The sequence below is a fragment of the Triturus cristatus genome, chromosome 3_2, assembly GCF_964204655.1.
Source record: "Triturus cristatus chromosome 3_2, aTriCri1.1, whole genome shotgun sequence".
NCBI lineage: Eukaryota > Metazoa > Chordata > Amphibia > Caudata > Salamandridae > Triturus > Triturus cristatus.
The window spans coordinates 781482491-781626669 of NC_140584.1; the positions used below are offsets into that span (position 1 = coordinate 781482491).

Genomic DNA, 144179 nt, shown 5'->3' on the forward strand with positions numbered 1-144179 from the left:
GCATTAAGGCACTTGACGGCTGCCCTACACTGACAGCACTAATGGATATCTCACCTCCAGGGTGGCAGAGAAGAAGTAATCTCTGAATCAGCCTTTTGTTCAACAGCTAGCGTGGTCTATTCCATCACCTTAGGGATCAGTAGCTTACCAAACTTAAGGTCGGGTTTTAGATATCCCCATGTATACTTTACTGCGAACAGCTGGTTTTATGATGGGGTACCTTTTGCCAATCCTACATACATTTTCCCTACCTCAAGTATATTAGGTTTAATTTTTCGGTCCTGAAGAATTTCCCAGATCGATAGCGACACCTGAGGAAAGAAACCTGTTGACCTACACACACCTTATTTTATGAGCTGGATAGGACCATTACTTTCACATTCAGTCACCCATTGCCTTTTAATCATAACAAGAGAGCCCTCCTATTAAATTTAATTGGGTATCTCTTAGCTATTTTTGAAACCACAGATTCACATCACACTAATCTGCACCTAGAGCAACTCTACCCTACACCTCACATTGACATCTTATGCTCAAAATACCTCCTTGGGGGGCCCGTAGGTCATTGCAGCACCAGCCAAATGTGGAGCTGCCGGATGATGAAGCATGACACCCACACGGGTGAGTGATGCTCTTGCTTTTTAGCAATGAGATCTACTGATCTGTTGCCTCAGTTTACCCGACCTAGATGATCCAGTCCCCTCTACCCCCAGGGAAAGTACACCTTTTGTATTACATAGTATCCTATGGAGCACGAATGTTGGACCTTTAAGTGCTCCTCCTCCCCCTCTATGTTCAGAACTCACCGATGAGCATGGACCTTCGTAGGAACGAATTCCAGTGGCTGTGATTTTGGTTTCACAAGGGCTCACAATGTATATGAAACCAGGAGCCCTTGGAAAAAGGAAGGAAAGAGAAGGTTGAGGTTGGGCCAAATGTGATGGTCCTATCACTAGGCAAAGCACCCTTCGCACATCCTGGGTCCTGCACCGTGTGGTCCTCTTCCCACCTCACAGGGGTAAACATCAATCCTGTAGCAGGTGCACCAGAGCCCCTAGATGTGATGGGCTCACTGTACCCAAGTAAGGGTTGCGTTTGCTGCCCATACAATAAGCGACACCCATTCTAGAGTTAGTAGGTTTTCACTGAGCTATAAAGGGACACTCACACCCCACCTGCTACATTGTCACTCTTAGGCCTACATTGGCACCTGCAGATCTTCACGAGCACCATTTATGATGGCAGAATTTAACAAATCCCAAATTTTGTTGCCAGGGATGTGGAAGGTAAAGATAGTATATTGAGCTGTGAGAGGTTAGAATACACATCATGGGTGAATAAAGCACCTTGTTTATTTTTGTGTCATTCAAGAACAAGGCCCTGAGGGTTCCTTCCTCCCTATCCCTGGTGTCTGAGCCTCCGTCTATACAGAATGGGCGCCATTGGTTGCTCCACATCTATACATCATTTCCTGCAGAAGGGCACGCCCTTAGGAGGGTTGGGGGCTTTACAGATGAAGGCGAGTTTACTGTCACACCTTACATCCCCCCAGAGTCCTGGACCTACAAGAGAAGAAGCAAAAACATTTAGTCTCTGTATGGTTCTCATTACAAACATGGAATGATCAGTTCAGGAATAAATCAGGAGTAACTCGCTCCTACTTCTAGAAACTCTGGCACATAGTGAAAGCAGTCATGCTTTTCATAAAATGGTTATTGAATATGGGTCAAGTTCAACAAATGTCCATGAATATTTTAAATAAAAGGAGAAATATATTTACAAAATGGGTGTGAAGTACTAAACTGCTTTTGTGAAAACAAATGAAAGACCTAAAGGAAAGGGCCTTTGAATGTGGGATGCAAAAACCTACCTTTATAGTTGGAGCTTACACAGTGTTCCAGTCCCCCTGAGCTGAAAGGCTCTTCCGAGTGCCAGCTCTTGAAGTCCATGAGACTTCCATCCGTCCACTGAAAGTGCCTGTGCTGGAAAAAAGAGAGCCATTGCTGTGAAGGTGCAATAACTTCTGGCCTCACGGCTCACCTCATTTGTGAGCTGTATTGAAGATTAACATAATCCAGGATCTTAGCATCTGAACCCTCTGCCCAGGGCCCATTCGACCATCTGCCCCTGAGACCGGTTCGGCTTCTGAAAGGGTGTGTTTGGCTACCGGTATTTACCCCAAGAGTGGAGATCTGAGATATACAACTCAATGGAGCTTTGGGGGTATTGATATGTCAATGCTGGGGACAATATTGGGAAAATCAGCTAAAAATGGCAATCCAAACTTTGAAGTATAGACCTCACACCAGTGCTAGAAATACACAAATTAAAGTGAAGGTACCCTATGCCAGAGTATCTACTTGCTTTATAACAGTTTCTAATTCATTTCAAATTGACACTTTACAATAGAATATAAACCCCCTCACCACTTGCATCCTGTAGGGTCTCAGCTTACACCACTTGCATTGATGGGGTGCAGCCCTCTCTCCTGCCTGTTGTTGTGTCTCAGCTCACCCCACTTGCATTGATTGGGTGCAGTCCCCACTCCCCCACCTCTTCTTGGGTCTCAGCTCACCCCATTTGCATTGATGGCATGCAGTCCACCCTCCCCGCCTCTTGTTGGGCCTCAGCTCACACCACTTGCATTGATGAAAGGCAGCCCTCCCTCCCCCACATCTGATTGGGCCTCAAATCACCCCACCTGCATTGATGGGATTCAGCCTCTCTCCCGCATCGTGTTGGGTCTCAGCTCACCCCACTTCCATAGATGGGGTGCAGTCCCCCCTCCCCTGTATCTTGTTGGGACTCAGCTCATCCCACTTGTACTGACTGGGTGCAGCCCCTGCCTCTTGTTTGGCCTCAGCTCACCCCACTTCCATTGATGGGATGCAGCCTTCCCACCTGTCTCTTGTTGGACCTCAGCTCACCCTACTTGCATTGATGGGGTGCAGCCCCTCGTCCTGCCTCTTGCTGAGCCTCTGATCGCCATACTTGCATTGATGGTGTGCAGCGTCCCCTGTCTCTTGTAGGGCCTCAGCTCACAAATGGGGTGCAGCACCCACCCCTCCCCCCTTGTTGAGGCTCAGCTCACCCAACTTGTACTGACTGGGTGCAGCACCGCCTCTTGTTTGGCCTCAGCTCACCCCACTTCCATTGATGGGGTGCAGCCTCCCCTGCCTCTTGTTGGGCCTCAGCTCACCCTACTTGCATTGATGGGGTGCAGACCCTCATCCTGCCTCTTTCTGAGCCTCTGATTGCCCCACTTGCATTGATGGAGTGCAGCATCCCCTGCCTCTTGTTGGGCCTCAGCTCACCCCATTTAAATTGATGGGGTGCAGCCCCCTCCCCACCTCTTGTTGGGTCTCAGCTCACCCCACTTAAACTGTTGGGGTGCAGCCCTCCTCCCCTGCCTCTTGTTGGGCCTCAGCTCACTCAACTTCCATTGATGGGGTGTAGACTCCCCCCATCTTGTAGGGCATCAGCTCACTCCACTTGCATTGATGGGGTGCAGCTCCCCTCCCCTGCCTCTTGTTGGGCCTCATCTGACAAACTTCAATTGAAAGAGTGCAGACTCCCCTATCTCGTAGGGCATCAGCTCACTCCACCTGCATTGATGGGGTGCAGCCTACCCTACTCCCTCTTGTTGGGCCTCAGCTCACCTCACTTGCATTAATGGGTTGCAGCCCCCTTTGCACTGCCTCTTGTTGGGCCACAGCTCACCCCACTCCCATTGATGGGGTGCAGCCTCCCACCTCTTGTTGGGCCTCAGCTCCTATAATTTGCATTGATGGGGTACAGCCCCCACCCCTTGATTGGCCTCAGCTCACCCCCCTTCCATTGATACAGTGCAGCCTCCTCCCTCCCCTGCCTCTTGTTGGGCCTCAGCTCCCCCACTTGCATTGATGAGGCACAGCCCCCCTCCCTCACCTGTTGTTGGGTTTCAGCTCACCCCACTTGCATTGATGTGGTGCAGCCTCCCCACTCCCCCTCCTCTTGTTGGGACTCAACTCACCACACTTGAATTGATGGGATGCAGTCCCCCGCCTCTTATGGGGCCTCAGCTCCCCCACTTGCATTGATGAGGCACAGCCCCCCTCCCTCACCTGTTGTTGGGTTTCAGCTCACCCCACTTGCATTGATGTGGTGCAGCCTCCCCACTCCCCCTCCTCTTGCTGGGCCTCAACTCACCCCACTTGCACTGATTGGGTGTAGTCTCCCCTTTACCCTCTTATGGGGCATCAGCTCACCCCGCTTGCATTGGTGGGGTGCAGTCCCCTTTCTCCTGCCTCTTTTTGGGACTCTGCTCCCCCATTTGCATTGATGGGGTGCAGACCCCTCCCCCGCCTGTTGTTGGGTGTCAGCTCACCCCAATTGCATTGAAGGGGTGCAGCTCCCCACCTCTTGTTGGGCCTTAACTCACCCCACTTGCATTAATGGGTTGCAGCCCCCTTCTCCGCCTGTTGTTGGGTCTCAACTCATCTCAATTATTTTGAAGGGGTGCAGTCCCTCCTCGCTCACCTCTTGTTGTGCCTCAGCTCATCTAATTTGTACTGACTGGGTGCAGCCGCCGCCTCTTGTTTGGCCTCAGCTCACCCCACTTCCATTGATGGGGTGCAGCCCCACCTCCTCCACCTGTTGTTGGGTCTCAGCTCACCCCAATTGCATTGATGAAGTGAAGTCCCTCCTCCCCCTCCTCTTGTTGGGCCTCAGCTCACCTCATTTGCACTGTCTGGTCGCAGCCCCCGCCTCTTGTTGGGACTCAGCTCACCTTACTTGCACTGACGGGGTACAGCCGCCCTGCCTCTTATGGGTCTTCAGCCCACCGCACTTGCATTGATGGGTGCAGTCCCCCCTCTCCCACCTGTTATTGGGTCTCAGCTTACCACACTTGCACTGATGGGGTGCAGCACCAACCTCTTGTTGGGCCTCAGCTCATCCCACTTGCATTGATGTGTTGCAGTCCTTTCTCCCCCACCTCTTTTTTCGGACTCAGCTCACCTCACTTGCCATGATGGAATGCAGCCTCTCCCTCCCCTGTCTTGTTGGGCCTCAGCTCACCCCACTTCCATTGATGGGGAGCGCCTCCCCCCACTCCTCTTATTGGGACTCAGCTCACCCCACTTCCAATGACGGGGTTCAGGCTGCCGGTACTGTAAAATCATTTGCAAATTTTGGATGAAAAATGTGTGGCAGAGATTTTTGCACACACTTTTTGCAAAAGTCTCAAAGGCGTGGCAGTTGGTCTGCCGAGGGCTTTGTAAAGGCATGAAAATTGGGGCTGCCTGCCAATTTGTAGGGTAGTAAAACAAAACGATATTTGAAGTCTCATTGGCCCTTAAGGCCTCTAGACCTGGGTGCCACTGCATCCGATGCACTACTGATAGCTAGCCCCCCTTAACAGGCTCTAAGCGATCATGCCACAATTGAATTACAAACCTTTTGATTTGGAGGAAGGTGGTAAGTGGTTGAGAACCTTTTCCTTTCCGGATCATGTGTCTTCCCTAAAAACTGCCTCAAACTCCCTAATTCTTGCCCTATTTGCAGCTTCAGCCCCTTGCATCCAGGGAAGATCATGTAATGGCGCATACTACCTTGAAATAGTCCGATGCCCCCACCCAGTAGGCACGAGGAAAACGTGTGTGCCAGTAGACGATGTCCTTTAGGTACTCGTTCTCATCTTTACTGTGTGCAGATGCCAGGTGTGATCCTGGGGCGAGGCCTTGGCAGTACACCTGGAATTCAAAGAGGACAGGGTGAGTGTTGACTGAGCATCGGAGGGTGTGTGAAGGGCACATTCCAGAATGGGAAACCGGGACTCCTGTGTGCTTTATTGTGTAATGTCTCAGGATTCTTGTCCATGAAATCTTCTATCTGGTTTGGTGCTGGGTCTACACTCATGGCTTCATTTCACAAACACAGTGCGCCAAGTAATAGAGGAGCCTGGGTATCTGCACCAGCAGTTGAAGCGCATTAAAAAAAGTATGGGTACTGTGAAGCTGCATGCAATGGGGGCGGGGTCAGTGAGCGTGAGGGCAGGGTCAGTGGTGTGACTAAAAAAAGCAAAATATTGTATAGTTTTTTTTGGTCTTTCACTGTCAGGTAGCTACATATCATATTAGTGCAGCCTCAATGACAATAAATAAAACAAATGTGATGATCAGAGAAAAATGCACTATCCAATGTTATGAAACCTCCATTGGTTAATACACTGCCTTTCTCTCTCTGCGTTGCCTCGTTCCCTCCCTCCCTCTGTGTTGCCTCGTTCCCTCCTTCCCTCTGTGCTGCCTCGTTCTCTCCCTCGCTCTGTGGTGCCTTGATCCCTCCCTCCCTCTGTATTGCCTCGTTCCCTCCCTCCCTCTGTGTTGTCCCGTTCCCGCCCTCTCTCTCCGTTACCTCGTTCCCTTCCTCCCTCTGTGTTGCCTCGTTCCCTCCCTCCATCTGTGTTGCCTTGTTCCCTCCCTCCCTCTGTGTTGTCCTGTTCCCTCCCTCTGTGTTGCCTCGTTCCCTCCCTCCCTCCCTCTGTGTTGTCTCGTTCCCGCCCTCTCTCTCTTTTGAATCGTTCCCTTCCTCACTGTGTTGCCTCGTTCCCACCCTCCACCTGTGTTGTCTTGTTCCCTCCCTCCCTCTGTGTTGTCTCGTTCCCGCCTTCTCTCCCCGTTGCCTCATTCCCTTCCTCCCTCTGTGTTGCCACATTCCCTCCCTCCATCTGTGCTGCTTTGTTCCCTCCCTCCCTCTGTGTTGTCTCGTTCCCGCCCTCTCTCTCCGTTGCCTCGTTCCCTTCCTCCTTCTGTGTTGCCTCGTTCCCTCCCTCCATCTGTGTTGCCTCGTTCCCTCCCTCCATCTGTGTTGCCTTGTTCCCTCCCTCTGTGTTGTCTCGTTCCCGCCCTCTCTCTCTGTTGCCTTGTTCACTTCTTCCCTCTGTGTTGCCTCGGTCACTCCCTCCATCTGTGTTGCCTTGTTCCCTCCCTCCCTCTGTGCTGCCTCGTTCCCTCCCTCTGTATTGCCTTATTCCCTTCCTCAATCTGTGCTGCCTTGTTCCTTCCCTCCCTCTGTGTTACCTCATTCCCTCTCTCCCTCTGTTTGCCTCATTCCCTCCCTTTGTGTTGCCTCATTCCCTTCCTCCCTCTGTGCTGCCTTGTTCCCTCCCTCCCTCTGTGTTACCTCCTTCCCTCATTCCCTCTGTGCTACCTCGTTCCCTCTCTCCCTCTGTGTTGCCTCATTCTCTCCCTCTGTTTTGCCTCCTTTCCTCCCTCCCTCAGTTTAGCCTCGTTCCCTCCCTCCCTCTGTGTTGCCTTGTACCCTATGTGTTGCCTCATTCTCACACTCCTTCTGTGTTGCCTCGTTTCTTTCCTCCCTCTATGTTGCCTCGTTCCCTCCTTCCCTCTGTGTTGCCTCGTTCTCTCCCTCCCTCTGTATTGCCTCGTTCCCTACCTCCATCTGTGTTGCCTTGTTCCCTCCTTCCCTCTGTGTTGCCTTGTTGCCTCCCTCACTCGGTGTTGCCTCCTTCCCACCCTCCCTCTGTGTTGCTTGTTCCCTTCCTCCCTCTGTGTTGCTTTGTTCCCTCTCTCCCTCTGTGTTGCCTAGTTCCCTCACTCACTCTGTATTGCCTCCTTCCCTCCTTGTTGCTCGTTCCCTTCCTCCCTCTGTGTTGCCTCGTTCCCTCTCTCCATCTGTGTTGCCTCATTCCCTCACTCCCTCTGTGTTGTCTCGTTCCCTCCCTCCCTCTGTGTTGTCTTGTTCCCACCTCTCTCTGTGTTGCTTGTTCCCTTCCTCCCTCTGTGTTGCTTTGTTCCCTCTCTCCCTCTGTGTTGCCAAGTTCCCTCACTCACTCTGTATTGCCTCCTTCCCTCCTTGTTGCTCGTTCCCTTCCTCCCTCTGTGGTGCCTTGTTCCCTCTCTCCATCTGTGTTGCCTCATTCCCTCACTCCCTCTGTGTTGTCTTGTTCCCTCCCTCCCTCTGTGTTGTCTTGTTCCCTCCTCTCTCTGTGTTGACTCATTCCCTCCCTCACTCTGTTTTGCCTTGTTCCCTCCATTCCTCCCTCTGTGTTGCCTCATTACTTCCCTCCCTCTGTGTTGCATTGCTCCCTCCCTCCCTCTGTTTTCACTTTTTACTTACCTCCATCCGTGCTGCCTCGTTACCTGCAGACCAGTGGGCATATTTATTAAGGTTTTGTGTCGCCCTTGACCCAGAAATACCTAAGTGAAATTAATCAAACCACAGAAGGCCACTCTGCATGGCCCTGCATGGCTTGATAAATCTGGAGTAATGGAAGGTAGGGCAAATCACTGTGTTGCGTTACTCTGCCCTGAGAAGGAATTCCATGGGTAGTGAGGAGGTGTACCCACGCATCCACCCGTGGATTTTGGCACATTTTCACATTTAGCATTAGTGGTAGACCTGGGAATACGTCAAAATGCTACAGCTCTCCAGGTGAGGCATAACAAGGTGAAATGGAGAAACATCTATTTCTCCTCGTTTTTTCATCTTTCTACATTGGCTGCATTCTGCAGCACAAGTAAAAATAGGAACATGCCTCTCTGGATTGTTTTTGTTCAGGATGGTGTCCCTTCTTGAACAAAAACAATCCTGCTAACAACACAGGCACCCTTGCACAATGACACAAAGGTGACTCCATTGGCGCTAGTGTACCAGAACAAGGAAAGGACAGGAATGTGTGTATAATGCTAAATATGGGGTATTCCTGCCATTTCCTTTCATAGAGCACAGTGCAACATTCTGGCTCCTGCCAGAGTGTGCTTCTCAATCAATCAATCAAGCAAGCTTTTGTAGCATGTACTACTCATCCGGGTCTCAAGGCGCTGAGGGGTGGGTGTGAGCAGCTCTGTTGGGGTCATTCAAAAAGCCAGGTCTTGAGGTACTTCCTGAATTGTTGCAGTGTCTGGCTTCGCCAGAGGTGGAGGGGGAGATTGTTCCGGGTATTTGGCTGTGAGGTAGGAGAAGGACCTTCTACCTGCTCTGGTTCTGTAGAAGCGTGGGACGGTGACTAGGGAGAGGTCGGCTGAGCGGAGGTTGGGAGCATGGAAGGAGAAGCAGTTGTTGAGGTATTAGGGTCTGATGTTGTGGAGGGCCTTGCAGGCATGCGTGAGCAGATTCAAAGTTATTCTTCTTTTCACGGGGAGCCAGTGGAGGTAGCAGAGGTGTTGAGTGATGTGGTTGTGCTTTGGGATATCGGGGATTAGTCTCACTGCGGTTTTCTGGAAAGCCTGCAGTTTGCAGAGGAGTTTTTGTTGATTTGTGCATAGAGGGCTTTGACGTTGTCCAGACTGCTGGTGACAAGTACATGAGTGACCCTTTTTCTGGAGTTGGTAGGGGGATCCACTTGACTGTCTTGCGTAGTATGCGGAGGGTTTTGAAGCATGTGGAGGAGACAACGTTGATCTGGCAATTCATGGTGAGTGATGAAGCTAGTATAATGGCAAGGTTACGTGCATGGTCCGTTGGAGTGGGTGGGTTTCAGTGGGTGGGGGACTATCAGGTGTTGTCTCATTCGGAGGAGGTGGAGCCAAGGATGAGGATTTCTGTTTTCTCCTAGTTGAGTTTCAGGCAGCTATTCCTCATTCAGTACACTTCACGTGGAGAGCTGATGCTGGCTGGCCCCATGGCCCAAATTCCAAATCACAGCAAGCTCCATAGCTCACTGAGGTGACTGCTGCTCCGACTACATGACGTGAAGCTCTGGGCCTGGTCATCCACCTCATGCCCTTAGGTACAGTGTGGACCTTGCTTTGCCTGATGTGAAGATACAGGTCATTTATCGATAAAAATGTCTTCTCCATCGTGGTGCAATGCTCCATTCCCTAAATGAAGCGGAGTTAAATTGATTGGGGCTGGATGAAGATGGTCACACAACACACCTCATAAAAGTAAAAGAAGCCTGTTGTAGTGGTATGGCCTTTCTGGTATGTGAGGTGCAATAAAACACCTTAACCCCTACACCACAGGAAACAACTTCGATGGTGAGGAGGTCATTAGTTTCTTCTTTCTCTAAACAATATCGCGGTTTAAGATTTTGCATTTCAAAAAGGAAAAACTTGTTAAAAGTTTGACATGTGCTGGCATTGTAATTTGTAAACTCTACACTGTATTTGTTAGTTGCCTCTGTAGTGCTCTGGACTTGTTGTAATAGTGTACCTAAAACTGTAATTAAATCAACAAATAAAGTTTTAAAAAATTGACAGGCAGCTGTAATGTTTGACAAAACTGTAGGTCAAACTTTTAACCCACTAGCAGTGGCGTAACAAAACCTCAGGGGACCCCCCAGCAAACTAAGGCAGGGGGCCCCCATTTCTTATTCCCCAACTGCCTTGCTGCTTCTGAGTTTATTTGTTTGCAGCTGGCCAACCCAAGTGGGGCCCCTTTGAGGTGAACTGTGTAGGGCCCCCCACACCACTGGGGCTGCGGAGGCCTCCGTTACGGCCCTGCCCACTTGGACTGATTTACTTTGGCAGAGGCAGGAGTCCTGTCAGGAATAATCTGTCGTGGAGGTCGGTTCGTCCTACAAAGAGTTTGGAGGTTTGAGGGACTAAATTGTGTCAAACTCCGGCCGCTTCCAAAGCATTTTCCCTCCTCCATTGACAGAGTTATCAGCCCAACATGAAACATGGAGTTAGCTCAGTCATAGCTCTACCAGCCATGTTTAGATTTGTCTCACTGATGACGTAACTGTTACACATGTTGGTAGTTGAACTGTTAGGTGTTGTATATGTAACACACTACATGTTGCTACTTGAACGGCTGGGGGTTGATTATTGTCATATGAATTATGTGTGTGCGAACAAGAGAATATCCTGAGGACAGAAATAGAGGGGATTGAACTTTGAATGGCGTTCATGAACTGGGAGCTGTACCTGTTGAGTTTGACCTGAGGAATACGCATCTGGAGCATCTACGCTGTGGGCTCATTCTTGCTGTGGGACCCTTTTCCCCCTTAATACTGGTGACGATGATGGGTAGTCACAGCCCTTAATTTGAACCAAAATCAACTGTAGAGGAACAATTGCCGGAGATAGTCGTTGTAACTTCGGTTTGGTTGCCGGATGAAGTCGAAAAGTCTTTGCGAGCTGTGCTCGCATCCTGGGTAGCATCTATTCTGAACCTCATTTACTGCAGCAGGAACACATTTCTGCATTTTCAAAATGAGCGGCGGCAGCCTGGGCACAAAATTACTTTTGCATCTTCTGGAGGAGTTGCAGGGTGACAGCGGCATGAGTGCATTTCACCGAAAGCTTCTTGGGACCGGTGAGATGTCATCACCCCAAGCATTAACAACATGGTGCCCATTTTGGATTGCTACCAGGGGCTGTATTATGCATTGTGAATAGGGTAAGGTGCACAGGGCGCAAACAATCACTATGTGCCCCATTTATGATGTATGTGCTGTCCCAAGGGCAGCCGCGCACTTGCGCTGACCCCAGGGCAGCGCATTCATGTTAAAACATGGAGCAGCCGCTCCATGGGGGATATGTACAAGGAAGTGGCGGAGCGCTGCGTTAGCCTCCTTGGCTTAACGCTGCACTCTGCCACTTCTGAAACGCAAGGCTGCACCATATTTACAAGAGTGTGGTGCAGCCTTGCATTTGCCCCTGCGATGGCGCTAAGTTTAGCAACTTAGCGTCAACGAATAGTGCAAGGGTGTCTGCGTGCATGGGAGGATTGTTTATGTGTAGGAAGGTGTCCCTTCCTGCACATGAACAATCCTAAAATGCCATTCTGTCACTTTCATGTGTGCTGCTACATGCGGCACAAATGAAAGTGACAAAATGGCTTTTTTTTTAAAGGTTTGTTTACGTACAGGAGGGGACACCTTCTTCTACAGAAACAAGCTATGGCATTTTGCTTTTTCCATGTATGCTGCACAAGGCAGCACACATGGAAAAAGCAAAAACGAGGAGAAATAATGCATTTCTCTTCGTTTCACCAAGTTAAGACCAGGATTTCGCTAGTCTTCATTTTGGCATTGCCTCTTATGTACGACATCCTTGTAAATAGTAGGCAGCGTCAAAATGAATGGGTGTTGCGGTGGCACCCCCACTGCCCACCCCTTTCTTGCTAACCATAACGTGAAAGGGGGCCTTATGTACAAGGCAGCGTTAAGCCACATTAAGTGGCTTAACGCTGCCTTGGACATAAGGCGCAGCCCCTATTGCCACCACAACGTCGGTAAAAGTGACATTGTGGTGGCGATAGAGGCTAGTACATATGCTCCCGTGCATTCACAATGCAGGCGGCAGCCGCCTGCACTTTTATAGGGCAATAGGGATCACTGATACAGTATCGACTCCTAAAACCTCAACCTACAGAAATATGGTGGAAATAATATCATATACAACAATATCGACACCCTATGTTTAAAAATAAATTACACAAACATCGATATAAAAATATCGATGACATAAATTAGCTTACAAAAATATTGATTACATTGAAATAAAATGAAACACACCACAAATATCGATATTAAAAATATCGACTACACAAATATCGATAAAATACATATAAACAATATCGAAAATAACATTTAAACTTAAAAATATATTATTTACAATTATATAGTTAAATTATATGTACCAAATATTTAAAATAAAGTATAACAATATTTTAAAAAAGAATTATTAAAATACAACAATAATAATACAAACACAAATAAATAAATACATTTAAAATAAAACATTAAATAAATATCAAACTGACCAAAAATAAACAAATATTAATATATATCAAACATAAATAATTGAAGTTACATTTATTTAGAAATATATTTAAATAACAACAATGAAAAGAAATACAAACATTTATTAAACATTATGGTGCTGATTCCGATCCTGTAAAACCTGGGTACGAATGGTAGTACGGAGCGAATTCTCGGTCCGACTCGTACCCGGGTAAACCACCTTACAAACCCGCAAGTACGATTCGTACAGAAATAACATTTCCGTACGAGTCGTACAAAACACCGACCGGCTAAAAAATACACACGATTCCGATCCGGGACATCGCGTACGTGACGTCCGGACGGAGTCAGGCAGCGTTCTACGGACCAGCAAGTACGATTCGTGCCTACGTCACTCCGCACGGACCATTTTTTACGGCAGCTAAAAACTCCCGGGAAAGTGAGGACGAAGCGAAGAAGGAGCTGCGGGACGCGACGGACAGCCATGGACCCCATCCTACGTGTCATCCCGGCCCTCCTACCCTACGACCTGGTGCACAGAAACCGACGCAGACGCCGCAGAAGGTCAGCACAACACCCAGGGGCAAAGGGCGGGCGAGGGGCAGGAAACATAACCTCCACCAAATTTTTAAAATACCATATACTGTCCTAACATTACCTCCAGGGTCTGGTCACTTCGGGGGGCGTGTCCACCAATCCCCGCGTACGCGTACCCGTCACCACTCCAATGGTGGTACGCGCCGTACCCACGCCCTCAGAGCATGGGTACGGCCCATACCACCATTGGAGAGGTGATGTAGGGGTACGCGTGGTACGTGCCGTACCCAAGCCCTCAGAGCGCTCTGAGGGCGTGGGTACGGCGCGTACCACCATTAGAGTGGTGAAGTAGGTGTACGCGTGGTACGGGCCGTACCCACGCTCTGAGGGCGTGGGTACGGCGGGTACCCCTACATCACCACTCCAATGGTGGTACGGTCCGTACCCACGCTCTGAGGGCATGGGTACGGCGTGTACCCCTACATCACCACTCCAATGGTGGTACGGGCTGTACCCACACTCTGAGGGCGTGGGTACGGTCCGCATCACCCGTACCTCTAGGGCACCAGTACATTAGTGATACAAGGCGTACACACGCCACGGATGTTGGCTTAGGGCCTGGTGCAGCATATAACCAGTATATTGGGGTGTGTACATGGCCAGGACAGCAGTGTACAGCACCAAGGGTGCGGGTGGGTGGGTGGGTGTCTGCCAAGGAGTCCCAGCAGTGGACATATACATGTGAGGGGTGGGTGCAGAGGACTCCCAGCAGTGGACAGACATATGAGGGGTGGGTGCATATCAATCCCAGCAGTGGACAGAGACATGTGAGGGGTGGGTGCAGAGGACTCCCAGCAGTGGACAGACATATGAGGGGTGGGTGCATATCACTCCCAGCAGTGGACAGAGACATGTGAGGGGTGGGTGTAGAGGACTCCCAGCAGTGAAATGAAATGAAATGAAATTTTGTACTTGTATAGCGCACTGCTGCCCCAGCGACAGGGCGTCCTGGCGCTTGTACTCATACCGCTGTGGAACCCTTCCTGGCTTTCCCTGTGAAAGTCCACTCCTGGGCACCCCCAAGGTGAAGCCAGGCATCCCCAGCGCTGCTGGGGCCGTTGTGGAGATTAAGCAAGCTATTGCCCAGAGTTGCAGAGTGGGACCTATGATTAGAGTAGGCACCGAGGCGAGAATTATCAGGTCCGATGAAATTGAGCCCAAGACCCGCCGAGGCGGGAATTGAACCCTGGTCCCGGGCCAGATCTCTGCATCAGGGTCTGCCGCTCTAACCATTGAGCCACACTTCTCCACCAGTCAGTGGACAGACATATGAGGGGTGGATGCATATCACTCCCAGCAGTAGACAGAGACATGTGAGAGTTGGGTGCAGAGGACTCCCAGCAGTGGACAGAGACATGAGGGGTGGGTGCATATCACTCCCAGCAGTGCCCAGATATATGAGGGGTGGGTGCAGGGGACTCCCAGCAGTGGACAGACATATGAGAGGTGGGTGCAGAGGACTCCCAGCAGTGGACAGACATATGAAGGGTGGGTGCAGGGGGCTCCCAGCAGTGGACAGACATATGAGGGGTGGGTGCAGAGGACTCCCAGCAGTGGACAGACATATGAAGGGTGGGTGCATATCACTACCAGCAGTGGACAGACATATGAGGGGTGGGTGCATATCACTACCAGCAGTGGACAGACATATGAGGGGTGGGTGCAGAGGACTCCCAGCAGTGCCCAGACATATGAGGGGTGGGTGGATATCACTACCAGCAGTGGACAGACATATGAGGGGTGGGTGTATATCACTACCAGCAGTGGACAGAAATATGAGGGGTGGGTGCATATCACTACCAGCAGTGGACAGACATATGAGGGGTAGGTGCAGAGGACTCCCAGCAGTGGACAGACATATGAGGGGTGGGGGCATATCACTCCCAGCAGTGGATAGAGACATGTGAGGGGTGGGTACAGAGGACTCCCAGCGGTGGACAGACATATGAGGGGTGGGTGCATATTACTCCCAGCAGTGGACAGAAATATGTGAGGGGTGGGTGCAGAGGACTCCCAGCAGTGGACGGAGACATGAGGGGTGGGTGCATATCACTCCCAGCAGTGCCCAGATATATGAGGGTGGGTGCAGAGGACTCCCAGCAGTGCACAGACATATGAGGGGTGGGTGGATATCACTCCCAGCAGTGGACAGAGACATGTGAGGGGTGGGTGCAGAGGACTCCCAGCAGTGGACAGAGTCATGGGTGTGTGTAGATCATGATCAGATGAGCACAACTCCATGGGTGTATGTACGCATCCCTAATGTTCAACTATGTTGATAGTTTCATAACAACACATCACTGACAGCAGTGTCCCACTACCATGAGGATGGATGTCCTTCCCCCACTGCATGACACCACACATGTGGGTGTGAGGACAAAAGACACATGCATACCCACCCTTGGCTGATGCAGCACAATACACGCACAGAGATCATGCCACAAGACGGTATACTCATGTCAATGCCCACTACAGTAAGAGAGTCAAAGGGAACACACACTGTCACGCACATCCCAGGACCGATAGGAATGTACAGGTGCCGGGACAGCCACCAAGCTGTTGCCTCTCATGGAAGGAATAGGGTGGACTTTCCACAGATACAATGCCCACAATTGTCAGTCAGGTGCTCAAATACCCTGCAGAACAAGTATCAAATGTGTGCTAGGCTAGGATAACACACATGCATAGTGTGGAAAATGCTGATTGTCGCCATTAAGGCATGACAACATACTCAATACATAAGTACAGTGACTAGCAAGGATGGCACAGAGGATGCAGCCGGAGACATTGCTGAGCAGGCATGGCCATAGTTGAAGGGATCCGTCACCAACAAAGGAAATTTAGACACAGGTCAGCACTACAAAAGTGCTACTCCCTGCAGGGTAGATGTCAGGTGCCACAGAGGAAGGAACAGTCCTTGGGACAATGTCTCCAAACACAAATAGCACACACGACCAAATATACCTTGCAGAGACATTGTGATGGCAGGCAGATACCATGGTCCACCCCATTAGCATCAGACGACAACTTTCTCCTGACACATAACACATTACCACCACCCCAACTCCGGGACCATCAGCACCCACATCAATACCTGAAATGCAAATGTGTTCAAACGGAAAATAAAATGCTTTATTCAGCAATGAAATAAAAAGTAGTTAACGACACTGTTAGAAAGGGTAGATGGACCGGGAGGGTCGGCCGGGGACAGGAGGAGAGGTCTCCGGGGAGAGCCGTCTCCAGCGATCGTACAGACAAGTAACTTCCCCCCCACAGACAGATACCACACACGGATAAGGTTCAGTGTTCTTTATACGCACTTCTTAAGGTACGGTTGAATGGTACACGGAGGTCTGGACTCAGGGGTCCCCTCGATTCAAGTCTCTCAAAGCAGGGTAAGGGGTAGCGGGACAGTCTGTCTACCAGTCAGGTAGTTCGGATGAGATGATGACTAGCTCACAATCCTTGAGCTTGGTGGCTTGGTTGGTACGGGCCGCGGCAGCGCCAGCAGGTCCCGGTTGAGATGGACGGTACACGGTCCGCGGCAGCGCCAGCAGGTCCCGGAAAGATGGTCGATGTACGGTCCGCGGCAGCGCCAGCAGGTCCCGGTGAGGATGGTCGTTACAACGGGCCGCGGCAGCGCCAGCAGGTCCCGACGAGGATGGTCGTTACAACGGGCCGCGGCAGCGCCAGCAGGTCCCGACGAGGATGGAGGTTGCAGAAGGCCGCGGCAGCGCCAGCAGGCAGGACGATGGTTCACAAGAGCGGGCTACGGTAGCGCCAGTAGTCCGTCAAGGCTGAGTTCTCTCGGTGTCTCTCGACTCCAGGATACAACTGCCTTCCTGCTCCGGAGTTGCCCCAGTTATAGGGCAGGCGCCCTTTGATGTCCGGACCCTCGCACTTGGAGGTCGGAGGGCCCGGGATGAAGGTGTCCAGACACCCAGCAGGGGGTGGAGCCAGCACCTGGGGGAGCGGGGGCGATCGGCACCTGGCGGGGGGAAGAGCTCTTGACACTTCGTTCTCCCATTGACCTGCCAAGTGGTCCGCTCACCTCCTGGGTGGAGGGTGGTGCCGGGATGTCGGGGCCGGCCAGGCCCGGGGTTAGGGTCGGGCCGAGGCCACGCGGCCTCGTGGTGCAGGGCCCAAGATGGCGGCTTGAACCGGCCGGGGGAGCCGGTGGGGCTGGGCCCCGTGATGAGTAGAGGTCCGAGGGCAGAAGATCCGTCGGGAGACGGGGTACAGGTGCTTTTCGTGGGTTATGCCTGGTGGGCCGGAGCTCGGGCCCTGTCGTGCGGGGAGGGACCAAGCCCTTCGTGTGGCCGGTCCAACAGACACTATTAACAAAGGCACATGGCCAGTCCAGATATGAAGTCCTTGGGGGGGGACACATGGCCACGCGTCGCCACTACCTTGCCTGCACATTAGAACCCGCAGGTTCCTCGACTGGGGGGGGGGGCATCATGTGGGGAAGGACCAGGCACCGCAGGGACAGGAGGTGGAAGGGTAGGTGTGGTGGGTGCAGGGACGGATGCCTCCACCACAGGGGGTTGGGCAGCGCGAAAGGTGGAGGTCAGCTTGGTGCTGCACACTGCTGCAAAGGTCGTCAAGCGTCTCCCCTTCACCCGAAGACAACACAGCCTCAAAGGAGGGGGGGAGGGTGGAGTGATGGGGTGCAGCGCTACTGGGGGAGGGGGGGACAGGGTGGGGGGCTCAACTCCCCTACACGTGGAGTGCCGTTCGCGTATGCGGGCTGGAGAGACAGAGGGGCTGAGGCCCAGCACAACCAAGTAGGCCTCTTTCTCTGGAGGTGTGGTAGGGGAGCCGAGGGTAGTGCCTTTGGAGGGACTGGTTAGTGCGCCATGCGGCCTTGGACTGTGGCTGCGTGTATGCCTGTGTGCCCCAGACCCAGTGGGTGTGCCCTCATCCCCCTGAGTGTGCATGCCAGGAGGAGTGCGCTTGCCCTTACGTGGTGGTGTGCTGGCTGTGTCTGGAGGGGTGCGTGCTTGTGAATGTCTGTGTGTGCTTGGGACAGGTATGGGAGTGGGAAGTGTGGATGGTGCAGGGGTAGGGGGGATGAAGCGCTGCAGGAGACTCACTGCTGCCGTCAGTGAAGAGTCCATGGACCTCAGCAACATCCGTTGGTCAGACATCGCTGATGACATGCCCTCCATGTACGACACCATCTGCATCATCATTCGGGTCTGGCCATGGAGGACATTCAGCAGCGATGTCTGTCCAACCTGCAACTGTCGCAGAATGTCCACAGACTCTGCAGTGAGGGCAGCAGGGGGGACAGGGGCAGGGGGTGCAGTGCCTGGCACGAAGGAGACACCGTGTTGCCTAGCACAGACAGAAGGGACCGGAGCAACTGGGAGGGCGGTGATGGGAATGGAGGGGGCGGTGACAGATGTAGTGCTGCTGCCAGGTGTTGTAGCAGCCTCCGCCCCCTCAAGGAGTTCAGCATCGGACCCGTCTGCGTCGTAGTCAGTGTAGTCACTAGACAGGTCCTCCGCCTGACTCCCCTCGCCCTCCGTGCCACTTGCTCCCGCAGACTCCGCAGCAGTGGTAGCAGCGGTGCTGGATCGCTCCTCCACTTCCGTGCAGGTGTCTCCCTCAGTGTCCTCCGATGATGCTGTGGGCAAGGTGAAGAGACAGAAATGCAACGCGCACATTGCAGGACCCTCAGGTCCTTGCATGACCCACATCACACTACAGTGTGATGTTGCAGACACCCTCCAAGCAATGTCCATCCACAAATCTCCCGCCTGCTCTCAGGCATACACTAAGCGCACACACAACACCTTTGCATGATGAGTGTGCAACTCCGACTGCCTACACAGCGCTGCCACGCCTTCCAGGCCCTGTCACACCAACCAGGTCATGTCCCTCCTACTCCCCACCGGCTCTGTACCCCAGCAAGGCCATGGGAGTGGGACTCAAGGCTTCTGCATGTAGTATGGTGTCGTCGTCAGGCACATGGCACAGGTATCATCTCTCAGCGTGTCAATCTACAATGTGTCCAGGACCCCCCTCTCCACCATCACATGCGCACACAACCTCATCATCAACTCGTATGCCATTGACAGCCAGGTGCTCCTCACCCTCACCAAGGACGCAGACATTGCCAGTTCCAATATTCAAGATTGCATGAGATCCATTGATGAATGGCAGAACATCAGCCACCTGAGGCAGGACTTGTACAGGACTGAGGTCAACATCTGAGGATTGTCCCCTTACAGCTGGGTCAACTGCTTGTGTCCCAGCCGCAAGAGCCCTGCACAAGCACCCAGTGTCCACACGCACAAGATGGTGTGCATCATGGATTGCTTGCTCACATTTGCCATGTTAATCACCAGCATCTGTGCCTCAGACTGCAACACCCTCTGCATTATGCACATGATCCCCAGATAGATTCACTCCAAGGAAAGATGGACCATCCACCAGGTCCATGACAACATCCGTGTCAAATACTGCCCTGCCCTCTACGGAGCAGGCACATCCAAACTCCCGGGAAACTTGTCCACATCCAGGGTGCATCTGCACACCTCAGCTTCAACATCCGGCGCACCAGCCACATCAACGTCCAGCAGCGATAGCTGCAATGGATCACTGTCTGCTGCAGGATGACCTTCACACTACACACCCACACTCAGGAGGCAGGCCACAACCCCGAACCAAAACCAACCTTGTACCACTGTCATACGAGACCCCGTTGGGCCATCTCCATGCATCCAACCTTGCCCTGGACACCATTCTTCACATCCACCTTACTCCAGCATGCAGGACGTAGTCCTCCCACCTGGCCACACATACCTGGGACTCCCTCCCCGGGAACCTCCACATGAGCCATGACCTCTGCGCCTTAATGATACTCTTCCAAATAGGTCTGTCCGCACACTATTGCAAGCCCCCCCTCAGCAGCTTGAGGACATCACAGGTGAGTATTGTGCTCCATGTCTGAATTATACATTGTGACCCATTTGTGTCCTGTACCAGACTCAGATCCCAGGGTATGGATGGGTGGAGTTAGTTCAACACTCAGACATAGTTTGACATTTACACACACATATGTTGTGGACTAATGCAAAATGACAGCAACATCTCATGAAAAAATAAAGATTTTTATTTACGGTGGGGTACGTGTTTTGGTAGATAAACTAAGGTGCTCTACCTGGTGCATAGAATCCAAAGTTCACAGGGGGAGATGGGATCCTTTGCTTTGGAAGTCATCAGAGTCCAGACCACAGTGTTGGTCATCATTGGTCAGACTGACCAGCAAGTCCATGTGGCAGAGAATGTCATTGGATGAGTTGCTGCTGTTGCACCAGAGGGCCAGGTGCCAGGCAAGGTGACCTGGGAGATGTGGATGGTCCGCTGACTCTCACGGTCTTTTCCGTGGATCACCCACCTTCCTGGGGGGACCCTCAGATGCAGGCCTTGACGATGCTTGTGATGCTCCGTCGGACGAATCCTCCTCCTCCTCCCTCCCTGTGGCTGGTGGTGGTCTTCGCCTGGTGGCACAGGGAGGGTTGCCCATGTTGTCGGCGATCCGACGGAGTGAACGGCTCATGTCCGTTTGCACCGCCAGGAGCTCAGCCAGTCTTGCCTGCATCCATCCTTGGTGTTGTTGTTGACTGGCATGTTGCTTGGCCTGCAGGTTCTTCATCTCGTCGAGGGTCCCCTTCATCTCTGTGAGGCTCGACACTACCTGGCTGATGCCCCTGGTGTCACGCCGGTATGTGTCCAGGATGTGGCGTATGTGTGAAATATCGGTTCCCTCAGCTGGCTGGTCAGGTTCGTGCCTTCGCCTGCCTCCACTCCCACCACCCCTGCCCACACAAGCCTGGCCTGCCATTGTGGGCACATCGGGTCTACGGGACCCCTGAGGGATGGCATTTGCGGGGTTGTCTGCCTCCTCCTGGGTGCCCAGAGAACCTTGTCCCTCCTGGTCAGACTGTCTCTGTTGTTCAGTGCGAGAAGGGCTCCTGGGTGTCTCCTGGGATGTGGCAGGAATGGGGGTGGGGGTTGGCACAGATGTACCTGACGCAGGTGCTGCAGGGGCTTGGGCACCAGAGGGGCCAGGTTGGTCGGGGTCATCCACGGAGTGGTGAGAGTCGTCGCTGCCGGTGGGATCCTCTTCACGCTGAGCCTGGGACTGTGATTGTTCCCCCCCATTGTTGGGGGAGGTCCATGACGTTGCCCTGTGTGTGAGAGAGAGACAATGTTAATGCTGTTTCATGCCACATCCATGTTTCATACATATTCAAGTTGTCACAGTTCCTCCAGGTAGTTGGATGTGCCTAGCATTCCTCTCAATGTACACTTAGGGATGGGTATGTTGCGGGGGACAGATTGATATGTTCTCCTGAGTGTTTGACCAGTAGAATTTTGGCTAGGATGCTTATTTGGCTATGGATTGGTCTTGTTGTGTCACATGTTCATTGTGAGAGTGGGTAAATCCGTTGCCTGCCCCGGGGGTGTGTGCTTGTGTAAGGGGGGTGTGTGACCGGGCCTGCTGTTGGGTGTAGTGTGATTTGTCATTGGGTCTCCCAGGTGATGTGTCTGTCCCCTCATGGTGCATGCTGGCATGACAGTGAGTGTGAGTTCCTGTGCTAGATATCTGAGCTTGTGGAGTTGGTGTTTGAGTGTACAGTGGTCTCAGGAGGGCCTGTGCTGCATACAGCAGGGCCAAGTGTCAGCTACCTTGTCAGTACTTTGCCAGTCCCTGTGCATTGGGCATGGTGCATGGGTATGTACCTAGGCCATATGGGCTGAGGGCATTGGTGTCTGCTTCTGAGTTGCACTATGTGTTGTGTGAGCCCCACCCTCCCAGCATCCCGAACATCCAGTCTTGGGTTTGTGGTTGGTGTGGCCTGGGACATGGCATTGCCTTTATTTGTGAATGGGGCATGGAGACGTTAGTGGCATGAGCGTGGTTTTTGAGTGTGGTTGTGTGCGGTGAGGGCTTGGGGGAAGTTGCGTGCATTTGGTGTATTTGTGGTGTGGATGCCATTCCCCCCATGTTACATGAGTTGTTTGTGTACTCACCAGGCTCTGAGACTCCTTCGACTCCGTGTACTCCCACCGGCGGAAGCATGGCCATCACCTTCTCCTCCCAGGGATGGTAATGTACGGGTCTGCGGGGCAGCCCACCTCCAGTGATGTTACTCTGGGCGTATTCCTCGTTCATTTCCCTCTTGACTGCCCTGCGCAGATCGTACCACCTGGCTTGACATTCATGCTTGGTCCTTCGGATGGGCGCAACAGCATTCACCTTATCGACGATCCTCTGCCACAGGCTAGTTTTTTGGGCTATGCTGGTCTGTCTGACCAATGTTCCAAACAGCTGTGGTTCGACTCTGATGACTTCGTTGACAAGGAGGTCCAGCTCCGCCCTTGTGAACTTTGGATTCTTGTCTGTGGGCATGGTGTGGGGTGTGGGTGTGGATGGTTGTGGGTGTGTGGGTGTGAATGTGACGGTGTGTGTGTGAATGTGAAGAGGGGGTGTTTGTGAAGGAGGTTGTGTGAAGGTGTGTAAGTTAAGGTGTAGTTAAGGTGTAAGTAAGGTGCAGTTGTTTGTCTGTGGGGTCTGTCAGCAGTGGGTCTGTTGCAAAGGCTCATGGGTTGTGTGTGTGGGCCCTTTTTATTGGTCCATTTGTGGGTGTGGCTGTGTTTGAAATTTTGGTGGGTGTGTTATAAGAGGTGGTTGTGATTTAGGGCCTCTGTTTGCCTCTTTGGATGTGCCAGGTCAGTCATTGGGATGTATTTTGTCATGTAGACGTGTTTTGTGGTGTTGTGCGAGTCGAATTGACCCTCTTTGTGCTGTTTTACAGTGTCCTGGTTCTGTACGAGTCTTTTCGCGTAGGTAAGGTCCGTACATACGCGATGCTGGGTGAGGGTGCTGGGGTATGGTGTTGGGGTACGGTGCGTACAGGTACGGGGCTGGGGTACGGGCCTGGGGTGCGGCGCTTGCAGGTGGGGGGCTGGGGTACAGTGTTGGGGTACGGTGCGTAGAGGTGCGGGTCTGGGCTACGGTGTTGGGGTGCGGTGCGTACAGGTACGGGGCTGGGGTACGGGCCTGGGGTGCGGCGCGTACATGTGGGGGGCTGGAGTACAGTGTTGGGGTACGGTGCGTACAGGTACAGGGCTGGGGTATGGTGTTGGGGTACGGTGCGTACAGGTGCGTGGCTGGGGTACGGTGTTGGTGTACGGTGCGTACAGGTATGGGGCTGGGGTACGGGCCTGGGGTGTGTCGCGTACAGGTGGCGGGCTGGGGTACGGTGTTGGGGTACGGTGCGTACAGGTGCAGGGCTGGGGTACGGGCTTGGGGTACAGTGCGTACAGGTACGGGGCTGGAGTACGGGCCTTATGTGCAGTGCATACATGTGGGGGGCTGGAGTAAGGTGTTGGGGTACGGTGCGTACAGGTGCGGGGCTGGGCTACGGTGTTGGGGTACGGTGCGTACAGGTATGGGGCTGGGAGACGGGCCTGGGGTGCGGCACGTATAGGTGCGGGGCTGGGGTACGGTCCTGGGGTACGGTGCATACAGGTACTGGGCTGGGGTATGCGCCTGGGGTGCGGCACTTACAGGTGAGGGGCTGGGGTACAGGCCTGGGGTATGGTGCGTACAGGTGGGGGGCTGGGAGATGGGCCTGGGGTGCGGCGCGTACAGGTGGGGGCTGGGGTACGGTGTTGGGGTACGGTGCATACAGGTGCGGGGCTGGGCTACAGTGTTGGGGTACGGTGCGTACAGGTACGGGGCTGGGAGACGGGCCTGGGGTGCGGCGCGTACCGGTGCGGGGCTGGGGTACGGTGCATACAGGTGCGGGGCTGGGCTACGGTGTTGGGGTACGGTGCGTACAGGTACGGGGCTGGGAGACAGGCCTGGGGTGCGGCGCGTACAGGTGCGGGGCTGGGGTACGGTCCTGGGGTACGGTGCATACAGGTACAGTGCTGGGGTACGCGCCTGGGGTGCGGTGCGTACAGGTGGGGAGCTGGGGTATGGGCCTGGGGTACGGTGCGTACAGGTGCGGGGCTTGGGTACAGGCCTGGGGTACGGTGCGTACAGGTACGGGGCTGGGCTACGGTGTTGGGGTACGGTGCGTACAGGTACGGGGCTGGGGTACGGGCCTGGGGTGCGACGCGTACATGTGGGGGGCTGGAGTACAGTGTTGGGGTACGGTGCGTACAGGTACAGGGCTGGGGTACGGTGTTGGGGTATGGTGCGTACAGGTGCGTGGCTGGGGTACGGTGTTGGTGTACGGTGCGTACAGGTATGGGGCTGGGGTACGGGCCTGGGGTGCCTCAAGTTCAGGTGGGGGTCTGGGGTACGGTGTTGGGGTACGGTGCGTACAGGTGCGGGCTGGGGTACGGGCCTGGGGTACAGTGCGTACAGGTACTGGGCTGGGGTACGGGCCTTATGTGCGGTGCATACATGTGGGGGGCTGGGGTACGGTGTTGGGGTACGGTGTGTACAGGTGCGGGCTGGGCTACGGTGTTGGGGTACGGTGCATACAGGTATGGGGCTGGGAGACAGGCCTGGGGTGCGGCACGTACAGGTGCGGGGCTGTGGTACGGTCCTGGGGTACGGTGCATACAGGTACTGGGCTGGGGTATGCGCCTGGGGTGCGGCGCTTACAGGTGGGGGGCTGGGGTACAGGCCTGGGGTACGGTGCGTACAGGTGGGGGGCTGGGAGATGGGCCTGGGGTGCGGCGCGTACAGGTGGGGGCTGGGGTACGGTGTTGGGGTACGGTGCGTACAGGTGCGGGGCTGGGCTACAGTGTTGGGGTACGGTGCGTACAGGTACGGGGCTGGGAGACGGGCCTGGGGTGCGGCGCGTACCGGTGCGGGGCTGGGGTACGGTGCATACAGGTGCGGGGCTGGGCTACGGTGTTGGGGTACGGTGCGTACAGGTACGGGTCTGGGAGACGGGCCTGGGGTGCGGTGCGTACAGGTGTGGGGCTGGGGTACGGTCCTGGGGTACGGTGCATACAGGTACAGGGCTGGGGTACGCGCCTGGGGTGCGACACGTACAGGTGGGGAGCTGGGGTATGGGCCTGGGGTACGGTGCGTACAGGTGCGGGGCTTGGGTACGGGCCTGGGGTACGGTGCGTACAGGTACGGGGCTGGGGTACGGGCCTGGGGTGCGGCGCGTACAGGTGCGGGGCTGGGGTACGGTCCTGGGGTATGGTGCAGAGGGGGGGTACGGTGCTGACATATGCGGGGGAGGGGAGGCTGTACGACTCGTATCCGGGCACAAGTTTACCCATGTACATGTGTGCTACAGCGTTCGCTCCGTACGGGGCCTTTTACATGCGGTTGTGTATTCGGAAGGGCGGTACAGATCGTACTTGCGCGCTCGGACTTCAGTTTTATGATTTGCACGTAAAAATGTCCGGCTCCCTATCGTACACTTTTACCGACGCTATTCGGACGTAAAATTTTCCGGCTCCCTGTCGTACCCTTTTCCCGACACAATTCGTATGCATTTTTCACGTACGAATCGTACTTCACAGTTTGTACGGTACTTGTACGATTCGTACGTGAAAATATACAGATACGAGTCGTACGCAAATTTATTTTGCCGGATCGGAATCGGCACCTATATATATATTAAACTAATCAAAAGATAACTGCTAAAAAATTCTAAATAGCTATCTCGACCAATATATTTAAACTAAAAGAACACAACCCAATAAAAAATGCTAACTAAATAAATAAACACTATAAAAACAATGAATTAATGAACACCAATTTTACCGTATATCAAACAAGAAGGAAGAGCGATACTTTGCAAGAGAGAGAACACAGAAGGAAGAAGAACTACATAAACAACTATCTCGAAAATCCAACAATACAGGTAAGAACAACACTTTGTAACAAAATATAAATACTTCGCCTTTTTTAATTTAATAACTAAAACCATTACATGTTTTTCTTTAAATATCACCGATTAAACTTCATTAAAAATCCACCAAGAAAATAGAGGACAAAGATTTCCATACCCACAAAATCTAAATCAACATCATTAAAAATATAACAAACTAAGGGGTCTATTACGATGTAGGGTGGATCGCCACCGCCATGCGGGCGGTGGCGATCCGCCCGTCTGCCGGTTTTCCGCCGGTCACATAGGTGAACGGGTGGAAAAGGGGCCTGATATGGTGGCGGTGTCTGCTAGACACCACCATCCATATTAGGAAAGCAGTGGGAAGCAGCCTTTCCGTGCCCAAAGAATAATCATTGACTTTGAGCAGGCAATTATTCAATCCATCTTAAAATTACATATGCTACGTAGGTCAGGGCACTGTGGACAAACAAAATTTCAGATCCCCTGGTGGAACGTCTATGCTAATACTGTAGCTCAAAAAGCCAAAACCAACAACGTGGTGGAAGGATGGCATAATGCCTTCCACGCCACAATAGGAAGGGGACAACCAACACAAACTAATTGAATTAATTAAAAAGGAACAGAGCTACCAAGAACACAGAGTAGAGCAATCTTTAAATAAAATCGGCCCATAACTAAGTAAACAAAATAAAACAATGTCCGAATACCTGCAACATAAGACTAGATAATATCCAAACATCTAAGGTCTGGAATACCTAGACATGATTGCTAAATCAATACTTTAAGCGAAACAAAATACTAAACATCCTAAAAATCTCACAACTATAAAACACAAACAGATTTCTCCTTTTTTCCATTAATAAATATAACTATGTCATAAAATTTACAATAGAGCACAAAATTATATGACATAATATAATTATTAGAAAAAAGAACCAATACAAAAATATTCATTTCTCACCCATAGTAAAAAAAATAAGTTACATTTATGTAGCTGTAGAATATCCTAGAACACGATAAAATCCACAGCAAACAAATTAAATCGAAATTAATGGTTAACAATGCCCCCCAAAAAATGCAAAAATACAGATGTATAAAAAAAGTCCAATGCCACAAACCTCTTACTGACAAAACCCTCAAAAACCCAAAATGTTTTTGAAAAAATGGCTCCAACAAACCGGAAAAAAAAGGAAATGTAAAGTAACTTGTAATCAAACAAAAAAACATTTTCCTTTATTCAAAAAAACATGTCAGCAGCTCCATCTGTTCACCAAAGACAAAACCTGTAATTTAAAAAAAAACGACACCAGCCCACAGCACATATACAAACCCACAAGCATTAATATCAACATTAAATACACAATGATATATTTAATAAACACCTAACACTACATAACATTCTAATTATATCCAACACTACGTCAAACACATAACTAAACTACCAAACAAACTCCTAACTACACCAAAAATTATCAAGTAAAGCCCTAACAAATCTATTTACACTACTACTACCTTACCCCTATCCTAAAACTAACTTAAAAGTATATAAAATGAAACTTACCTGAACGGACGAAACGCAGCCCCCAACCACGAGGTTCGGTCTCCCAAAATGACTTAAAAACTAAACGGATAGAAAGAAAATTGAGGAAAAAGGAAAAAAAATGGGTGTGTAATTAAAATAAAAAAAGACTAACTCCCCATAGACAACAATGGAAAATATTGAGAAAAATGTTAACAATTATATGTATAACTTTATTTATTGCAATGTTTTTTCCCAATCTTTAAAAAATATTTTTAAAAATTATAAAATATATATTAACTGTTATATTATCCAAAAACGCAAAAATATAATATTTAATGTACATTAAAATATATGTGTATGTCATTCACTGTAAACGTACAACAAATATAAAAATGTGATAAAAAATATATGTGTGGTACAAAATATTTCTGTTAAAAATATTGTAAATGTAACATATTAAATATTATTTTATTAAAAATAATATTAAATACACTAAATAATAAAATATAGAAAATATTAACCTTGCCTAATACATATTATACAATTTTCAAAAATCATACAATTTTATAAAATGTATTAGAAAAAAGTAAACAAAAATGCATACAAATGTTTTCTTTTTTGTACCAAAAAATAATAAACAGTACAAATTAAACTGTTTATAATTAAAGAACTACACATATTTTACTTTACTATTACATGACTATGCTACCAAAAAATGGTATATTTTTCTAAACTGTAAAAAATAAATTTATATATATAAATAAATGATTTATTTAACATTTATACAAAAATAGACTTGATAATAAAATATGAATAACATCAGAATTTATGATTTCTGTTTTTAATATCATAATATATTTTATAACAAAAGCTAATGAAAAGAAAGTAATTGTGAATAAAAATATACATGTTTGCATAATATAATGTGGGCAATAAAAACTAACATACATCTATTTCCACGGTGTCAAAAGCAGCGCTGAGATCCAGGCAGTGATCCTCCTGGATCTCAGCGCTGCTTTTGACACCGTGGACCATCAGGTGCTTCTCCAACGGCTGTTGGGGGTGGGGATCACGGGTCTGGCCCTCAAATGGTTCGCTTCCTTCCTGGAAGGTCGCTCATTTGAGGTATGGGAAGGCCAGGAAAAATCATCTTCATCCCCTCTCCAGTGTGGTGTGCCACAGGGCTCTTCATTGAGCCCTACCTTATTTAACGTTTACATGGCCCCCCTGGAGAGTGTGGTACTGCCGCTGGGTATTAAAATCATCAGTTATGCTGATGATACTCAGCTGGTGGTAGGCCTCTCCCAGTCGGCGCACCATCCCGACCGGCTGCACACGTGTCTTGAAAAGATCTACACGTGGATGTGCAGCTCAGCCCTAAAGTTAAATGGCTCCAAGACGGAATTGATGCTGCTGGGGAACTCTTCTCCATCTCTGTCCCTCAGCAGCTGGCCAGACTGTCTGGGACCGGTACCCCCCCCCCAAGCTGGAGATCAAGAGCCTGGGGGTATGGCTGGAGCAGGACCTATCTTTTAAAACCCATGCCAAGAAGACTGCTGGCGTGTGCTTTGGCCTGCTCCGCTCAGCCCAGAAGATTCTGCCTCTGCTCCCAGTGGCCACTCGAAGGCTTCTCATCCAGGGACTTATCATCTCGCGGCTGGATTTCAGCAATGCGCTTTTCCTGGGTGCTCCCGAATCTACCCTGAATAAACTGCAGCAAGTGCAGAACGCGGCTGCTAGGCTTCTGACGGGTTTCCCTAGGCGTCAATCTGCTCGCCCGGCGTTGAGGGCACTGCACTGGCTCCCGGTGAGGGACAGGGTGAAATTCAAGTCACTTTGCATCGCCCACAAAGTTCTGCATGGGGTAGGTCCACCTATTATGGAGGAGATGGTCCAGCCTTACAAGGCCCCTCGTTCTCTCCGCTCTGACCATCAACATCTCCTTCAGGTTGGCAGGGTGAAAAAGGCAAGAACCGGTGGCAGAAGGTTTTCAATAAATGTGGCCTCTTTGTGGAATTCATTGCCCCTACAACTGCGCTCGGAAGCTAGTCTTCTTCGGTTTCGTAAACTTTTAAAAACTTTTCTGTTTCTCGTGTAATCCCTGCATTCTTGTAGTAGTGTTATGTACTGGTAAGCGCTGGGATGCCTATTGGTAACCAGGCGCTATATAAAACTCAGAATAATAATAATAATAATATTTACTTATTCTGTCTCTGCACCGCGTAATAGATATCCCCTTGCAGGGGGATGTCTGGGGGATTCCTGGGACCCCCATCACTCCATGCAGAGAGCTGCTGTCAGGAGGCGCACTGACAGTGCGCCACCTTTTAAGTGCGCACTATCAGTGCGCCTCCTGAGGTCTGCTTTGAGTCTGCGCCCGCATCTGTAATATGGCGCAGGCGCAAAGTCAAATGAATTCCCTCATTTGCATAGGGCACGCCCCTATGCAAATGAGGGAACACCCTCTGAAGGTAGCGCTGGTGCATTAAGTGCACCAGTGCTATTGGTATTATAGAAGGGGGCGCACAAGCGTCTGTGTCCCCTTCTATAATACCAAAGTACCCCAGGGGCACGCAAAGAGGGCACAAACATCCGTTGGGCCCCGGGCACTTATTGTAATATGGCCCCAGGTGTCTAGGAGAAGGAAGTGAGTGGCACGCTTCCAATTTAACCAGCGCACTGATGGTGATGCGCATACCCAAGTGATTACTATATGCTTTTATTTGTGCGTTCACGGTGATGCGTACACCTAAGTAGAAGTGACGGGCATATTAACGGTGATGCGCACACACAGGTGATTATTAATTACTTTTTCTCGGCTCGTGCACGGTGATACACACACCTAAGTAGAAATGAAACATTAAAAGCATATTTTTATTATATTCTAAATTGTTCTTTTACCTAGTAACTTTATATACTATTACAATCCGTGGGAAGTTTTGCTATTATATATAGGGAGATAATGTAGCCTTAAGATTAGAGCGTTGACCTCAAAGCTGGGGAACCGGGCTCGAGTCTCAGCAACGACGCTCAACATCCTGTGATTATGGGCAAATCACTTTACCTCCCCGTGCCTAACAAAGTGTAACGAAACTGGTGCGCATGTAAAGCGCTCTGATACCCGATGTCTCGGGTCTATTTTGAGCTATATAACACTCTAAAAAAAACTAAACAATCAATTAAGCATTATTATGCGGAGCATTGTACCACCCCCTGTGTTTCTGCTAGCAACTGAGGGGCTCGCCATGGATTGGGAAACTTAGGAAGCAGTGTTTTTTGTTATGGAGAAGTTTTGCAAGGTGACCTGAAAGAAGGTTTAGTCCTTGAACTTTAAAGGTAATCCGTGTACTCTACTACTTGTTGTACATCCACTATTGACATCAGATATTCCTGAGAGAAATGGATTAGCTGGTGCACTTGTGGAAGGTGCTCATCATTGTTTCCAAATCTACATGACATGTTTGGTACATCGAATATAAAATCTCACTTTCACTACTTTACACTCCATCCTCCCCTTGTCTTCCTTCTTCCTTTATTTCCCCTTTAAATTGAGAAACACGATTAAGATTCCACACTGCTCCATCGCCTACACCACAGCATTTGTGAACACTTCCATAACTTTCACCGCCTGAAACTGCCTCTACGTCATTATTAACGAATGGCGTAAATCCATTCTCCCAATTTAATTTTCAGACTCTTCCACTTACCTATTCTAAAATGTTGGCATGTGTGCATTTCCATGTGCATAAGGCAAACTTCTGACTGAGCTACTTATTAGGGTGGGAATCCATGAAGGCAGTTACCCTGGCAACATAGAGTCTAGGCATGCACGGAAACATTGCCCCATACCTCAGCATCTCCCCACGCAAACTCAGCAGCGATATATCGATAACAGGAACCATTACTTGGGAACCAGTCAGTCTTGCCTTTCCAGATCAATCCTCCATCGCCGCGCTGATGGCTCTGGTAGGTGGTCTTTCTCAAGGTCCTGGGGGTCACCTCAGAGTTCACTAGGGAGACAAGCAAAGCAAGCAAATTAAAAGCAGATTCTAATTTTATGTACATCTGCAGGGCTTGTATGTGAGCCCTATGCATTTCAATATTTATTTCTGTCCATTGGCCGACATTATTTGTTCTTACGGCCTGAAGATGGTATCCCACGCAGATGATACCCAATTGATCATCACTTTGGTATATAACATGGACATCATGTTGGCTGGCTTAACAGCTTTTTCGAAAAGGTGTCTAAATGGATGACAGCCAGCTGCTCACAGATGAATGATGAAAAAACAGAGTTTCTGATACTAGGGAGCAAACCAATGCTCTAGTATCATATTATGTGGCCATCCACTTTAGGAGAACACCCAGTCCCCAAGTCAGAAGAAAAATGCCTAGTGATGATTATTGATAATCAGTTAGCAATGGACTCCCGAGCAAAAGAAGTGTCTGGGAGCTGTTTTGGTCATCTGAAAGCATTGAGGAAGGTGCTGAAATGGCTTCCAATAGAGGTTTGTAGGACTGTAGTTCAGGGTCTGATTTTGTCGCACCTTGACTACGGCAATTTGCTGTCTTTAGGTAGTCCAAAATCAGTGATTAAAAATTTCAGACCATTCACAACGCTGCTGCTTGGATGCTACTGGGTATCCCAAAAATATGGTCAGCAGATGAAGCCCTTAAAACTCTTCTCTGGCTGCATATAAGTTGCAGGATACAATCTATAGCTCTACGCTTTATTCATCGTGCAAAGTATAATACAGGGCCTCCCGCCCTTCAGCAACTGGCCAGTAGTTTATCAGACCAATAAGAATTTCAGAGCAAACAATTGTGAATTTCTCCTTGTCCCAAGAATCAAGAGAGCCGTGAGCGAAGGCCGGTCTTTAACCTTCCTGGCAACCCAAGCTTTGGAATGCTCTGCCTATCAGTCTCAGAATGGAGGATAAGTCGATGATTTTTAGGAAAAAACTTGAAAGATATCTTTTCCCTTCATTTTAATTCTTCATGCTTTCACTCCAACCCCTTCTGCGAGCATTAGAAGCCTGATTTTTGGGTATCCATGAGCTTTATAAAACTGATAAATAGAGTAGAACATATTATGGTCACAATATATGACTAAAATAAACCAATTCAATGGACTTTGACACATTGATAGTATAATCCGCAAAAATAATTATTATGAATGTGGCTAAGGGAATCAGTGTTTAATAATTTTATTGTCCGGGGGGTTTATCAGTGCTGATTTTTTTTAAAAAAAAAATAGCAAGTTATACTCCTTTAATTTCCATCGTGGTTCTCTATGAATAGTACAAGCAGTACAAAAATACCAAAGGAAGCTTCGTCTACTGTGCTACAGTGCTGTATGTGTATTAAAACACTCCTATGAACTACTAGGTAGAAGAGGATAGTCTTTTTACTATGTATAAACTGATGTTGACTTAGTAAAAAAATTGTCTGGGTCTATATAGCAGATGATAGAGTTTTAATACGCATATTACACTGCGGATATGAGGCAAATAAAAGATTTTTTGTGGGAAATATTTCCAAAGCATCATTGCATTCAGAGCTCCTTTATTGCTGAGCCTTCAGCGCTGAAGGATATTATTCAGGCTTCTGGGAACTCTTGATCAGCCTTCTGAATGCTCTCTACAAGCCTGTTGAGGGCTCCTATCCAGCCTGCAATCTTCTTGAAGGCTCTAGTCTGCCTGTTGTACTGAGGCCTGCTGTTCATTTATTACAGATGGGGTCTCTTGTCTACTCTGCAGTGCTGCGGCTAATATCTTCGCTGCAGTGCCAAGGGCTGTTATCTTCCCTGGGGTTTCGAGGCCTCTTGTCTACCCTTCAGTGCAGAAGACTCCTTTTCATCCTGCAGTACCAAGGGCTCTTGTCTACTCTTCTGTGCCGGGATTCTTGCCAACATTGCAGTGCCGAGGGCTCTTGTCTACCCTGCACCACAGAGGGCTCTTGTCTACCTTGCGGAGCCAAGGGCTCTTGTTCCCATTGAAGCACTGAGGGTTCTTTTTTACCATGCAGCACTGATGAATCTTGTCTACCAGGCAGTACTGTGGGCGATTGTCTACCCTGCACCGGGGAGGGCTCTTGTGTACCCTAGAATGCCGAGGGCTCTTGTATAACCTGCAGCAGAGGGTTCATTTTTACCCTGCAGTGAAGAGGGCTCTTGTCTACCCTCAGTGCCGAGGGCTCTTGTCTACCCTACAGTGCACAGGGCTCTAGTCTACCCGGCAGTGGAGATGGCTCTTGTCTACCTCAGAATGCCAAGGACTCTTGTTTAACCTGCAGCATCAAAGGCTTGTGTCTACCCTGCAGTGTAGAGGGCTCTTGTCTACCCTGCAGTACAAAGGGCTTTTGTCTACACCGAAGTGCCATGGGCTCTTGTCTACCCTGTGGTGCTGAGGCTCTCTTCTACCCTGCAGTGCGGAAGGCTCCTTTTCATCCTGCAGTACCGAGGACTCTTGCCTACCCTCCAGCTCCAAGGATTCTTTTCAACCCTGCAGTGCTGAGGATTCTTATCAACTCTGCAGCACCAAGGATTCTTATATAGCCTGCAATGCTGTGGACTCTTATGTACCCTGCAGCGCCAAGGGCTCTTATCTACCCCACAGCGCTCAAGGCTCTTGTCTTCTCCTGCAGTGCCAAGGGATCTTGTCTGTCCTGTAGTTCCAAGGATTCTGATCTTCTCCAAAACAATGAGGATTTTTATCTACCTTGCAACAACAAGTATTTTTGTCTACCCTGTAACACGGAAGACCCTTGTCTACCTTGCAACACCAAGGACTCTTATCTACCCTGTAACACTGAAGACTCTTGTCTACCCTGTAGTACTGAAGACTCTTGTCTAAACTATAGCGCCGAGGACTCATGTCCACGCTGCATCCTGATGGGTCTTATATACCCTGCAGTGCAGAGGGCTTTTGTCTACAATGTGTAGAGGAGGGGTCTTTTCTATCCTGCAGTTCAGAGGTCTCTTGTCTACCCTGCCATTCCAAAGGCTCTTGTCTACCCTTAAGTACTGAGGGCTCTTGTCTACACTGCAGTGCAGAAGGCTCTTGTCTCCTCTGCAGTGGCAAGGGCTGTTATCTACTCTGGAGTTCCGAGGGCTGTTATCTATCCTGGAGTGGCGAGGGCTCCTATCTGCCCTGCAGTGCTGAGGAATCTTGTCTAGCTTGCAGTGCAGAGGGTTCTTGTTTATGCAGAGGTTCCGAAAACGCTTGTCTATTCTGCAGTGCCAAGTAATCCTTTCTACCCTGCAGTTACAAGTATTCCTTTCTGCTGTGCAGTGCAGACGGCTGTTGTCTACCCTGAAGTGCCATGGGCTCTTGTCTACCCTGCTGTGTTGAGGGCTCCTGCCCACCCTGCAGAGTCAATGGCTTTTTTCTACCCTGCAGTGCAGAAGGCAATTTTCCATCCTGAAGTACCAAGGGCTCTTCTCTATGCTGCAGTGCCGAGGTCTCCTGTCTACCCTGCAGTGCTGAATACTCTTGCCTACCCTGAAATGCTGAGGGCTTTTGTCTACCCTGTAGTGTCAGGGGCTTTTTTTCTACCCTGCAGTGCCAAGGACTCTTGTCTACCCTCCAGTTCCGAGGACTCCTTACTGTCCTGCAGTGCTGAAGGCTCTTGCCTACCGTGCAGATTCATAGGCTCTTGCTTACCCTACAGTGACGAGGGCTCCTGTCTACCCTGCATTGCAGAGTGCGCTTTTCTTCCCTGGAGACCCAAGGGCACTTGTTTAACCTATAATAGCGAGACCTCTTCTCTATCCTGCAGAGCAGACAGCTGTTTCCTATCCTTTGGTGCCGAGAGATCTTACCTACCTTGCAGTTCCGAGAGCTCTTGTCTACACTGCAATAACAAAGCCTCTTTTCTACCTTGCAGTGACAAGGGCTCTTATCTACCCTAGACTGCCAAGGACTCTTATCTACCCTACAGTGCCAAGGACTCTTGTCTACCCTACAGTTCCAAGGACTTCTTACTATCCTGCAGTGCTGAAGGCTCTTGTTTACCATGCAGATTCATAGACTCTTGCTTACCCTGCAGTGATGAGGGCTCCTGTCTACCCTGCATTGTGGAGGGCTCTTGCCTAACCTGCAGTACTGAGGGCTGTTGTCTACAGTGTGGGGCTAAGGACTCTTGTCTACCCCGCAGTGCTGAGGGCTCCCGCCTACCCTGCAAAGCCAATGGCTCTTACCTACTCTGCAGTGCAAGGGCTATTGTCTACTCTGCAGTACCAAGGTCTCTTGTCAACCTTGCAGTGCTGAGGGCTCCTGTCTGTTCTGCACTGCAGCGGGCTCTTGTCTATTCTGCAGTGCTGACTGCTCTAGTCTACCCTGCAGCGCCGAGGGCTGTAGTCAACCCTTCAGTGCAGAGGGCTCTTGACTACCCTGCAGTGCTGAGGGCTCTTGACTACCCTGAGGCGTAGAGGGCTCTTGTCTACCCTACAGTTCCAAGGAATCCTTACTATCCTGCAGTGCCGAAGGTTCTTGCCTACCGTGCAGTGCTGAGGACTCTTGTCTACCATGCAGATCCATAGGCTCTTTCCTACCCTGCAGTGCTGAGAGCTCCAGTCTACCCTGCATTGCGGAGGGCTCTTTTCCACTCTGCAGTGCTGAGTCCTCTTGTCTACCCTGCAGTACTGAGGGCTCTTGTAAACTCTGCAGTGCCAAGGTCTCCTGTCAACCCTGCATTGCTGAGGGCTCCTGCCTACCCTGCATTGCATAGGGCCCTTTTCTTCTCTGCAGTGCCAAGAGCTCTTGTCTGCTCTGCAGTGCCAAGGTCTCTTGTCAACCCTGCAGTGCTGAGGGCTCTTGTCTGTCCTGCACTGCAGCAGGATCTTGTCTATTCTACAGTGCAGAGGGCTTTTGTCTACCCTGTAGCATGAGGGCTCTCATCTACCCTACAGCACATAGGGCTCTTTTCTACCCTACAGCACTGAGGGCTCTTGTCAACCCTGCAGTGCTGAGGGCTCTTGTCCACCCTGAAGCACTGAGGACTCTTGTCTACCCTGCATCACCGATGGCTCTTGTCAACCTGGCAGTGCTGAGGGTTCTTGTCTATCGTGAAGTGCAGAGGGCTTTTGTCTATGCTGAAGTCTCAACGGTGCTTGTTTACACTGTAGTAGCGATATCTCTTGTCTATCCTGCAGTGCAGACAGCTTTATCCTATCCTGCGGTGCTGAGAGATCTTACCTTCCTTGCAGTTCCGAGGGCTCTTGTCTACCCTGCAATTCCAAAGCCTCTTGTCTACTCTGCAGTGCCAAGGGCTCTTGTCTATGCTGCAGTGCCGAGGTCTCCTGTCTACCCTGCAGTGCTGAGTACTCTTGCCTACCCTAAAATGCTGAGGGCTTTTGTCTGCCCTGCAGTGTCGAGGTCTCTTGTCTACCCTACAGTTCCAAGGACTCCTTACTGTCCAACAGTGCTGAAGGCTCTTGCCTACTGTGCAGATCCATAGGCTCTTGCTTACCCTGCAGAGACGAGGGCTCCTGTCTACCATGCATTGCAAAGGGCTCTTTACTACCCTGGAGTCCGAAGGGTGCTTGTTTGCACTGTAGTAGCGAGAGCTCATCTACCCTGCAGTGCAGACACCTCTTTCCTATCCTATGGTGCCAAGAGATTTTACCTACCTTGCAGTTCAAGAGCTCTTGTCTACACTACAAATCCAAAGTCTATTTTCTACCCTGCAGTGCCAAGGGCTCTTGTCTACCCTACAGGGCCAAGGACTCTTGTCTACCCCACAGCTCCAAGGACTTCTTACTATCCTGCAGTGCTGAAGGCTCTTGCCTACTGTGCAGATCCATAGACTCTTGCGTACCCAGCAGTGACAAGGGCTCCTGTCTACCCTGCAAATCCAATGGCTCTTTTCTACTCTGCAGTGCAAGGGCTATTGTCTACTCTGCAGTGCCAAGGTGTCTTGTCAACTCTGCAGTGCTAAGGGCTCCTGTCTGTTCTGCACTGCAGCGGGCTCTTGTCTATTCTGCAGTTCCGAGGGTTATTGTCTACCCTGCAGCACCGAGGGCTGTAGTGGACCCTTCAGTGCTGAGGGCTTTTGACTACCCTGCAGTGCTGAGGGCTCTTGACTATCCTGAGGTGTAGAGGGCTCTTGTCTACCCTACAGTTCCAAGTAATCTTTACTATCCTGCAGTGCTGAGGAATCTTGTCTACCATGCATATCCATAGGCTCTTTCTTACCATGCAGTGATGAGAGTTCCTGTCTACCCTGCATAGCGGAGGGCTCTTGTGTGCCATGCAGTACTGAGGGCTCATGTCTACTCTGCAGTGCCAAGATCTCTTGTCCACCCAGCATTGTTGAGGGCTCCTGTCTACCCAGCATTGCAGAGAGCTCTTTTCTACTCTGCAGTGCAAAGAGCTCTTGTCTACTCCACAGTGCCAAGGTCTCTTTTCACCCTGCAGTGCTGAGGGCTCTTGTCTGTCCTGCACTGCAGCTGGTTCTTGTCTATTCTGCAGGGCAGAGGGCTTTTGTCTACCCTTTAGCATGAGGGCTCTCATCTACCCTGCAGCACATAGGGCTCTGGTCTATTCTGAAGTGCAGAGGGCTTTTGACCACCCTGTAGCATGAGGGCTCTCATCTACCCTGCAGCACATGGGGCTCTGGTCTATTCTGCAGTTCAGAGGGCTTTTGTCTACCCTGTAGCACGAGGGCTCTCATCTACACTGCATCACATAGGGCGCTTGTCTACCCTACAGCGCTGAGGGCTCTTGTCAACCCTGCAGTTCTGAGGGCACTTGTCCTACCTGCCAAGCCAAGGGCTCTTGTGTACTCTGCAGTGGTAAGGGCTCTTGTCTACCCTGAAGCACTGAGTACTCTTGTCTACCCTGCATCACCTATGGCTGTTGTCAACCTGGCAGTGCTGAGGGTTCTTGTCTACCCTGAAGCGCAGAGGGCATTTGCCTACCCTTAAGTGCCATGGGCTGTTGTTTACCCCGTGGTGTTGAGGGCTCGTTTACCCTGCAGCACTGATTAATCTTGTCTACCCTGCATCGCTGATTGCTCTTGTCAACCTGGCAGCGCAAAGGGTTCTTGTCTAGCCTGAAGCGGAGAGGGCTTTTGTCTATGCTGAAGTCTCAAGGGTGCTTGTTTACACTGTAGTAGTGAGAGCTCTTGTCTATCCTGCAGTGCAGACAGCTCTATCCTATCCTGCGGTGCTGAGAGATCTTACCTTCCTTGCAGTTCCGAGGGCTCTTGTCTACCCTGCAATTCCAAAGCCTCTTGTCTACCCTGCAGTGCCAAGGACTCTTGTCTATGCTGCAGTGCCGAGGTCTCCTGTCTACCCTGCAGTGCTGAGTACTCTTGCCTACCCTAAAATGCTGAGGGCTGTTGTCTACCCCATGGTGCTGAGGGCTCTTTTTTACCCTCCAGTGCAGAGGGCTCTTGCCTAACCGGCAGTACTGAGGGCTGTTGTCTACCCTGTGGGGCTAAGGACTCTTGTTTACCCCGCAGTGCTGAGGGCTCCCGCCTACCCTGCAAAGCCAATGGCTCTTTTCTACCCTGCATTCCCAAGGGCTCTTGTCTACCCTTCAGAGCGGGGGGCTCTTGTCAACCCTGCAGTGCCGAGGGCTCTTGCCAAACCTGCAGTACCAAGGGCTCTTCTATACCCTGAACCACAGAGGGCTCTTGTCTCCCTTGTAGTGACAAGGGCTCTTGTCCACACTGCAATGCTGTGGGCTCTTGCCGAGCTGGCAGCAGAGAGGACTCTTATCTACCCTGCAGTGCCGAGGAATGTTACCTACCCTGTGGTGCTGAAGGCTCTTGTCTACCCTGCAGAGCCAATAGCTATTTTCTGCGCTGCAGTGCAGAAGGCTCTTAACCATCCTGAAGTACCAAGGGCTCTTGTCTACTCTGCAGTGCAGAGGTCTTCTGCCATCCCTGCAGTGCCGAGGATTCTTGCCAACCCTGCAGTGCCAAGGGCTCTTGTCTACTCTGCACTGCCAAAGGTTTTTCACTACCCTGTATTGCCGAAAGCTCTTCTCTACCTTGCAGTACCAAGGGCACTTGTCCACACTGCAGCACTGATTAATTTGGTCTACCAGGCAGTGCTGTGGGCTCTTGTCTTCCCTGCAATGATGAGGGTTCTTATCTACCCTAGAATGCTAAGGGCTCTTCCCTACCCTGGAGCAGTGAGGCCTCTGTCTATCCAGCAATGCCATGTCCTCTTCTAAACCCAGTAGTGCAGATGGCTCTTCTCTACCCTGCACCACCGCGAGCTCTTGTCAACCCTGCAGTGCAGAGGGGTCTTGCAAACCCTACAGTGCTAAAGGCTCTTGTCTATCCTGTATTGCCGAACACTCTTCTCTAACCTGACCACAGAAGGCTCTTGCCAACCCTGCAGCGCTAAGGGCTCTTGCCCACGCTGCAGCCCTGAGAGCTCTTCTCTACTCTGCAGCACCAATGAATCTTATCTGCTGGCAGTGCTTTGGGCTCTTGTCTTCCCTGCAGTGATGAGGGCTATTATCCACCTAGAATGCTGATGGCTCTTCCTTACTCTGGAGCAGTGAGGCCTCTTTTCTATCCAGCAATGCCATGGACTCTTCTCACCCTGTAGTGCAGAGGGCTCTTGTCTATCCTGTAGCGCTGAGGGCTCTTGTCTACGCTGCACTGCTGAGGACTCTTGTCTACCCTGATCCACCGAGGGCTCCTGTCTACCCTGGAGCACCGTGGGCTCCTGTCTACCCTGAAACACCAAGAGCTCCTGTCTACCCGGAAGGGTCAAGGGATCTTATCTACCTGGCAACGCCAAGGGCCTTATCTAACCAGAAGTCCCAAGGGCGCTTGTTTACCCTGTAGTAGCAAGAGCTCTTGTCTATCCTGCAGTGCAGACAGCCCTTTCCTATCCTGCGGTGCTGAGAGATCTTACCTACCTTGCAGTTCTGAGGGCTCTTGTTTACCCTTCTATTCAAAAGCCTCTTGTCTACCCTGCAGTGGCAAGTGCCTTTGTCTATGCTGCAATGCCGAGGGCTCTTGTCTATCCTGCACTGCAGAAGACTTTTGTCTACCCTGAAATGCTGAGGGTTTTGTCTGCCCTGAAGTGCCATGGGCTCTTATTCACCCTGTGTTGCCAAGGGCTCCTGCCTAACCTTCAAAGCCAATAGCTCTTTTCTACCCTGCAGTGCAGAAGGCTGTTTTATACCCTGCAGTACTGAGGGCTCTTGACTACACTTCAGCACCAAAGGCTCTTGTCTGCCCTGGAGTGCTAATGGCTCTCGTCTAGTCTGCAGTACTGAGGGCTCTTGACTACACTTCAGCACCAAAGGCTCTTGTCTGCCCTGGAGTGCTAAGGGCTCTCGTCTAGTCTGCAGTACTGAGGGCTCTTGACTACACTTCAGCACCAAAGGCTCTTGTCTGCCCTGGAGTGCTAAGGGCTCTCGTCTAGTCTGCAGCACTGAGGGCTCTTGACTACACTTCAGCACCAAAGGCTCTTGTCTGCCCTGGAGTGCTAAGGGCTCTCGTCTAGTCTGCAGTACTGAGGGCTCTTGACTACACTTCAGCACCAAATGCTCTTGTCTGCCCTGGAGTGCTAAGGGCTCTCGTCTAGTCTGCAGTACTGAGGGCTCTTGACTACACTTCAGCACCAAAGGCTCTTGTCTGCCCTGGAGTGCTAAGGGCTCTCGTCTAGTCTGCAGTACTGAGGGCTCTTGTCAACCCTGTAGTGCATCAGCACTATTATAATATTATGTCCTTATTTCTACACTTATAGTGTGAGACGTCCTGTGATGTGTCATGAGGGTTAATATGTCATGGAATACTATTACCTGTGTTCTCAGTGATGTTAACTTTTATACGATGTAATTTCCCTAGACATAATGTCAGGTTTTGGAGGGTGCATGATGTCAGATCCATTGCCTGCATGTTTTTCTGAATATTTCTTTCACATTTTATTTATTTATATGTGCCATCTTTTCTTGTAAGCAAAATGAATACTAAGCAGATCAATATGATTATGTCTGAATCATCGCAGTCTTCTTTACCTATGAACCTTTGTGAAGTTACTCAATTACTCATTTGAGCCCTTTGCGAAGTTTCTCAGTTCCCTCTCCTTTACATGTTGTTAGTTTTTTGGTGGATATTTTGGTAGACATGACGGATAGCTGGGGTTCTGGCGTCGTCCAGGTGCGGACGGGCGCCGAAGGGTGCAGACAGGCTTGCCTATGGTGCTCCTACTGCATGCATCGGATCCCTGCTGTGCTTTTTATAGGCGCCTCCAAAGGAGATACACCTGGACTGCCAGCCTGCCTAAAATGGCGGCAGTGCAGTGGCAAACCAGTAAATTACATCTCTGACTCTCTCCGCACAATCAGAGGAGTACCATGGCGGACCGGAGAGCCATAGAGCCTTCAAGCATAAGTAATGGGGCCTCTCTTTATTAAAATGCAGCACAGATTAGAAATGACACAGCGAGTGTTTAAAATATAAAGAATGCAGAGCACTTGCCCTGCAGTAGCTATGCCTCTGTGTCCTGCTGTGATTTTTCCACTCCACAGGACTGATTTTCAAACCAAAGTGACAATGCCACCAAATTTACAGTCTTTGTAAAGTTCATGGACCTCCTTGAAGAGTAAAGATTTCGCTCCTCTCCACAATAAACAGCAAGAAAGGAGGACTGGGGAAGCTTCGCAGAAAGATCAATGAGGCCTCGGTTTAAAGTTCTTCGGCGTGGGCAGGCACACACGTTTTATTCTTTCCTCTTTTCGTATTAGGTTTTTAAATTGCAAGCAATTCAGGTTATGAGAACGCTTGCGTAGCTTTATAATTCTAAATGTGTTTGCCTTATTTTTATGATTCTATGGCACAGATTAACAAAAGCTTCACACAGCACAGCGCCCAAAGTTGTAGTGCTGCGCAGGAAAGGAGGAAAGCACTATATGTACAAAGAGAGCACCCTCTCGTCACCTCTCCCTAGCGCCCGCTGCTGAGCACCACGCATACATCTTCATGCCATAGTGCAAGGATGTGTGCGTGAGTCTAGTATAGTTTTTTTTACTGGAAGTGTGCCCTTCCAGTACAAAATACAGCACCTAGATAAACCTTAAAACTTTTCCCCACTTTAGATGTGGGCTGTGCAGTGCAGCACACATGCAAAGTGGGAAAAGTTAAGAGAAATAAAAGACTTCTCCTTAATGCCTGTTTCAAAGTGGTGTTAATTGCCAGAGAAAAACCCAGTCTACTATTGCTAGTAGTAAGGTTTTGTTCCAAAAATCAAGAGTGGTTGGATGGGAACACCCATGTTCTACACATAGAATATCCACCAGATGCAGAGTTATGCATTACTTTTAGGCAACTTTCCAGCGCGAAACAAGTTTCATGCTAGAAAGTAAATCCAATTAAAACATTATGCGCAGGTTTGCGTCACTTTTGGGATACAGGCCCAGTGCCAAATGTTTGTTAATCTGGGCCCAAGCATTCATACATTCTTCCATGGCAACTGCCATTTGCAGTTTGACCACTTGTTTCAATCTCAATGCGTTTTGCATCATATTGAAGGTATGTTTATGACAAATCTGTTTAGTAGAAGTCAGAGAGGCAGGAAAGAGCGCTGACAAAGAATTATCAGAAGTAGAAAAAGAAGTAGGAGAGGCAAATGTTATAAGAAGAGGAGCAGAACCAGCAAGAGGAGGAGGACAATCCCTAGGAGAAGGTGAAGGAGTGTTTTTGTGCGATCTCCTTAATTTACACTTAATATGCCTATATGGTATTAAATATTAATGTGCGTTAACTCTTCATCCACCGTCTCAGCCCACTTCTTGATATCGTGAGGTGTGTTCATCTTCCTGAAAGGTACTCTGACTTCCATCTCACATAAAATAGAATTTAAAAACACATGGACCTGGAACACCCTAAACAAAACCATGCAATGTCTTTTAGGTGTAAATTACCTAATCAAACTTATTTTAATGGCTTGTTGATTTATAGGATTCCTAGCTCAAAAGCAAGTTTCTTAGAAAACTTGGGTGACACACTTGAATCCTTAATGCAGCTAGCAAATTTGACTCTTTCAGGGGATTTTAACTTTTATTTAGAAGATGTTAATAAGAAAGAGAGCAGCTGATGGATATCTTAAACAGCTTCAATCTTACCGAACAGGCGACGTGCCGAACGACACTTTCTCTAACATAAAATACATCATAAAGAAAACATTCCAGTTTTGGAACTTTCAAGCAAATATATAACTTCATGTCACTAAGTATAGTCATTTTTTATTCACAGCTCCTTGATAAGATAAGTACTATGACATTGTTAATGCTTTTCTTTACAATGTTTAATTAATGTTTATAATGTTTTACAGGTTTGGAGACACCCTTGATTAGTTGTGGTGTGCCTCCTGAACATTGCTGGTCCCAACCGTGCACCTTCTTGATTTCTTGCATGAGTTGCATTTGCCAAGGCTAGTTGGTGCTCCTGCCGGACACCGACTCCTCACTACTCAATATCCTTCATGGGACAGCTTGAATCCGGGTCCTGGTCATCCTCAGCGTCGTCTGGTCCTCACAGCTGCAAAGTCAAGGTCACCGTGATCTTACCTGAAGCACCCGACATCAACGGGCATCCATCTTCCAAGTCTCCTGGTCACCACTGAGTGACATAGACTCTGTCCCCTCTGCTTTCAGGTATTCCTCTTCAAGAATCCATGTTTGCATTCCTCCGGACACTTTCTGCTCTTCTAGCAGCAGCTCTTTCCTGAAGTCCTCCACTGGGTTCGAGGCGGTTTCCGACGTCACTTCACACCTAAGCACCCATCGTCCCTAGGATAGGTAACTTGGATACCACGGTATCCATGGGTGGGGTGGCTCTCCAACCTTCTGTCTTCCACAGGGTTTCTTCAGGTTTTACTGGGAAGGGTTTCTAACCTTTAAAAATCCTACCATGACTTGCACATAGACTTGTACGGAGCATGCGGTCGTGTTCACACACAGCACATGCTCTGCGTGGGGACCCTATCTACTTACCTTCGGTGGTTCTGTGGGTCCCCAGCAATTCTATGTCCTCTCAACATTGTCTTGACTCAAGTTCTTATACCACTTTCTTATATATATGGTTTGGTCCCCCCCTGGAGCCCACTCTGTATTTGTGCTATTTACTATGATTTCTTTGCTTTATTAATGTGTGCTCTGTGTCTATCTCCATGTGGGAGATACTGTAACGTACTAGATAGTGTTATATAATAAATACATATTCATAAATACTTTGCGTGGGTCTTTTTCATTTAGTCTATACTATAAGATTGCATTTTGGTAAAACAAGCTGCTTTACACTCCTCCAAGACTAAGCCTGAAGGCTGCTCTCCGCAGCTAACACTTGAATAGCTTTCAAGGTTGTCTGTAACTTCTTAAATCCCCATAAAGGTTGTCTGGACTGGTGCAAGGCGCCCTTGTACATTAGTGGACATCATATACCAGGCCAGCTTCTCAAAGTGCTCAAGGGGGCAATTTGCAAAGTCATGGACTCAGAAAAGGGGTTTGTGAGTAATGTCTTCCTAACAAAGAAGAAGGACAAGTGTTGCGACCCGTAACAAACTTGAAGGAATTAAAAAGGTTTTTGGTTTACCGGCACTTCAAGATGGAAGGGATCCATCTTCTGAGACATTTTACAAGACAAAGACTGGCTTGGGAAGTTAGATCTGAAGGACGCCTGCTTCTCAATTTCCATGTATCTGGATTCACAGAAGTCTTTACGGTTCAGCTGGAGAGGTATTTTTTACCAGTTCCCCTGTCTTCCCTTTCGTCTGTCATCAGCCCTTTGGCGCTTCACCAAGTTACTGTGCCCTGTAGTTGCTTTCTTGAGAAATAGGGAAGTACGATAATTGATTTTCCAGAAAAAATATTACTGATGTCTCACGATTAGTGGGAATCTCTGAAGCGCATGAAGTGGTCAACGGATCTCTTGGAGGCCTTAGGACTCATTACTAATGTGAAGAAGTCACTCATGACTCCAACACAGGAAGTTAAATTTCTGGACTTTCAAGAGGATACCGATAGGACCCAGCTTTGTCTCCCTCAGAAAAAATTGACAAAGATCAAGAAAGAGGTAGCCACATTCTAGCGAAGGAAGTGGTGACTTTGAGGGGTCTAACAAGAGTGGTAGGGCTTTTGTCATCCTCAATTCAGGCCGTTTCTCCAGGCCCTTTGCATTACAGGTTTCTCCAGAGACTAAAAACCCTGGGTTTGAGTAAGGTCTTTGGTATGCAGATGTAATTCCCCTGTCCCAGGAGGCTTTGAAAGGAACTACAATGATAGTTGAGCAACCTTGAGAGCTGAAACAACAAAGCATTATATGGAATGTTCATGAATTTACTGTAGAGTCAGATGCAAACAACCTAGGTTGGGGAGCAAGATTAGGAGAGATAGATACTGGGGGACAAATGGTCCAAGGAGGTGCTGTCCGTTCACATAAATAGTTTGGAGATGTTAGCAGGGCTGAATACTTTGATGAGTTTCAGGTCTGTTTTAGCAGACAGTGTGCTATTGATTTGGATGGACAATGTCACGCCTATATCTTATATCAATTGTCTAGGGGGAGCAAGATCGAAACAACTCATTGATCTAGCGAGGGGACTTTGGTACTTTTGTCATGATTAGAACATTTTCTTGAAAGCGGAGTTTATCCCAGGTCATCAGAACAAGTGAGCAGATTAACAATGGGCCTATGCACACGTCGACCGTGTATGCAGAGCAATTTCTCTGTATCAAAACTTCTCACAGGTTGGTGATACAGTGTTACACAGTAAATTACACATGCAGAAGAACACTCAGGATTATTATTTGTTCTTATTAATTCAGAACGACTGCCCAGCCAACACGTGTTTTGTCTGGGGAATACCCCAAGACTTCTTCAGGGCTTGCAGGCAAGTAAAAAGTCCTGGGCGATCTCTCTGCCTGTGGTACGTCCGTCCCCGCTGCACTTCCGGTTTATCCCTCGGTCGTCAGAACGTGCAGCGCACTCGCTGCTTCAGGCCACAATCTACAGATATCCTCCTCGGCTCTCCCTGCCCGAACCCAAACCGTGCTTACAACTGGAGCATCTTGCCAGTCACTAAGGCTCACCACAAAGAGTGAAGCCCAAACTCGGCTCCACCATATGGTCCACAGATCCGGACCAAACACAATTTTAGAGTTCAGACTTTCCCACACCAGCCGGGATGGAAGTGCAACCGGCAGAGAGATCGACCCTGACTTTATACTTGCCTACAAGCCCTGACGAAGTCTTGGGGTATTACCCAGATGAAACACGTGTTGGCTGAGCAGTCGTTCAGAATTTAAAACAACAAATAATACTCCTGAGTGTTCTTCTTCATGTGCAATTTACTGTGTAACACTGTATCGCCAACCTGTGAGAAGTTTTGATACAGAGAAATTGCTCTGCATACACCGTCAATGTGTGCATAGGCCCATTGTTGTTTTGTTGACCTTGTGTCTGTTTTCAGGGGTTCAGGGTTATCCCCCACCTGTGGCACCGTCTCACATTCATTGTAGCTACATACTAACGCACACCCGTTGCAGGCGCCATTGCCTCCCACATACGTTGAAACCCTGTCCCTTGGTGTGAGCAGATTGGAACTCAAGATTCTTGAGGAACACCAGCGACTATAAGCTGAGTCCAGTGTATTTTAGGAAGATTCAGGAATTGTGAGGTCCCTTTCAGGTACATCTGTTTGCCAGCAGATTAAAATTGCAGGTGGAACGGTATTACAGCTGGAGGTCAGATCCCAAATCATTGGCAGTGGACACTTTAGTACAGGTTTGGAACGGAGAGATTTGCTACGAGTTCCCTTCTTTCGCTCTGATGCAGAGGGTGTTGTCAAAGGTCCAGAGGGAAAGATGCAGCATCGTTTTGGTAACTCTGTTTTGTAACTGGCAAGTCAGGTTCCCTGGAGTAATGGAGCCAGCTGTGGAAGTTCACCTTTTATTTTCTAGAAAGTCCAGGCCTTTTGGAAGAGCAGGAAGGAGAGGAGCACCCCTTAGTGCTAGAAGGAAACTTGAACCTTTTTGTTTAGCGGATTTCAGGAGATCTGGTGATACCCTGGCCTTTCGGGAGAGGCTTAGAATCCATTGGTTGAGTCATGGGCACATGGGCACTAGGTACCAGGAAAAGACACATAGGAGAGTGGAGAAAGGTGTGCAGTTGGTGCTTGGAGAGTAATTTGGATCCAGTGGATGCTCCTACAGTAGAAGTGACAAACTACCTTGCAGAACTGTTCAAATCAGGCTTGTCTTAAAGAATTGTTAACTGCTACAAAACTGGTGTTTCTGCAATACATTCCTTGATAAATAACTTTGCTATTGGCAGCAATCCTTTGCTTCGCAGAGTGATGAAGGGTAAAAGACTTAGGCAACCGCCTAGGGCTAGGTACGATTCTCTGTGGAATGTAAATCTTATTTTTGACCTTTTAGTCTCCTGGCCTGATAATTCCTATCTTTCTAGCAGATAAATATTGCAGAAGTTAGCAACTCTACTCTGTCTAATCTCTTTTAGAAGAGTCTCACATATTGAGGCATTAGAAATTTGCAATAGATTTTATTCCCTGGATGAGGTCTACTTTGAGATCTGGAAAAGGACTAACACCATGTCTGTAAACATATTTTATGCCTTTTCAATGACTGCAAGAAATTGTGTGTGGTGAGTTGTGTGAGGCGGCCTTATAAACACAGAATGCTGGAATTTAGACCAGATGTAGAGGATCAGTTATTAATTTCCTATGTAAAGCTAATAGGGCAGTTTCAACAGCTACTATTTCATGGTGGGTAAGAGCCATGCTGTTGAAAGCAGGAACTGATTTGTTCAAATTCGGGACACACTCTTCTAGGGGTACTTTGGCCAGTTAAATGCTTTGGGCAGGTGGTACACTTACAAACATTCTGAGAGCTACAGACTGGTCAAGTGCTGGCACATTTGTGAGCTTTTATCTTAAACTGGTGGAGCATGAGAGGAGTGCGGCACTGGGGAGTTGTAAACATGCATAATGGTAGCCTCCAGTCTTGAAATGAAATGGTGATTCTCCAATTAACATGTAAATGGAAGCTTGATTTAGTTTAAGACAATCGAGGCTAACATGATCCCTCCCACCACTCCTAATTGGTTTACTTTCATTTGTATTACAGTTGTGAACATGATTTATTGTCATTGTGTCATTAACTTGATATTTTGGTTTCAGAGGTAAATGACTATTTACTTCAGAAAGATTTTTTGGGGTACCATGTGGTTTCTTTTTTCTTTCTTTTAACTCTTTGCAGTAAGAATTATTTCCAGTCAATCCGAGGGACATCTTTTGTTTTGGTCGCATCCCAAAAGAGGACTATACTTAGTGACATGGAGTTATTTATTTTCTTGAAAGTTCTAAATCTGGAATATTTTGTTTATGATATATTCTATGTTCTTCAAAGGGCTGCACGTTGGGCCAGCAATAAAAGGTTATTGCATAATGTTAGCCTTGTTGTCTTTCATAAAATCAAGATTCTCTTTGCATGTTAACTGGAGGATCACAACTCTCTGCTGTGTCTGCTCTGGGAAACCGACAACAGAACTGATCTCAGATTCACAGATCTATGTATTCTGGGCCATGAGTCCCTGCACCTGTGAGGCACCTTTGTACTGGAAAAAGAAGGGATAACTGAAGCACCTTTAATCTATGCGGTTTTTCTATCCTTTCTTTAAAGAAGAGTTATTTTCCAAGTTCATTGTTAAATATGAACCAGATCTAGAGTCCTTTGTGGCTATCTAGTTTTTAATCAGCGTTTGGAGCTAGGCGTGTTCTAGTCTGCTAAGAGATGGTGGTTCCTTAGGACAGCTCCAGAACCGCTGCCTGGTCCTGTCCCGCTGGAGGAGTTGAGGTAGACCAGGTAGTGCGTCATCCTTAGGTGCGGTGCACGCCATTTCTATGGCATTTGGGAGGTTTGGCCTCTGATGCCTAATGGGGCACCGCGTGTAGGAAACCATTTACGATTTGGTTGTATTCTGTATTTTACTCCCACTGAGTAAAATATACAAGGCCACAGACAACACTACCTGTCTACATCCTTCCACTGCCTGAATACACAAACCCCAGACAACACTAAATGCCTACATCCTCCCACTGACCAAATACAGAAACTCCCAGTTGACACTAACTGCCTACATCCTTCCACTGCCCATAAACACAACCCCTTAGACTACACTAACTGCTTACATCCACCCACTGCCCGAATACACAAACCCACAGACTCTAAACTGTCAACATCCTCCCGCTGCCTGAATACACAGCCCCCAGACTACACTTACTGTTGGAATTCTCCCACTGTCCAAATGCACAAACCCCTAGACGACACTCACTGTTGACATCCCTCCCACTGCCCGAATCTACAAACCCACAGACGACAATAACTGCCCACATGCTCCCACTGATCAAATACACAACCCCCAGACTACATTTACAGTTGAAATTCTCCCCCTGCCCGAATACTCAAACCCGAAAATGACACTGACTGCAGACATTCTCCCACTGCCCGAATACACAAACCCCCAGATGACACTAACTGCTGACATCCCCCCCACTGCTGGAATACACAAACCCACAGACGACACTAAACGTTCAACATCCTCCCACTGCCCAAATACACACCCCTCCAAAGTACACTTACTGTTGAAATTCTACCACTGCCCAAATACACAATCCCCAGACAACACTAACTGTTGACATCCCTCCCACTGCCCGAATCCACAAACCCACAGATGACACTAACTGCCCACATGCTCCCACTGATCGAATACACAACCCCCAGACTACACTTACTGTTGAAATCTCCCAATGCCCGAATACACAAACTGAAAATGACCTTGACTGCAGACATTCTCCCACAGCCCAAATACACAAACCCCCAGATGACACAATCTGCCCACATCCTTCCACTGCCCGAATACACAGCCCCCGGAGTACACTTACTGTTGAAATTCTCCCACTGCCCGAATATGCAACCCTGAAAACGACACTGACTGCAGACATCATCCCACAGCCCAAGTGCGCAAACCAACCTCAGGATTTCACCAGATCCACCGTGAGAAGCTTCTTCTGAGCCTATTAGCGTATCGTGATGCACACACGGCACCAGGGTCAAAAGTCAGCGCACCAAGGTCAACGAACACTCTTCAAACACAAACACGTTTTTGAGTGAGCCTAAAACTGTGGAAAGACAGAGCAGCAACGTGTCTTGGCAATGGCATGGATTTACAAAGAGTGAGCTTGGATGTGGGGCCATCCTGGAAGGGCGCCTGCTCCTGTTTTTTGAGTCCACCAAGGGTATAGGCAACAGCTACGACAGCAGAACTCCATTTTCAATAAAAATTTCCATCTATATTTAAAACTGCCATTAAGTGAGATTTTTGCTGTATGGTTATATTTTAATAGTCTGTGTTTTTTTTTTTGTGCAGATTTTTATAGCGCGAACTCGACCCGAAGGTATTGGAGCGCTTTACATGAGCACCGGGTACGTTACACAAGGACACATTCATTTTTAGGTCTCGTCTGACCCAGCGCATGCGCTGGTCTGGCGAGACTTATTGAGAGGGCTCCAAAAAGTGCTACCAGGCCAGCCTAGAGCCACAGTGCATGTGCGCGGGCACGCGCGCCACGCTTGATCGCGTTTACTTTCACTTTTGCGGACGCTTTGATGTTTGATCGCGATCACTTTCACTTTTGCGGCCGCACAGCCGCTTGGCATATCCAATAGGTCTCGCTTTTGGGACCTTATAAGTATTTAGTTATGCAACTGTTGCATGGCTAAACACTTATAAGGTCCCAAAGGCGAGACCTATTGGCTATGCCAATGCTTGTTTTTTTTGGTAGGTTAGCGTTTCCCTCTGTTCATCTTGGACCTTCAGAACATGTTCGCCAATGCTGTATATACAGCCCGGGTGGCGCAAGGCCCCACAAGACTCCTCTAATCCCTCATGTGAATAAACGCTCCATCTTGAGGGGCGCTGTCTACTGCTGCAACCCGCAGCCTTACAGTCTGATCAGCCATATACCATGCCAAAGCCAACTCGAGGGGCAAGGCGTCAGTTCAGTCAGTTAGTAAGGGACTCTTTTACCCACACGGCTGGTGTTCCTCTGACCTAAGATGGAAGCAGAGTGAAAAAGGGGCTGGAATTCCATTACTCACAATATCAGTAGTGAATGGATGACGTGGGCTGAACCAGTGACCCATGTTCCATGCTGGTTTGGGAGGAGATAAGATGTAATTGGTCATAAAATAGACCAATAAACAAAGATAACTGACTGCCACTCTGTGTATGTTGTATATCAATGTTTTTTAAAATAATTTTTTGGGGGAAAAACAAACGGTCTTGGCTAATGCCAGACCTAAAAGATATAGCAAATAAGCAAGACAAAGCATGTCTTCGAACAGCAAAAACACGAGAACAGTTTTTGTAAATAATGATACACATTTGTCCCAAAACTGGGAAACCAGTATCTGGGTAGCCACGCGCTTTCCAAGAAACGATATAATAAAAATAATAATGTGCAACGGTATTGGTAATGGGAATGTAAAATCAGCAAACCTAACAAAAGTAAATACAGCACTAAAACTACGCCAGAATCAAAAACATGCAACACCTCAGGCCTCTATCATATATACACCAAAACTAACTGTGCGTGAATCACCGTGGAGTGTGGTCAGTGCACAATGGCCTGTCACAAACCGCCTAGAAGGAGAGTGGTGTGGCTACGACGCTGTCTTTTACTTACCCCAACCTACAGTGAAGAAGAGGGTGACACAGAGCAGCTGAACCCTGGACATGGCACCGCCCAACCTCCTAGACTCTTCCATCCTCTGGACCTGTAAGAATGCGTGGAGGGCACACTTTATCAATAGTTGTGTTAGCGGGGCACACTCTGCCAAACAATATTACGTGTCACCCAATATCCACTTCTTACAAAACATTCTAACATGATCTTCAAAACTCACAACCAGCCAATTCTAAATCTTCCAAAAATTAAAAACATGTGTGAACGGAAAATTTTGATTTTTCCCAGCCTGGTGGGCAGAAAATCGGAATTTTATTAAGGACACGGAGGCCAAGATTATGCAAATCTCCTTTATTACCACATCTCAGCAGTAACAATGAAGAGAATATAGAACTTCAAGCAACATTCCGTTACAGTATATAGTCCATGAGCATGCAGCCATCTTCCTTCTTTGTCACGTGCTGCGAACAAGAAATAAACTCAGACAAACATGACTTCAAATTTGATGTGGAACAAATAACTCCTTCCTTTAACAATCCGTAGATGTCTTATTCTGAAAGAAAAAAGACACACCAGGTCAAAATGTAAAATCCCTCGGGAGGGTTAGAAAGTGGAGGGATAATCTTGGCCTCCGTGTCCTTAATAAAATCCACATTTTCTGCCCACCAGGCTGTGAAAAATCTACATTTTATGACACGACATGGAGGCCAACATTATGCAAGTTTAAAGTGAAGCAAGTACATTATCAATCACATTATTGATCGGTCTGAAATAACAATTCTTAAACATGTTTTAATTTGACCAGTCAGCAGCCCTAAGGATATCTTGGAGTCCTCCACCTAGCATAAAAGCTTTAGAAGCAGAAGCGCATCTGACAGAGTGTGCACCAAAAATAGAAACATCAACACCACTCTCACTCATAACTTCTTTAACCCATCTAGCAAGCGTGGGAGAAGAAACTGCACCATGAGCGGATCTGTGAGAAATCAACAGTTGAGTTCCAACTCCTCTGAGACTTACCGTTCTTACTCTTTGAGACAATTAACAACACATAGACTTTCATTAAGAGAAAGGAAAGGGTACAAAATAGAGGAAGACATAGTTTTGGTTCTTTTCTTAAGGTAAAAACAAACTTCCTCAGGCTGGTAAGCCCTGTTAGTAACATCTAATGCCTTAACATCTGAGGTTCGCCTGAAAGAAACCAAGCAAAGTAACACAGTAAGTTTATCGGAAATACACTTGAGAGAGAGGTTAATGTTATCTCCCCAAGAAGAAATACGTTGTAATACCAATTTAACGTCCCATAAGGCTGAGTATTTTGCAGTTGGAGGATTAAAAACGCGCATGCTTCTCATAATCTTTTTTGTTAAAAGATTTTGTCAAACTGAGACACCATCAACCAAGGAATGACCTGCAGGTATTGCTGATCTATAGACATTAACAGTTCTATAACTAAGGCCAGAAGCAAAAAAGTTCCGATAGATAGTTTACTATGTGAACTAAATCAGTTGAAACAGGATCGTAGTGTCGTTGAAGACACCAGCAAACCCATTTATTCCAAGCCAGTCGATATGCCTTCCTTGTTCCTGATGCCCAAGACTCAGATATGAGTTGGAATGCATAAGGCGAAAGGCCAGGGATTTGCCATTGTCGTCTGAAATCTTCCAGGCCGTCAGAATCAATAAACCTTGGTCTATGAGAGGATGTGATTCGCCATTTGGACCCAGGAGTAGTTCTCCGAAAGGAGGTATTAGAATTGGGAAGTCCACAGCCATATCCAAGATCAGAGGGAACCATGTCTGAGACCTCCAAAGGGGGGTTATCACCACCATGTTCTGAAGGTATCGGCAAACATGTAGAAGGAGACGAGGAAGCATGACAAATGGCGGGAAGGCATATGGGTTTAAGCCTTGCCAGTCCTGGAGGACGGCATCCACCCCTATTGCTTGAGGGTGCTGCTTCCAGCTGAAGAAATTCATTAATGGAGTATTCATTCTGTCTGCAAAAAGATCTGTCCCAAAGGGACCCCTCTTGTCTTGGATTGTCATGAATATCCCACTGTTTAATTTCCAGTTGCTGGAATCCCTGAAATTCCTGGAGAGCCAGTCCGCTACCCCATTGTTCAAACCAGGGATGTGTTCTGCTGTGACGGACAGTCCTATGTTCAGACAATAGCCCCAGAAAGCATTCGCTATTTCGGTAAGACACTTTCAATGTGTTCCCCCATCTTCTTGACGTTTCTCACTGCAGAGACATTGTCCATGCGTAGCATTATAGAGCACTTTATTGAGTTCTGGGTGAAACTCCAAACCACAAAGGAGCCTGCTAGGAGTTCCAGGCAGTTGATATGAAGTTCCTTCTCTTCGGGTGTCCAAAGACCTCCTGTTGAAGAGTTGCCACAAGTGGCACCCCAACCTTGTAGACTTGCATCTGATTCTATGATCAATTCTGGGGTTTCCCCAATAATGGCTCTGCTATTCCAGGCTTCTGGATTCTTCAACCACCAAGATAGTTCTCTCCTCAAATCTTTGTCTAAGCAAGTCATCTGAGTGTAAGAGAGAGTTGACTTCAGAGCTCTCGCTTTGAGTCTCTGTAGGGCCCTGTAGTGTAATGGGCCCGGAAAGATAGCCTGAATGGTTGAGGAGAGGAGATCCAGAATCCTGGCTAAATGTCTCAAGGGAATGACTCCAGAGAAAGGATCTTCCTGAGTTCTTTGCGGAGTTTCTATATCTTTCCCCTTGGAAGTTTCAGTTCTGCAGAAACTGTGTTCACCAAGAAGCCCAGAAATTGGGTTTCTTGAGTGGGCTTCTTGAGTTGGATTAGTGCAAGATGTTTTGGCATTTATCACAAAGCCTAAATGTTCCAGTAGGCGAATAGTTAGATTTGTATAGTGGGATACTGTTGTTTTGGACTGACCCATGATAAGGATATCGTCCAGATATATTATTAGTCTCACACCCCTTTCTCTTAACCATGCTACTACGGGGTGTAACACCTTGGTGAAGCACCATGGGGCTGATGACAGACCGAAGGGGAGAGTGCAGAGTTCCCAGAGTTTTCCTTCCCGCTTGAACTGGAGAAATTTCCTGTGAGGGGGCCAAATTGGAATGGTTAAGTATGCATCCTTTAGGTCTAGACGTGTCAACCAATCTCCCTTTCTCAATATGTCCCTTAGGAGGTGAATGCCCTCCATCTTAAAGTGGTGGTAAGATACCCACCCGTTTAGGTTTTTTTAAACTTATAATGGGTCTCTGTCCCTTGTCTTTCTTTTCTACCAAGAAAATATTTCTGATAAAACCTGTTTCTGAGCTCTCTACCGTAGCCCCTTTGGCTAGTAAGTTCCTTACTTCTTGAGATAGAAGCTTTCTCTGTTCTTGAGAGAAGGTTATCTCGCGAGGTCTCTTTGATTGAAAGGGGCTATCTGTAAACTCTATTTTGTAACCCTTCACAGTTTCTAGAACCCACGGGTCTTGAGTTACCAAGGTCCAGTTCCCAGAGAACAGTGCTAGTCTCCCTCCCACCTTTATAGGGGTATCTGAAAGGTCTTTCAATATTCCTACCTGCGGGGAATCCTCTGCTTCTTATCTCGCCTCGGAATGGTCTTCCCCTGCTTCTCTGTCTCTGAGGGAAGAACGGTTGGTTTGGATAAAAGGATGATTGGTGGAATCTTGAACCTCGTGCCAGAAAGGGTCATGAGGTAGATTGGCCCCGCATTCTCCCGGCCCTTCCAAAAATTTTGTCTTGGAAGACTTTTTTAATATCACGTTGCAACTTTTGGATTGAACTGAATGCGCTGACATATTTGGCCATATCGCGAATAAAATCCTCTCCAAAGAGGAGTCCCTGAGAGGTGGCTCGTCCGTCTTTGTTCGCTAGTTCTATGAGTTTAGGGTCAATTTTGAGGAGTACGCTTTTCCTGCACTCGTTAGAAATGACAGTGGTTGCGATGCCATGTAGGCAGATGGTTCGTTGCACCCATTCACGTAGCTCCTTAGAATCGATAGGAGTTCCCTCGATGTATGCGCTTTCGGCCGAATTAAAGATTTTGGTTAATGGTCCAATGGTGTCCAGAAGTCTGTCTTGACATGACCTTAAGCTCTTGTCTATGCCTTTTCTAGGGTCTTTTGCACCCTTGGAAATGAAAGCAACGACCTTATGGTCGAGTTCGGGGGTCATTGCAATATTATCTGGCAGAGGTGGGCGAGGACATTCCGACCTTAGTCTAGATCTGACTTCTTTGGGGATCTCCCTTCTGAGTCAGAAAGTAAAGTAGTCAGCTACATGTTGGGAAGGTAGCCATTTGGGAGAGAGGGGGTGTTTAATTAAAAGGGGGTCGAAAGAATTATCCCCGAAGGGGTCGATAATAGCCATTTTAGACCCTGAGGCCTTACTTGCCTCGTCAGTGTTGGCCGGTGTCTTGTCTTCCAGATCTTCAATGTCTGTGTCGAATCCTGATGAGCAAGAGAGATCTATCTCTGCCTCATCAGGTTCGTCACAGTCAATATGTACTGGGAGTTGGGAGCCTGAAAAGCGTGAATGAGCTGCTTGCCCTGTTTTCTTAGTCTTTTTAGCACCTTTAACAGTGTGATCTGGTGCAGCTCTTTTCTTGGGGGCCTTAACTGCCCCTTCTTTTGCGCCAAGAGTATGTGCTGTACTTGTAGAGGGCCATGCCCTTGACAGGGATTCAATTGTTTTATTAATAGTCTCATTGAATGAATCCATAGCTTTATCCATGGCCTTAGAGACCATTGACTCAATATTACTCTCTAGGTTGGTGTCAGTGTTGAGAGGCATTGTAAGAAATCCCCCCCCCCTTTTTTTTTTTAAATATAGTTAATTAAAGTGTAAGGATTAATAGGGTTATTCCCAAGGTAAACTTATAAAAAACCTATATGAATGGTAGGTAGAATAGGCTTCAAGGATTACCCTGAGGGGTTAATTTTATAAAGAATTGTGAAAATAGGGCTTACATTTCTTAGGTAGGGCGAGTCCGAGTGAATTTCCTGCTGGACGACGAGTAGAAACCGATCAAACCGCAGCAACTGCCAAGTGTTGACTGCGGTAGCTATGGTAACCACGCACGTCTCTTGCATGTGGGTTACCCCATGGGGCCTTTCCTTTAATAAATATCCCCTCTGGGGTACGCGATTGAAAGCGTACTTCGTAAAACGTTTCTGGTCGGCTCCCTTGAGGTGTAGGATCTCAACCTGAGTGCAGAGAAGAAATGGAGGTATTCTTTAAATTATTATCATCATCCCCTCCGCGGTACGCGATAAAAGCGTACCGCGGTAGGGGCACAAAGAATATTCCTTTTTACTGCCGTATGCGAGATAGCTCTCAAAGCGCTGACAGGGAGCGGGCGTGTGGCAGCATTGGCGTTCGTATGCCTGTTGCGCTCAGAGCGCTGGCAGGCAAGGGGATGCGGTTGTGTCTTTTAAATGGGCACAAGCCCAAAGGAAATAAATAATTAGGTCATGTCTCGGCAATGACGGGGGCAAGGGGGAAAGAAAAGAGAGAGGCACAAGCGATGGTAGTGCCGGTTGTTTAAAATCTAAAAGGTTATGTTCATAAAACCCTTAAAAGTATTTTTCAGACATTAAAGAGAGAAAAAACATTCAATTCGTATTTAGAAACACGCAAAGGTAGAAGCAATTGCGTAATAGGGTCAATAGTACGCAGGTATGCGACAAACAAACCAAAGGCAATCAAGCATACGCACAGCATAGGCACGAGTGAAAGGAGGGTACTTATCTTTCTGATCAGCAGCAACAAAGAAGGAAGATGGATGCATGCTCATGGACTATATACTGTAATGGAATGTTGCTTGAAGTTCTATATTCTCTTCATTGTTACTGCTGAGCTGTGGTAATAAAGGAGATTTGCATAACGTTGGCCTCCGTGTCGTGTCATAAAATTGAGGAAATCCTAAGAAATCTACAGACACAACAGTTATTATGTACATTAATGTTTCTAAAAAAAATGAAAAAACTGCATTCACTCTACTTTTTTCTTTTGAAAACAAGATAACTGACACGTGTAAAGCTACACTTTTCCTCTTACAACTCTCTTCAGCCCATGTGCGTGTCCTTATGTTAATACCTGTTCTCCTATCACATCTCTCTTCAGCCCACTCTGAGTGTCTTGGTGTTAATGTCTGGTCTCCTCTCACATTTCTGTTCAGCCTCCTGTATGAGTCATTATGTTAATGTCTGTTCTCCTCTCACATCTCTATTGAGCCCCCCTCTGTGTGTCCTTACCTTAATATCTCCTCCCCTCACATCTGTACAGCACTGTGTGTGTTCTTATGTTCATGGCTGTTCTCCTCTCACATCTTTCTTCAGGCCCCTGTGAGTGCATTCATGTTAATGTCTGTTCTGCTTTCACATCTCTCTTCAGTCCCCTGTGAGTGTCCATATGTTACTGTCTGTTTACCTCTCACATCTCCCTTCAGCCCCCTGTTTGTCTTTATGTTAATGTCAAGGCCACTGGAATCATGCGAGTGTGCGACCACAGCAATTTTGACAGAATATAGATTTGCCACATTTGCCACATAACCCATCATCTTCTGCATAATCTGCAGATTATACCCCCCCCCCCAAAAAAAAATTGTTTCTAGCTCAAGTGACTAAAAATGTGATGATACATATTGCAGCGCAGTGAAAGGCTCTTTGCAAAGCTGGACGCTTCACCTTTCTGCTGCTTATTACTTTATTTGTGTGTTAAAAGGTGCTAATGAGGTGCTTCGATGCCCCAGAGAGTGTTACCAAGTTTAAAAATGACAAAACATCGAAATAATACTATTACAAAATGTGGTGCATTATGCTTAATAATTTGCCTTTTCTTGCTTCATAATTAACTCAAACATTCTGTACAATTTGGCCCTCTCCTGCTGCTTAATTCCAGTGGCCTTGGTTAATGTCTGTTCCCCAATCCCATCTCACTTCAGTCCCCCTTGTGTCCTTATGTTGTTTTTTATTTACTTGAGACAGTAAAAATAAGCATCACACCACTGTTTTGAACAGAATGACAGTAAAATACGACAGTATAATATTGCATAATATCAGATTGCTTAAGTCTAGCACGTAAACATCTCACCGTCACCTCACCTAGGGCACCATTTAGTCATCTTCTGCATGTATCAAGGAGTGTATCATTCCTCTCATGGTTGAAGTGCATGGATTTCCCCTATATACATTCCATTTGCTCCATACTTTTCCCCATTTTCTGGGGCACCCTCTGTACTTAGATTGATTTTTCTGCCACCATACACCAATCCATATCTTTCTTACAGTCCTGAAAGACTGGTGGGGCCTCCGCCCCCTAATTCCACGCTATGTTGCACTTCGCTAACATCAGGCCTACGGTAATCCAGATTTGATCCGCTCGTCCCAGGTCCGTGGCCTCCCAGACGCTGTGAAGAGACCATTTGGCCAAGAGTATTAGTTTCTCCCACATACCTCTGTCATGGAGGAATCACTGCATCCCAATAAGAGTGAACTTTCAGACAAGACCACAGAATATGGTAAAACGACCCTTCCTCCCCCATCCTCTATGACAAAGTGAATCTGTCTTCCTACCCATTTTGACCAGCGTGTTTAAGGAGATGTAAATTCTATGGAGAATTTTGAGCCGGATTAACCTAAAGTGAGCTCTAACCTCTCTATGGCGCGCCAGGGCTTCTGGCCAGTCGTCTTCATGTAGATTTGTAATGTCACTTTCCCAGCATTTCCGTAGGGCTGTAAGGGTGTCAGGGGAGTTGTTAATGAGTTTCTGCTATGTAAGCAAAGTTGCCCTGCGAGAAAGGTTTTTCTAGGAGTCTACATTCTAAGGGTGATATATCTGGCAAGGTCGTCCCACAGGGCATGACAAATCTATAGGTCTGGATGGCATGACAAATCTATAGGTATCGAAAGGTTTTGGTGGGGGCTAGGTTGTGGGTTCTCTATAGCTCGGTGAAGGATATTATGTCTGCCCTGGTGTGAAGGTCACCCACTCACGACATCCCAATCAAGTCCCATTTCTCAAATCCTTTTCTTGCTCCCTTTGCTCCTAAATGCACGTTTTCCTATAGGGGCGTTGCCCTGGTATTGTATTCTTCCATCCTAACTTGGAAAGAGTTGAGTGCTAAAGGTGGACTGTCAGAGCCGAGAGTCCCACCAGTTGGAGGTAACGGGAACGGTATATAAATCTCAGCGGTAGCCCCTCGTTGGAGAACTAGTCGGTCCATCCAATAGGCAGGTTCGGGTACTGGGTAGTGGACCCACTGGATCATAGTTGCTATCTGTGCCACTCTATAATATATTTGGATGTCGGGCAGGACAATTCCCCCTCCATACCAACTCCGTGTCAATTTACTAAGCACGATTCGTGGGGAGCCCCCATCCCATAGGATGGTTCGGACAACACATTCTATAGATTTAAAATACGCATCAGGAATCAGAAATGGTGTGTTTTGCAATAGGTAGAGAAATAGTGGTAGTGCCATCATTTTAAATAATGCCGCTCTTCCCAGGAGGGAGAGGAGGAGTGATCGCCAATGTTGAACATCATTCTTAAGTTGGGTCAGGGGACTTTGTAAATCAGGGACATGGAAGAGAACCGGGTCAGTAGTGACATAAATGCCAAGATAGCGGAACCCACATGTAACTATTTGCGCCTCACATTCTTTGGGTAGATAGGACATTGTTGCGTAAAGGACAAACACCACCAATTTGGACCAGTTGATTGTGTACCCAGAATACCTGCGTAAAGTCGCAAAGGTATTTAATAGTCTGGTAACAGAGGACGTGGGAAAAGCTGCGTAAAGAAGGATATCATCTACGTATGGTGAAATGTTGTCTTCCCAGTCCTCTGACCAACGATGGCCACGAATTAGTGGATGCAAATATGAGGGGCCCTTGGGGGCAGCCCTGTCTCGTTCCTCGTTGCAGGGGGAAAACTTGTGACATTTCCCCATTGACCACTACCTGTCCTAAGGGCTCTGAGTATAAGAGGCCAAGCCAGGACAAGAAACGCAGACTGCAGCCCATTCGCTTAGGCACGCCAAGAGGTATTGCTACTCAATGGTGTTAAAAACCATGCGCGCGTCAAGTTATAGAACTACTGCATCTTCTCGAATCCTGTGAGTGCCTCCAAGCACGCCATGAAGGCGTCTCAAGTTAAGTGCTGTGCTGCACCCTGGCTTAAAGCCAGACTGGTCCTTACGGACTAAACCGGAGAGAATCAGAAGAAGTTGCAGAGCTAGTAGCCTAGCTAAATGTTTTCTTCTGTGTCGAGCAGTAAAATAGGTTGATAAGAGGTCCACTGGCTACCCTTCCTTATGAATAACGACTATGGTGGCAAGTCTCTGATTTATGGGGAGCTTACCCAGGCTTCTACTTTCATCAAACATTTTCAACAGTTGTGGCGCAGTAGAGGAAGCTGTGAGCTTGTATAGTTTTACTGGGACACCCTTAGGACCATTGCCTTCTCCAAATTAAGCGCCCTAATTGCCTAAGTTACTTCATCATCTGTGAGGTTACTCTCCAGAAGTTGTATATCATCTGGGGTCAAGGACGGGAGGGAACGTCTGCTAGGAACAGCAGGGCTTCCTGTTCTGAAGATATTGACTCTCCAGAATAAATCTGAGAGTAATGGTCTGCCAAAACCTCAGCAATCGCATAAGGATCTCCGAGGAGTTCTCTGTCCTTGGAGCTTATTGTTGCGACCCATTGTTTTGCTCTTTTTCGCTGGTCGAGCCATGCAAGCAGTTTTCCTGCTTTGTCACTGAGCTCGTACACCATGTGTTGATAGGTTTTAATTTTGGCCCTGTCGTCATCCGTCACCCAGTCCTTGCTGTTTGAGAATATAGCTGTTTGCAACGCATGCAATTAGATCGCATGCCATTACAACGTGATTGTTACAAAGACCGCGTTGTTAGTACACATACCATTACATCGCAAGTCATTACAACAACTTGCTGTAGGGGGCGTGTTTGACTTAGGAATAGTATTATTTACTATTCCTACTCCAGTTTGCGCAACAGCAGGGAAGGTGTTGGATTTTAAATCCAAAACCAGTGCGCCCCCTACAGCAAGTCTTTGTAATGACTTGCGATGTAATGGTATGATTACTAACAACACGGTTGTTGTAACGACTGCGTTGTAATGGAATGTGTTGTGGAGACAGCACTGTAAATGCTGTTTCCAGTTGTTTAAGGTTTTGTGTGTGCTGTATGTTCTCATCGTCGTGTTCCACTAATTGGGTTTCAAGTTCTAATATCTCCTGCTCGAGTCCTGCCACCTTTGCTCTCTCGTCTCGTTTGTGCCCTGCTATTAGAGAGAGGGCCTGTCACCTGACCACTGTCTTATATACCTCCCAAAGTATCAGTGACAAGGTAACCAAATGTATATGCTCTTGAAAGCAGTGTTCAGTGGCTTCAACAAGCCCTTTTCTCATTATTGCCATTGGGCCAGTGCGGTGTGGGTTACCCACCCTGTATCTTGCCCATAGTGGGGAATGATTGAAGAAGCATCTCGCCAAGTGTCTCGCATCCGTGAAATATGAGAGATGTGGTGCTAGGTATGTTAGGAAGTCAATTCATGAGTGACTCCCATGTACCCCTTAGGGAAAGGTCTATTTCTGAGTATAAGGATTTAGGGATCTCCAAATGTCGATCAAGCTCAACGTGGAAAGAAGTGCACCAAACGAGTTTGAGAGGGATGTGGCGCCCTGGACGGCAAGCGATCTAGGTAATCACATCGTGCCATACTGAAATCACCTCCCATCAAGAGACAGCCCATTCCAAGTTCAAGCATAAGGGCCCCCAAGTCAGACAGAGTCAAGTCCTACTGAGTCGGGGAGACATTTACCGACAGGATATTGATCGCCTCTCCTGTCCATGTCCCCGGAAGCTCCGCATATCTACCCAACCTCTACAACCAAATCTTTTCAATTATGAGGAGAAATTGTTTCCTGAGGAGGATCCCTGTACCTCTAGACCTAGGTGTGTATCCTGCATGCACTCTCATTTCAAATGCCCAACGGTCTAGGGCTTTGCATATGTTGCCCATAAGATGGGTTTCCTGCAATAAAACAATATCAGGGGCACGTATTTTAATAAAGTGAAGTACTATTCCACGTTTAACTTTATCCCCTAAACCGTTTACATTTCAGGTGATCAGTCCTGCCATATGGAGAGTAGTGTTATACGTACTACGACCCTGATCTTCGCCATTCAGGATTCCTTGCCCAGTTAGTCATTGTCAAACAAAAGGCAATGGTCATGATACATGAAATATAGTGGTGGTCATCTACTGCCTATCTTATAGAACTCATAAAAATACAGAACAAAACAATCGAAAAATTCTGAACTTTGTCCCCCCCTTTCCCTATCAAGTCCACCCCCACACCGCATCCCTGCCTGACGGATCCCCAACTGCCGGCCCCCTCAACTCAGCAGAGGGCCTGTCGGCCCATCCTAACATAACAAGCATAGGGAATGTAGGCTTTCCGTCTAACTCTCCCTCCCTCCCCTTTTAGCTCTAAGTCTTGACAATCATACATAAAGTAAGTAATTGACACAGCACTGGATAAACAAGTCCCTTCCACCCGAAACAATAATCATCTCAAGTCAATTAGGAGATTTGATTGAAGTACAAGCCTCATCTTATCTTAACAAAGACATAGTCTCCCCACAGATGCGAAAGTCCATGTGAATGGAAGTATCAAGGCAAGTCCGAGAGAGGAGATCCCCCCACTCAGCCTCCATCAATCAATCCTTATGTTGCTTGTGGATGCACTTATGCATCTACACCCTGGGAAGTATCATCAGCTAGTTGATCACCAGATCTCGCCACTGCTTTCCTTTGTCTCCTACGGCACGTAGCACTGGAGCTGTCCACTGTTCTCCAGCCTTCAAGCCACTCCCACGCTGCCTCTGGTGTTGTAAAAACCAACCCTTACCCTCCGATTCGATTTGTAGTCGTGCCTGGAAAAGCATTGAGTATTTTACCCCCTTATCTTTCAGTGTTTAGAAGCTGCGTCTCAGCCTCGTGTCTTTAGGGTAAAGTTGGGGAGAAAGGTGTTTTGTGCATTTTCGTATAGGACTGGTGGAGCAGTGTAGGCTGTCTGTAGTATTACATCACAGTCTCTATTGTCAAAGAGATGAGCAAACATAGGTCTAGTTGGGGCCCTGGGTCGGGGTCGACCACCTGGCACTCGGTGGGCCCTTTCCACTGAAAACAACTTAGAGAGTCCCCTTGGCTGGAGATGTTTCAGGACAAGATCCTCAGCGAACACGTCAGTTGCTGCTCCCTCTGCTTGTTCGGGGACCCCCCAAAATACGAACATTGTTGGACCGCAACTGACCTTTCTCATCCTCCAGTCTGGTCTGCAGATTAGAGTTAACTGCTTGCATTTCAAATATTTAAGCCTTAAGAAACTTAGTGTCGTGGAGTAGAGTTGTAGTTGAGTCTTCTACTTCTTGAACTCTTGCCCCAATATTGTGCAGGTCTGTTCGTATCGGTGAGACTTCTGTCGTTGTCAAGTCGATGCGAACCTCCAGAACCGTACGAACACCTTGAATGGCTGCCATGATGTTGTGGAGAGATAATGTGCCTACGCTGGGGGTTGATGGAGTCTCACAGGATGAGTGTTCTAGAAAGCACTACTGGGACTCTGCTCCCTTTGGGAGCATGAACTTATCAAGCTTAATTTGGTGGCTACTCTTCATGATCCTCCCTTCCTGTCATCATGTGGCTATATATTGAGTGAATATGATGTGTGGGGCGAATGGGACACAGGAACAGCCACTGCCACCTGCCAGCAGTCGCCGAAGGCAACTACCGCGGCCTGTCCGGTTTTCCTCCCTGCATAGTACACCTCCTGCGTGGTACTCCTTTCAAACTCTTGGAGGAGATTTAGTAGGCTGCTGGGACTCAGGGCCTTCTGTGGTGTGCCCCGCACAGTGTATTTCCAATCTTTTCCCATGAGTTGATTATTTACAAATTGTCCTTGCTATAGGGATGTGTGAGGTCTCAGTCACGTGGCTTGTCAGTACCCCTGATTACTCGTGTCTTGGAGGTGGTTCACTTTATGCATTTTACTTTGCTTATATTATATTCGATTTCTTAGCACAGGGTGCACAGTTAGGCCGATGAATGTTTTCTAGAGGAGGTGAGGCGCCAGTGGGAGTCTGTTTTATCATCTCTGCTGTGGAGCTCTGTGGCTCCCACCATAATCATTACCCCCACCGGGTCTGTATGTGTTGCGTCTTTGGTCGCCCAGCGAGGTGGTCAGCAGATTACTAGGTGGTATCTAGGTATAGCTTACCCTGTAATGATGGTTGGATGTCACAGCGTGCTCTAGGATCACCTCTGTGTAGTGGCAGTGGTCAGACCCCTGACCTGCAGAGAGTCTCGCTGCCGCTACTGTCCTCTCTGTCCAGGGGGGACGAATTGCCACAACTCGTAGCCAGGGTTTGCTCTTAGTCACGGCTTGGACCTAGCTCCACCCTCCGCCTTCAAAGCTGCCCCAATACACCTCGTTTCTACAATTCTGTCGGGTGTCATAGAGGCCTCCAAAGGGTCATCTACCAGGGACGTGCGGCTGGGGGGCTACTAGCCGGCTTCTAGGGAGTAGGAGGCTGGGTAGGCCTAACTTTTCTGCGGCAGCATTAATGGGACACAGTGAGTTGGATAATAGCTCCGAGCCCTCAGCCATGTGCGCTGACGTCGCCCTTTATTTATACCTCCCCGGTCAGAGCCCGGCCCAGGGAGTTGAATGTGCAACAATGTTGTGCAGTGGCCGGGTTGCTCACTACATCCCATCTATCCCACGGGACATGTGAGGATACCAACAGTATGAACACAACAATAACATTTCTCACAATCATTATATAGTCTGTTTATCTGTAGCTGTCTGACGCCATCGTCTCCATCTTCAGCACAGGAAGTCCCGCAGTCTAGTGCTGGGTTTTAGGGTTGCCCCTTAGTTCGTAACGTTGACTGCCTCGGGAATTGTTGGGTGCCTCTTCGCTTCGGTCAGTGGGCCCCCGTGCCGCTTTGCCTCTTTCTCTCTCCCTTCTTTCACCCGAGATGCTTCCACTTTCACCTGGTTCCTCCGATAGAAACTCTTCACCCTCATGCTCATTCACCGGTCCAGTTTCCGGTATTCTCTCCTCGGGTCCTGGTGCTTTCTTGAACCACAAAGCATTTTGTGCAATCTGCTGTGCCCCTCTTTGCGCGGTTACCATTGATCCTTTTACCTGCACTACCTTCCATAGTTCTATGGAGTGCGGAACTTGCACCCGGGATGCCGATGTTTTACCACCACGTAGTCTCCTTCTTGTATGGCTGACTGCCGGGCCCCCCTATTCCGACTGGCTCGGTCATTGTTGAGTTGGCGCTTAGCTTGGGTGCACTCAGAGTCTAGCACAGCCGGCGCCCATTGATCACTGGTGGCAATACTGTCCCGCATTGCTCGTTTCATGAGTAGGTCACTGGGAGCGCACTTAGTGGTGCAGTGCGGCGTGTTGCGATACGCTCTTAGGAATCGCTGTAGGCAGTTCTCCAGATTTTCCGCCTGATCCATGCCAATTCTTAGTGCCTTGTTTAGAGTCCGCATAAATCTTTCTACATCCCCGTTGGCCTGAAACCACTGAGGAGTCACCCAACCATGCCTGATCTGGTGCCAACTCAAATATTCCTTGAATTCTTGTCCCTGAAGCGGTGGACCATTGCCTGTGCGTATTTCCTCAGGCATCCCCTTGAGTGAGAACACCTTTTCCAGTACAGGCTGTATGCAGTCAAACACCGTGGAGGTGACCACCTCGACTACTGGAAATTTGGAGTAGCTGTCGAGCATTATCACGGTATGCCTCCCGTCAGGAAAACTTCCGAAGTCCAAGCTAACCTGAGCCCATGACACTCAGCTAGGCCTCTCCTGGATGATGGGGTTTATCGGTGGATCAGCTCCGGTTATCAAACATATGTGACATCCCCGCACCTTTTCTTCTACCATGCGGTCCACTCCAGGAAACCACACTTTGGATTGCAGACGTGCCTTCGTCTTCTCTACTCCCTGGTGACCCTGGTGAGCCAGGTCGACGGTTCTTTTTCTGAGTTTTTCAGATATTACCAAACGAGCTCCTCTGAGAATAACACCATTGCCGGATTCACTCAGCTCCTCCCGGTACCTCCATATCCTCTCTCAGTAGTCCCTTTCTTCTTCTGTTAGCTGACCGGCTGTGGGTAAAAACCACTTTCATTGATGGTCTTGGAGAGTCCGCTTCACAGCCTGTAGGCATTCATCTTGATCCGTGGCTGATTTGATCTCTTCCAATGACAACTGCTGGGGCACGCCTCTTCCACGACCTGGCGTATGAATGATTCTGTGCCTTCATCCACCTCTCCCTGGTCTCCCCCACGGGGTGTGAGGGGGTGCCTTGACAGGTAGTCTGTGGGATTGCTTGCCCCCGGTCGATACTTCACCACAAAGCGGTAATGTTGGATCTGGACAGTCCATCGTTCTATTTGTGGAGGGCCATTCCGGGCGGTGCCTGTGAACAGCTGTATCAATGGCTTGTGATCCGTTACCACTGTAAACGTAAGTCCACACAGGTAAATGTCAAAATGCTGGCACGCCCAGCGTATTGCCAGTGCCTCGCTCTCAATTTGAGCGTATCTTGTCTCTACAGCCGTGAGTGCTCTGCTGGCATATGCAATGGGCACCCATTCACCCTGCCCATTCTTCTGGAGGAGTACTGCTCACAGCCCAATGGGGCTGGCATCCACAATAAGCTCTGTTGCTCTTTCCTGGTTGGAAACATGCCACCATGGCTCCTTTCAGTAGCGCATCTTTGACACTCCGGAATGCTCGGGCCTCACCGTCTGTCCATCTTTCTTCGTCAGCCTCCGGAGTGACTCGGACAGTGTTGATAAGTGTGGGATGAAACGACCACAATAGTTAGCCATCCCCAGGAAGCTTTGAACTTCTGATTGTGTTTGTGGAAAGGCAGCTGCTCAGATCACCTCCACCTTCGCCGGGTCTACCTGGAGGCCTTTGGCCGAGAACCTATATCCAAAGAATTCAACTTCATTGGCATAGAAGTCACACTTTGCCCGATGGAGTGTCAGGCCCTGTTAGACCAGTCTCCTCAGGGTCGCCCGTAGACGGACATGGTGCTCTTCTAGTGTCTTGGAAAAGATTAGAATGTCGTTGCTGATGTTGATGACACTCACCAATCCTGATAACACTTCTCGCACCGCATCCTGGCACACCTCGGCTGCAGACGATACTCCGAAGCGCAGGCGTTTGAACCGGCGTAGTCCTACATGTGTCGAGAAAGTTGTTATATATCGACGCCTCTCCGCTACCACCAGTTGATGATAACCTGAGTTCAGATCCACCTTGGAGAACCATTGTGCCTGTTGGACCTGGCCCTTTTTTTGAAGGGTCATCCCTAAACTTTTTGCCTTCCTCCTGTATTTTTTCTGACCTGGTGTTGGCTGATTTATGACTCTGGGCACCTTACCACTGCTGACCAGTGCTAAGGTGCATATGCTCTCCCTATGGTAAAATGTATACATTGATTGGTGTCCATGATTGGTTTATTTGGTTTACTGTCAGCCCCTAGTAAAGTGCACCAGGAGTGCCAGGGCTTGTAAATACAAATGCTGCTGGTGGGCTTGCAGCACTGGTTGTGCCACCCACAGAAGCGGCCTAGTAAAATGTGTCTAGGATCTGCCACTGCAGAACCTGCGCGCAGTCTGATACTGTCGCGCTGACTGCGCAAGTGCACCCACTTGCCAGTCCCTAAACCTTCCCTTAACTACATATTAGTCACCCCTCTGGTAGGCCCATGGGCAGGGTGCATTGTAGGCATAAGGTAGGACATGCCCTGATGTGTGTGGCATGTCTTAATAGTGAATTACAGCCATTTTCGTTTTTCACTATTGAAGGCTACCTGCTCTCCATAGGCCAGAATGGGCTGCTGGAATTACTACACCCTGTAATCCCAGTGGACTCATAGAGCATGGTAGACAATTATGTTTAGTATGCCTGAACTCAGAATAATAAAATACTTCTTTTAGTAAAGTTTATTTTAATATCCTGCGTTTGTAAATACTACTTTTAGAAAGTTAGTATTTACTGACCTGGCCATTTCAGTCCGCCTCTGCTGTGTGTGTGTGTTCTGCCTAGCAACAGTAAGGAGCAGGGTTGGGGAATCCCCAGAGACAGGCTGGCTGCCAGGTGGTGGGTAGAGAGATTACACCAGGATGGGTGGGAGGAGTCCACCCTTGACTCTGAATAGACCTGTGCTCTGACAGCACAAAGCCGGCGCCGCCCCCTGTGGAGCGGCTGATGTCTCTGCCCTGCTGCTGAAAGGAAAGAGCAGAGTCACCATAACAAAGTGCTCCAGAACTGGACTGAGCCAGGCCCAGGCCCCCTGGCGCTAAAGAACAAAAGAATCGCACTATAAAAGTAGGAGCCTGGCTCCTAAGAAATCAGATCCTGTTTGCGCCAAGAAGAAACTCTGCCTGAAGGAGAAGGACCTGGAGAAGCTGAAGGAGGAATACTGTCTCTCTGCCTGAGAGACTGGCCTGCAGTGGGTGCCTGTCTGCTGGAAGGAGAGGGAAAGCCTGAAGAAAAGGACTTTGATTCAACTTGTGCCTTTAAAACAATCTCCAAGGGCTTGCGTGTGAACTTGCCCCCTGACCTGCGCCCCAGGAACAGTGGGCGCTACCATCCTGAAAGAAGAGGAGAAGTGCCTTGAAGTGATTCAGCAAGCTGACCCCGGAGAACCTGTGCATCCCCTGATCTCGCTGAGCAACGCGACTTCTGCTGCTGGCGTGGCTGCAAACAACGTAAAGGCCTGACAGCCCGAGCACCGTGAACAGTTGCCCCCTCGAGCCGTAGCTCGCAAAGTAAGGTGGAGATCTCCGCGCCTGAGCGCCGAGTCCCTGTGACCCCTGCTGGGTTGTAGAGGCTTCTGCAAAGGACTAAAGTGCCCTGGTTCGCGTCTCCGGCCGAAGCTAACAGCGCGCGGCGCTGTGATCTCACCCCGAGGCTGCCCTCCTGCTTCTGACCCCCTTCGTGGCAACCTGCATCCTGCCCGAGCGCCCCACGAAGCTCCGCCGTCCCCTGGACACTGGGGACACCAGCGCGACGTGGGACACCCCTGGACTGGACCGCGAGGCCGCCACGAACCTTCCCCGTGAAATCTGCAAGGTATTGTGCCAGCGCGTGAAAAGTACGGCCCGTACTTGCCTTTGTACGAACCGTACCTGCCTTGTAACTACGGGTGCCTGGTTCGCACCGTACTGCCTGTGAAGTGCCTTGGTTCGTACCCGCCTTGTAAATACTTGTGCCTGGTTCGCACCGTACTGCCTGTGAAGTGCCTTGGTTCGTACCCGCCTTGTAAATACTTGTGCCTGGTTCGCACCGTACTGCCAGCTGAAATAATGGCGCTTTGAAAAGTGCTCCTTTTGGCTGAGTTCGAGCCGTAACAGCCTTGGTTCGACCCGTACTTACCCTGGGAACAGCAAGGTTCGAACCGTACCTACGTTTTAACCGTACTGCATTGAAAAGCATTACCGGTGCTCACTCGAGAAGAGTGAGACTCGGCAAGCGTACTCCGGCTCACGCGAGAAGCGTTGGAAACGGCAAGGCACTGTAAAAACCTTGCCAAAGGCACCCCAAAGGCGCTACGAAGTGCCCAGAAGACCTAAGAAACCTATTTTAAAGAGAACTGTGCCATTTTTACAACTGTGGACTGCCCGTAAAGCATTTTGAGAGTAACTGGATTATTTTACCAAGAGAACTGTATTTATGCAACCTGCCTGAAAGAAAACCTTTTATATAAAGAATTATATTTTGGACATAAATACAGCCTTGTGTCTTTGTGTGGTGGGGTGGTGATTATTGTGTGGGACAACTTGAACGCTTAACCTATATGCCCTCTGGAAATTTAGCCTGACTGCTCGCGCCACGTTACCTAGAGGGTGAGCAGGGGTTATTTTTAAAGAGGTGATCCTTTGCCCTGACTTAGATGAAAAGGGTCCCGGCTTGTCGCAAGTGCATACCTGCGCCAACCAGAGACCCCGGATTCTAACATTGGTGGCAGCGGTGAGGATTTACGGATTTGCGTTCTTGGTGTCTGCGCAGTGATTACTAACCATTGCACAGTGGACAGTCCAGTAGCTTAAACCACAGAACTTTTTCAAGTTTTAATTTTCGCTTGCCAAGGAAAAAGAAGATCCCTTGCGTTTGAAGCCATGCCGGGCTCAACCAGCACAGCATCTGAAGCCTCTGAGATGGAATGGGAATGGGATGCGTCAAAACTGGACGACTACACAAGAAGGCAACTCAAGTACTTCTGCAAGAAGTTCAAGGTTCCACATGTGGGGTGCAAGCTCAAACCACAGATCTACAAGGCGCTGAAAGCCTGGATGGAATCAAGGGGTGCAGCTGAGGATGTTGTACCTGAGGAGATTGACCTAGTGGAACCAGCGGAGAGCATCCACAGTGCGGGCAGGTGTCTGTCACCAGAGGAGCTGGCAGACAGACAGGCCGCAAGAGAGCAACAAGTCACTTTGGCAAAACTGAAAATAGATGGTCAATTGGAGCTGGAAAGCAAAAAGCTGGCTCTGGAAGAGAAGAAGCTGGCTCTTGAAGAAAAGAAAATGCAAATGGAGCATGACTTTTTAATGAAGAAATATGATATGGAGCTCGAGAGGCTTGAGGCCATGAGTGTCTCATCCCAGCAGCAAGAAAGGTGCGTAGCTCAGAGATTGAGCTTTTCTGAGTGGGAGGAGGAATCCAGCTCAGATGGTGGCAGCAATATTGAATTCTCTAGTGCTGAAAGAGTAGTACACACACCCAGAGATGTGGCGCCTGGCTTGAAGGAGGGGGTTAACACACACCAGGAGGTTCAAGGGCATGAGGTAGCTCCAGTAGTGCGCAGTATCCCTGAAGGGAATAGGGTAACTGGCGCAGGGGTTCATAGTCCTAGTGGCGGGAGGGACACTCTACTGGCTCTAGATGAGAGGCGCAGGGAGAGGGGTTCCCCCAACATTGAAGTCCTGGTAGGTGAGTGTGAAGACCGCCCAGAAGAGTGTGGGTTGTGTGACAGAGACAGTCAGATACTGTCTTGCCAGTCTCAGGAGAGTGGTGTGGAGTACGTGTGTGAGGCACTGGATGGTAAGGTGAAGGCTAGTTTGGTTAACCCTGCTAGGGGGCTGTGTGATCCAATTGTGGGAGAGCATATTTTAAGTCCCTGTTTTCCAGAGCTATGTCAACACCTGTTGGAGACCGAGTTCTCTGACCGCAGAGAGCTCACATTGGAGGTAGACCTTTTGGTGGATTCCAGAGGGTCTGGAGAGGCATTGGGGAATGACCCTGTGGGGAGTGGCTCAGGTATCTTCCAACCCAGAGTGGTGGAAGTGGTGCAGAGTAGCCCAGCTAGGTCCCATGGTAGTGGGAGGGGTGTAGGGGCTCACGTCCTGTCTCAGTGGAGAAGGAGTGAGTGTGGGGCTGCGTGCCCCCAGGTGCCCGAAACCCAGTCTCAGAGCCTGGATGGTTCTTTAAGGGAACACCAGGCGGGGAGCCTAGGCTGTCCTGATGGGCCACCCGTTGAGGGGGATCCCCTAGTGTCTGGTGAGCTGGGAGTGTCTGTAAGCAGGCCTCCATCAGTTCTGGTGTCTGGCAGTACCGCTCCAGTTGGGAGGGTGCAGAGGTCCAGATTGAGGGGTGAGAGGGGGAAAGAGTCCCCAGTGGAAGAACCAGTGGGTCAGGGGCCAGCCAGAAGGGCTGCGTCCCCCGTGAGTGACCATGGTGACACCACTTCTGTCCTGGGGGATCTTCAGGCACTGTCAGATGGACAGGGGTCTGGAGATCAGCGCCAGGCAGACTGTCACACGACACATGAGTTAGGTGTCACCCTCAGGGGGGGCATGCGTGCTCCCCGGGAAGTCCTGGTGCGCCAGGCGAGCGTTCAACCGCATGGGTTGGACCCAGGGTTGGGAAGCCAGGTTCAGGTGTTGTCTGACCTGGAGGGTGGGACCACTGTAATCAGTGTCCTGACCCATGTTGCTTCTAGGGGTACCACGCCAGTTGGGAGTGGGCAGTACTCTGGAAGGGGGTGCAGAGGGAGGGAGTCCTCGCCTCTGACCCCGGCTCAACTGAAGGGTTTAGACCCTAGGTTGAAGGGCCAGGTTCAGGGTGTCCCCCCTGACCTGGGCACCCAGTTGCAGGATAGAACCCCTGAACTGGTGGGCGAATTGCGCAGGACACCTGCCACAGGTGCCGTGGCAATTCTGGAAGGGGGTGCCACTCCAGGTGGGAGGGTACAGAGCCCCAAGGAGGAGGACCGGGTGTGGGAGAGGCCACCCCAGTCTTTGGTCCAGCCGCTGGGTACAGTCCTGGGGCTGGTGGGTCAGTGCCAGGATGTCATACCTGACCTGACAAGGGGGAGAATGGAAAAAGGGTGCCAAGCACCTGGGGCTACTGGCCCCTGCTCCCTGGCACCACAGAGGATTGAGAGCCCTGAGAGGCATACGGCCTGGGTCTCATCCCTGACTACTGTCAGTGGCCACTGTAGCATTTTGCTGTCTCTCTGGTTGGACACACCTGTGGGCCAGTTAAGGTTAGGTGCTGCACAGGTGGTGTCCACAGGCGAGGAGAAGGGTTCCCCATGGATTGGCTTGGTGGGCCCTGAGAGTATGGACAGAGGGAGTCCGATAGGTTCAGATTGGCGTAGAAATGGAGTCTGCCCCTGCAGTTGCGGGCCAGGTCCTTGTTCTATCGCCCCAAGCAGGGAAGACCATCACGGTGGTGATTGGTCTACCCTGCGTTTTGGCTGGAAGGGGGTTGTGTTGGACCTGGCCCTTTTTTTGAAGGGTCATCCCTAAACTTTTTGCCTTCCTCCTGTATTTTTTCTGACCTGGTGTTGGCTGATTTATGACTCTGGGCACCTTACCACTGCTGACCAGTGCTAAGGTGCATATGCTCTCCCTATGGTAAAATGTATACATTGATTGGTGTCCATGATTGGTTTATTTGGTTTACTGTCAGCCCCTAGTAAAGTGCACCAGGAGTGCCAGGGCTTGTAAATACAAATGCTGCTGGTGGGCTTGCAGCACTGGTTGTGCCACCCACAGAAGCGGCCTAGTAAAATGTGTCTAGGATCTGCCACTGCAGAACCTGCGCGCAGTCTGATACTGTCGCGCTGACTGCGCAAGTGCACCCACTTGCCAGTCCCTAAACCTTCCCTTAACTACATATTAGTCACCCCTCTGGTAGGCCCATGGGCAGGGTGCATTGTAGGCATAAGGTAGGACATGCCCTGATGTGTGTGGCATGTCTTAATAGTGAATTACAGCCATTTTCGTTTTTCACTATTGAAGGCTACCTGCTCTCCATAGGCCAGAATGGGCTGCTGGAATTACTACACCCTGTAATCCCAGTGGACTCATAGAGCATGGTAGACAATTATGTTTAGTATGCCTGAACTCAGAATAATAAAATACTTCTTTTAGTAAAGTTTATTTTAATATCCTGCGTTTGTAAATACTACTTTTAGAAAGTTAGTATTTACTGACCTGGCCATTTCAGTCCGCCTCTGCTGTGTGTGTGTGTTCTGCCTAGCAACAGTAAGGAGCAGGGTTGGGGAATCCCCAGAGACAGGCTGGCTGCCAGGTGGTGGGTAGAGAGATTACACCAGGATGGGTGGGAGGAGTCCACCCTTGACTCTGAATAGACCTGTGCTCTGACAGCACAAAGCCGGCGCCGCCCCCTGTGGAGCGGCTGATGTCTCTGCCCTGCTGCTGAAAGGAAAGAGCAGAGTCACCATAACAAAGTGCTCCAGAACTGGACTGAGCCAGGCCCAGGCCCCCTGGCGCTAAAGAACAAAAGAATCGCACTATAAAAGTAGGAGCCTGGCTCCTAAGAAATCAGATCCTGTTTGCGCCAAGAAGAAACTCTGCCTGAAGGAGAAGGACCTGGAGAAGCTGAAGGAGGAATACTGTCTCTCTGCCTGAGAGACTGGCCTGCAGTGGGTGCCTGTCTGCTGGAAGGAGAGGGAAAGCCTGAAGAAAAGGACTTTGATTCAACTTGTGCCTTTAAAACAATCTCCAAGGGCTTGCGTGTGAACTTGCCCCCTGACCTGCGCCCCAGGAACAGTGGGCGCTACCATCCTGAAAGAAGAGGAGAAGTGCCTTGAAGTGATTCAGCAAGCTGACCCCGGAGAACCTGTGCATCCCCTGATCTCGCTGAGCAACGCGACTTCTGCTGCTGGCGTGGCTGCAAACAACGTAAAGGCCTGACAGCCCGAGCACCGTGAACAGTTGCCCCCTCGAGCCGTAGCTCGCAAAGTAAGGTGGAGATCTCCGCGCCTGAGCGCCGAGTCCCTGTGACCCCTGCTGGGTTGTAGAGGCTTCTGCAAAGGACTAAAGTGCCCTGGTTCGCGTCTCCGGCCGAAGCTAACAGCGCGCGGCGCTGTGATCTCACCCCGAGGCTGCCCTCCTGCTTCTGACCCCCTTCGTGGCAACCTGCATCCTGCCCGAGCGCCCCACGAAGCTCCGCCGTCCCCTGGACACTGGGGACACCAGCGCGACGTGGGACACCCCTGGACTGGACCGCGAGGCCGCCACGAACCTTCCCCGTGAAATCTGCAAGGTATTGTGCCAGCGCGTGAAAAGTACGGCCCGTACTTGCCTTTGTACGAACCGTACCTGCCTTGTAACTACGGGTGCCTGGTTCGCACCGTACTGCCTGTGAAGTGCCTTGGTTCGTACCCGCCTTGTAAATACTTGTGCCTGGTTCGCACCGTACTGCCTGTGAAGTGCCTTGGTTCGTACCCGCCTTGTAAATACTTGTGCCTGGTTCGCACCGTACTGCCAGCTGAAATAATGGCGCTTTGAAAAGTGCTCCTTTTGGCTGAGTTCGAGCCGTAACAGCCTTGGTTCGACCCGTACTTACCCTGGGAACAGCAAGGTTCGAACCGTACCTACGTTTTAACCGTACTGCATTGAAAAGCATTACCGGTGCTCACTCGAGAAGAGTGAGACTCGGCAAGCGTACTCCGGCTCACGCGAGAAGCGTTGGAAACGGCAAGGCACTGTAAAAACCTTGCCAAAGGCACCCCAAAGGCGCTACGAAGTGCCCAGAAGACCTAAGAAACCTATTTTAAAGAGAACTGTGCCATTTTTACAACTGTGGACTGCCCGTAAAGCATTTTGAGAGTAACTGGATTATTTTACCAAGAGAACTGTATTTATGCAACCTGCCTGAAAGAAAACCTTTTATATAAAGAATTATATTTTGGACATAAATACAGCCTTGTGTCTTTGTGTGGTGGGGTGGTGATTATTGTGTGGGACAACTTGAACGCTTAACCTATATGCCCTCTGGAAATTTAGCCTGACTGCTCGCGCCACGTTACCTAGAGGGTGAGCAGGGGTTATTTTTAAAGAGGTGATCCTTTGCCCTGACTTAGATGAAAAGGGTCCCGGCTTGTCGCAAGTGCATACCTGCGCCAACCAGAGACCCCGGATTCTAACAGTGCCCCATTGATGTCCACCACAATTTCATCTATCGTGGGGGTGATGTGCCTCTCACAACGTATTGCCTTGTTGGGTAATCTCATGTCCACACACAGCCGGATGGCTCCGGGCTGCTTGGGTTTGGCGCTATCACCAATGGTGACACCCACGGCGTCGGGCCTGTTACTTTTTCAATCACCCGATCCTTCCCCAGCTGGTCTAACTCGGCCTCCACCAAGGGACGAAGATAAAAGGGCACCCTCCGGTGTCGGAGAGCTACTAGCTTGACTGTCTCATTGATGTGAAGCTGGACCTCGACTTCCTTCAGGCATCCCAGTCCCCTGAATAGCTCCGGAAATTCTGCCAACACCACCTCCGCTTGCGACTGATGAACGTGTCGTGTAAACATCACTAATCCCAGGTCCTCCGCCGTGTGGCAACTCAACAGTGACCCCGCTCTATCACAGGTAACAGGTGCATGTTGCCCGTTCCCGATGTCTGATCTCGACGTCAATGACCCCTTGTAGCAGAATTGATGTGTGTCCTCCATAGGTGAGTATTTTGACCGTAGTCGGCATCAACCGGGGTCGGGGTCAAAGCTCTCTCTATTGTGACGCGTCCAGTATATTCACTGATGCCCCCGTGTTGATGAGTGTTTGTACTCAGTTATCTCCTATCCATATTTGACACAACGGTGGAGGTCTTTTGGTCGTGTTTTCTCCTCGGATGTTGGACACTACAAATATGTTGTTCTCTTCTTCATCGGCAACTGACAGCTTCGGACACCTGCTATCCAATTCTTCCACCTCTTGGACAGTTTTTGTGCTCCTTTGGAATCTCGGACCTTTGGGCTTACTTGTCCCAGTTCTTGCCGCCCCTTCGCACATTTTCGCAAAGTGTCCATACTTATTGCATTTTAGACATTGTTGCCCCTGCGCTGGACATCCCCTCTGGGAGTGCGTTGCTAGTCCGCAGTTCCTGCACCCCGGCCTGTTCTGTTTCTCTTCCGCCCCTATGTCGGAACCACTGCCTCGAGAGTATGTCTTCCTGATGGCATCCACTCTTTCCTCCTTGATGGGTGTTGGATATAAAGGTTGGGCGTTCCCCGACTTCTTGGCCAGCGCCACCTCCATCTCACCAGCTCTGACATCCGTCAGTTTGTGCGATCCCCCCAGGACCAAGATGTCATCTAGCGATATTCCTGGTTGTCCAGTGATTTGCACCCCACTATGAGTTGTGCTCTTGTGTCGAATTGCCGGTCGATTCCAACACAGGTGCTCGCCAGCTTCCGTAGACATGCGAAAAACATATCAATTGACTCATCATCCCTCTGCTTGGCCTGCGAAGCTTGAAATGCTCAAAGTCAGGATTAACCTACAGATCAAAGTGCCGGTTCAAAGCTCTAACGGCCTTTTTATAGTTGTTGCCATCTCCTGTGTCCGGTAGGTCCTGAAACAGGTCATAGAGCTCATCTCCACCCATTAGGAGCATCGTGGACCGTTTGACGGTGTTGTCTCGCGGCCACAAAGTAATTTTCCAGTTGGCCTAACCATTTCCGCCACTTTGGTGCTGCTGTCGCTGGGTCCGCCAGTTGGCTAAATTCCGGGAGTGCTTTTACTGCACTTCTTCCGGGCCTGCCCCCAACAGCCCCCGCATCCTGAGGCGCTGCTGCTGCTGACGCTTGTGGCATGGACATGGTGTCTGCGCTACCCCTCTTGCCTTGCAGCCTTGTTTGTTGGTTTTTCTCGCTGGCGTTCCCCCCAGATGCTTCTGGTGGATCCCAGCTCTTCCCTGCACTTGTCCTGGCCGGATTGCCCCCACTTCACCCATGCTCTCACCCAGGGGCCTGACTTGCTGGCGAAGGATCAAGGAAATGGTCCCCTGCCTCCTTCACTCGGGGTCCCACTGGCTGCAGACACGTCCAGGGATTGTCTCTCTTCACAGACTGCGCACTCTTCGCCGCCCAAGCTGCCTCCTGGGCAGAACCGGTGCCTCACGCGCTCACCGAGTGCTCCAGTAGCCCCGTCTGCCTTTGTGCGTGCGCGTGACCCGAGAGGCCGCACATGCACCTCATTCAGCGTCACTCCCGGCCTTTAATCACAGCTGCTCCACATCACCATGTGCACGCTTGCCTTACCGCACACTCCGCTCCACTCAGACCCTCAGTTTTACACCTGCCGCACACACCGGCCGCGCCGGGCCTCACCTTTCCTCACACGTCTCCCGCTGCTACCTGTCCGCATTGCAGATGGCGGGTGCGCGCGTGTTGGTCGCACACCGCCCTCGTCACCAGTGTCGTAGGGGCCTCCAAGAGGTCGTCTACCAGGGGCATGCTGCTGGGGGGGCTACTAGCTGGCTTCTAGGGAGTAGGAGGCGGGGTATGGCTAACTTCGCTGCGGCAGCATTTATGGGACACAGTGAGTCGGATACTAGCTTCGCGCCGTCAGCCACGTGGGCTGACGTCTTCCTTTATTTATACCTTCCTGGTCCGAGGCCGGCCAAGGGAGTTGTATGTGCAACAATGTTGTGCAGTGGCTGGGTGGCTCACTACATCGGGGACTTGCTCTGGTGAGTAGGCCTCCCATCTCCGATCCATGCAGCTCCTCCAGGGGTCCACCCGACCCACCATTTCTGTCCACAGTGGGTCCTATTGTTTTTGCGTTAGGAGGGGGAAATCGACACAATCCACAGCCGAGTCTTACTCCCAGCCAAAGCCGAGGCTCAGCTCCTCCCTCTGCCTCAGGAACGGCCCAGACGCATCTCGCATTCCAAAATCTAGGCCGGGGTCTCGGCCCAGACAGCCGGGCCCCACATTGGCAGACCACCGGGGCAGCCGCCGGAAAGACATGCGGATCTGTTCCCGGTAACTCAAGTCACTCCACTACTCCGTTTTGCGCAATGTATTGGGTTGCAGTCGGATCTGATATCAGATAAATGGGGGTTCAGGAGGTCGAGTTATGGAGCCGCTCTAAGCAGCAGCCATCTTCTTTTGGTGGTTAGCCACACCCCAGAGTGTATCCTTATGTTAATGTCTGTTCATCCTCTCACATCTCTCGTTAGCACCTGTGAGTGCCCTTATGTTAATGTCTGTTCTCCTCTCACATCTCATTTCAGCCCCCTGGGTTTGTCTTTATGTTAATGTCTGTTCTCCTCTCACATCTCTCTTCAGCCCCCTGTGTGTGTCTTTATGTTATTGTCCGTTCTCCTCTCACATCTCTCTTCAGGCCCTTGCAGGTGTCCTTATATTAATGTCGGTTCTCCTCTCACATCTCTCTTCAGCCCGCTGTGTGTGTTTTTATTTTAGTGATGGTAGTTGAATTTAAATTTAAAAGTAATGGGATGGAAATTACATACACAAGCATATTGTGTCAGCACGCGTAGCAAGCAAGTCTACACTGAAAAGGGCAAGTGCGAGTTTTCCCCCTCAAGAAATTTTGAGAAAATATGAGATTCAAATGGTAGATTTTATAGCACACATTTAGAACTAGTTTTAGAAAAACTGGAATTCAAATAGGGCATTTTAGAGCACTAGTTTCAAGAAAATAGTCGAAGCTAACCAAAAATATGCGAAGTATAATACCTGATTTGTCTGTCTGGGATATACCCTGCAACCCATAAATAAGCACATACCCACACATAAAAATAGGCGCTACGAGTTTTTCCCAGCTGGAATGCATATTTCTACCCAATTACTGTATATTATCGGGCATGGGCCTCTCAAAACAGATGGGTTGGAAAATTACGCTGCTCATAGGAATAAAACCCCACTTCACATAGATGGAAAGGAAAGGCACAAACATGTGTGCATATGCTACTAACAAATCAAGAACCTCCATGCTTAGGATCTGCATTATTAGATCATTTTATGATTAATGTTTCCTCATCCTCGTCCCCGTCTCCTCGTCATGCTTCAACATCCTGCGCATGCTACGGAAGATCTTCTGGTGGATCCCCACGGAGCCCAGGAAGACAGTCACCCAGGCCCTCGTCACCAGCCGACTGGACTACGGCAACGCCCTCTACGCCGGAACCACCGCCAAGCTCCAGAAGAGACTCCAGCAGATCCAGAACGCCTCAGCCAGACTCATCCTCGACATCCCACGAAACAGCCACATCTCTGGACACCTGAGGAACCTGCACTGGCTCCCCGTCAACAAAAGAATCACCTTCCGGCTCCTCACCCACGCACACAAAGCCCTACACGATCAAGGCCCGAGCTTCCTCAACAACCGAATCAACTTCTACGCTCCCAAACGCCACCTCCGATCAGCCAGCCACGCCCTCGCCGCCGTCCCCCGCATCCGAAGAGCGACTACAGGAGGAAGGTCCTTCTCCTACCTGGCCGGCAAGACCTGGAACTCCCTCCCGACTGACCTGCGCTTGACCCAAGACCATCTCTCCTTCAGGAAGAAGCTCAAGACCTGGCTGTTCGAGCAGTAGCGGCTTCCCCCCCCCCTCCCCCCCCCAAGCGCCTTGAGACCCTACGGGTGAGTAGTGCGCTCTATAAATGTCACTGATTGATTGATCTTGGGCTCCAACCCCTCTGCCTGGGACAACTCCTGGTGGCCAGCAGATCTTGGACCCCCCCACACCACAGACGAAGCACAAAATCTCTGCATTTTCTAGGACTCCTCACTCACCATGAGCCGCCAGATCAACGACGTCTCATCATGCTGCTTCCACATGCTAAGCCTGCTCCGAAATATCTTCATGTGGAACGCCACCGAGTCCAGAAAGACGGTCACCTACACACTCATCAGCAACGGACTCCACTACGGCAATGCACTCAAAGCCGGCATCACCCAGAAATTCCAATGAAACTCCAAAGCATCCAGAATGCATCCTCTGTTCTCCTGTCACATCTCTCTTCATCCCCATTTGAGTCCTTATATTACTGTCTTTTCTCCTCTTACATTTCACTTCAGCCCACGTGAGTGTCCTTATATTACTGTCTGTTCTTCCCTCACATCTCTCTCCAGCCCCTGTGTGTTTTTATGTCAGGGATGGCTGTTAAATTTTAGAAATGATGCAGCATAAATTTTAAAGACAAGCATAATGTGTCAGCGAGCAAGTCTGAATTAAAAAAAGGTGAGTGTGAGTTAGTTTTGTCCTCGTGAAACGTTAAGAAAACATTGGATTCAAATGGTCGATTTTATAGAACACATTGGCAACTAATCTTTGAAAAACTGGATTCAAAATAAGGCTTTTTACTGCACGAGTTTCAAGAAAATAGTCAAAGCATAGTTTTACTGCACGAGTTTCAAGAAAATAGTCAAAGCATAGCAGAAATATGGAAAGTATAATACCTAATGTGTCTATGGGATATGCCCTGCAATCCAGAAACCAAGCACACTCCCACACACAAAAATAGGTGCCACAAGTGTTTCCCAACTGGAATTCATCTTTCTACCTGTTTACTGTATTTTGTCAGGCATGGGCCTCTCAAAACAGACTGGTTGGAAAATGACACTGCTCAAAGGAATAAAACCCCACTTCACATAGATGGAAAGGAAAGCACAAACATATGCGTACATTTCCTAATAACAAATCAAGAACTTTCTTGCTTAGGATCTGGGTTGTTAGATTATTTTATGATAAGTGTTTGGGGTGATATGCTTTGGGTTGTTAGTGTCATTTGTTTGTTTAGGAGGAGTATGTTTTATGTGGGGGATAGTTACCCTAGGTATTGCTTATTGGTTGGTTGAAGGTGATGACTCATCTGTTCTTTCTTTCTTTTTCTTTCTTTTTTTCTTTCTTTCTTTTCTCTCTCTTTCTTATGATCTTATTATTCCTTATTGAGATCTTATTTATTATAGTGTTTAAGAGGTATATTGTGGGGTACATTGTACGTTATTAAAATTGTGTTTGTGTATTATAAACATCACAATAAAGAAACAAAAAAAACAATAACAAAACAAAAAAGACACCTTGCAACTTGCACTGGGCTACCGAGGGAAGATAAAACAGCGGTTCTCAGGTATCATCTACCAATGCGAAGCTGAATGAAAGGGAAGCATTGGTAAAATCATTCTTAGTCTCGAAGGGTTCGTACTGCAGTGTCAGTGCTGGCTCATGCTGGCACTTCAGGTACAGACTGGCATGAGGGAGAGCAGAGTCAGCCTGGGCAACAATGTAAACAGGCAATGGTAAATGCATTAAGTTTCTTAGTCTTGGAGGGGCCGTACTGCAGTGTCAGAGCTAGCTCAGGCTGGCACAGCAGATAGAGGCTGGAATGCGGGAGAGTGGGTTGGGCCGGGGCAACAAAGCAAACAAGCATTGCTAACTGCATTAGGTTTCCTAGTCTTAGAGGTTCTGTACCGCAGTGTCAGCGCTGGGTGAGGCTGGCATTGCTGATACATGATGGCATGAGGCAGAGTGGGGTTAGCCTGGGCAACAATGCAAACAAGCATTGGTAAATGCATTAGATTTCTTAGTCTCGGAGGGTCCATACTGCAGTGTCAGTGCTCGCTCAGGCTAGCAATTCAGGCAGAGGCTGTCATGAGGGAGAGCGGGGTCGGCCTGAGAAACAATGCAAACAAGCATTGGGAAATGCATTAGGTTTCTTATTATCGAAGGGTCTGTACTGCAGTGTCAGTGCTGGCTCAGGCTGACACTTCAGGTAGAGACTGGCATGTGGGAGAGCGGGGTCAGTCTGGGAAACAATGCAAACAAGCATTGGTAAATGCATTAGGTTTCTTAGTTACTTAGTGTCCGAACTGCAGTGTCCGTGATGGCTCGGCTGGCACTCCAGGAACATACTGGCATGAAGCAGAGTGGAGTCGGCCTGGGAAACAATAAAAACAAGCATTCGTAAATGAATTAGGGTTCTCAGTCTCAGAGGGTCCGTACTGCAGTGTCAGCGATGGCTCAGGCTGGCACTTCAGGTACAGAGTGGCATGCTGGAGAGCGGATTAAGCTTGAGCAACAATGCAAACAAGCAATGGTAAAAGCATTAGGTTTCTTAGCCTAGAAGGGTCAGTACTGCAGCGTCAGTGCTGGCACATGCTTGCATTTTAGGTAGCGTCTGGCATGAGGGAGAGCAGGGTCATCCAGGGCATCAATGAAAACAAGAATTGGTAAATGCAATAGGTTTCTTAGTTTCGTATGGCCCATACCGCAGTGCCAGGGCTGGCTCAGGCTGGCATTTCAGGTACAGACTGGAATGAGGGAGAGCGGGTTTGTCCTGGGCCCACAAAACAAACAAACATTGGTAAATGCATTAGGTTTCTTAGCCTTGGTGGGTCAGTACTGCAGTGTCAGTGCTGGCACAGGTTTGCATTTCAGGTAGTGGCCGGCCAGAGGGAGAGCGGGGTTATCCTGGACAACAATGAAAACAAGAATTGGTAAGTGCAATAGGTTTCTTAGTCTCTGATGGTCCGTACCGCAGTGCCAGGGCTGGCTCAGGCTGGCATTTCAGGTACAGACTGGAATGAGGGAGAGCGGGGCCGGCTTGGGCAACAAAGCAAAGAAGCATTGGTAAATGCATTAGGTTTCGTAGTCTTGGAGGGTCCGAAATGCAGGGTCACCGCTGGCTCAGGCTGCACTGTCGGTACAGGCTAGCATGAGGGAGAGCAGATCGGCCTGCAAAACAATGCAAACAAGCATTGGTAAACACATTAGGTTTCTTAGCTTAGGAGGGTCAGTACTGCAGCGTCAGTGCTGGCACATGCTTGAATTTTAGGTAGCGTCTGGCATGAGGGAGAGCAGGGTCATCCAGGGCATCAATGAAAACAAGAATTGGTAAATGCAATAGGTTTCTTAGTTTCGTATGGACCATACCGCAGTGCCAGTGCTGGCTCAGAGGTTTTGCGCAGAAGTGTCAGCATTGGCTCAGGCTGGTACTTCAGGTACAGGCTGTCATGAGGGAGAGGGGGTTGGCCAAGCAAGCAATGAAAATAAGAATTTGTAAATGCTTTAGGTTTCCTAGTCTCAGAGGGTCTTTACTGCAGTTTCAGAGGTGGCTCAGGCTGACATGCAGATCCAGGGCTGCATTAGAGAGAGCATGGTCGGCCTGGGCAACAAGGCAAACAAGTATTGGCAAATGCAATAGTTTTTTAGTCTCGGATGGGCCGTACTGCAGTGTCAGTGCTGGCTCAGGCAGGCACTGTAGATACAGGGTGGCATGAGGGAGAGCTGGGTCATCTTGGGCAACAATGCAAACAAGCATTGATAAATGCATTCGGTTTTTTAGTCTTGGAGGGCCCGTACTGCAGCGTCAGCGCTGGCTCAGTCTGGCACTGCAAGTACAGGGTGGCATGAGGAAGAGCGAGGTCGGCCTAGGCAACACTACAAACAATGCATTCATTTTCTTAGTCTCGGAGGGACAGTACTGTAGAATAAGCGCTGGCTCAGTCTGGCACAGCAGGGACAGACTGGAATGATGGAGAGTGGGCATTGGCCTGGGCAACTGTGCAAACAAGCATTGGTAAATGCTTTAGGTTTCTTAGTTTTGAAAGGTCCGTTCTGCATTGTCCATGCTGGTTCAGGCTGGCACTTCAGATACAGGCTGGCATGCGGAAGAGCGGGATCAGCCTGGGCAGCAATGCAAACAAGCAATGGTAAATGCATTAGATTTCTTAGTCTCATAGGGTCTGTACTACCTTGTCAGCGCTGGCTCAGGCTGGCGCTGTAGATACAGGGTGGCATGAGGGAGTGCGGGGTCGGCCTTGGCAACAATGCAAACAAGCATTGATAAATGCGTTAGGTTTTTTTGTCTTGGAGGGTCCCTTCTGCTGTGTCGTGGCTGGGTCAGGCTGACATTTCAGGAACAGACTGGTATGAGGGAGAGCGAGGTCGGCCTGGGCAACAATGTAAACAATCATTGGTAAATCCATTACGTTTCTTGGACTCGGAGGGTACGTATTTCAGTGTCAGTGCTGGCTCAGGCTGGCATTTCAGGTACAGCCTGGTCACCAATGCAAAAAAGCATTTTAAGTGCATTATGTTTCTTAATCTCTGAGGGTCCATATTACAGTGTCAGGGCTTGCTCAGGCTGGCATTACAGGTACAGACTGGCATGAGCGAGATTCGGATTGGCCTGGGCAACAATGCAAACAAGCACTGGTAAATACATTAGGTTTCTTGTTCTTGCAGATCTGGCACTGCCATGTCACCGTTGGCTCAGGCTGACAGGCTGGCATGAGAAAGTACAGGTCCGTGTAGGAGAGTAGGATCTGCACTAATGTTGCCCCCACTTTTCTGAGGTATACACTGGATTCTGGCTACAGTCTGGCTGGGTCCCTGCTAATCAGGGCCCCAGTCTCTCTGTTCTCTCAAACGACTTGGTGTGCATATTGGATGCACTAGTGATTGGATACTGTGGTACCGTATGAGCTCCTAGTATATGGTACCTTAGGTACCTAGGGCATAGGCCTACCAGGGGCTGCAGCATGTATTATGCCACCCCTGGGAAGCATTCTCAATCTGACACCACAGGCCTGCTACGGCGGCCTGTGTGAGGTAGTGTTAGCACTCCTCACAGAGATATAGGTTTCTATATCTCACCATACACACACATATAAACCTATCAGCCACCCCTATGGCAGGCCCTATCAATCCTGAGGGCAGGGTGCGTGGTTTACAATATAAGGGGGTGCCTCTGTGTGAGCAGGCCCCTATGCAGCTACCAGAGTCTATTCTCTATGGCTGCTTGTGGATGCAGTTAAACCATATACTCTTAAGTGCATTAAAATGCTAACTTTGGAATGACTGCATCAAAACATGTTGTGTTTGTGTCAAACAACTTGGAATCATACCCCCACATCAGTCCATTATGTGGGAGCATGATCCCACCCTTCTAAAGGGGACGACATGTAAAACGATAGCAATCCTATAGAGCCCTGGCATCACAAAATGAATGCCACCAGCACAGACACTGGGCTGCCCTCCTGCTGCTGACAGAAACTCGCAGTGGAGGAAGCCCAAAAAAAGGCATCCTGGCACAGGGAGGTGTCACCACCTTCCAGACAGGATTTAGTGTATTGGAGCTGGGTGGGTGCATTCCTAGAGTGCTTTGAAGTCCTGCACTGGGGGAGCAGTAGGCTCCTCTGTGCATATGCCAGCTCAAACCGCTTCAGGGGCTACCTGTCCATGCTCTGGCGTGAAACTGGACAAAGGGAAGTGGGTGTTATCACCCCCTATCCTGACCCTCCCAGAGGAGGGGTCATAGAGCTAGTCCATCCCCTATCTTCACGATAAGATAGCAAACTTTGCCATTGCAAATCAGATAACCCTGGACGACGCTCTACAAAGAAGAATCCTGGCCCTTCGACGTTCCACTACCTTTGGAAGACAGAAGAATCTCCCTTGGAGTCAAGGAGTGACTCCCCTGCTTGGCAGGCACCAAAAACCTTAATCAACGGTTGCAAACTTTCCCGCTCCCGCCGGAGTTCGAAGTCCCTGCTGCCCTGGAAGTAGATTTCCTGATTTCTTGATGGCTATTGTGAGTCCCCAGCAAAGCTGTGGTGAGTGGACCCCACGAGTGATGAGGAACAGCAATACCTGGGGACAGTGCACTATTGTCGAGTGCAATCCCTTCACGACGTTCTACGAACTTGTGCTTTGGACTATTTTTGGCCCAAGCCTCCAGCAGGTTTTGCAGCGAAAATCAGAGGCCTACCCCGTCCCGAGTAACCGTGGGCTCCTGTGAAGCAATTCCTGAAGAGGCGTCTTTGCGATCATTTGCCCGTTGGCTAGTTGGTCCCTCGAAGACTTTCCTATCAACTCAAAGGGCTCTCCTGGTTGCTCCAGGCCTGCCCTCACTTACCCTCACTGGGTGAGTCCCTCAGACCTTGCTGGTCTGCACCATCGACTTTCTTCAGTCTACACAAGACTTGCAGTTGCCAAGGCTTGTTGGCTCCAATCCGGTTGCTGACACCGCAGTCAGCTGCAAACGTTGTGGGACACTCCAAATCCAGCTGCTGGTTATCATTGATCATTCCTGGACCTCGTGAGCGAAGAGTCAAAACACCATCGACGACCTGAAATCACCCAACATCTGTGGTCATACATCTTCCTGTCCACCGGTCACTGGCAAGTGACTTTGAACACTGTCCCTTCAATTTTCAGGTCTTCTGCATCTTGAATCCACCCTTGGATTCCACCGGACACTTCTTCAGTCGACGCAAGCAGCAAGTCTTCTTTGGTCTTCATAGAAAACAGCGACGCGACCCGACACCAAAAGACACCTATGCACCCGGCTTCCCTGGGTGAGGTAACTCGTGCACTCCTGTGCCCTAGTGTGTGCTGGCCCTCGAAGTACTTACCTTGTAAGTGGCTTGCTTGTAGACTTCCTCGAAGTACCCTAAAACTTAAAAAAATCAAACCGCGACTTGCTCCGTTGTAATCAATAGGGAACCCGCGGCTGTTTTCACACACTGCACGCGTCTCCCGTGGGCCTGTTACTTACCTGCTAACACTGCAGTAGTGAAGCCCCAGTGATTCCCCAGGCCCTAGGCCATGTCATTTAGCAAGTCGACATTGTTATACCATTTTTTTAGTATATGGTCTGGTACGCCCCTAGGGCTCCAGCCATATTTGTGCTTAATTTATTGTGAACCGTTGACATTTGAATGTGTATCTGGCTTCTAATCTCATAAAGAGATTAGTAGAGTGTGTCTAGTAATAAATACATATATATTTGATATATATACCTGTGTGGTGTCCTTTCATTTGGTAATTCAAGAGATTATAAGGTAAAACAAGCTGCTTTACATTCCTCTGAGACTTAGCCTGAAGGCTGCTCTCCACAGCTACAACTAGGATAGCTTTCTTTAAAAGGTTGTCTTAAACCTATCTACCATAAGAGTCGAATTGGACTGGTGCAAGGTGGCCACTATAACTATTGACCAGCATATGCCAGGCCAACTTCTCACAGTCAGCCTTGGCAATAAGGCAAACAAGCATTGGTAAATGCATTAGGTTTCTTAGTCTCGGAGGGTCTGTACTGCAGTGTCAGCATTGGCTCAGGCTAGCATTTCAGATACAGGCCGGCATGTTGGAGAGCGTGTCAGCCTGGGGAGCAAAGCAAACAAGCATTGGTAAATGCATTCGGGTTTTTAGTCTCTGTAGGACCATACTGTAGTGTCAGCGATGGCTCAGGCTGGCACTGCAGGGACAGTCTACCATGAAAGAGAGCTGGGTCGGCCTGGGCAGCAATGCAAACCAGCATTGCTAAATGCATTGGGTTTCTTGGTCTCGGAGGGTCCGTGCAGAAGTGTCAGCATTGGCTCAGGCTGGTACTTCAGATGCAGGCAGGCATGAGGGAGAGGGGGTGGGCCTGGGCTGCAATGAAAATAAGAATTGGTAAATGCAATACGAGGGTCTGTACTGCAGTGTCAGTGCTGGCTCAGGCTGACATGCAGATCCAGGGCCGCATGAGAGAGAGCGGGGTCGGCTTGGGCAACAGTGCAAACAAGCATTGGTAAATGCAATACTTTTTTTAATCTCGGATGGGCCGTACTGCAGTGTCAGTGCTGGCTCAGGCTGGCACTGTAGATACAGGGTGGCATGAGGGAGAGCTGGGTCATCTTGGGCAACAATGCAAACAAGCATTGATACATGCATTAGGTTTTTTAGTCTTGGAGGGCCCGTACTGCAGTGCCAGCGCTGGCTCAGGCTGGCACAGCAAGTACAGGGTGGCATGAGGAAGAGCGCGGTCGGCCTAGGCACAATACCAACAAGCATTCGAAAATGCATTCATTTTCTTAGTCTCGGAGGGTCAGTACTGCAGAATAAGCGCTGGCTCAGGCTGGCACAGCAGGGACAGACTGGAATGATTGAGAGCGGGCGTTGGCCTGGGCAACAGTGCAAACAAGCATTGGTAAATGCTTTAGGATTCTTATTTTTGAAAGGTCTGTACTGCATTGTCCATGCTGACTCAGGCTGGCACTTCAGATACAGGCTGGCATTCAGAAGAACGGGGTCAGCCTGGGCAGCATTGCAAACAAGCAATGGTGAATGCATTAGATTTCTTAGTCTCATAGGGTAGGTACTACAGTGTCAGCGCTGGCTCAGGCTGGCACTGTAGATGCAGGGTGGCATGAGGCAGAGCGGGGTCAGCCTTCGCAACAATGCAAACAAGCACTGAAAAATGCATTAGGTTTTTTAATCTTTGGAGGGTCCCTTCTGCTGTGTCGTGGCTGGCTCAGGCTGACATTTCAGGAACAGACTGGCATGAGAGAGAGAGCGAGGTTGGCCTGGGCAACAATGTAAACAATTATTGGTAAATGCATTACGTTTCTTAGACTCGGAGGGTACGTATTTCAGTGTCAGTGCTGGCTCAGGCTGGCATTTCAGGAACAGACTGGCATAAGTGAGTGCGGGCCAGCCTGGGCAACAATGCAAACAAGCATTGGAAAATGCTTTAGATTTCTTAGTCTTAGAGGATCCGTAAAACAGTGTCAGCGCTGGCTCAGGATGGCACTTCAGAATTCAGATACATGCTGGCATGAGGCAGAGTGGGGTCGGCCTGCAAACAAGCATTGGTAACTGCATTTGGTTTTTTTAGTCTCGGAGGGTCCCTACTGCTGTGTCATGGCTGGCCCAGGCTGATATTTCAGGAACAGACTGGCATTAGGGAGAGCGGGGTCGGCCTGGGCAACAATGTAAACAAGTATTGATAAATGCATTATGCTTCTTAGTCTCGGAGGGTCTGTATTTCAGTCTCAGTGCTGGCTCAGGCTGGCATTTCAGGTATAGACTGGCATAAGGGAGTGCGGGTCAGCCTGGTCACCAATGCAAAAACGCATTGGTAAGTACATTAGGTTTCTTAGTCTCGGAGGGTCCATACTGCATTGTCAGCGCTAGCTCAGGCTGGCACTGCAGGTAAAGGCTGGCATGAAGGAGAGCAGGTTTGGCCTGGGCCACAATTCAAACCAGCATTGGTAGATGTATTCTGGGTTTTAGTCTCGAAGGGTCCGTACTGCACTGTCAGCGCTGGCTCGGGCTGCCACTGCAGATACAGGCTGGCATGAGGGAGAGTGGGGTCGGCCTGGCAACAATGCAAACAAGCATTGGAAAATGCATTAGGTTTCTTAGTCTCAGAGAATCCGTACTACAGTGGCAGCGCTGGCTGAGGCTGGCACTGCAGATATAGGGTGGCATGAGGGAGAGCGGGGTTGGCCTGGGCAACAATGCAAACAAGCATTGATAAATTCATTAGTTTTCTTAGTCTTGGAGGACCTGTACTGCAGTGTCAGCGCTGGCTCAGGCTGGCTCTGCAGATACAGGGTGGTATGAGGGAGAGAGAGGTGGGCTTGGGAAACAATGAAAACAAACGTTGGAAAATTAGTTTTCTTGGTCTTGGAGGGTCAGTACTACAGAATAAGCGCTCGCTCAAGGCTGGCACATCAGGTAAAGACTGGCATGAGGGAGAGCGGGATCGGCCCGGGCAACAATGCAAACAAGCATTAGAAATTGCATTAGGTTTCTTAGTCTCGGATGAGCCGTACTCCAGTGTCAGCGTTGGCTCAGGCTGGCACTGCAGGTACAGGCTGGCATGAGTGACAGTGGGGACGGCCTGGGCAACAATGCAAACAAGCATTGGTAAATGTTTTAGGTTTCTTTGTCTCGGAGGGTGTGTACTGCAGTATCAGCATTGGCTCAGGTTGGCAATGCATGGACAGGCTGGCATGATGGTGAGCAGGGTCGGCCTGGGCAACAATGCAAACTAGCATTAGTAGATGCATTACGTTTTTTTGTCTCAAAGGGTCCGTACTGCAGTGCCAGCGCTGGCTCAGGCTGGCACTGCAGATACAGGCTAGCATGAGGCTTAGCAAGATCAGCCTGGGCAACAATGCAAACAAGCAATATTAAATGCACTAGTTTTGTTAGTCTTGGAGGGTGTGTACTGCAGTATCAGCGCTGCCTCAGGCTGGCAGTGCAGCGACAGGCTGGCATGAGGTAGAGCAGGGTCGGCCTGGGCAGCAATGAAAACAAGGATTGGCACATGCATTTGTTTTCTTAGTCTCGGGTGGTCCATACTGCAGTGTCAGCGCAGGCTCAGGCGGGCATAGGAGGGACAGGCTGGCATGGGGCTAGCGGGGTCGGCCTGGGGAGCAATTTAAACATGCACTGGTAAATGCATTATGTTCCTTAGTCTCTGAGCGTTCGTACTGCAGTGTCATTGCTGCCTCAGGCAGGCACTGCAGGGACAGGCTGGCTTGAGGGAGAGCGGGGTCGACCTGGGCAACAATGGAAACAAGCATTGGTAAATGTTTTAGGTTTCTTAGTCTTGGATGGTCCGTACTGCAGTGTCAGTGCAGGCTCAGGCTGGCACTGCAAGGACAGGCTGGCATGAGGAAGACCGGGGTCGTCCTTGGCAACAATGCAAAAAAGAAAGAAATTCAAATCGAGCTGGCTTACTTGCTGTTCCTGTTGGCGAGCTAATATCTATTGGTTTCTTCTCCTCTAGGTGCGTCCAGCTGCGATCTCCTACCAGCCCGAGCCCACATAGCAGCTGACATCAGACTCCTACATGTTTTTCTACTCCTGGTGGGAGGTACAGAGGTACGGACTGGGCAGCTTTGAAAAAGATTAATGACTGCTCAATTAAAAGGAAGCTGACATGCTGCTGTTCTGACGCAGGTAATATCCTGCTGACTTCTCGCCTTTGGAGTACACAAGAGCACACAGCAATCTCCCGTCACTTCTTCCTTGGCTAAAAAAAGAACTGTATTCAAGCAGGAGTGGAATAAACAAAAGTAAAACACTCAAGATACTCCGACCTAGCTGCGTGACATGGAAGGAGGCTACACTGACCTCCGCCCTTTGGCCAGGGCCTGCCATTCCCAATGACTAACAGCAGTTTCTGGAATACAGAGTTCAGCTACACACCCACTCTATTTTCACCCAGATAGGCCTGCCCTGCCCCAGGCTATTTAGGTTAAAGCCCTTTTCTCAACACAACTGGTGCGCCCGGTACAGGCAAGAGTGGTGGGGGTGGTAGGGAGTCGATGCATGAAAGGATAGGTAAAAAAAAAAAAAAAAACACTTACCTTGCGCAATGCGGCAAGCGCAAGATAAGTGGTTTTACTTACTTTACTTTCCCTACCCCGTCCTATGTCGACTTCCCCCCGCTCCGCCTCCACCCCGCCACGCCGTCCCACCGCTCCACTGCCACATGCTTTTTACCTGTACCGGCTGCGCCTGAAACACACTTACATTAACACCCAAAAAAGAAACGTATGCTTTTAAATAAAGACTGACCAAACCCACCACCAAGCTTTGACAGCCCTGACTTAAGTTTCCAGGGGTGAGAAAGACCTCGTTCAGCCAGCATATGAGTGGAAGCAGCCCTGTCAAGTGTCACTCATCAGGGGTCAAACTATCGCAAATACGTCATCGCAGCCACATGACCTCACTGAAATAATTTTCATTCAATGTGAAGTTTCAGCAGTAAACCTCTGGAATTGCTTGCACTGCATCTTTAAAAAGACATGCTGTCAGAGCAAACGCTTTGGGTCGAGTAGGTCAGGCGTTGTCAGGTTATTTTTGTGGGCTGTAGCCCTAGAGAGGCTTTTTGTGGATTTGGTTGCAGAGACATGATGGTTGTAATGACATCGTATGTGAATGACGTTGTACTTCAGCACTTTAGTCATCGGCGGCTCCTCTACTAAGGGGGAGGAGCGTCGCCCCACAGGAAGAATAAAATGATAATAATGTACTGGCCTAGTTTTGTTCAAGGGGCGGGGCTGGGCTGTGCTTGGCTGTCAGTCAGCAGAGGGAGGAGTGGGATGTGTACTTAAGTGTGCATGATGGTTTGGCTGGCTGTCTTGGCCCAGACACACAGTCATGCGCACTTTGCATGCTCTCCACCCAGGCGGTCTTAAAGCCTGGGTAGAGAGTATGCACAGGCTCAAAGACCTCATCTGAGGGCCCAACCACGGCGCTCAGACCAGCAGCATTGTGATTGGCTAGGGGAGTCTGGAAGCCTGTGTGTTTCCTGTGTTTCCTGTTCCTGCGTCTTTCACAGAAGAAGAATGGAGGAGAGGCAGCGGCGACCAGGTAATTGAAGTTTTCTTTCTATTTTTTAAAGACCCCCACCTGCCCCTCTGCCCACCCCACCGCCACTGATCCATTGTAGCTGCCACTGATTTTAGTTCCTCGCACAAGCGGTCTCCTGAACCCAACTACTATGGGTAGTCGAGCACCCAGGCACCTCTTAGGAACTAGCGGTGTGCCATGGCATGGTGCACCCACCTGCCACAGCACTGGACTTTAAAAGATCTCCTGTCGAGTTTAGGACTGAAGGACCCGAGTTTGGCTGCAACTCGTAAGCATCTAAGGCTTTGCAAGTTTGTGTGACTGTTGTCACACATGGCAATCAAATGTGCAAATAAACTTGCTGATAACCCGAAATTGTCACATATATGAAGAGCGAAAACTTGGCAGCATGTGGAAGGCCTCATGCCATTCCTCCAACCTCTCTTCTTTCCCACCAGTCAAAAAAGTACAGAAACAAAGAGGTTTGGGACAGAGAAGCAAATGCAATTTTTTATATGAAAATGGCCCTCTTTGCTGGGTCACCCCAAATGTTTTTCCTTTCTCCTTAACTTTTTCTTACCTCATTTTTGTCAGCTTTAGTACTTTACCACTCTAACCAGTGCTAAAGTGCATGTGATCTCTCCTCAAAGCATTTTAATACTGGCTCATACCCGATTGTTATATTTAATTTACTTATAAGTACCTTGAATAGCTGCACTACACTTCCCTAGGACCTTTTTTTTGTTTTTGTTTTGCATATTTATATAGCGCGAACTCTACCCGAAGGTATTGGAGCGCTTTACATAGCACCGTATTTACATTACACATTCATGGGGAGATTAAGTGATTTGCCCAAAATCACAGGATGTGGACGTGACCTCGAGGCTCGAACCCTGGTTTCCTGCACCAGAGGCGGCAGCGCAGCCGACGGACCACCTTCTCTCCTCCTTTAAATTAAATGCTACTAGTGGACCTACAGCACTGATTGTGCCTCCCCCTTAGGTAGCCCACTAACCATGTCTAAGGCCTGCCATTGCAAGTCCTGTATGTGTAGTTGAACGGTTATTTCAAGCTGGAAAAATAAACATTTTGCCAGACACCAAACTTACTTTTTAATACATATAAGTCGTGCCTAGGGTAGGCCCTACACAGCCCAGAGGGCAAGGTGCAATGGCTTTAAAAAGTAGGATACATACTTTTACTTCTTACATGTCCTAGTAGTAAAAAACTCTTAAATTTGATTTTCACTACTGCAAGGTTTATAATATCTCCCGTAGGAAAACAATTGGATTATCTCATTACATTTTATGAGAGTAATGTCCAAATGGGAAGATATCACTGATTCAAGTTTGGTGTCTCTGGAATCCTAATTTTAAATCCTAACTTATGATGAAGTTATATTTTAAATTACTATTCTGAAAATATCACTTTTAGAAAGTTTGCATTTTCTTACTTTAGCCATTTGGTCCCTGATGCCTGTCTCTGACCACATGTCTGAAGTGGGTGACAGCTAGGCTTTGTTTTGTGTATTTCCCTAAACAGCTACACACGATGGGAGCATAGGTGTGACTCGATGGGCCATTCTGCAGGATGGGATGGAGGAACTGGATCCAGCGTCACTTACACCTAAGTAGGCTATTTCCTCTCCCCACACAAAAGGCTACATACCACCCTCTAGTGAGTCTGGAGCCAGGATCTCTGTTCACTTCAAAGGCCTATTTTTGAAGTCTCCTTACTTCAAAGGCCACACTGAGTATAAGTACTGGACCTCTGACACCGCCACTTCAGTACACTTTTAAAACTCTACCAGGAAGAAGGACTGCTGTGCTGCTGATAGGACTGCCACTCTGCTGAACTTCTGTTTTGCAGAACTCTTGCCTTGGTGTGCCGACAGCTGCCTTCTGCTCTCTTGCCTGGGTGAGGGTACTGGGCCTTCATCACATGTACCCCGAGTGACTACTCGGGCTAGCCAGCTAGCCTCCTAATCTGAAGTCTCACAGACATAAAAGACTTCTAACCAACCTACTTTTACAACTTTACTTTGCTATCTGTGAGATGTCACTGCCAAGTGGTGCCAGCCTAGTTCTTGACCCATGGAAAGAGGCCTAAGGTGTTTCTCCAGTGGAACCAAAGCATCCTCTGCTGAGTGATGCATCCCAAAGCAGAACCAACGCAAATCCTTGGCTCAGCGGTACATCTGTGAGCAGAACCTATGCCTCACCGGTGTTGTGTGAATTGGACCCGCCACAAAAGACTCACATCGCCTCTGCATCCCACATCTTGGGACTGACTCATTTCCTTCGGAACTGCCACTACATGACGCTTTTTGAGGTGCAAGCTCCTTTCATCCCTCGTCAACACCAAACATCCACATAGTGGCTTTACTGCTCATCCGAACCTATGCATCGTCTCAAGTGTGCCTTGCATCCCAGACACTGGCATTTGCATCGCACCCCCTGTCAACAGGATTCTCAACATCAACGCATCAGGACATAGCACCTCAGCCTCGTTGCATCTTGGAACAGAGGCTTTGCCTCAGCTGCGTGATGCATCTTCAACATGGCTCCACACAATGCTCCTTCAACCAGTATTTAAGGTACTTTGGTTCAGCAGGCCTAACTGGGTCCAGGTAGCCAGCCTTTGCTTCATCGTGGTCAGCCGAACCTTTCACTTTGTCCTGGTCCGGCGCTACCAGTTATCCCTAATAGCGATTTTTGCTTCTTATTTCTATTTTCCACTATAAACTTTAAAATTCAATATCTTATGTTCAGCTTATTGGATTTTTGCCATTCTGTTCTTGTTTTATTTATTAAATTAAGTTAAGCTCTATTTGTTTAGCCTGGTGCAGAGTCTTTTTGTGCTGTATAGTCACTGTTTTGCTTTTTGAAGTGTTGCACAAATACTTTACACATTTACTCTAGAGTTAAAGCCTGACTAATCTGTGCTAAGCTATCAGAGGGTGAGCACTGGTTAATTTAGGGTGTGCTTGTGCCTTACCTTGACTAGGATGGTGGTTACTGCTTGACAAGGGCTTATACCCCAGTCAGCCAGGAACCCAATTTCTAAAACTACATATTTTCAGCTGCACTCTTTTATCCTCTTCTTCTTTCTGCCATAGGGTGGTAGGGCAACCTCCCTTTCACGCATTAATACCAGCCAATCCTGCCACATGTTCATGTCTGCTTTCACATCTCTCCTCAGCCCCCTGTTAGTGTCCTTATGCCAATGACTGTTCTCCTCTCACATCTTTCCTCAGTCCCCTGCGATTGTCCTTATGCTAATGTCTGTTCTCCTCTCACATCTCTCCTCAGCTCCCATTGAGTGCCCTTTGGTTAATATCTGTTCCCATCTCACATCTCTCTTCTGCCCTCTGTGATTGTCCTTATGTTAATGTCTGTACTTCCCTAAAACTCAGCAGTGGATGAATACAAGCTATCCAATCAAAAGGATAGTAATAGGTTAGGCTTTCGGTTAGTGACAAACAAAAGAAGGGGAAGTCAACGCATTGAATAAAAAGTAAGCAAATGTGAGTGTGTTAATATCATTGAATGCTGTGCCAATTTATGCGATTAATATAAGTACACATAACAAATGTCAATACTAGTAAATATAATGTTGACGTATGTCATAACAAATATATGCATAATAATGAGAATGTCGGTAAATGGGATGTCAATGACCGCCATGGTATATGTACACGTAATAATGAACTCATATTATAGCTGTTAAATCCACCCGAGATGACCTTCCCACCCCAATTCAGAGATACATGTTCAGGCAGGCCCTGCAACCCACAACCAAGGCTACCGATTGATAGGTTACAGGTGGGGTTAAACGAAGCCCGAAGAAAAACGTGCGAACGGTGAAAACCCAGATCGATCCGCAGATAGGCGGATTCACCACAAATGGACTGAGGAGATTGGCCCCAATAAAACACGTTTTGCCAAAAGGGCCTGCATTCCCAAAATACCACAGGCAGATGGCACATGTAGTTAGGAGCACTGAGCCAGTCAGAACACAGCATGCACACTACACACAGTGATCACTCGCTCCCGATGCTGGACATCTGGACACATATACACTCACTGGCCCACATTGGGTCTCCACAAGGTCAAGAGCCACCTGTGCCCCCTTATCAGTTGGTTGAATTTATTGTTCATGACTGGGCCTGGCTTTACGTGCTCTACTGGAACGTGTAATCAGTTTATTGTACTTCAAGAACTGTATATAATGCTGGCTAAAACCTCCGTACAGTCTTCAGACACAAATCTGCTGCTTTCTCCCAGCCGCTACATTTAATTAAACCAACTTGTTCCTGTTTTGTCAAACGCCTCTTGTCTTTTCATTTTTTCAAGGTAAATTCCTATACAAACAGCCTTTTGGCGAGCTAGCCAGGAGAGTTTGGTTTTTCAAGGCAGACTGCTACTGAATTACAAGGACACTTACTCGAATGGATTCACATCTATGCAACAAGACTGGCGGCAGACGCCATAATTGATTAAAAGTTCTGCTGAATCCGCCGGGTAGAGAGTCATCCGGAGGCAGCTGTCAAAGGATAAGAGACTGCATTAGGCCTGGCCGTAGTTTGAGTGGCTTCTCTTTGCGGAACTCCGTGGAGTGTCTAAAAAACTCTGCCACACTACACTGAGGTCAGCGGGTGGAGTTTGCTAACGCGCCTGTTCGTATTGCGGAACACAACGCATAGTTCGTCCCCACATTCCAAAACACACGCAAAATGTGCCATGCGGTTAAAATGGGCATGTTTTATGTGCTGGGATTCCAATTTTTGATTCCTCTTTAATCTCATTTATTTCTCCCCTATTGAACATATCTACCCCTCAATTGTATTTATTATATTAGTTTGTGTCTTTGTGTTTGTGTGTTTTACATTTATTTTTATTTTTGGGGTGTTTTTGAGACTTTTTGTACTTTGTTTATTTTTTCCCTTACTTCCTTATTTCTTCTTTTCTTTTCTTCTTTTCCCTGTTTCTTTCCTAATCTTTTTTTACCTAACCCAGCGCCGTGGTAGAAGGTCGCTTACCTTGCTGGTGTTGCTGCAGCTGCCCAAGTGTGCAGCTCCAGGCGATCTTCAGCAAGGAGGAGGTGGCAGCATTAGTTTATTTTGTGCAGCACTGCTTACCCTCCATGTTGGCAGCAGGTCCAGCAGTGGATACCCCTGTGTGAGCGTTGAGTGCACTGGTGGAGGGTGCACCAGCGTGTGCGTTGCACCAGCCAGGTTTGGCACACCGTCCAGCAGCTGATGGACGGCAGAGGAGGCAGAGGCTGGACCGTATTTAGAAGGAATACCAGTGGCTGGGGGTTCTAGAGGAAGAAGAAGCAGAAATAGCTCACTCTCAGTCTCAGCCAGGCCCCAGTGCAGCCAGTCCCCCTCAGTCTCCAGCCTCCCTGCCATCCCATTGCCGGTACCGCTGTCAGTTGACAACTGCTGCCGCCTCCTCCCGCTCTGACAGACCATTACTACAACGCATCCTGCAGTGACTAGACGTTATGGAGAGCCGGCTTGTCAGGATGGAGCAGATCAGACCCAAATGGACAATGCCCTCTTCTAGTCCCATTTTACATTTTGTTTTGGTGGGAGGGACTTGTTGTGGGTGGAGATTGTGGGAAGGGCGTTGGGACAGTTTTTCTTTTATTCGTTGGACATTTCACATTTTTGGACATTGGTGGCTGGGTCTATTTGTTTGGGGAGAGGGGTGAGCCTGTTGTGGGTGGAGCAGGTGGGCTTGTTTGTAAAAAAAATAAAGGGGAAACTAATTATATTTTATCAAAATTTATGCCTGGAGTAGTTTTTTTGTGTCTTACTTTTACTTTGCACTGCTGCCGTTAGATTTTACGCAGTCTGTTTATGTGATTGTAACAGTGTAGTATACCCCTTAGATATAGACTTACACCTCTCTAACTATCTTGACCATTAGGAAGGATGCTGACATGACGTATATTGTCTACAGCAACCTAGATAAATGATTACTTGCAGTTGTTATGTTCCTGAGCTAGGCCCACGCAGCTACAGTACACATTTTCTTACATTGTCCTCTTTCTGCACAATAACATTTTTCTGTAACCTTTTGCACAAATTTATGTGCGTCTCAATGTTGTATTAGTTTCAATGAAACTGATTTGTTTATACATCTGGATTTGAACAACATTATCATGATGCCTGAACACCAAGTACAAAGCATTTACGCATGCTGTCCAATTGTTGTTCTATATTTATTCACATGACGAAAGGGCTATCTGCATATCCATAACAATTCTAATCTACATGCACATTGCAAGGATGCTTTTTATTATAAATAAATAGGCATTTACGGGGATTAGCAGCGGAGGCACTTCGGCTGATACCGAGGGTTCATGCATGCTGAGGCTTCACTACTCAGCGGTCTCCCATCTCTGTGAGAGGTGTCCTGCTCATGAGCAGGATGGGATCCTACATTCTTTCCCGACGAGTAATGGTGTTGGATCATCCCGTGGGGGGATTCTTGGCGACACACCTACATACACTCTACGTATCCATAGAGTAGGGATTGCTAGGAGTATGCTCGATTACTACCTTGTATCATATGCCAGCATATATACATTGTTTTAGCACCATGATGGAACTATACTTGCTCTTTACCATTTTGGTGGTTGTAAAATACTTTCATCTGCTTCTGTCTACTGAGTATCGCAGCATATGTATTCTATACAAGAAAAGCGTTGGTTCAATAAATATATTGAAAACGTCCCAGTGTGTATTCTCTGTAAATTTATCTAAGACAAGAGAGCACAAATGACTGAGCGAAAGGGTTCTAGATCTGTCACCACGATCTCGGGGATCCAGGTTGTCAAGTTCAGTGGTTGTCAGAAATATTTCACTCCCTGTTTAGAATAGCAGAACTTGTGGTGGCACTGTGAGCTGGCTAGTCTCTAGCCCAACATATTCTGCTGGGATGTCCGGAATCAGTCTTGGCACCTTGCCCAAAGATTATGTTGTCCAACAAACTTGCAGATCCTACGGATTAGTAGGAACTACACTACATGGCGCTGCCAATGTTGGTTAAGATCTTGTTTTATGGATCGCCTGAGTAGTTCAATCGTGCTTTCTCAGAGATTCCTACTCGCCTCGAAATTGGAGACGTCCGTGGTGATGGGAAGTTTGCCTCAGCTGAGTAGGTAGATCCTATGTATTGGCTGTAGATTGTTCAAGTTTGAAGGATAAGAACCTCCCATATTGTGATAACCATAAATCCTTAGCCAATTCATAAAGTTCCTATTTCTCCTAAACATTGTAAAAAATAGGAGATCTGCAGGAGGAAGAAGCACTCAACAGTGCAGATAACTGCAGACATGTGGTTACTCGAAAATGATTCCAGTATGGTCTTCCGGCTATGGGTGGAGATGTGACCTTCATAGTTGAGGTACATAAAGCATTCACTGCAGAGGCTTTCCATACCTGGGTTAAATTCCTGGATGCAGATGCTTGTACACATTTGTTTCACACCTACATTGAAGATGGAACACCAGATAAATACATTCCATATGAGGACATAGAGATTCCTCTCTCTTACCTTGAGCATATAAATGGGTTTAAAGGCGTCCTCCCAAACACTACTGAAAACATGAGATTTGTTCCGCTCAGTAAAGAAGGAGCATCAAGGCCAGTCCTAGTTGCATACACTCCGCATCCTAACTTTTTAAATTTAAATGCAGCTGAAATACGTACGCTATATGAAGATTTAGTAATAAATGTACAGAAATCTCACACAGTTCATAGTGTGAACACTTACAGTAAATCCTGTGCTGACTGCTCAAGCTGTAGGACCACAATTTGCTACTACTGGTATCAGCCCACAAATGGTGTATGCCGTTATGGGACTGATTTCTGCCAGTTAGGAGCAAATTCCAATCCGGATAGCACAAAAAAACAAGCCAACTTGAAGCGGTGTTTCCCCATATGGCCCCACAGGAGAAACACAGAATACAGACTTTGCTTGCCAACGGGGATGGCTCCCCCGCTGGAAGACTGCGCCACTCGGGGTTACAGTCTTCGCTGCAGTTTATACCAAAAGACATGGCACCCTTTCACTGGCTGTTCTGAGGTACTGAAAGAGGTACAAAATGAGTACAGGGCATAACCTGCCCTGGACTTGGGAATTAAACTGATGGTCAGTTCTGCCTCAGTGTCAACCATTATGATAAGTAGCATAAAAGGGGAGGCAGCAGCATTGGCCATACATAAGCACTGGAGGGAGTTCACTCCTGCATAGCAGGAGCAGGAAGTGCCTAAAATTATCGAAGAAACCTATGCTACGCTAGGTAGAGATGATTTGGAAGCAACACCTGGGAAACCATAAGTTACGAGTAATTCTGAAAAGGATAACTCTAAGCAAGCACCAGATTCTTCAAAGAGGAAATGGCATAATAAACAAAAAAATAAAAACAAGACATAATTACGGAGTGGGTCTCCTTAACAGTAAACCACTGAAAAGAGATATAATTTTAGGAACCGTGACAACATTAGAAAGCCTGACAAGTATCAGGATACTGGGATGCGTTCCTCTCGTTCCTTTCAGGAGTCATCCGAAACGCATTAGGAGAGAGGTGGATGGTCAGAACACAGATCGGAAAAACATGTGAAAGAAAAGGAATCACAACGCTCTTCAGACTACATAATAAAAAAAGGAGACAAATCAAACACTCCAAAGCCTCAATTTAAATAGAAAAAGGTAGCTGGAATTAAAATAAGGCATGCTCAGAATACTGAGGACTCTGCTTCTGAACAGGGAATGGGCAGTGACGATGTTGGGCAACACGGCAGAAGTTATGATAGTTCACCAGAACCTGATGGGTTAGCCATCAGCAATAGCGCTGAGTGAGCATATCATGGTGGAAACACCTGATACTAGGGTAAGCGTTCCCCATCATTTATATGAAATAAAATTCCAGTTGGAGGCGGACATACCGAGAAAAATCAATGGTGTCTTTTAGGAGAATCTCACATACGGTTACGATATTCTCTTGGCTGAACAGGTTTGGCCACCTGAGATTGTAATGAATTGACCAAAAGGAGAAACTGTAATTTTACCGGCTTTTTCGGACCTCGTTCCAGAATCATTAAAACACTCTCACGTCAAGGAGTGGGTATTAGCGCTATCTCCTGCACTCTACCGCATTCATGTTGGTTGGGATGATGTGTCACCTCATCATGAGGTCCCGTTGAAATCTACTCCTCAACCTCCAAGACAATACCCCATAAAACTTGAAGCTAATTAACAAGTTAGGGAAATCCTAGAACAAATTGAATACTAAGGTGTACTTTAAAATTGCACTTCGTCAATGAATAATCCCTTGTTTCCCATCATGAAGCCGTATAATTCATACTGCCTGGTGTTGGAGAACAGACACTTGAACACATCTACTCGTACATTCACAGTACAAAATGCACACAGTGCCGCACTAATGAATAAAATACAAAACAACATTAGATATCTCAAATTGATTTATCTGCCAAAATATAGCACCTGGAAGCAGATATTTGACAGCATTTTCAGTTGTAGGCCCACAAAGGCAATTTTTGAGATTGTGCCAGGGGTATAAGAATAACCCTAGGACTGTTCTTAGCCAGAGTGAAAGATGTACTTCAAAATTTTGATGAGGAGGATTGTCCTACGTGGATGATGTATATATCTAATGGACAATGAATTAATGGAACACTTGGACAGAGTAAATCGCATAGTTCTGGGGTTTGCTCGCCTGGGTTACAAGTTTAATTTAAAGAAATCAAAAATAGCCCACCTCAATGTCCTATTTTTAGGATACGAACTGTCAAGTGAAGGCAAAAGTCTGACAACCTATTTTTTAGAATAATGCATGTTGCTCCATACGACTCTGAAAAGACCGCAATCCATTTTAGGGTTTTTGAATTTTGGCAGAACATAAATTTTGGATTACGCAGAATGGGTACATCCATTCTGTGACTTGATTAGACCAGACTTTCCAAGCACACATTGGACACAGGCACACACAAACATTTTGTGTTCGGTACAAGCTGATATGATAGCTTTCAAACAGTATCACACACGTATAAACACCACCATCCTTTTGACACCTATATCACATGAGGGTGATACAGTACCAACTGCATGTAAATCACATTTGTACAGAAAGGCTGAAATGTGTTCTGCACCCACTGAGAAAATTCTCACAGCAGTGCTGTAGTGAAAGAGAGAGCACTAGAACAGGGAAAACACCTAATAGTGGTTACCCCAGTACCAATCTTAGAGGCCGTTACCAAAGCAAGCATTCCAAATGCCAAAGCATTACCTTCATGGTAGATACAATGGGCTAACTCTCTCACTGCAACAGATGTAGAATAAAAATTTGATTCTACAATACAAACACAAGCATTCCTGCTGTACGATCAAGAATATCCTCTGCCAAATGAAAAATGCCTCTTAATCAATATGATTACATCGTCTACACAGATGGGTTTGCTCAGCCTGCCATTGGGACAAAACACTAATATTCGGCAGCATGCACTATCATAAAGGGGTGCATGCATGATGAAGAATTCCATCGGGAAAATACTTACATGCAGTCCCTTGGGGACTACACAGCGCAGCTGGCAGAACTCAAAGCCCTGATACTGGCAATACAGAATACGGATCATGCACTCCCCACACTTATAGTGTCAAATTTGTATTACTTTGTCCAGCAATATCATTAAAATCTTCACTATTGGGGCCAGAATGGATTTTGTGATTCTAAAGTTTGCACAATCAAGCACCAAGTTGCTTTGGGAACAAGGGGCCAAGCTGAAAGAATGCTTGCCACGGGCTCATGTAATTTGCACTTAGAGTCATCAACGTGTTGGCGTTCATGTTGAACGGAATTCAATGGCTGATGAAGCCACAAAGGCAACAGTTTGCACTGTTGCTGTCACTGCAATCCCTCGTTCTAGTATGCGATTAGACACAGACATCATGGGGTCTGTCAAGGCTACACCCAACGACAAACACTTGCTGAGTGGTTTTCCACTCAAGTACTCCTACAAGTTAGAAGAACAGAACATACCATATGCTCGCATTCCAGGAATGGGGGATAGAGCCATACCAAATACTTATCGCAGATTGGGGTTAATACTAGCTGCACATGAGGGTCTGGGTTCAGAACACATAGGGATTATTGCTGTGGTTTCATTGCTACAGCAGCGCTATTAGTGGCCAGGTCTTACTTAACAGCCCAGGGACTTTGTCCTTAAATTTGACATCTGCCAGCAGATGAAGGGTTCCACCATAGCAGGTCCACCGCAGACACCTCTAATGAATTCAGACAAGACTCTGGCTTGTGTCTATTTGGATCACTGCAGACCTTTGCAATCTGATGGGGCTTACAAGTACATCTTGGTGGCAGTTGATTCATGCTCCATATTCCTGTGGGTATGGCCACAGAGGACGGCTGAAGCCTCAACTTTCCTCAAGGACTTGCTAGTCTTCATCAGGAGAAATGCAATTGGCACACTGAATTCCAACCAGGGTCAGCGTTAAGCTCTTAGGCTTCCAAAGAAGCCATGGGAAGTTTGGGTGTGATCTTGTGGTACTCCTCCCCTTTTCACCCCGAGGGAAATTCGGTAGTTGAGAGGAAGAACCATGGCAAAAAGCAGTCCTTAACAGTGAGGGTACTAGGTTCGAGTCTCAGTTGGGTCCATCTCCTATATGGATTCCTGAGGGCACTAAACAACATGCCACAAATATCCCTAGGTGGTCGTACTCCATATGAAATCCTGGTTGGGGTGAGAATGTGGGTCCCAGATCTCAATATTGTCAGCACAGTTGTGGCAGACACACCATTTGACATCAATGAGCGTTTGGCTGTTTCACAAGAACTCAATGATTTCCGGGGTGCACAAAGCAACGTCCAAGTAAAATGCACTGCCACTAGGGAAGTGAAGTTTGTTCAGGCACGACCCGGCTGGGTCCTGAAGATTGGGGACTTTGTCAGGAAACCAATTGTGAACAAGAAATAATTTGGGTCATCTTACAGAACACCCATGACTGTCCAGGCTGTTGAAAGTGCCATAACTGTACTTTTTCTGCCCCTTGCTGGTTGACGAGACAAAAGGTTTGTCTCCATCGATCTGATCAAACCACACTATGTGGCTAATTCTCAGCAGTAGGCCATGTGGATTGCAGGGTAGCCACCGCACTCCTCTCACTATGTTCAGAAAGTTCTGATAGAAGCTGAAGATTCCTCTCTCCAACGAGAAACAGTAAATAACAAGAAGAATTTCTTATTCCTGTTGAAATAATTACATCTGTACAGTCAAGTAGTACAGAGACATACATTTCAATAAAAAAATCGACAACAATAAGATCTATGTAAATATGCCACAGATTGAGTGATCTCTCAGTTCTACAAAACCTTCCAAGCTGCCAAAAACAGACCGGAAGGCGTCAGACTATTTCATGGACTACGACGAATTCTCATTGAATTCAACTGAACCTGAGATACCACCGCCGCAGCCTCCTCCCTTCAAGCTACGAGCATCTGCTGAAAAAGACATACTTTGTTACTCTTTGGTTACACCTCTGGATTACAATCAGATTACTATATCTGGTCCTATAGATTGGTTTGGTGATTGTCTTTTTCTTGCATCTAAATTGACATTATCTCCCAGAATGCTCTGCAGTACAACTTGTGAACTTGGTAGTGGAACCACATACATCATCACACCGTGAGCAGAGAGACCTGTCCCTGGTGAACATTACAGCGATTCCAGTTCCGGAAGGAATAGTGTGGGGGTGGGTATCGTATGATATATATTTCCCTACTGAACGCTTGCAAATTCCATATTTGTTCAAAATTTCTCTAAATGATATCATCACTGCTAGTACTATTTCTGATGATTGGAGCATTAAAATAGTGCACAATGTACTGGCAGACCTAGAGCAATCGCCTGCAATTTCTTCTGATAAATTGTACATATAATTACGGTGGTATGTTCTGTTATCAATATAATGGTCACCACTTTTTGCATAAAGGAAGTATCCCATATACTATTTATAATTACACCCAATCGGAACTCTGCCCAACAACACCGAAAGGTAGTTCAAAAACATTTGCACAGAAGTTTGCCTCTCTTCCTGGTTTTGACACATTAGACCCAGCCTCTTATTACTACAGGCTTGCATCTGCACCTGCAAAAAAAATATGCTGACAAACACCAAGCTTATCTACTCTGCTTCCTTTCTTTCCCAGCTGTCTGTACAGGGTTTTTTTACTTTTGGAAAGACGCAATAGACACAAAATCTATCTGTTTGGGGGGACAAAAGAGTGGCAAGTTCGGGAAACTGAGGCCTTGTTTAGAGCATGCCTGATTCTAAACCAAACGATTTTCCTGAACAAGACCGTGCAACAAACGTCATGTCTCGGAATAGCCAAGATAAAAGATTTAAACACACCGCAAGTTCAAACAATCAGGATTCTTATAAAGTTCTCAAGGCCCTGAGTGGAGGGGGGTGGGGGGTTGATCAGAGGCTCAGTCAGGTTTTGAGGTCGTTCATGAATTGCGGCAGCGATGGTGATTGCCTGAGATGCAGAGGCAAGGAGTTCCAGGTCTTTGCAGCGAGGTAGGCGCTTCCTCCAGCTGTGGTCTTGCAGATCCATGGGATGGTGGCCTAGGCCAGTTGGGCAAATTAGAGATGTGCGGTGGGAGTGTTGAAGGAGAGGTGGTGGTTGAGGTATGCAGGTCTAGCACTGTGGAGGGTTTTGTAGGTATGCAGTTTGAAGGCAATTCTTTTGTTGATAGGTAGACCGGGTGGCCGGTGATGTAACCGTGACATGAGATGTTAAGGATGAATCTGGTGGAGGCATTCTGGATGTTCTGCAATTTCTTTATGAGTTACTGGGTTGTACCAGCATAGAGTGCGTTGCCGTAGTAAAGTTTACTGCTGATGAGTACATTGGTGACCATTTTCAGGGACTCGTGGGGATACACTTGAAGATCTTCCGAAGCAAGCAGAGCATGTGGAAGCAGGAGGACGAAACAGCATTGATTTGGCGGTTTATTGAGAGCGAGGAATCCAGGATGATGTTGAGGTTTTGTGCGTGATCCATGGGTGTGTTCTGAGCGCTGCGGACTACTAGTAGCCGCCCCAGGTGGAGGTGGTGGAGCCCAGGATGAGGACTTTGGTCTTGTCTTAGTTAAGCTTGAGGGAGCTGTCCTTTATCCAGGTGGAGACTGCCTTCATTCTGTTGTGGAAGTAGCGCTTGGCGGCTGTCGGTTTGTCTGTGAGGAAGTGAATCAGCTGGGTGTCATTAGCATAGGAGACAATGTTGAGTCTGTGGCTTCTGACGTTGGCTGTAAACGGGTCCATGTAAATGTTGAAGAGGGTGGGGCTCGGGGAGGATGCCTGAGGCACTCTGCAGCTGATCTCTGTGGATTCTAAGTTGAACGGTGGAAGCCTGACCCTCTGTATTTGGCCGGTGAGGATGGAGAAGATCCATTCTAGAGCTTTGCCGTGGATGCTGGCATCGTGGAGTCTTGCACAGAGGGTGTGGTGGGAGACAGCTTCGGAGCTGACTGAGATATCCAGGCGGATGAGGGCAGCAGCTTAGCCTTGGATGAGGAGGGTGAAGATGTCATCTCTAGCAGCGAAGAGAGCAGTCTCAGTGCTTTGGTTGCTTCTGAAGCCCGATTGGGAGATATCCAGGATGTGGTTCATTTCGATGAACTCGGAGAGTTGGGTGTTGATGGCTTTCTCAATGACTTTGGCTGGAAAGCGGAGCAGAGAGATGGGTCTGTAGTTCTTGATGTCTATTGGGTCGGCAGAGGGTTTCTTCAGCAGGGTGTTGATCTCTGTGTGCTTCCAGTCTTCAGGGAAGGTGGCGAACTCGATGGAGCAGTTGATGGTGCAGCAGAGTTTGGCTGCAATGGAGGAGCTGGTTCTGTTAATGATGTGATTAGGGCAGGGATCCGAGGCGGCTCCGGAGTGGATGCTCTTCATGATCCCAAGTGTTTCGTCAGAGGTGAGGGTGATTCAGTTGGACAAGGTCTGCTTGGGCCTGGAGCAATTGGGTGCGGTGGGTGCAGGTGGGATGGTCTGTTGTAGATCTCCTTGATCTTGCCATAGAAGAAGGTGGTGAGGTTGTCGCAGAGGTCTTGAGAGGGGGTAATGTCTGCTGTCTTTGTGCTGGTTTTGGCAAATTCTTTGACCACAGCGAAGAGTTCTTTGCTGCTGTGTGCGTTGGCATTGTTTCGGTAATGTATGGTTGTTTTCTTTGTTGTTCTGATGAAGTGGTGGTGTGCTGTGATGGCGGTTTTGAAGGCTGCGTGATCTGCCACAATCTCGATGCTCCTTCATCTTTTCTCAATCCGTCTGCAGGAGTGCCTGAACTCTTTGAGAGTGGCAGATGATAGAATTTTAACTTAGTTTTACTATTTTGCTTGTGTTTTACCCTATATTATGTTAACATTTATATGACTAACACATTATATATAGGTATTGTGTGTAAAGCGTAATTAGTTGATACAGATGTCAATTGGTTAGGTTGACATCTGTGCCACCATTTTAGTTAGAGAAGACGCTGTGTTCTGTTACAATCTAAACTGTTACATACACATTTAAAACTGTTGTTTGCTCCAGTGGCGTAACGAAACTTGAGGGGGCCCCCCTGCAGGATACGTGGAAGGGGCCCCTCCGGTTGTCCTCTTCATGTAGGCCTTCCACAGGGTACATGTCTTGGGGGTGGGGAGGAGTTAGGCAAAAGGTCTGCCTACTCCACTGTCCGCAGGTCTGCTTGAGAGGCTGTCGGTGCTTCTTCAAGGATTGTGGTCTGTGGGTTCAGGTGACAGATTATTCCCTTCGAGTCTCTACATCACTTCCTCTCTATCACTCACTCTCTTCTGTTTGTGTCTCCATCACACAATATCCTGTCTCTCTCCATCACTCATTCTCTATCACTCACTCTCCTCTGTGTGCGTCTCAATCATATAATATTGTTGTTGTCTCTATTCATCACTCCCTCTCCCCCCTGCGTCTCAATCATATAATATCCGCTTTGTCTCCCTCATCACTCATTCTCTATCACTCACTCTCCTCCTTGTGTGTCTCAATCACACAATAACCTGTCTCTCTCCCTCCTTCACTCTGTTGCTCTATCACTCACTCTCATCCCTGTGTGTCTCAATCACACAATAACCTGTCTCTCTCCCTTCTTCACTCTGTTGCTCTATCACTCACTCTCCTCCTTGCGTGTCTCCATCAGACAATCTCATCTGTGCGTATCTCCAACTCTTCCTCTCTATCACTCTCTCTCTCTTCACTCAACCTCCCTGTGTCTTCATCATGTAATATCCACTTTGTATCTCTCATCACTAACTCTCTATCACTCACTCTCCTCTGTGTGTGTCTCCATCATACAATATCCTTGTGGTCTCTCTCTCCCCATCACTCTCTATCACTCACTCTCCTCCCTGTGTGTCTCCATCAGATTATCTTCTTCAAGTCTCTCTCCATCTTTTCCTCTCATCACTCACTCTCTGTGTGTCTCCATCACACAATACTGTCGTTGTCTCTCTATTCATCACTCCTTCTCATTTCTCAGTCTCCTCCCTGTGTGTCTCCAGACATTCTCCTCTGTGTCTGTCTCCATCACTACCTCTCTATCACTCACTCCCCTCCCTGTGTCTCCATCATATAATATCTTCTTTGTCTCACTCATCACTCATTCTCTATCACTCACTCTCCTCTGTGTGTTTCTCCATCACACAATATCCTCACTGTCTCCATCACTCATTCTTTATCACTCACTCTCCTTTGTGTGTGTCTCCATCATATAATATTGCCCTTCTCTCTATTCACCACTCCCTCTCTTCACTCAGTCTCCACCCTGTGTCTCCATCATATAATATCCTCTTTGTCTCCCCCATCACTCATTCTCTATCACTCACTCTCCTCCCTGAATGTCTCCATCATACAAGATCCACGTTGTCTCTCTACCTCCATCACTGTGTTGTTCTATCACTCACTCTCCTCCCTGTGTGACACCATTAATCTCCTGTCTGTCTCCATCACTTCCTCCTATCACTCACTCTCTTCACTCACTCTCCTCCCTATATCTCCATCATATATTATCCTCTTTGTCTCTCTCATCACTCCCTCTTTATCACTCACTCTCCTCCCTGTGTGTCTCCATCAGATCATCTTCTTTGAGTCTCTCCATCACTTCCTTTTTATCACTCACTGACTCTCTTCCCTGTTTCTTGCTTTGTCGTTTCCTTCCCCTTTTATCTTGATCTCTCGCACTCTTTCCTTCAGTTCGCGAACACACAAAGGTCTCTTCCCCATCACTTTTGTCCACTCCTGTCCCCATCATTCTCTTTCTCTGTTGCTGCCTCTCTCTGTTCTTCACTCCCTCTAGTCCGTCTCCTCCACCCACCCTGTACTCACTCGTCTTTTTCTCAATCACTTTCTCTCACACTACCTGTTTGTCTCCATCCATCCCTCTCCGTCTCTCTTTCTGAGTCCCTCACTTCTCATTGTTCTCTCTCCGTCCCAATTCTTCGGTGCCCTCGCACCTGCAGTCTTTTATGTCATTCCCTCTATCTGTAGTCTTATTCCCCCATCTCGTTCTTCGTCCTGTACACTCTCTCATCAGTGCCATCTCTTCTCTCTGTTTCTCCTTTATCCGCTCTCGGGTCTCAACCTTTATTTCTCTCTCTGTCCTTTCTACAACACTCTTCACTTTCTCTGCACATCTTTCCTAAGTATCTATTATTATTCTCTCTCCCCCGATTTCCTTCTTCGGCGCCTCGTCAGGGGTAGTAAGCGCTATATAAATACAATTACAGTGACTTCTGTAATGGGCGGCCGCTCCCTCTCTCTCTCTGCTTTGCTGTCTCCTCTCCACTTCTCTCTCCTCGCCTCTCTTTCCCTTCACGTTCTACATCAATCAACTCCTTCATGCTCTTCGGGACCTCTCTTACCTGCCTTCTGTTCTCTGTTTACCCTCCCCAGTCTGTCTCTTTCACCATCACCTCCTCTCCCCTCTCAGATTTTCCCATCCTCTTTTTCCCCTCCAAGGCTTCACCCCCGATCTGCCTGCGCCTCTCGGTGGGACCACGAGTGTCCGGTTACTGGTGATGTCATGACATTTCTGTGGATAAAAAAGTGAGATGATCACGCTTCGCCTGCCGCACCAAAAAAGTGCACTGGCGTATTTACTCGTATTTGTCATCGATAAAGGAAACAAGTCAAATGTGTGGTAAATAAGCACTGTGTGCTGCAGAGCAGTGCTCCGTCGGATTTCTTGTGTTTGATTTCCTGCATAATTGGTTTCAATGAGCTCCATATTTTAGAATCTTCCTTCTTCTTAGAAGTGGGCAACAAAGTTGTTTTGGATTAAGTTCACTAAGTCTGAACACAATCAGAGGGATTGAAAATACCACAATAAGACAACGAAAACACGCTTCAGTAGATACGAAACTGAAAACCGAAGTTTGGCAAAGCTGAATCTCGCACGCTACCGGGGTCATTGGTTGGCATCATGCGTCTATCCTGCCATTGACCATGGGTGCCCCAGGGGTACCAGGGCTATTGTGATGCGGTTTGATAACCACGTTATCGCCTTTAGGCACGTGAATCTCCCGTGGTAGCGAAGAAGAAGCGTCAAGGCTAACTCTAGGAAGTGGGATGGGCTAAAAACTCAGACACAGCATGAGGGGCCCCCTGCAGCTCGGGGCCCCCCCGCACCGCGGGGGCAGCGGGGGCCTGTGTTACGCCCCTGGTTTGCTCATTTACAAGAAATGGTCCTTGGTAAGTTTACTTTCTTCAATGCCCATGTTAGATTGTTAGCCCATGCCTTTCTCTTACACCAAGGCCTTCTCTCACCTGTCTATAGGGGAGGATAGGCCAGACGACCTTGAAATGTAGATAGCTTGTACCAGGCTGCTGATTCGAGACTTATGTTCTGTACCCCCATTGTATTACGACACCTACCAGTGTTTTTCCATGGTAGATGGGTCTTTGTGGGCTCCACAACATACATAATGTAACTTTATGCTTGTTAAAGTCAGTCCCTCATCAGCTATCATAGGCGGCTGGTCAGATAGGACTTCACTGCAGTGTATTTTACGAATAAACTAGTTTGCTGGTATTCTCTACTACGTCATCGACTCTTCATTCTTGGAAGGCTAGAGGAGGTCGAGAGTGACCCAGGTGACCCTAATCGGGTCACTTCCTTCAGTTGGCGCCCAAACAGGGACTTGACCAGGTGACCCATCTCGCCCCTAGTCGGGTTGTAGAAGTCAGGGTTGTGTCTGGTCGGATGGGCGGATTGGGGATCCACACATGATCAAGCTTGGTTCTCACAGCTGCCCCACCTGTCTGATCGGGCGGCTCCTCGTCTAGTGGTCACTCTGCCTGGGGTCCTGAAAAGGCAAGACCCTTGGATTGGACCATTTTATCTGAAGTGTCGGCAGTGGAGAATAATCTTGTTTGACCTGTGTGCACCAGGCGAGTTCATTTTGAATTCTTGGTAAGTGCGGCGTCGTCTTAGTTAATTTGGTAGGCTAGCGGACCCTTGTGGTACAGAGCATTTTTATTTAACATTCTGCCGGGCCAATTGTTAAATTTGGCTTATTCTTGAAAAGGCCTGGGGCTAGAGCCTATCTTGTCTTGGTGCAGTCTGAGGACTGACTTGTTTTGACACAATCTATGGACTGTTCTTGAAAGCTTTTTGTTTATGTTTTCTTGTGTGTGCGCGTGGTGATTGAGTGAATATGTGGATGTGCCTGATGCTAGCATGCCTTGTTGGAGTAAGGTGTGGTGTTTGGGGTGCCGATGCTGCTCTCTGGAACATCGCCTGGAGGAGCGGCAGCCTGCACCTCCGGAAGGCACTCCGAATTTTGATATGTATGTGAAGTACGGTACTGGCCCTATTATGTTTCGTACATTATGGCACAAGTATACGAGGGACAATACTGAGCTTCAATGGCCACAGGATGGTACCTTTGATGAACAAAAATTGAATTACTTACAGGATAAATTATTTGCTAGAAGAAGTAGGCAGTCGATGTTTGATACTTCGCAGGTATGGCAGAAGAAAGCTAAGCAGAGACGTATACGTGCTGAGAAAGAGTCCAGGAGAAAGACAATGCAAAGGGTGGTGCAGAAAGCAGTAGCTTATGATAAGGAAAGAACAGAGGGGCATATGCATCAACCAAACCAATACCGATTCCTTAATAGCGAAAAATAAGGAATCGCCATTAAGGAATCGGTAATTGGCATGCATCAACAGATTCGGTAAAATTTAGCGATTCCTTAAAAATCGCTAAATTTACCGATTCCTTAATAGCGGGGCACGCAAACGGCCCCACTAGCAAATAGCGAGTTCGGTAATACCGATTTGGCTAATAGCGAGTTCGGTAATACCGAATTAGCAATTACCGAATCGGTAATAGCGAAATCGCAAATTGCCGCGTCGCACCGGGAACAGGCTGATGACATCACCAACCAGGAAATACTGCTGCCCCACCCACATAGCCTCGACAGAGGAGCAGACAGGAGCTGGAAAGAAGGACAGGCTGTGCAGAGTGAGGCCACACAGATTCTGCCAGTCACAGCACACATCCATCATGTCGCAGGAAGTGCCATCCAGCGCTGAATCTGCACGCAAGCGCAAGAAGAAGTTTTCAGACAGGGAGCTGGAGTACCTCATCGAGGGAGTGGCCAGCAAACACGACCGCCTCTTTGGCAAGCTGTCCCTCAAGGTGCCTGAGTCCGAGAAGCGGCGCATCTGGCAGCGCATCCGTGAGAGGATCAATGCGGTTGGCGTCACTAGCCGCAGCATCGACGATCTCAAAAAACGGTGGTATGACCTCCGGAAGCGCGCAAAAGAGAGGATTGCTGAGAGGCTCCGGGAGGCAAGAAGGACTGGAGGCGGAACAAGCACTGCACCATCCAACACAGCCCTGGAGGACCTTGTGGAAGGGACGATAGAGCGGGAAGCCGTCGTGGGGGTGATCCAGATGGACACGTCCGGCGCAGCCACAAGTGCCCAAGGTAAGATGCATGCCTGTGCCACACCCAGCATAGCGTAAATCCATACCCATGCCCCCAGCCCAATCTCACTGTGTCTGCAGCTCTGGCACAGACAGTTCCACACATGACACTACTGCATCTTGGGAGTTGTAGTCTAGTCAGCCCAGAGTGCAGGCACAAGCGTAAATCCTCACACAACACATATGTCGTACATGGCTGTAGACTGTTCATTTGTTGGACCACAGAGGGACATTGATGGGTACAACACTATGTAGGTGTAATCATCCCACTAATCATGCACTGTTTCACACACAGATGCATCACCTGGGGACTCTGACGACAGCGACCAGCTGATCATCTCTGAGACACCCGTGGAGTCAGACCAGGAGACTGTGCAGGATGCGCACGCACCGCCAACACCTGCCACCCCACCAGCACCACCTCCACCAGCGCCACAATCATCGGCACCAGCACCAGTGCCACAAGCCAAGGCACCTGCGCCACAAGCCAAGGCACCACCACCTGCGCCACAAGCAACGGCACCAGCAAGCCAGCCTGCAGCCAGTGCAGCCACAATACCGCAGAGGCACAGGCACCAAGTTGCGCCCTTGCAGGAGATGGCAACCCCCCCCCCTCAATTGGCACCCACGCAGCGCACATCCACACCACCTGCTGCACCACATGGAGGCGCAAGACACGCACGGCGTCACAGGGCCCGTCGCAGTTCCGTCTCCTCAGCTGACCAGGATGTCCCAACAACCTCTGCAATTGAGGAGAGGATGCTGCGCACACAGAACCTGCAGGGAAGACATGTGGCTAGCATCAGCTGCAACATCGTGCGCCTAGCGAGGGAGATGCGCGCCATGACTGCAGCAGTCACCGACATGGGCTCCGCGGTCAGGGACATGGGCACGGCGGTCAGGGACCAGACCACTGCGGTTGCTGATGGCAATGCTCAGCTCAGGGAGGAGGTACGTGAGCTCACCCGTGCCATCAGGGAGGGCCATGAGTCCCAGAGGAGGAGTAACCGGCAGCTAATGTTGCGTTCTGCCGCCGCTACCAAGGCCATACAACGGCACAGCAACTGCACCGCTGTGTTGGCACGCCGCACAGTCTCCCTGCAGGTGGACCTGGGGCACTTCTGCGGTGATGTTGCCAAGTCACTGAGACACATCACCACTGCTGTGGAACAACTTCAGAGCAGCACATGCAGTGCTGCAGCATTGGGAGGGGATGACACCAGTGAGGCTGCCTCCAGTGTCAGCAGCGTGTCACTGGCAGAGGCCAGCACCAGGCGCCGAAGTTCGCGTGCCTCCACGGGGACAGGCCGTGGTGAGGGTATGGATGCACCTGAGCGGAGGCTTGGTGTACGTGGCAAGCGGCACTAGAAATTTGTACATGCTGCAGGTCCATGGTGGAGCAACCATGGCCATCCAATTATTCTGTTTGCACAGGCCTGACTTTAAGGAACCTTTTATTTACATTTATGCAATCGGAGCATGATTCACAATGCTAGTTCTGTTGCACATTCCTCAGTGCTACTGTGCATTAAACAGTTGCACCCAACACCAACTTGTAATGTCTCATTTTACCCAGGGTCAAAAATGATTTTGCGTTATGTCTGTCCGCCTCCTATGGCCCTCTGCTGTGTTTGGGATGTGTGCCGGTCGTCGTTGGGCGGGTGGTTGGTCAGCCTGGGGGTCGTCATCCCTGTCCACCTCCATGGGTATCCCCCTTCTGGTGGCAATGTTGTGCAGCATTGCACATACAGCAATTATTCGACAGCATGTGTCTGGTTGGTATAGCATTGCGCCGCCAGTCTTGTGGAGGATACGGAAGCGGCTCTTGAGAATCCCAAAAGTCCGCTCGATCACATTCCTCGTGCTGATGTGTGCAGCGTTGTAGCGATGTTCCTGCGGGGTTGCTGGATTTAGGTATGGGGTTAGTATGTATTCCCGCAGGGCGTAAGCACTGTCACCTAGAAGATGGAAGCATAGACTTAGCATTGGTGATGTACATACATGTGTGGTGTTGGTGTGGGGAAGCGTAGTTCTACTTACCTAACAGGAGTCCCTCTCCAAATTCGCCATTGAGTAGTCGCCTGTGCATTCCACTGTTGCGGAAGATGTATGAGTCGTGTGTGCTCCCTGGGAATTGTGCCACTAGGTCCATTATGATGTTGTTGGCATCGCACACAACCTGCACGTTGATCGAGTGGTATGACTTGCGGTTCCTGAAAAGGTACTCATTTGCTGACGGAGGGCATATGGGGATATGCGTGCAGTCGATGCATCCAATCACATGTGGAAATTGTGCCACCTGGTAGAATGCCTGTTTTGTGCGGTCCAACTGCCGTGGGGTTGTGGGGAAGCTGATGTGTCTGTGGAGCATTGTCAGCATGGCATCTAGGAATTTTTGGAAGAAGCGTGACAGTGCGCTTTGCGAAACACCTCCGGCAACCGCAATTACCCCCTGGAAACTCCCAGAGGCCAGTAGGTGCAGGCTGCATAGTACCTGAACGTGCGCAGGGATTGCATTTGTCCGGTGGGTCTGGTGCTGCAGTAATGGTTCCAGGTCTGCAATCAGGCGCATGATCATAGCGCGATTGAGGCGATATTTCTGGTACACCTCGTCCTCATTCTGGCCGAGCAGGGTTATGCGCAGTCTGAACACTCTCTCCTGTACCCTTCTCCTGCGCTGTCCTGCTGCATTGATCCGCATCCTCCTTGCAAGCACGTAGAGGGCAGCCATTTTGGGGGAGCCAACAGGGTCTCCTGGGCCAAATTTAAGGGTTTAGTGATTGCCTCAATCATTTGCACATGTAGGAATTTTTTTTTTTTTTTTTCTTTTTTCTTGTGACTTTACCTCCAGGTTTTGATTCCCCTTATTTAGCTCTGGCAAAATAGCGATTTTTGGGATTTTCAGTATTAGCGAGTTTTCTTGCATTGGGGTGCGATTCGTTATTTGCTATTGGCAATTTCCGGGAGCTAATAGTGATTTCGGTAATTGCGGAATCGGTATTTAGCGATTCGGTAAATTAGCATTTTTGGTATTAGCGATTCGGTATTTGCTCGGGTTTTGGGTTGATGCATTGGGATTGGGTATTTTTAACACAATACCGGGAGCTATTACCGAATCGGTATTTTACCGACTGGATTTTGGCTTGATGCATAAGGGTGAGAGAAGGGTATTGAGTGTGCAGATAGAAAGTTTCAATTGCAATGTGATAGGTCTTATGTTGTTCAAGAGGAAAAGGATCCTTTTGTGGAGGGTCTGTTTGAAACTCGCCCCACCTCCCTATGGCCCGCAAAGAATGTATCCTGCTGTTCCGTCGTCCCAGTCCTCCATTGTTCCCTCGCCTTCCCTTGATTTTTCTGCTGCCCCAACAGTTTTGGCTCCGGCTGCATCTGTCTCCCCTCCGGTTTTGCAATTTACATGTACAGTGACTGCAGGTACCACTGCGGTGTCAGCTGTTTCTGTTTTCATCTCTCATCCTCTCTTCAACACCTACCACACAGCCATTGTTGACACTGTCACCTGCATCTGCATCCTCTGCACTTCCCATAGAAGTATCACCCACAGTATTGAGTAGTGCTGGGATGCTGTTGCAAGGGTCAGATGGCAGAAATTGGGTGGTGGAACGGGAGCGACTAGAGCGGGCAATGACTCGATCTGATGTGGGTGAGGAAGAGAAAAGAATGGTTGCAATTCAGGCAGCACAGTGGGCTCGGAGTGTGATTTATAGTTTGGAGGATATATGGAGTGTGATGAAGGATTTTGATCCGTTTGTGCAACAACATGCCCTTCAGCACATGTCAACTACATTGATTGGTTTGTGGGAGCAGTGTATTGGAGGTTATGCTCCTCAAATCATTTATGATTTCAAGATCGTGTATATTCCACTGGTATGGCCCCTGCAGAAGTCCGTAGTAATGTTGAGACATTACTAAGCTATCAGGCAAAATTATATCACAGTAATCCAATTCCAGTATCTCAGTTTCCGATGAGGGAGGTGCATTCCATTTACCACCCTGAAATTCCGGAGCAACGTAATGCATTGAATGTTGTTACTCAGCAACAGGTGGAGGCTTATTTTCAGGGGCAGTGGGTCTATGCACCGTGGAAAAGAAGCGAGGTACTTGCTTTTAAGAATCAGTTACTGGACCCCACAAAAAATCCTACTGCATATTATAAGGAACTAACAGAGGCTGCTTCCTCGTCAGCTATGACCTTCGCAGAAATTGAGATGTTTTTTGGACTGTTAGTGCCGGTAGATATATGGAGGCAGGTGCATAACTGCATACACAGGATCACAGATTGGGTATCGGGTGGCACATGGGACGAGATTAAGGCATGGGATAAGGAAGGGAAGCCTGGCGACAGACCTAGGGCTGGGATTCTTTTTTAAAAAAAATCTTTATTTTAGACATCATACAAAGGAAAACAAAACATATCCTACGTTACATAAAGCAAATATAATCGATGTCCACCTTTTTTAACTTCCTTATTCCCCCTCCACCAACTAAGACCCCGACCCTCCTAGACTACCCCACCCCACTCCCTCTTGATCCAAAAGACATTAAGGGGCATATTATCAACAAACGGCGTTAAAATTATCGCCGCTTTAGCAGCAGAAAACTGCAGCTAAAGCGGCGATAATGGGCTTGATAATATGCCCTTGGGGATTCCAATAGAAGCCCATGTTCTGGTGTCAACATGGGCTTCTATTGGAATTCTCTGCGGCATATTATCAAGCCCATTATCGCCGCTTTAGCGGCAGTTTTCTGCCGCTAAAGCGGCGATAATTTTATCACCGTGCTTGATAATATGCCCCTTATTTTCTACATTACTATTGCTGAAATTACTCTTTAACTTGTAACTAAAAAAAGAAATGATTAGGTATATACATTGCCACTGGGCTGTGTAACTAACATGTCTACTCGTAATTCATTGAATTCATCTAGTTATAGGCTCCCACATTTCAAGACCTCTTTTTTTTGCTCTGTATCCCCATCTCTTATATATTGCAAGCTCCCACCTATATGTAGCTAGCAATTTCCCTAACCAGCAGTGTATTGAGGGAGGATCACAATCTAACCAAACACTGGCCAGACATAGCCTAAACACTGCCATAGCTGTAAATAGCAAAAATCCGCTTTAGTTCACCCATTTCCTGTTTACAAACTCCCAGAATTATTACCTGGGGGGTAAGCTCCACCATGTATCCCAGCATTGTACTAAGGCGTTGACCTATCTCAATTAACAAAGGAGCAAGCTTAGGACAGGTGGTGAACATATGTATACTATCAGCGCCTGACTCTCCGCATCGAGAGCAATGTATACCTGAAGTCCCACCCCATCTAAAAATCCGTGTGGGTGTGATATATAGATTAAGCCAGGTTTTAAAACACTGTACTTGAAGACTGGCAGAGATAAATGCTGTCTACCCAACCAAAGGGAGTCTTCACATTTTCCAGTCCCTGCTTGTAAAAGCTCCTGCCACCGGCCCGTGTGTTATCCCCCATTTCCTTGTTGATTAATTTGTATAATGGGGAAAATGTTGGACAAGCCCCAAACACCATATCTAAGAAAGGAATTTTACTACAGCAAACTGTCTTTTTAGGCAAAAAGTCCCTTAACTGTAAATATTTTAAAAAAATGATTATTCCCTAATCCAAATTTCTCCTTAATTATATCAAATAAAAAAATGTCCGTGTCTTCCATTAAATCACCCAAATGCCGTACACCTCTTTCAACCCAAATTTTCATAAATCCGTCATGAAATATGGCTGGAAGTAAATCCTTATTAGCTATTGGAGTATATCTGTGGATTCTACCAATATTCTGTCTTTTCCGAACTGCCGTCCAGACTTTGAATGCGCCCTGTAATACCTTAAATCTAACCATTTTAAAATAAGCAAAATCAATATGTCGCATAAGACATTCTTTAACCTTCGCCCCATATATTACCTCATAAATGGAGACATTAGATGCTTCCCTTATATCCCCCCAGTCGCTTCCCAACAAATCGGCCATCTGTTTCATAGCTACTGCCCAATAATATACTTGACGATTTGGGACTGACCAGCCCCGGCGGTCTCTGGGTAGAGTCATATACTTTAGAGCTCTTCGGGGACGCTGTACGGCCCAGAGAATCCTAGAAATCAATCGATTCATCTCTAGAAACCAAGATTTACCTATTTCTGATGGGTTAGCTTTTAAAAAATATAAGAATTTGGGGAGGAATAACATTTTAATTGCCTTACACCTACCAACCAATGTAAGATGCAAATTATTCATCCTGTTAAAATCTAGCTTAGATTTCTGCATCAATGGCTCCAAATTGATATTAACAATTACATCGACGTTAGCACTAATCTCTACCCCTAAATATCTTGCATCCTGAACTACGCGAGAGTCATTCAGCTTTATTCTATTGTTTTTTAACAAATAACGTTTTACTTTCATTAAGGTGGTAGCCAGAGAATTTGCCGAACTGGTTATCTGCTTTCTCTATCTCCTTGAGGGCAACCCGAGAGATCATCAGCATAAGCTAAAATCTTGGTGTTTCCTCCTCTGGTATTAATATCTTGAATCTTTTGGTTCTCCTCTATGTTCTTGATTAAGGGATCAATGTAGATGGCGAACAATAAAGGAGAACAGAGGCACCCTTGCCTCGTCCCTCTTGTGATCTTGTTTATATCAGATGTGAGGCCCATCGAGGCTTTTCTAGCTATAGGTTCCCGGTATATGCTTTTTATAGCCCTGATAAATCCTTTACCCAAGCCTATTCTTTCCATAATTGTCCACAAGAAGGACCAGGAGACCCTCTCAAATGCCTTTTCTGCATCTAAGAGTATTAAAGCCATAGGGTCTACCGTTACCTTAGTGTAGTGAAATAGGGCAATAGTCCAGCGGATATGTTCCGTTGTCCCGCGCCCAGGAACAAATCCATGTTGATGGGGAGAGACTAATTTCTTAATCACTGATGCCAACCTATTAGCAAGAATTTTAGCATTCATTTTTGTGTCACTGTTAATCAGTGTAATAGGTCGGTCTGACCCCAGTTCATTTATAGGTTTGCCTTTTTTCGGGACTACAACAATATTAGCTGATTTTCAGGTTTCAGGTGGGACCTCGCCGGATTGGACTCTACGGAAGATCTCTAGCATCACAACCAGTAGCTGTGCACTGAATTTTTTATAAAATCCGCATGGTATTGAGTCCATACCAACAGCTTTCCCTAATGACAAAGAATCAATAGCCGCTCTCACTTCCTCAATTTTAATTGGTGATTCTAACATTTCTTTCCCCTCAGGGGAAAGCTGTTCTAAAACTATTCCATTGAGATATTATTCAATCTCACAATTTTCCATCAGATTGTCCTCTGTATATAATTTTTGATAACATTTTTGGAAAGCGGATAGAATGGCATCTGGGTCATTAACTGGACCAACATTAGGATCGATAATTTCTGTAATATCAGTTTGCACTATTTTTTCTCTGGTACGAACTAAAAGCATATGACCCACCCTTTCATTACTCTTTTAAACCCTGGTCCACCAAGAAATATATCTGCCTGCTGTTTTTTTGATTGAAATTTCTGTAATCGCCGACATGGCAATTAAAATCCTTGATTGATCTATCTCTGAATCACCTCCCTCAGAGAGAACCTCTATCAGGTGGGCTTCAGCCTTGCCCAGTTCCTCATATAATATATATTACAGTTTTTTTCCCCTCTTTTGAGTATCCCAGCCATACTTAGATGACTCCCCCCCAATGCCAGCCTTTAACGTATCCCAGACTACCTGTACTATCAAGATTCTCTTCAATTAATTTGGGAATCCACCCCTTCATATGGCTGGACATATCCTTCATCACTGAGCAAAACCCTATTAAGGTGCCGATTCCGATCGGGTAAAAAAAATTCCAGTACGACTCGTATCCGTATATTTTTACGTACGAATCGTCCAAGTCCCGTCCCACCGGTGAAGTACGATTTGTGCGTGAAAAATACATACGAATCGCTTCGGGAAAAGGTGTACGAGACGGACCCGGACAGTTTTACGTACAAATCATAAAACTGAAGTCCGAGCGCACAAGTACGATCCGTACCGCCCTTCCGAATACACAAGCGCATGGAAAACGTCCCGTACGGAGCGAACTCCGTACCACTCGTATCCGGGTAAACTTGTGCCCGGGATACGAGTCGTACAGCCTCCCCCTCCCCGCGTATGTCAGCACCGTACCCCCGTATGTCAGCACCGTACCCCCTCCCATGTCCGCACTGTACCCCAGCCCCGTACTTGGACGCACCGTACCCCAGCACCCTACCCCAGCCCCGTACTTGTACGCACCGTACCCCAGCACCGTACCCCAGCCCCGTACTTGGATGCACCGTACCCCAGCACCGTACTTGTACGCACCGTACCCCAGCACCGTACCCCAGCCCCGTACTTGTACGCACCATACCCCAGCACCGTACCCCAGCCCTGTACTCGTACGCACCGTACCCCAGCACCCTACCCCAGCCCCGTACTTGTACGCACCGTACCCCACCACCGTACCCCAGCCCCGTACTTGTACGCACCATACCCCAGCCCCGTACTTGTACGCACCGTACCCCACCACTGTACCCCAGCCCCATACTTGTACGCACCGTACCCCACCACCGTACCCCAGCCCCGTACTTGGACGCGCCGTACCCCAGCACTGTACCCCAGCCCCGTACTTGTATGCACCGTACACCACCACCGTACCCCAGCATCACGTATGTACGGACTTTACAACAACATTGCATATGCGAGCACGGTACAACAACATCGCGTATGTACGCACCTTACATACCCGAAAACGACTTGTACTGAACCAGGACACTGCAAAACAGCACAAGGAGGGTCAATTCGACTCGCACAACCCCACAAAACACGTCTACAGTAGAAAATACATCTAAATGACTGACCTGGCACATCCAAACAGGCAAACAGAGGCCCAAACTCACAACCACCTCTTATAACACACCCACCAAAATTTCAAACTCAGGCACACCCACAAATGGACCAATAAAAAGGGCCCACACACACAAACCATGAGCCGTTGCAACAGACTCACTGCAGCTACAGAGCATACCCCAACAACTGCACCCATACACCTTAACATATACACCTTCACACACACTCCTTCACACATACCCCCTCTTCACATTCCCACACACACCTTCACATTCACACCCACACACCCACAACCATCCACACCCTCACCCCACACCATGCCCACAGACAAGAAACCAAAGTTCACAAGGGAGGAGCTGGACATCCTTGTCAACGAAGTCATCAGAGTGGAGCCACAGCTCTTTGGGACATTGGTCAGACAGACCAGCATAGCCGAAAAATCACGCCTGTGGCAGAGGATCGTCGATAGGGTGAATACTGTTGAGCCCATCAGAAGGACCAGGAATGAATGCCAAGCCAGGTGGTACGATCTGCGGAGGGCAGTCAAGCGGAAAATGAACGAGGACTACGGCCAGAGCAACATCACTGGAGGTGGGCTGCCCCGCAGACCGGTACATTACCATCCCTGGGAGGAGAAGGTGATGGCCCTGCTTCCGCAGGTGGGAGTACAAGGAGTCGAAGGAGTTGAAGAGCCTGGTGAGTACACAAATAACTTACGTAACATGAGGGTAATGGCATCCACACCCCAACTACACCAAATGCACGCAACTACCCCCAAGCCCTCACTGAACACAACCACACTCAAAAACAACGCTCATGCCACTAACATGTGTATGCCCCGTTCACAAAGCAAGGCCATGCCATGTCCCAGGCTACACGAACCACAAACCCAAGACTGGATGTCCGGGATGCTGGGAGGGTGGGGCTCACAAAACACATTGTTCAACTCAGAAGCAGACACCATTGCCCTCAGCCCATATGGCCCAGGTACATACCCATGCAGCATGCTCAATGCACAGGGACTGGCTAAGTACTGACAAGGTAGCTGACACTTGGCCCTGCTGTAGGCAGCACAAGGCCCTCCTGTGACCACTGTAAACTCAAACACCAACACCACAAGCTCAGATATCTAGGACAGGAACTCACACTCACTGTCATGGCAGCATGCTCCATGAGGGGACAGATACATCACCTGGGAGACCCAATGCCAAATCACACTACACCCACCAGCAGGCCCTGTCACACACACCCCTTCCACAAGCACTCACCCCTGGGGCAGGCAATGGATTTACCCACTCTCACAATGGACATGTGACACAACAAGATCAATCCATAGCCAAAGAAGCATCCAAGCCAAAATTCTACATGTCAAACACTCAGGAGAACATATCAATCTGTCCCCCGCAACATACCCATCCACAAGTGAACATTGAGGGGAATGCTAGGAACATACAACTACCTGGAGGAACTGTGCCAACTTGAATATGTATGAAACATGGATGTCGCATGAAACAGCATCAACATTGTCTCTCTCTCACACACTGGGCAACGTCATGGATCTCCCCCCAACAATGGGGGGGAAGAATCACAGTCCCAGGCTCGAAAGGAACCTGATCCCACTGCAGCGACGCCTCTCAACACTCCGCGGATGACCCCAACCCACCTGGACCCTCTGGTGCCCAAGCACCTGCTTCAGGTACATCTGTACCAATCACCACCCCCATTCTTGCCACATCCCAAGAGACACCCAGGAGCTCTGCCCGCACTGAACAACTGAGCCAGTCTGACCTGGAGGGACAAGGTTCTCCGGGCACCCAGGAGGAGGCAGACAACCCAGCAACTGACATCCCTCAGGGGTCCCGTAGACCCGATGTGCCCACAACGGCAGGCCAGGCTTGTGTGGGCAGGGGTGGTGGGAGTGGAGGCAGGCGGAGGCGAGAACCTGACCAGCCAGCTGAAGGGACCGGTATGTCACACATACGCAACATCATGGACGCATACCGGCGTGACACCTGGGCCGTCAGCCAGGTAGTGGAGACCCTCACAGAGATTAAAAACCAGCAGGCCGAGCAACGCGCCAGTCAACAAGAACACCAAGGACGGATGGAGGCAAGACTGGCTGAGCTCCTGGCAGTACAAACGGACATAAGCCGTTCACTCCATCGGATCGCCGACAACATGGCCAACCCTCCCTGTGCCACCAGGCGAAGACCACCACCAGCCACAGGGAGGGAGGAGGAGCAGGATTCGTCCAACGGAGCGTCCCAAGCATCGTGAGGGTCCCGCGAGGAAGGTGGGTCGTCCACGGAAAAGACCGTGAGAGGCAGCGGACCATCCACATCTCCCAGGTCACCTGGCCTGGCACCTGGCCTTCATGCGCAACAGCAGCACCTCATTCTCTGCCACATGGACATGCTGGTCACAGTCTGACCAATGATGACAAACACTGTGGTCTGGACTCTGATGACATCAAATGCCAAGGATCCCATCTCCCCCTGTGAACTTTGGATTCTATGCACACTGTATAGCACCTATTTTTTCCCACTAAACATGCCCCCCACCGAGAATAAAACTACATTTCTTTAATTAGATGTTGCAGTCATTTTGCATGAGTCCACAACATACGTGTGGGGAAATGTCAATCTATGCCTGAGTGTTGAACTAACTCCAGCCATCCATACCCTGGGATCTGAGTTGGGTACAGGACACACATGGGTCACAATGTATCATCCAATACAGACATGGAGCACAATACTCACCCGTGATGGCCTCAAGCTGCTGAGGGGGGGCTTGCAATACTGTGCGGACAGTCCAATTTGGAAGAGTATCATTAAGGCGTAGAGGTCATGGCTCATGTGGAGGTTCCCGGGGAGGGAGTCCCAGGTATGTTTGGCCAGGTGGGAGAACTATGTCCTGCATGCTGGAGTTCGGTGGATGTGAAGAATGGTGGCCAGGGCAAGGTTGGATGCACGGAGTTGGCCCAACGGTGTCTCGGATGACAGACGTCCAAGGTTGGTTTGGGGTCTGGGGTTGTGGACTGCCTCCTGAGTGTGGGTGAGGAGTCTGAAGGTCATCCTGCAGCAGACAGTGATCCATTGCAGCTATCTCAGGTGGACGGTGATGTGGCTTGGGCACGGGATGTTGAAGCTGAGGTGTGCAGATGCACCCTGGATGTGGACAAGTTTTCCGGGAGTTTGGCTGTACTTGCTCCGTAGAGGGCGGGGCTGTAGTTGACACAGCTGGTGTCGTGGACCTGGGGGACGGTCTGGCTTGCCTTGGAGTGGATCTATCTGTGGATCATGTGCATCATGCGGAGGGTGTTGCAGCATGAGGTACAGATGCTGGTGAGTTGCATGGCAATTGTGAGCGACGAGTCCATGATGCACACCATCTTGTGTGCGTGGCCACTGGGTGCTGGTGCAGTGCCCTGGCGGGTGGGACACAAGGAGTTGACCCAGCTGTAAGGGGGCAATCCTCAGATGATTACCTCAGTCCTGTAAAAGTCCAGCCTCAGGTGGCTGATGTTCAGCCATTCATCAACGGACCTCATGCCTTCTTGAAGGTTGGAACTGGCAATGGCTGTGTCTTTGGTGAGGGTGAGGAGCACCTGGCTGTCAATGGCATGCGCGATGATGATGAGGTTGTGTGCGCATGTGATGGTGGAGAGGGGGGTCCTGGGCACATTGAAGATTGACACGCTGAGAGATGAACCCTGGGCCATGTGCCAGATGACACCACTATACTACATGCTGAAGGCTTGAGTCCCACTCCCATGGCCTTGTTGGTGGACGGAGCCAGTGTGGAGTAGGAGGGACTTGACCTGGTTGGTGTGACAGGCCCTGGAAGGCGGGGCAGCGCTGTGTAGGCAGTTGGAGTTGCACACTCAGCATGCAAAGGTGTCGTGTGTGCGCATAGGGTATGCCTGAGAGCAGGCGGTTGATTTTCGGATGGACATTGCTTGGAGGGTGGCTGCAACATGAGACTGTTGTGTGATGTGGGTCATGCAAGGACATGAGGGTCGTGCAATGTGTACATTGCATGCGCTGACGGTCCTGCCTTTGGCACCGCGTGGCCGCAACAGTGGCACAGACAAGCTGATGACAGCAAAATGAATGGGTGGAGGGAGGAAGGGAGGAGCATCTTGGAGGCGTGTGGATTGCCGAATCCGGGAACTTGGTGGGCTCTTGCTGCAGGGGCCGCAGCAGCAGGCGGCATGTACTGGAAACTATGCCAAGTAGCACACAAAGACAAGGATGTCAGAAAGGACAACTGCAACAGGTGTATGTAAAGGAAGGAGTGTCCGGTTACTCATGGCACACCCAGAGAAAATGGATGAACAATCACCAAAGATGACTGACACAGGATCAAGAAACAGAAGGCCGAGCTGCGCACAGGAGACACACCCTCAGCAGGCGTTGACGGCCCGTTGGGGGGACCAACCTGCCCAAATACATAAACAACCATGGACTTCATGCACAACAGAGATTTTAATCCATGAAGAACTGCATGCATGTTGCCAAACTACACATAGACTCATATGCACAATCTTTGACAACTATGCCAGAGATGACGCATGCAAAGTGGCAAGAGACCTGCATTGACAGAGATGAGGCACTTTGGAGGGTGAGGAACACCTTTATTACTCAGGCTCACACTAAGGGAAATGCATCAATATGAACAGACTCACAGGTCATTAGACTGAACATGTGGGACCTACGCTAGAAACCCCCTTCACAACACAGATGTTGTAAATCCAAATGAACTGGCACACAAGTTAAGGGGGTGAGCCAAACACCCCCTGCTGCACACGGAGAGGCTGCAATTCCCCATTGAGCCTGTTATGGGGATGTCCCACACTATGTCCACCCGTAGCATCCCGTATGTTTCAGAGGGAAGTTTTACACACATTGATGCATTCATCAGAAGCCACGAACCATTACAGATGACTGTCACGAAGGGTGACTATCAATTCAGGGGAGTCATGCTACATGTTATGTGCCCCATGGTGAGTCGACATGTATGCATGGTAACACAACATGCACAGGAGCAGTCCCCACACATTCCAAACACGTACCACACCCAAAATGCCTTGCTGCAATCCTTACCCAAAATGACATTTCCCCATGTCTGTGCATGGAACGCTGATTCAGCACACATTGCAATACACATGAGGAATAGCAGGAGGACAACGATGACACGAGCAGACAACATGCGCAAGAACCTGGGAATGACAGACACACAAGAAATCAGCTAAAAGATTTTTCTCCGCATACATGGTCATTTACTCAACAGGAACAATGTTGTCCCCATGCTAATTTAAAATAAAGTGTCTCAGCTAAAATGTGTGGAATTACATCATCACTCGAGTGACACATCAGAACACACATCTAAATCACTTAGCATATAGTCAGCTGGACACACACATTGCAACACATGCCACCCAAGGCTCCAAGCGTGCACACTCAGACCCAGTGACTCACCATTATGAGAAAAAGTTGTGTATGAGCTGACTCCGAATATCCTCCTCCTCCTCCTCCTCCTCCTCACTTGCCTCGTGACCAAGCCCTTCATCCTCCACGGGTGAATGTTCCTGCTCATCCTGCTCCAGGATGAGTGGCACTGCCTTCTCCACTGCCATGTTGTGCAGCATGCAGCACACGAGGAAGATTTTGCAGACCTTCGCCGGTGCATATGGGAGGGACCCGCCTGTCTTATGAAGGCACAGGAATCGGCTCTTCAGGAGGCCAAACGTCCTCTCAATCACTCGCCTGGTCTGCCCGTGTGCATTGTTGTAACGGTGATCTGCAGCTGATCTTGGGTTGCGGATAGGCGTCATCAGCCATGGCATGTTGGGATAGCCTGAGTCCCCTACATGAAAACATCATGTAAATAAGTGGGTCAGGAGATGCCGTAAGAGCCAAAGATACCGCAACACACAGGACAAACAGAGTATACCCACCAACAAGACATGCTCGTTCGTTGTGCAGCCGCAGCATCATTTGTGGCCCCCTTCTACGCCTCATGATGTAGGCATCGTGTGCTGGCCCTGGAAAACGTGCACAGACATGGGAAATCAGCATGTTAGCAAGACACACCACAAGGGCATTTATAGAGTGGTAATGTTTACGGTTGCGATAGGCTACCTCCTGTGCCTGTGGTGGTACCAAAGACACATGTGTCCCATCAATGGACCCAATGACATGGGGCAACCCCTTTCCAGGGTATAGAAATCACCCTTGACACCTGTCAACTCCTCAGGAGTCGGAAAATGGATGAATTCATCAAGGTGCTCCAACATGGCTGCCAAAACATCATGCAGGACACGGCTGAACATTGTCTGTGACATGCCACCAACATCAGCTATGGTGAATTGAAACATACCTGTGGCAAAAAAATGTAGGGCTGCAATCACCTTCATCTTGGGGGTCAGCGCAGTAGGATACCTGTGTCGCGGTTGGAGGTGTGGTGCTACCTTGGCGGTCAAGTCCTCAATCAACTGTTGAGTGAATCTGCAACGTCGGATGGAGTCATGTTCCCTCATGGCACCCAAGTCTGGCATTGGTCGGAGGACAGGCGGTGCCCTGCAGAAAATTGTAATGAATAACGAAGATTGAGAGCAATGTCAATGAACAGAGCACATGCTCAACTGCTACTACACATCTGCTAAATACAGAGTCTGGTCTATGCAATACATCCAGGACACGTATGCCAGCTTGGTGATACTCCTACGAAAAGCCAGATACACCCGTTGATTGGCAAGTCTACATGACATGCCCTGAAACAAGCTGGGGGCCAGTCTGAGTGAACAGCCAGAGACATCACAGGAGTGACATACATCCACATAGCTGCATTTGAAGGATGTCATCTCACACAGACAGCTGACGGCAAGCTAGACGCACAGGTCACATGGAATGTCAAATGTACTGATCACACACATTGCGATGAAGGGGTACACGTGAAAACAGAAAACACAGACATTGAGACGACGCAGATATGTCCTCATGTCAAAATATCATGTTCGATGCATACAGACACTGATTACGTGGGAATCCACATGTGGCATGGTGAGCGTAGATGTGTGCCATGCCCATCTCCACACAGACACATGTTGGATGCAGCAACAGCAGATGTAGTTGACGGAACACCAACAGCAAGCTCATGGGAACACATGACACACATGACATAATCACATCGGGGCACGCTGATCGTTAAATGTCAGTTGTTAGCGTCTCTGTCCCTGGCATCAGGGGACAGGTGTGGTTGGTGGTGACTGTGCCATACCAGTGATGCTGTGCTTGACACGTTTGTACTACAGGCACACATGTGCAAAGTGTGAAGGCGAAGTGTGCCACATAGTTCCCCATCACACATGACATCTCCTATCCAGCCTATACCCTCCCTTAACCCTACTCCTCAAGAAGCTCCGCAGACCCCCTCTCACTGCCTATGTTCTACCCTTGTATTAGGGTCTGGGAAGGCACCACTTGTGCCCTGCAACGAGCCTGTGAGCCATGATGTTTTTCTGCCGCGACCTGAATGCCCCAGTATTCTAAAAAAAAACACTCGCATTAAACAGGGCGATACTATAAAGATCCTAAGCTGGAATGTAGCTGGCATCCACAGGAAACTTCAACTGCCTGAGTGGAATGCCCTAGTAGAGGCACATACGATTTGCCTATTCCAAGAGACTTGGAGCCTGGAACCCGTGTATCGGGTAGGTTATATTACCCACTTTGTTCCTGCAGTACCCCCAAGAAATGGGTCAGGTCGTCCCTCGGGAGGCCTACTCATCTGGGTAAGCATTGCCTTAAATCTTCAGATTGAGTCAAAGCTAATCAATTCTCCAGATATCTTAAAAATTTCTTTGAGAGGCTCCCAAAGAGGACCCATCCTTGACCTATATAATGTATATGCCAGAGGTACTAAATATGGCTCTTCATCCCCGACAGTATCTATCCTTGAAATGGCGCTGAATGAAAATTTAGCTGGATCCCAAGTTTTGGTTGCGGGTGATTTCAACTGCACCTATGAGCCCCTTATACAGGACGACATCTATGACCCAAGTGAGGATGATGATAGATGGGGCATCCCGATTTTAACCATCCCTCCGATTAAAAAATGGTCCAAAACTGCTATTCAGCTCAATGCCCTAACGCTGGAATTCGGGCTAAGAGCAGCTAATGGCCGCACGCGTTCTGATCCTTTGGGTGCGGCCACGTTTAACAGAGTCAACCATACCTCTAGGATCGATTACATCATGCTAGATTTCCTTCTCTGGAGTTTTGTTCAGGACATGGTAGTCCTGCCCACAGTTGAAAGCGATCATAACTCGCTTTCATTGTCCCTCAGGAATCCATGGCCTCACGAAAAGACCATAAAATCTCTTATCCCAGCCCACAAAAGTTCTGTATCCTCGTGTGGGAAACGCCTAAAATGGAACATGGTTGCGAAGGATGAAGCTAAATTAAATACAATCAATACAGTACTCACAGACGCACAGTTGGAATTGGAACTGGATAGCTCAGACAAGGGTGAGCTAAATCCCGGTCGGGTTACCCCTATTTTTGAGGAGACCATCAAGTCTATTGGGAATGTATTCCTAAAAATGAATCAAGTGGGCAAAAATGCGGCAATTGGGCTTCCTAAGGGAAAGCATGATTGGTACACACCTGCTTGTAGGCACGCCAAATCGCTTTTGATTAAGGCCGTCAAAAGCAAAACACAAGGAGCTATTCAGGGAGCTCGGCTAAATTACAAGAAAACCCTGGCTAGTGCTAAAAAGGAGTGGGAAATCGAACATTGGCGCTCTCTAAAAGAGGCAAGTTTGGGGAAAGATTCAAGGCGTTTTTGGGACATAATTAGAGCCAAAAATAGACCTGACACTGACTTCATTACATGCAATATCACCAGCCAAGTTTGGGTCAACCACTTCTCTAAATTATATGCCATTCAATCAGGTGCTACCTCTAATGCCCTCTCCATGGTCATTTCTAATGAAAAACATATAAGGGAGGTGGCACCAGCAACTCCGGATTTGCCAACAAGGAGTGATGATCTAGCAACTGGAATGCTATGTACAGCTTTGCCATTAAACAACAGGGTGGCAGACTCCATTTTCTCGATTAAAGAAGTGGAGTATGCAATTACTACCATCAGGCCCCAAAAAGCAGCTGGCCCAGACGGCTTACCCGGGGATTTGCTGCGAGCAGACATCCCGAAATGGGGTAAATTTATTAACTGCCTGCTTAATGCTATTAGCGGGGGAGCGCCAATCCCGGCATCCTGGAAAGGGGCAGAGGTCGTCCCCATTTTTAAAAAGGGGGCCAGGGACAACCCATCAAACTACAGACCCATAAGCCTGCTAGATATAACGCAAAAGGTGGTCGGGAAGGTGTTGTTGGTCAGACTATTACAATGGATCGACGAAAACGGCATCCTCTCCGACTACCAGGCAGGCTTCAGAGCAGGCACCGGCACAATCGAGCAAGCGTTCAGATTGTTGCTTGTGTATTGGAAGGTGGTGGTCTTGGGCAAAGGCAGTCTTTACCTCGCCTTTATCGACTTGAAGACTGCCTTTGACCTAGTACCTAGGGAGGCTCTTTGGAAAGTCCTTGCTGCCATGGGGGTGCCCAACTACTTACTCCTGCTATTGGTAAGGCTGCATGTAAACACTTTTGCCCAGGTTAGGTGGGGGAGAAATGGTGAGAAAACTAACAGAATTCCGGTAGAGAGAGGGGTACGCCAGGGATGTGTTCTAGCTCCCACCCTTTTCTCTTTATATATTAACGGTGTAGTTGAGCATCTATTGAAAGACCCCTCAGATGAACCATCCCTGGCGGGGGAACATATCCCCACCCTCCTCTTCGCGGATGATACACTCTTGCTCTCCAAAACCCCAATGTGCCTCCAAAAACTCTTAAATAATTTCCAGCTCTTTTGTACAGAGCGGGGCCTGGTAATCAATAGAGACAAAACAAAGTATCTTGTGTTGAATCCCCCCAAAAAATCTATACGCCCCCCGAAATTGAATGACGAACCTCTGGGGAGGGTGGATGTGTTTGATTACTTAGGGATTCGTTTATCCCATAATATGCAGTCCCCCATCTATGCAAGATGCTGTTATCCCACAAAAGAGTTACAGGGGCTCTTGTGAAGGAGCAGCGCTCCTGTGCTATAAGACCTATACCCCCCGTTATTGATATTTATGCAGCAAGAGGAGTTAGCTCTGCCCTTTATGGAGCCGAGCTTTGGGGCTCTTGTGATATTGGTGACTTGTCAAGAGCAGAGAGGAAGTTCTTTAGGGTCATTATGTCACTTCCCCAAGGTACCCCCACGATTCCATTAATGCTCGATCTTGGTTGTTGCCCCATCGGTGATTTGGCGAAATTTCGCCCTTTATTGTTATGGGCCCGTTTGTGGCGGGTCCCGGAATTAGCCAAATATGCCAAAGGTCTCTCAGAAATCATGTCACTTCCAGGTTGGCATAGGATAAAATGGTTGCGTGACATGAAAACCCTTTTGTATAATCTGGGGCTTAAAGCAGCATGGGAAAATAGATCTTCCCCTCCGAAAGCCACGCTTAAGCTCTTATATTGGAACTGGATTGCGACCCAACGGATCACGAACACATCATTGGGGAGACTTACAGAGGACTTCCTGAATTTTAAGGATCATCCAATCCGGGAACTATATCTCGATATCATCGAGAGCCCTTTTGACAGAGCTTTGTATTTTAAGTTTAGGACCGGGACTCTCCTACTCTATAGTTTTACATCACGATGGAATTCCTTTCCTCAGACCTCTGATCTTTGCTCCTTTTGCACATCCAGACGTGAGTCTGTGGCTCACTTTTTATTTGAATGCCATGAGTACGCCCTCCCAAGGAAAAGATGGCTTAAGCAACTGTGCCGCTCCCTGGGAACTAGACACCATATTGTGGCACTCCGCATTTTAATGTCAGACGCTCGCCCATTGTACGTTTGTGCCCTTGCAAAATTCTTATCTTGGGCATGGCGTATTAGAAGTAAAAGGCTCAAGGAAATTGTTTAATTCACTCTTAACAATTATTTATGACCTGTTTTGCTCTTTATTGTAAAAATAGGTTTTTTCTTTTTAAATGAAATTAACTTATTCCATTTTTAACTGTTATGCTTTTATGATATGTTTTTATCGAAATAAAGCCTTTGACTGACTGACTGACACACATGACATGTGTACACAGGTCATCACACATCAATTGTGCAATTACATGAGGAGACAAGTGCAATATCACTGCCTGACACACCTAGGCCCTGCACATGAAAGTCTGCAATGACAATGACTTGATGTACAGCCTTGTGCGAGTCTGAGACCTCCATTCTTTCATGTGTGCCTCCTATCACCAGTGTAAGCGTGTGAAACGCACCATACACACGCTCTGGGAGCGTGTGTACGGTTCGTATCACTATTGTAGTGGTGCCGTAGGAGTACGTGTTTGTGTATGGTCCGTACACACACGCGTACTCCTACGGCACCACAACTATAGTGATACGGACCGTACACACGCTCTGAGGGCGTGTGCACGGTTCGTATCACTATAGTTGTGGACCGTACACACACGCGTACTCCTACAGCACCACTACTATACTGATACGGACCATACACACGCTCTGAGGGCATGTGTATGGTCCGTATCACTATTGTAGTGGTGCCGTAAGTGTACGGGTACGTGTGAAACGCACCGTACATGTTTTTTGGAATCAAAAATTACATAGGGGACAAGTATTAGGCCCAAAATGCATGCTGGTTGTCATGGATACAGAGATTTCAGTTGCAATGTGGCCATCATGTGGGCTGGAAAAGTCAGTTGGCCCAAAAATTACAATGTTGCAAATTGGGGTTTGCCTTGCTATGATGCTCAAAATTTGAACCATGCAAATTCGTGTCATTGGTGTATGTTTAAAGGGATTGGAGGAAACGTAGGATGCAAATGAGTCTGACCAATCACACTGTACTCCTGTAAATGAAAGACCCCAGCAAGACAGGTATAAGTCAGCCAGAACCCATGAGAGGGCACTTGCCTGCACAACTTTCCTGTCAACAACACTGCTGCTGTCTGTGCTTCCTCTAGCACCATGTCAAGGTCTGTGGAGAGGGCCCAGCCATTCACACTTGAGGAGAATGAGGCATTGCTGAATGTCCTCCTCCCACAGTACCCCAGCCTGTATGGGAGACCAGGGAAGCAGGTAAGTGCTCACTCCACTACCTTTGACTGGGCACCTTTTTGTGATTGTCACTTCTGGCATTGTGTCCAGGTGTGACAGACATGCAATGTTATTTAGAGTGGGTCCGGGGCTTATGTCTCTCATGCAGAGCATGATATAGTTCATGTGTGCACTCCTCACTTGCATTGTGCTTACTGTGACATTCACTGCATAGTGCATGACACATTCAGCCTGGCAAATCCTTTATGGCATTTTTGGTCTATTGTCCTGAGGTGATTCAGTGGTCCCCCCGGTGTGACAGGTGACTGTACCCACAGATGTGTGTGAGTTGATTGGAGCTGTGGTGAGAGTGTCCAAGTGATGTGTACGCTCCCTGGACATTGATGTGTGTGAATGTTCTTTGTGAGGTCAAAAAGGACTAGCCTATTTGTGAATTTACATAGACTCAAGACTGTAAGGCAGGGTACAAACCATTTTGTTTGTTCATAAAGCCCTCACCCACCAACCTAGTTGGTGGCATGCTTCATCATCGGGCCCACCCAGTGACACCGAGTGTGTCCCGGGTGTGCTTCGACGCCTGGATACAGCGGAGCAGGTATGTATCTGAGTGTGCAGTGTAGTGACGTAAAAGTGACGATTTAAAAGCTATATAGGGATCCCAGTACCCGAGGGTAAATTATATTTTAATAACTGGGTCACTACTAGCATTAAAAAAGGCTGTTGGATGTTATAGGAATGTTAATTAGGGTTTCCTACATCCAGGTGTGGTCTACATGTTTCAGTCAGGCCTTTATGATTAAAACTGGCTTTCCTCAGGACCAAAGTGTGTAGGTGCAAATTACTTAGATTTAAGTGATTGTGTAATTTTGAGAAATGTGTAGCACTCGCTAAGGTGCTTTACATGTGAGAGGGGGATTCCCTCTTAGAGCATTACTGGACATACAACAAGTATGACAGGACACACATACAGGGGAGAGTCTCAGAATGGTTACATATTCACAAGACAGATTGATTGCCGATATCTATTGTGCTGTGTAGACGATAAATAAGCGGCAAAAGGTGTAGCCATATTGGTGGTATGGCTAAGGTTATACGGACTAGCTACCTAGTCCTCTCTCTCTCCTTTGATAGTGATATGTGAATGTTCCTTGTCATGTGGGTGAGTGTCTATGTGAAGTGCTGCACCACAGCTGCATGGAGGAGGCAACAGCTCTACCCATCTGATGTGAGAAGTAAACCGTGCTGTGTGTCTGACTTGCTGAGCTAGCTTGACACCTGTGACACCCCACAGGCAAGTGGCACATGTGCAGAGTGAGGTTTGTATCCGCTGTTGCCAATGGCAGGTGATTGATCTGTGCATGTGTGTGTCTGTGTACTCTGCTGAGGTTGCGTCAGTGGCCTGGGGCATGTAACTGCTTTGAGGTGCTGTCCATTAGCCTGGTGTTGCATGTGATGCACAGTGTGTGCCATGATCAGGGAGTGTGTCGCACCCCTCATGCCACCTGTGTACTTTCAATGCCATGTAGTGCATTGGGGCTTCCACAGAGGCCAATGTCCATATGACAAAGATGCAATTCCTTGGCAGCATCCTATGCCCTGTTCAACATATCAAAGATGTTCAAATGTGTGTCTCTGTGACATGGAGCAGGTGTAGTGATGTTGTCTCACTTTGTCATCCTCACAGGTAACTGCCTACGAGAAGGGGATGATCTGGAAGCAGATCGTCAGGGCCGTGAGATCGGCGGGGGATCGCAGTCGGCACCTAGCCCAAGTCCGAAAACGGTGGCAGGACATCCGGTGCTGGACCCGGCGGATCGCCCGGGTCCAGCTGGGGCTCTCACCTCCACACCCCCACGGCGGGCGCCAACGCCTGACCCCCCACATGATGCGTGTCCTGGCGGTGGTCTTCCCTGACCTGGATAGGCAGTTACAGGAGAGACAGCAGCAAGGAGGGGGTAGGTACATGTGTGTTTGTTGTGTTGTGTGTCGCCAGCTTTTGGAAGTGCTCTGTCGCCTGGATACACTGCCAGGGTTTATATGTGCAGTGCATATTCTGTTCCCCAAAGTCAACCGGTGCTCTTATTCATCCCTTCCCCTCCTTGACATGTGTCCCCTGGTCTGTGTGTAATAACTATTGCACATGGTCTTCTAGGTTGCCAGTTAATCCAAATGCACATTGCTTTCTGCATCATGTGTGAGGGTGGTCTGTGACATGTGTTGGTAACTTGCCTGTGCCCTGTCCTGTTCACTCAGTTGGGGGTCCATATTTGTTGGCACTGATGATGAGTCTCAGCATAGGAGTGTGAGGTTTCAAATGAACACACTTGCAGCATGCATGACCGATGTTGTGGCCTCAGACATGATGTGCATGAGTGGGAGATATGCATAGTGCCAGGACGGTTGCTCATGTTACAGTCAGATCATTCCAGGAACAAGGAGCAGTGTGCCCACTACAGTCCCCTGAGACACCCTTCCCTCATAATCATGTGTGTCATCCAACTCTGTGCCCATTCTCTGTGTGTTCAGCATAGGTTGGCCTCTGTGGCATTGTTCCCTGGCCTCATTTGTATTTATCCAAAGTGTGCTACATGTGTCCACTGGACAGGGAGACCCCATTTGGCTTGTGCATACTCACACTGGGCAGTGCCTGTGTGTCTATTCACAACTATCTGTTGATGGTTGTTTGTCACAAATATGTGTTGGCAGCCTCACGAGGTGATGTGGAGTACATTTGGGAATTCTTGCTGCACATTTTTGTAAACCCTGATTAAGAGGTGTCACTTCTTGATCTGTCTCAATCACATTGTCTCAGGTATGGGGGGTTTGTGCGGGCGAGGCCTACATGGCCAAACCTTATGTCTCCTTGCCAGGTCTGACCTCTGTGTGATAATTGGCTGGACAGAGACTCAACGTGCAGTGACACAGTCATGTTGTGCAGGGTTTAATATTTGTGCTTTGCAGCATGTGTCAATACTTTAAATACATGATTCCTGCTCATACATTTTTGGCACCAGTGTGTGGTCCAGATGCTACGTAGTTTAGTCTTTGTGTGCTGACATCTGTGTGGACATTCTGGCTTACCATGAGGGTGTCTCCTCAGTGCAGGTATGCCTTTTTCCAACACAATTGCAGGCCCATTAGCTTATGCATTGTCCTGTGTTTGGACATGTGTGCCACTCCACATGACAGGCAGTGGGTCAGGTGTGTTGCCAACTGTGTCATCAGGGAACGGATGGCCATGTGACAACTGGCATAATTCAAGTTGTTAGTCAAAAAGTATTGTACCTTGGCACTCACTACACTTGTCAACATGTCTTCATGTTTTAAATGCTTTAGTTTGATGTTTTGTTGTGAAGAACAATAATGTGCCTGCATGACATATGTCTCCCAAGGAAGTGCACAAGAAACCACCTTTATACTTTCAGGGAACACGCTGGCATATTTTAAAGAAAGACACTGTTCTAATAAGACTGTTTTTCAGATTATACATATACATGTTCCCACAGTGTTGTGGAATTTGGGTAAGTCCTTGGTTGTTGGTGATACCAACTTACGAGTGTCAAGTCATCCAGACCTCCGTGGGCCCATGTATATGTACTTTCTGCAACACCATTTCTTTCTAACAGTGGCTTCTTTAAATAAGGCTGGCAGCTTATACAATGACTGGGTAAATGTAGTTTTGTGTGCACCTACTTGGGAGACATCTTTTATACAGGGACATGTGTGTTCTGTTCACAAAATGGCACATTCCCACATTCTAAACATGTTGATTGTGTAAAGTAGTGTGATTCCCAAGGAAACAAAATGTATTTCGTTTTGGGTTCCAAAGTACTTACAGGTCTCTGAGTGTGGGGTCACCTTTAGTATTGAGGTCTGTTATTTAGCCTTGGGTGCACCAATACTGTTTCTTTCCGGGTAAACAAGAGGTGGCATGACTTCATTGTATTGCTGTGCTCAACTGTTCCCAGACACTAGCTTCTCAGTATATTTCTCATTCAAGTTTTTGGCTGGTGTGTCCTATTTTTCCTTGTGGCATGGTGGGTCAACCAACTGGGGAGTACAGGGCTTACATATGTGCGGAGTAATCTAGATGTTACTCATGATGCATTGCCTGATATGCACTGTGACCTATTTTTTTTGTACTCATGTGTCAGATGTATACAGGTGACTGATTTTTTTCTGTATCTTCACCTTGCCCACAGCATCATCGGAGGAAACCGAGGGAGACACCTGCACGGACCTGGAGGAAGGATCCAGCACCAGTGCCACCAGTGCTGGCAAGTCTGCGGGAGCCAGTGGCACGGAGGGCGAGGGGAGTCAGTCGTAGGACCTGTCTGGTGGCGAGCCCAACTACGACGCAGACGGGTCCGAGGCTGACCTCTTCAAAGGGGCAGAGGCTGCTACAACACCTGGCAGCAGCCCAACATCTGTCCCCGCCTCCTCCATTCCCCTCACCGCCCTCCCAGTTGCTCCAGTCCCTTCTGTGTGTGCAGGGCACCACCATGTCTCCTTCGGGACAGGCACCGCACCTCCTGCCCCTGTCACCCCTGCTACCCTCATTGCAGAGTCTGTGGACATACAGCGGCAGTTTCAGGTTGGGCAGACATCGCTACTGAATGTCCTCCATGGCCGCACCAGACTGCTGACACAGATGGTGTCGTTCATGGAGGGCATGTCAGCAACGATGTCTGACCAACCGATGTTTCTGCGGTCCATGGACTCTTAACTGACGGCAGCAGTGAGTCTCCTGCAGCGCTTCATCCCCCCTACCCCAGCCCCATCCACACTTCCCACTCCCATACCTGTCCCATGCACACCCAGACATTCCAAAGCACGCACCCCACCAGACACAGGCAGCACACCACCAAGTAAGGGCAAGCACACACCTCCTGGCACGCACACTCAGGGGGATGTAGGCACACCCACTGGTTCTGGGGCAAACAGACATACATGCTGCCACAGTCTGAGTCCGCATGTCTCACACCCCAGTCCCTCCAAAAGCACTCCCCTTGGCTCCCCTGCCAACCAGTCACAAAAAGAAAGCTACATGTCTGGGCTGGCCCTCAGCCCCACTGTGACACCACCCCACAAGCGGGCGAGGAAGTCCCCGGGCAGGGGAGTTGAGTCCCCCCCCATGTCCACCCCCTCCCCCAGGAGCGCTGCACCCCATCCCTCGGACCCCCCCCTCTGTTGTGCCTGGGGTTTCTTCCGGTGCAGGGGTTACTCTGGACGCCCTGGCAGTAGTGTGCACCGCTGAGCTCACCTCCACCTTTGGCGCTGCCCCACCCCCTGTGGTGGAGACGTCCACCCCTGCACCCACCACACCTACCCTTACACCTCCTGTCCCTGCGGTGCCTGGTCCTTCCCCACATGATGCCCCCCCCCCCCTGGTCGACGAACCTGAGTGTTCTACCGTGCAGGCAAGCTAGGAGAGACAAGTGCCCATGTTTCCCCCCAAGGACTTCTATTATGGACTGGCCATTGGCCTTTGTATATAGTGTTCTTTACTAATTTTTGTTTTATGCTGAATAAAGCATTGTCTTTTTACTTTGAACACTATTGCATTTCAGGTATTGATGTTGGTGCTGAGGCTCCAGGAGTTGGTGTTGTGGTAATGTGTTATGGTTCTGAGAAATGTTCTAGTCTGATGGTCATGAGGTGGACCATGGTATCTGCGTGCCATCACAAGGTCTCTGCAAAGAATCTTTGGTAGTGTGTGTTATTTTGGTTTGGAGACATTGTCCCAAGGAGTGTTCCTTCCTCTGTGGCACCTGACATCTTCCCTGCAAAGAGTTGCACAATTGTTGTGCTGACCTGTGTCTACATTTCCTTTGTTGGTGACGGATCCCTTCAACTATGGCCATGCCTGCTCAGCAATGTCTCCAGCTGCATCGTCTGTGCCATCCTTGCTTGTCACTGTACTTGTGTATTGAGTATGTTGAAATGCCTTCATGGAGAAATTCTCCCTTTTCAGCACTATGCATGTGTGTAATCCCAGCCTAGCACACATATGGTACTTGTTCTGCAGGGTATTTGGGAACCTGACTCACAATTGTGGGCATTGTATCAGTGGGAAGTCTACCCTATTCCTTCCATGAGAGACAACATCTTGGTGGCTGTCCCAGCACCTGTACATTCCTATGCCGGGTCTGGGTGCTCAGTGGACTAATGCGTCTGCTACAGGGGTCTGTGTTCGACCTCATGGTCACAGGTTCAAATCCCGGCGGGTCCACTCAGCCTTTCATCCATCTGAGGTCGATAAAATGAGTACCATTGAGTTGGGTAACAATAAACATCTGTTATTCAGCGCCAAGATACCCGTAGTGGTGAACATGCGCTTTACAAATACACGTGTTATGTTATGTTATCAGTCCTGGGATGTGCGTGACAGTGTGTGTTCCCTTTGGCTCTCTAAGTTTAGTAGGCAGTGACATGACTATACATTCTTGTGGCATGATCTCAGTGTGTGTATTGTGCTGCATCCGCCAGGGGTGGGTATGGATGTGTTATTTGTCCTCACACCCACATGTGGTGTGTCATGCAGTGGGGGAAAGACATCCATCCTCCTGGGAGTGGGACACTGCTGTCAGTGATGTGTTGTTATGGCACTATCATAATAGTCAAAACTTATGGATGCGTACATACACCCATGGAGTTGTGGTCATCTGATAATGATGTACACACCCCCATGTCTCTGTCCACTGCTGGTATTCCTCTGCACCCACCCCCATGTCTCTGTCCACTGCTGGTAGTGATATGCACCCACCCCCATGGCTCTGTCCACTGCTGGTAGTGATATGCACCCACCCCCATGTCTCTGTCCACTGCTGGTATTCCTCTGCACCCACCCCCATGTCTCTGTCCACTGCTGGTAGTGATATGCACCCACCCCCATGTCTCTGTCCACTGCTGGGAGTGATATGCACCCACCCCCATGTCTCTGTCCACTGCTGGTATTCCTCTGCACCCACCCACATATGTCTGTCCACTGCTGGGAGTGATATGCACCCACCCCCATGTCTCTGTCCACTGTTGGTATTCCTCTGCACCCACCCACATGTCTGTCCACTGCTGGGAGTGATATGCACCCACCCCCATGTCTCTGTCCACTGCTGGTATTCGTCTGCACCCACCCCTCACATGTCTGTCCACTGCTGGGAATCCTATGCAACCACCCACCCACCCGCCCCCTTGGTGCAGTACACTGCTGTCCTGGGCCTACACACATCCCAATATAAAGGTAATATGCTGCACCAGGCCGTAAGCCAACATTTGTGGCGAGTGTACACCTTGTATCCCAAATGTACTGGTGCCGTTGGGGTACGTGTGATACGGACCGTACCCCCGCATTCATAGGGTGTGTACAGTCCATACCACGCATACCCCTACGGCCCCAATCCAATAGTGATACGGCCCGTACCCACGCTATGAATGTGTGGGTACGGTCCGTATCATTATAGTAGTGGTGCCGTAGGAGTACACGTGGTACGGCACCACTACAATCGTGATATGCACCATACACACGCTCGGAGAGTGTGTGTACGGTCCGTACCATGCGTACCCCAAAGGCACCACTACAATCGTGATATGGACCGTACACACGCTCTGAGAGCGTGTGTACGGTCCGTGCCACGAGTACCCCTACGGCACCACTACAATCGTGATACGCACCGTACACACGCTCTCCGAGCGTGTGTACGGTCCGTACCACGCGTACTCCTACGGCACCACTACAATTGTGATACGCACCGTACACATGCTCTGAGAGCGTGTGTACAGTCCGTACCACGCGTACTCCTACGGCACCACTACAATAGTGATACGCACCGTACCCACGCTATGGATGTGTGAGTACGGTGCATATCACTATTGTAGTGTTGCCGTATGGGTACGCGTACACGTCCACTTCCGTTGTTGCGGTACGCAGGGATTGGTGGACACGCCCCCCGAAGTGACCAGACACTGGAGGTAATGTATGTCCTCAATATTGTAGGTTTTAATTTGGGTAGGGGGTATGTTTCCTGGCCCTCACCCCCCCTTGGCCCCTGGGTGTTGTTCTCACCTTCTGCGGCATGTGCGTCGG

The 144179-nt window shown here is 48.7% G+C and overlaps 1 protein-coding gene across 1 annotated transcript; it reads right to left on the reverse strand.

Moving 5' to 3' along the window:
- Positions 1-1386: 1386 nt before the first annotated feature.
- LOC146858121 (lectin-like) lies at positions 1387-92417 on the reverse strand. Its single transcript, XM_085646888.1, has 6 exons — positions 92282-92417; positions 52398-52488; positions 31511-31671; positions 5592-5732; positions 1871-1982; positions 1387-1562 (listed from the first exon to the last, which is right to left on the reverse strand). The coding sequence occupies exons 2-6, from the start codon at positions 52477-52479 to the stop codon at positions 1465-1467; spliced, it is 594 nt and encodes a 197-aa protein (XP_085503014.1). The 5' UTR covers positions 52480-52488; positions 92282-92417; the 3' UTR covers positions 1387-1464.
- Positions 92418-144179: the final 51762 nt, after the last annotated feature.

Bases quoted from the DNA above. Each gene is read 5' to 3' on its own strand.
- LOC146858121 (XM_085646888.1), bottom strand. From the start codon at position 52,479: ATGGAAGAGTCTAGGAGGTTGGGCGGTGCCATGTCCAGGGTTCAGCTG. The intron at 31,672-52,397 runs GTAAGTAAAAGA...TTGTCTCCCTAG, and splicing joins CTTCTTCACTGTAGGTTGGG to TGAACTCTGAGGTGACCCCC. The intron at 1,563-1,870 runs GTAGGTTTTTGC...CTTCTCTTGTAG, and splicing joins TGTAAGCTCCAACTATAAAG to GTCCAGGACTCTGGGGGGAT.